The sequence below is a fragment of the Tiliqua scincoides genome, chromosome 5 (genome assembly GCF_035046505.1).
Source record: "Tiliqua scincoides isolate rTilSci1 chromosome 5, rTilSci1.hap2, whole genome shotgun sequence".
Taxonomy (NCBI): domain Eukaryota; kingdom Metazoa; phylum Chordata; class Lepidosauria; order Squamata; family Scincidae; genus Tiliqua; species Tiliqua scincoides.
This window is the reverse complement of record NC_089825.1, coordinates 127,060,708-127,200,466: the sequence shown is the minus strand read 5'-3', so window position 1 is coordinate 127,200,466 and position 139,759 is coordinate 127,060,708. Positions and strand designations below refer to the sequence as shown.

Here is a 139,759-nt window from a genome sequence, read left to right as displayed (position 1 = left end):
TCCTCCGGCAATATGTTAATTTGTTCTTCAAACAAAGAACAAAATAATGAAGCAGTTACACAGCAAAGAACAGAGATAGAGAAAAACATTTCCAGTGAATCAGAGAAGCCAGGGAGCTGGTGGGGACTCTGCCTTCGGACAAGGAGGGAGACATTCCAAAATATCTGCACTGCATTTGGGGGGTGGGTGGGTGAACATATCCCTCCTCCCTTTTTCATACAGATCTGAACTGGTGCCTGCAAACCATCACCAAGAGATGGCTAGAAACTCTTGAGCAACAGGATTCACACCTGGCTGGCATGGTAGGACAGACAGAACATGCAATACCAAAGCATCAAAACATATATACCATTTTTTATTGTTGTTCCACAGTACTGCGTATGCTGAAATGTGTCTGTCAGCTGCCTCCAGGGTCACACTGCTGGCATACGAAGAGAAAACTCGTAGTAAGCAAACAAATGAGGGGTGAGAGATGTCCAGATAAGTTGAAAAGCTCTGGGAGTCGATAGTGACCTAACTCCAGAACACTGTAGGTTTGAATCCAGGATCTTCTCATGTGGGACGGCTGTCTAGCTCACCCAGCTGTTAATGGGTTAATTAATTCTTGACCTCGCACTGGGACAAACTGATCTACTGGAGTATCACACAAAAACTGGCTCTTGACAACCTCATGCTGGCAAAACCCTACAAGACAGCTCTTTGATGCAGACTCCACCAGTGAATGAAAAGACACAAGCCCCGTCAGCACCCCTTGACTTCAGACTGACTGCATATCCTATGTCTTCCAAGCAGTAACCTCCATCTCCTCTGTTTCAGTGTTGTGCTTCTGCGGCTGCTCTAGTTTTGAGGTGACAATGCCCCCTATTGGATGCACCAGCATCACCCGGCCAAGCCTTTCTGCCTGGCTGCAGCCAGCTTACTTCTGCAAGAGCGCCTCGCCCACATACACATTTCCGCAGAACATTCTGTCCTAGAACAGTCGACTGTAACTGGGGCAGTGCCTCAGAGGGGAAGTGGCACACAGCAGAGAGGCTGGGAAACCAGGCTCTGCACGTGGACTGGCACTCCAGAGAGACACGCCCTGGGACACTCTCAGCATAGTCATTAGCACCCAGAAGCAGAGGTGCTGCTACCCAGGCTCCCCAATCACCTTTTCCCGACTGTACTTCTACTATGATTTGTTGGTGCTGCAGAGCCGCTAAAGTGGGGGAGGAAGAGAGATGATGATTCTTCCACGATGCTGCCAGGATTGCTCCAACTGCAGACCACCACATTTAGCAACAGCAGATGTAATCCTATCCACCTTCCTCCATATAAAGTACCACCCGCTTCCTGACAATCTGATCATCCAGATCAGGGTTTGTTTTTTTCCCCCCAGCAGACAAGACTCCTCCTCTGGTTTCCTAAACAAAGCCTGAATAGGCTGGAGGTCTGCAGGAGGAGGGGGATAAGTGGTGGGAGGTGCTTCAGCTCTCAGTTATGCTCAGTTATGCTTGCTTGGTCCATGAATGAGGCTGCCCCACTCACCCAGTCCAAGTGTTCCCTTGATTTTTATGAAGACCCCCCCCCCCCAAGGACTCTCACTGCCAATTTCGTCCTAGATGGGATCTTCAGCTCTCCTCCACCCTAACTCTCAACTTCAGTTGCAGGTTACCAAGGTAAGAGAGGCAGCAAGTACCTTCAAAGGGTCATTCCTTGAGGAGTAGATTGCCTGCAAAAACAGCAAATCTGTTTTTATTCCAGGACGTCAGTAACTCTTTCTTTAGGAGTAGAGCTTGAAGATGTTTAATTCTGGCACTGGTGACTGTTAATTATAAACGTTCCCACAACAGGGACACTGACCTGCTGGAATGCCAGGGACTCAGATGTTCTCAGTGATAATCTTGCCGCTATTTGCTCTCTGCTCGTCTCTGTCAAGAATTAAGCTTCACTCCAGCTATTCTTTGCTAGTGGCACATTTTGTCCCACCATCTGCCTGTCCCAGCAGCACATCACGTACCACCACACTTGTCTGATCTCTCAACTCTATCTGACTGGATTTCTGGGTCATCCAAAGACAAAATAATCTCCCCTTCCAAGGGGGGCCGGGGGTCAGAGCTTTTGAAGAATATAGAAAGCTTCCATGCTGACATTCATTAGTCTTCTGCTTGGAAAAAACTACAATCATCACCAGTAGCTAGAAGTTCCAATCACTTTCAAAGTAGAACCGAGAGATTTTTCCCTTTTAAGTGTTCTTCCTTTAAATGAGGGCACTCGGCCACCACAATCCTGCTGGACATTTCCAAGAACAACACACCAATGATCTTCAGATGAGAAATACATACACTGGTGCGTTGACCAATTAACTGGTAGGAAGATAACTAGGCGGGGAGGGAAATTTGATGCAAAAGGTGTTGTCAGAAAAGGAAAGCAATGGTCTGCTTCCGAAGCCAAGCTTTTCATCAGAACGTGCGAACATGAGAAGGCATCTGAGCAGAGAAAGATTTCATTCACACAAGAGGAGGTACTTTCTGCTCCCGGCCTCACTTCAGGAAGCATTTCCGAGTGGTCCATGGAGAAGGAAAGGGATTGTTCAACCACCCACCCTTTCGCCAGTAAAGTGCCTTACATACTTCTGAGCAGAAAGAAACCACTGAAGGTCAACCATCTGAGGACTTAGACAGGGAGCAGCCGACATTGCAATCATTCCCACAGGGCTCTGGAGGGACAGAGATTGTTGCTGGGATTTTGCTTTGCCTTTTGATGGTCTTCTTCCTACCTACCACTCTCCTGGGCTAAACATGAATTTTTTTTAAAAAAAGAAAGAAAGATGTGACTGCAGGATGGAACAAGAGCAAGCATGACTGGAGACCAAGAAGATGTCATGGGTTTTGGCTCACTCAACCTACTGAGAACATCTGGGGAGCCAGCGCTGCTAAAACTAAGAAGGTATGACTCTGATCAGCCACTTGGAGGGAAGGCCACTGGGGACCTCCATGTAAAAGTGGGATAAACACAAGTATTGTTTTAAGAAGGACGAAAAGTGACATGGAGATGTGCAACTAGGCTTTAATGCTTAAAATGGCTCTGACTGCAACAAGTGCAGATTTTAGTTTATCTAATTAATGACTACACTATTAAGGGAAATTCTGGGGAAATGGAGGTTTCTATGACTATGCCTATGTAAACCCTCTTGAAGCTGACAAAAACAGTATATAAAACTATAAATAAATATTTTATGGAAGAATGTTTGATTATTCAACAAGAGATCAATCTTGTTTCTTCCCTTTTCTGTTATTAGGTTTAGTTCCATTTTCTTCTTGAACACCTTCATGTACTGGATTTTACCTTTGAAAAGTTTTTGTTGTTATATTTTGTACTTATGCATTAGTTAGAAAAGTTAAATGCCAAACCAAAAGCTCATTGTCATTACAATGTAACTAGTTAGTCACAGCACTTTCAAGACACCTGCCCAAATGTTCAACACCATTTCCTCTTCTCTTCCCTGTCCCCCCCCCCACGCTTCTTCATGTTCCTGCTCAGTCAGGGAAACATTACCACTGTACAGAACCACAGGTGAAGCCTGATGATATGAGTCACTCTCCCATGGAACATTACATGAGTACAAACCCCAAGCAGCAGGCAGTGTCTCTTTCCATCTCTTCTCCCAGCACTTATTACATAACTGTCGCTGAAGAATTGTGTAGCACTAGATGCGCTCTGGCGTTACCTAATCGTGGCTTTTTTTACAAAAGATGCACGTAGGCATGGCTGCCTGCCCAGCTATAGATAAAGCCATTTCCCAGGATTCAGAGAAACTTAAACAAAACAGACAACAGGAACGCGGAGAAAGCATTAGAATTACAATCGCTCATAAGAATCGCTCCACGTCAGTCAGTTTGCTCACAACGCCTTCTGCATCTTGGAGCAACAGGAAAGACTTCTAGTTCTTTCTAGAAGTTTAAGAAAACAAAGCAGCAAGCTAAAGAAGTTACTAAGGCAGGATTCAGAGAGGAACATGCAAGCCCTTTGCAGGCAGAGGATGCTCAACCTCTTGCTCCTTGCCTCTTGCTCAATGCTTGCCCCATTTCCCCCAGGCAAACCTTCAAGTCCATTCTATCTCCTACATATACCATGTTCTTGAGTCAACAATTTAAGCTCCGCACCAACATCTGTCTCCAGGTACTTCCTTCCTTGCCTTGGCTACTATTTCTTTCTCTACCTGCAAACTTAGAGATGCCTCTAACTGAATGCCCATTCACCTACCTGCTCTCAGCAACACTTCCCACCACACACACACACACACACACACACACACACAGAGTCCTTCCTTGCCCAAGTTTCTTCCACTAGCTCCTCCCCCAGTTTCTCCTGTTTTATTTCTTTTCCCACCAAGGTCCTTATGATGACTTCTAATGCCTCCTTCCCCTGAATCACCCAAGCACACCCCACCTTCAGTGTCTCTTTCAAGCCAGACCCCCTTCCCCATTCTCCAATCCATCCCACCCAACCACAGTTCTCTCTTTGACAATCATAATCTTAGAAAGATTTGTGAAATGGAAATGGAAAAAAAAAATGGAAAAGATTTTTAAACAATTTATATTCGCTTAAATATAAATTAAAAGTTTAATGAAACCAAACTGCCCAGATTGAAACAGTACACAAAGGCACTCTCAGAAATTAACTACATCTTGTCACAGCATTGATTTGACATACACTTGAAAGAAGACACAGACCTCCATGCAAAACAGGGCTCCCTGCATCCCTTGGCTCTCTTTATTTCAACTCTGCCCCCCAATCCTTCATCTCTCTGACTGCTCAGTATCAATTCCTTATGTTGCCACCTCAGATCCCCACCTATATTCTGTTCCCTGTCCCATCTCTGCATTCACACCAGTTCCCCCCACCCCGCCTCAGATCCATGGACTCTGTTTTACTCCCCAGTCATCCTCCCTCTGCTTTCAGACCCTTCTGCTCCTCATCCTCCAACCCTCCCAGATTACCCTCCCCCTGTGTCCAGGGCTACCAGCTCTCATAACCCCAAAAGAGGACAAGGCCCCCCCAAAATGTAGGGCAGACAAGAAAAATGTAGGACAGGACAACATAAAAGCTACAAACACTAGTATAAGGATTCCACATGGTTAATTTAAACACTGTTACTCATTATTAGATTTTAAAATGCATGACGTCTAATTTATTACTGTCATTTACAATGGCGTAGCTGGAGGCGGGGCAGAGCACCCAGTCTGGCGGGGGGGGGGGCAAGCGGCCCCTCCCTTCCAAACCATTCCTGGCGGGGGGGGGAATTCATATATTAATCCCAAGAAGGCTCTTTGCTGCCAGCAGGTGCAGGGGTCACTCACAGGGAAAAGGTGGGCACTGAAGTTCTTTTCCAGAGGAGGCTAAAGAGGAGGACACGTCCTGGCACAAGAGGATGCCTGGGCACCCCGACTGCACCCCCAACTCTTAGCTCTGACTAAACCCCCTTCTGCCCCCCTGAACTTTTCCTTCCGGCCCTCCAGTCAGGTCCCACTATCACCCCCTTCTGCCCCCAACTCCTTTCCATCCCTCAACAGACAGCTCCCGCACAGCTGCTCCCCCATCCTATGTTCACCCCCTGCCCCTTCTCAAAACCTCCGCCTGCCCCACCAGCAGCACCCGAGCGTCCCCAGCCTGCCCCCAGTGGCCGTCCCCAGCCTGCCCCCTCAAGCCTTTGCCCTCCACGCCCCAAGCCCTTCTGCCTCCCCGGCCCAGGCTCCCATGCCCCGCCTTCTGCCCCACCGCCCCTAGGTCGCCCCCTCCCCAACCACGCCCGCCCTGCTCTGCCTCTCCTCACCTCCACCTGGCCAGTCGGTCTCTGCGCCAAGCTCTCGAGGACCCCCGCGCCTGCACTCAACCGGGACCGTGCGCGAAGCCTTCAGCACCATGCACCCAGCCGCGTGAGCCGCCAGCCGGCCACGCCCCCTCCCGCATCCCACCAATGGAGGCCGCCGTAGCTCTTCTCCCCGCCTAATCTCGTCTGCCATTGGTCTCCGCTTCCCTGCCGCCGTCCCCTGCCCCTCGTCTCATTGGCCGGCCAGCGCCGCAGACGGCTAGGAGCCGCGTAAATACGAGCTAGGGCGCAACCCGGTTCTTGCAGCGAGCCCTCCTCCCTCCTCTGATTGGGCCGCGGCGCGGCAGCATGCAAGAGGCCGCGTGCCTCGGCCGCACCCCTGCTGCTCGCTCATTGGGCGAGCCCCCCAAGCCCTCTCCCGATTGGCTCGCGCGGCCGGCTACTCAGGCAGCGAGTACACGTGTGGAGAGGCTCACGCGGCCGCCGCTGCTGCCAGTGTTGACGCTCTGCGGGAACAAGGGGCGCGGCCGCAGTGCGCGCGGCCTCCGGAGAGAGCCGTTGGGCGCGCAGATGGGGGGCAGTGACTGCTGCCACGGGGCTGAACAACGCGCGTCCTCAACGTTCAGATGGCTGCACAGTTTACCCAGAGGCTGCAGAGCCGCCCAGCAGCCTTTGGGGCGAGACACGCTACCTCGCCAAAGAAAGTAGTTGTGTGTTTTTACTTCACAAAAATGGTGGTTTTATTACATCACAAAAGTTGTGAGTTTTTCCTCCCAAAAAACATTGAGGCTTTTTACCTCACAGAAATTGTGCTTTTTTAAGGCTGCCAACCATTAAAAGTTGTGAGTTTTTCCTCACAAAAAAACATTGAGGCTTTTTACCTCACAGAAATTGTGCTTTTTTAAGGCTGCCAACCATTAAAAGTTGTGAGTTTTTCCTCACAAAAAAACATTGAGGCTTTTTACCTCACAGAAATTGTGGTTTTTTTATCTCACAAAACTTGTGAGTTTTTCCTCACAAAAAATATTGAGGCTTTTTACATCACAGAAATTGTGCTTTTTTAATCTCACAAAAGTTGTGAGATTTTCCTCACAAAAAAACATTGAGGCTTTTTACCTCACAAAAATTGTGGTTTTTTTATCTCACAAAACTTGTGAGTTTTTCCTCACAAAAAATATTGAGGCTTTTTACCTCACAGAAATTGTGCTTTTTTAATCTCACAAAAGTTGTGAGTTTTTCCTCACAAAAAAACATTGAGGCTTTTTACCTCACAGAAATTGTGCTTTTTTAATCTCACAAAAGTTGTGAGTTTTTCCTCACAAAAAAACATTGAGGCTTTTTACCTCACAAAAATTGTGGTTTTTTTGTCTCACAAAACTTGTGAGTTTTTCTTCACAAAAAAAAATCTCAAATGGACATAGTGGAAATGAAAAAGGTGCAAAAGAGAGCGACCAAGAGGATTCCTGGGCTGGGGCACTTTCCTTATGAGGAAAGGCTACGGCGTTTGGGCTTCTTCAGGCTAGAAAAGAGGCACGTGAGGGGGGACATGACTGAAACATACAAAATCATGCAGGGACGGACAGACTGAATAGAGAAACGCTCTTTTCCCTCTTGCATAGCACCACAACCAGGGGACATCCACGAAAGTTGACTGTTGGGAGAGTTAGACAGAGAAGAAAATATTTCTTTACTCAGCGTGTCGTTGGTCTGTGGAACTCCTTGCCACAGGACATGGTGATGGCATCTGGCCTGGATGCCTTTAAAAGGGGATTGGACAAGTTTCTGGAGAAAAAATCCATTATGGATTACAAGCCATGATGTATATGTGCAACCTTCTGATTTTAGAAATGGGCCAAGTCAGAATGCCAATGCAAGGGAGGGCACCAGGATGAGGTCTCTTGTTATCTGGTGTGTTCCCTGGAGCATTTGCTGGGCCACTGTGAGATACAGGAAGCTGGACTAGATTCAGACGGGCTGTTCTTATGTACTTACCATAGAAACTTGTATATGAAGGCAGAGCGTCTATCCAGAATCTCAGTGCAGATTCCGAGCCAACAGGTCCACCACTGATATGGTATTCTCCCTTAGACAACTGCAGGAGAAATGCAGGGAACAATGACAGCCACTCTTTATAGTCTTCATAGATCTCACAAAGGCTTTCGACCTGGTCAGCAGGGATGGCCTCTTCAAGATTCTCCCCAAGATTGGATGTCCACCCAGGCTCCTCAGCATCATCAGGTCTTTCCACAAGGACATGAAGGGCACTGTAGTCTTTGACGGCTCCACATCAGACCCCTTTGCCATCTGAGGTGGAGTGAAGCAGGGCTGTGTTCTTGTGCCGACCTTGTTTGGGATTTTCTTCACTATTCTGCTGAAGCAGGCCTTTGGAACTGCAACAGAAGGCATCCATCTCCGGACCAGATCAGACGGAAAGCTCTTCAAACTCTCCAGACTGAGCAAAGTCCAGCTGAAATGTCTGTGTGACTTTCTCTTTGCCGACGATGCAGCTGTCACCGCCCACTCTATCAAAGATCTTTAGCAGCTCCTGGATTGTTTTAGCAAGGCCTCCCAAGACTTTGGACTAACAATCAGCCTGAAGAAAACACAGGTCATGGTTCAGGATGTGGACTCACCTCCCTGCATTACAATCTCTGCGCACAAACTGGAGGTTGTCCATGACTTTGTGTACCTTGGCTCAACGATCTCCGACACGCTTTCTCTTGATACCGAGCTAAACAAACGCATCGGTAAAGCAGCCACCACGTTTTCCAGACTCACAAAGAGAGTCTGGTCCAACAAGAAGCTGACGGAACATACCAAGATTCAGGTCTACAGAGCTTGCATCCTGAGTACACTTCTGTACTGCGGCAAGTCATGGACTCTTCACTCACAACAGGAGAGGAAATTGAACGCTTTCCACATGCTCTGCCTCCGACGCATTCTCAGCATCACCTGGCAGGACAAAGTTCCAAACAACACAGTCCTGGAACAAGCTAGAATCCCTAGCATGTATGCACTGCTGAAACAGAAACGCCTGTGCTGGCTCGGTCATGTCGTGAGAATGGATGATGGCCGGATCCCAAAGGATCTCCTCTATGGAGAACTTGTGTAGGGATAGCACCCTACAGGTAGACCACAGCTGCGATACAAGGACATCTGCAAGAGGAATCTGAAGGCCTTAGGAATGGACAGGCAGGAATAACCTGTTCAACAGGTGGGAAACCCTGGCCTCTGAGCATCCCGCTTGGAGGCAGGCTGTGCAGCATGGCCTCTTCCAGTTTGAGGAGACACTTGGCCAACAGACTGAGGCAAAGAAGGAAGGCCCATAGCCAGGGAGACAGACCAGGGACAGACTGCACTTGCTCCCAGTGTGGAAGGGATTGTCACTCCCGAATTGGCCTTTTCAGCCACACTAGACGCTGTTCCAGAACCAGCATTCAGAGCATGATACCATAGTCTTTTGAGACTGAAGGTTGCCAACTACTATGAAGACGCAGAGGGCAATCATTACAATGATTGTCTGTAATGAAATGAAACTATCCAGCTTATTGAACTTACACTATTCTAAAAGAGGGCACTTGAAAAGGCATATCAGCCTGACTACTGAATCAGGGAGCCCATTGCTATCCAGCACACATCTGAGAAACTTTTGTTCTATGCTTTGTTTTTCTTGCTTCTCAGGTGCTGGCCTATATGACTGCAGGGCCTGTGACCAGACATACCTGTTGTATATCTGATGTAGCACACCGAGTAATGAACCTCACGCTGCCTTTGTGGGTTCAAGGACAGCAGATTTTTTTTTTGTAGACAAAAATTATATTATATTCAATAATTGGTGTTTCAGGCTGTCGTGCAGTTCAGTTCCTTTGCTCTTCAAAACATGCCCTGTAAAAAAAAAAATTAAGTTTTCATCTTGTGCTTCCAAATGTTGGAAGGGCGATTCTGTAGGTATTACAGTACTTACCCCCAGAAGTGTAGCTAGGTCATTTGACACCTAGGGCCCATAAATTTTTGTCACCCCACATGACATTAATTATTATTAATAATAATTATTAATTAATTAATAATTAATTCACATTTCTTTACCACCCTTCCTCTAAGCAGCTCAAGGTGGTTCCTCCCCTTATTTTGTCCTCACAACAACCCTGTGAGGTAGGTGAGACAGAGATAGTAATAGTCATGACATGGAAGGAATAATAATAATGGCCAGAAAAGTAAATGCAGTGAATATTTCCCCACAAGTAATGGATGAAATTTTGCATCAAATGGTATATAACATGATATTATTCCTAAAAGCCATGATTTCCAGAATTTTGGTCACTAGGGTGTCACCCCCTCCCCGCTGTCTCATTGGCCTGTTTTGAGTTAAGGCAGTGGTTCTCTTTTAACACTGGGACCCACTTTTTAGCATGACAATTGTCCAGGACCCACCGGAAGTGATGCCATGGCTGGAAGTGACATCTTCAAGCAAAATAAAATAATTATAAATAATTAAATTAAAGAAAAACAGATAAATAAGGGGAAGCCAGCCCTGTTTCACCAAGTGAATTTTCTCTGTAGCCTGCCTGCAATAACCCCCCCCCACACACACACACACACAAAATCATTGAGATTTTCAGCCCTCCCCAGTGCCCACCTTACCAGCTCAAGTCTCTTATTCTTTTTGGGGTGTTGCCGCCTGCAATAACACCCCCCACAAATAAATCAGTGAAATTTTCAGCCCTCCCCAGTGCCCACTTTACCAACTCAAACCTCTGTTTTATTCTTTGAGGGGATGCTGCCTTCTGGAGCATTTGTTGAGCTCCACTTTCATCAGATGGGGACCATGCAGCTAGCCTTGCATTCCCCTTTGCCTGACTTGACCAGGAGCCAAGGCACCTTTGCTTACTCACAAGTAAATGCGACCGTCGTGGCTTACTTTCGTTTTCCATTGGGCTCAATACATTCGTCTGCTTGGAGGGAGGGACTTCCTTCTTGGGTGTTTTTTGGGGACTGCTTTCATTGGATAGGAACCACTCTGGTGTCATTGGATTCCTCTTAGCCTGCCCTTTCCGACAACCTATGGCATGTTCACCTACTCGCGAGTAAACACACGTTATGGCTCAGTTTCATTTTCCATAGGGTTCCATGCATTTTTTTATTTCCAAGTTTTTGGCCATAACTTTTGATGGAAAGGAGATATTTCAATCCAGATTTTTGCATTGCATTCTGCTGGAAATTCCACATCCAACGGTATATGGCATGATGGGGTTACTCGTAACCTCTGTGATATTAGTGATGTTGGGGCATTTGTGGTGTCACCCCCCCAAGGGTAGTACTCGGGGCGGACTGCCCCCACCCCCCGCTAGCTATGCCACTGCTTACCCCAAAAAACAGAAGGCAGCACAAATGTTAAAATGCCACAAAGATAACTCTCCACATTGGTGTGGAGTGCAGGAAATTCCAGTTGAAAGCAAAACAGATGCACTTTGTGGTGTCATTGAATCTGCCTCATGTACAATGGATGCCTTGGAGGCTCTTGGACGCCTGGAGGTGCTGTAGCAGCATCTCGAAGATCAGGCGTGAGGATCAGTCATTGTCACTGGGGACTCCCTGGCTTCTCATCCTGGGCACCGTTTGTTGAGAAGTATAACTCCATGGGTGCTCAGTTCACCAAAGCTGCAGGGCCTGGACCGTGCACCCCCAGGATTTTTGGTGCCCCAATGCGGGGCTCGAGTCTTTTTGCACTCCAAAAATTAGCCTTGCCCGGATGTATGGCAGAGGGCCTGGATGGATGATAGTTTCCATCCGGCACCGGTGAATTCACCGGGGGAGACCCATCTCCAGATGGGACAGCTGCTACCCAGCAGTCACGAAGGTGCAACGCAATCCTTGGAAAGTGGCAGACCAGCTTTGGGTGGAGACAGAGTGAAGTGCCTCTAGGGCTTCTCCACCTTGGTGTAAGGTAAGAAGCCAACTGGGAGGGGTTGCAGCTGCTACAGGGACGCCTGGCAGACCCAGGGCATTAGTTTGCAGAATAAGTTCCACAGTGATATCCAAAGGATATTGGCGTGATATACAAAGGACTGTTTAGAGTGGGCTCCCAGGTTAAGTATGGGTTTGCAACAGAGTCAGACTACCCATTGTAGCCCCTTATCTTATGAAAAGATATTTTGTTTTCATAATCATCAGGCCAAGAAAACCAGTTTTCGTGTATTTTGAGCGTGGGTGCTAGGTGCAAGTGGTATGTGTATATGAAGTGTATGTGACAGAGAGCGGCATGAGTCTTTACTGTGGAAGACCTGAGGTCAATGAAGCGGTTTAGCAGCTGACTTCATGTGAGTGTGTGTGGAAAGACATGTGAAAGTGTCACAAGATCTTTTCTCTGTCTTTCTCTTTCTCTGCGGTATTTTCTGGATTAGAAAGTACTTGCTTGTCCATCTATCCAAATTAGTAGGTCCAGAAAAAGCCTACAAAAAGAGATGTAAATAAAAAGGCCTTATCTTACCTGTGAGAATGGAGCGATCAACAAACAATTTGAAGCAGAGCTCCAAGGCATGCAAGAACAACAAGGCTTGCCAAATGGATAGCTAAACGGAGACCGGAACAATAACAGCAGTCCAAAACTAATACATATTGGTGGGACCTTTTATGGTGGGTCATCTGTGTGTCTAAAATGGTGCAATGTGCTTTAGGAGTCTCAGTGACTAACATATATTCAATGATTAAGTGTATTTTGTGCTGAACGCAGTATAAATTGTTTTGCTTTGTGCTAAAATCTGTTTTCTTATCAGAATCCTCTCAGAAGCTGCAGTTAAGAAAGGGAACTATGTCACTATGTAAGTCACTATGTCACATAGTAAGTCACTATGGTGTTTGACTTGGAAGCTACATGAGGCTCCATACTTGCTGAACTAGCATATATTGTGGATATAGCTTCTGAAAAGTAAAACCAAACCTCAACATCAGGCTCGTGTATCTATATTAGGAAAAAGCACAGTAAGAAAACAAAACTTAGTGAAAGCCTTTCGTTTATGTCTGAATAATGGTTTGTTCCTTTTTCCATGGCTGCTTTAAGAAGGGTTGAGCTGTTACAAGTAGCAAAACCAACTTGTGTCCTCCTTGAAAGAAAAAAAACCAGGTTCTCTCCCAAGGAACCAAAAGTGTTGTAAATGAAAAGAAGCAGAAGCAAAAGTACAAGCTAAAATCAGGTTTGGCTCACTGTGGTGTGTAAAGTTCATGATTTATTTCAGTTTTCCTCTCTCTTTGCTGTAAGAAGTTGCACACAGTCAGAGTTAGCTCTGGACAATCTGTTTACTTCCTCTGTGAAGAATGTTTTGGAACACCTAATCTTTTGTGCTCATAGGAATGTAAGCAAAACCAGCAGAGTGTCTTTCTGCTATTGTATTAAATGTTATTGCCTCTTCTCTAATTGTTTCAGCAAGCCAACTGACAAGTAAGCCATGTACAGAGTTCTGAAACAACACCAGCCCTTTAAGGTTGGACAGTCCAGAGAAGAAGAAAGAAATTGGAATTGAGAGTCACCTGGCCTGACCAAAGGAAGGTTGAGCTGAGTGGAACTAACTGACTGGGAGTACCAGACATGGCCAAGCAAGTGGGGTATCTCTCTCAAAACAATTAATTGTATTTTCTAAAATCTAAAAGTCTCCTACAGTAATATGCTATGAGACAAAGCTTGACTTGTTACCTTCTCAAGAAGAACAATACATGTACAGAGTGCCTTCATAACATTTTGGCAGAAGTCAGACCTTTAGGTAGTTATGGCTTTTAGAGTAGTTAAGGAGAATGATCCCAAAGGATCATAGGATCCAAAGGATCCTAGTTGAGGCAGATCCCAAAAGATCTCCTCTATGGAGAACTCGTGCAAGGAAAGCGCCCTACAGGTAGAACACAGCTGCGATACAAGGACATCTGCAAGAGGGATCTGAAGGCCTTAGGAGTGGACCTCAACAAGTGGGAAACCCTGGCCTCTGAGCGGCCTGCTTGGTGGCAGGCTGTGCAGCATGGCCTTTCCCAGTTTGAAGAGACACTTGGCCAACAGTCTGAGGCAAAGAAGGAAGGCCCATAGCCAGGGAGACAGACCAGGGACAGACCGCACTTGCTCCCGGTGTGGAAGGGATTGTTACTCCCGGATTGGCCTTTTCAGCCACACTAGACACTGTGCCAGAACCACCTTTCAGAGCGCGATACCATAGTCTTTCGAGACTGAAGGTTGCCAATATGCAATATGTAAGGAGAATGGGAACAGCAAGGTCTGGAGGAATAGTAGGAAGGGCCAAATCGCAGAAGACTGATTGTTATCTCGAGTAAGTTAGATAAGTTTAGCCGCCCTGGGTCCCTTTTTGGGAGAAGGGCGGGATAAAAATAAAGTTTTATTATTATTATTATAAGTTTAGGGACAGCCCTGTACCCTAGAAAACATGTATTATTTATTGCCTGCTATAAATCAATGCCTGTTTTTGAAAGTTTAAGTGAAATCATCAAATTGCATCCATTCCAAAATTGCATTTCCTGAATTGTTATTCTAACAATGTCTTAAGCTTCCTATGTTTGGTGGATTGTTACATCTCATATTTGTTACATAAGAACATAAGAACAGCCCCACTGGATCAGGCCACAGGCCCATCTAGTCCAGCTTCCTGTATCTCACAGCGGCCCACCAAATGCCCCAGGGAGCACACCAGATAACAAGAGACCTCATCCTGGTGCCCTCCCCTGCATCTGGCATTCTGACATAACCCATTTCTAAAATCAGGAGGTTCCGCATACACATCATGGCTTGTACCTCATAATGGATTTTTCCTCCAGAAACTTGTCCAATCCCTTTTTAAAGGCTCCTCCTAACCGAGTTCCTATCCGAACTCCTCCTAACCGAGGAGTTAAGTCAGATAGAGGTTAAAAGAGAAGATGTTTCAGACCTCATTGATAAATTAAAGATCAATAAGTCACCGGGCCCTGGTGGCATCCACCGAAGGGTTATTAAGGAATTGAAGAATGAAGTTGCAGATCTCTTGACTAAGGTATGCAACTTGTCCCTCAAAACGGCCATGGTGCCAGAAGATTGGAGGATAGCAAATGTCACGCCTATTTTTTAAAAGGGAAGGAGGGGGGACCCGGGAAACTATAGGCCGGTCAGCCTAACATCCATACCGGGTAAGATGGTGGAATGCCTCATCAAAGATAGGATCTCAAAACACATAGACGAACAGGGGAGTCATCCACTAGGCCAGTGTGCAAGGGACTTCCCTGTTTCTACTTTGATTGCACCCCTGAACACCTGCAAAGACCCTGATTCTCACTGTGTATCTGTCATACCTCAACTATTTTGCTGTGGGTACCTATTTAGTTTATGTAATCAAAATAGTTTTCTGTATAACAGTGGTCAAATAAAGAAGACCTAAAGAAAAAGATGCAGTGGTGGTCTTCCGTGAAGTCACTGAGGACCACACCAATTGGTGAATGAATGACCTGGGTTCAGAGTATGCTGGGTATGCTAAAAGTATACTAATTGCTTGTTGCTGCTTTTATGTGTGTGTACTTTTAGGCCAAAACTGCATGTTGCACCTCACCTCTCCCAGAGAATGATGACTGTCACAGAAAATGTACCAACTTGCAGATCTGAACCATGAGTTAGCAAAATAGTGTAAGAAAACTCAGAGATACATTGAGTATTCTCAAAGGAGGGAATCGATTCCGTGAGCCAAGAGCTCTCACTACTCTGGTCAAAGTAACGCCATTTTACCATCAGTACTGACTCTGGCCTTAAAGATGCTTGTTAGCAAGAAGCTACAAGCCACCCCTCACCCTGTGTCTTGTCCTAGAGATAGCTGGGTCTCAAGAGTCAGTATGCAACAATACCTGAGACTATGTCAAAGTGCCTGTGGTCTCTTATCTCTTCAGTACGGTCCAGCTCACTATGGTAAAGGGTGGAGGGATAGGCCAGTGGGTGGGTGGGTGACTAGGCAGTGAAAGTGAAAGCTACTGGACCCTTGTCCCCTTAGCTATGCTAGCCAGGCCTATGAGTTGAAATGAGTATAAAAGCTAGCTGCATCTAGTTACAATTGCACATGATCTGAGGCAACTGGTCTCCTTGCTGCTTTGCTTTGGTACCAGCAATAAACAAGTTGTTTCTGCTCTACGTTCCCTCAGAGTGTTAAATTGGAATCTAGCACTCTGGGTAACGAAACTCACGTTGCCTTTGTGAGTTCAAGGGCAACAAGTTCACATTATGATTTATGACGTTCATGAGGAGAGGAGCATTCCTAAAATAACAGTAATTATAAAAAATAAGGTTTCTGAGTAAGGCTGCCCAGGCTGTTTTTGGTTGATTACATTAATCGACCAAAAACCAATTGGTTAAAAAGTCCCCCCCTTAACTGAGCAGCAGGTGATTTAAAATAATATTTTAATAGTTAATTATATTGAGTGCAAGTGCTTAGAAGCAGTGGGAGAGATAGGCTTCTCTTCTCTCAGATGCCTGAGGGGATTCCCTGTCCTGAGATGGGGTCTGCTGTGACTTCATGCCATGGTGCATGAGGAGGACATGGCTGTCCACCAGGGACATGAGGTGGGTGGGGAGGCAGGTGAGGCAGAGCCTTCCCACCAGAGCCCTTTGAAATGCGCCACCACTGCTGCCATGTGAGGTGCTCATAAGAATATAAGAACAGCCCCACTGGATCAGGCCATAGGCCCATCTAGTCCAGCTTCCTGTATCTCACAGCAGGCCACCAAATGCCCCAGGGAGCACACCACATAACAAGAGACCTCATCTTGGTGCCCTCCCTTGCATCTGGCATTCTGACATAACCCATTTCTAAAATCAGGAGGTTGCGCATACACATCATGGCTTGTACCCCAAAATGGATTTTTCCTCCAGAAACTTGTCAGAGCACATGGGTTGAGTGTGCTTGAGCATCTCACATGGCGGTGGTGGCACTTTTCAAAGGGCTCTGGTGGAGAGACTCTGCCTCATCTGCCTCTCCACCCACCACATGTCCCTGGTGTCCATACTGTCCATTTCCACGTGCCCTAAATTCTGGGTGTTGCAGTTGACCTTTCAGTGGCTCAGATGAGAGTACCTCAGAGATGGTCTCTTCCCTTATCACCATGCCACTACCTCTAACCGCCACCTAAGGTACTGCGCCACTTTCCCTCACCATCAGAATTTCAGCAGGTGGTGGTGTGGAGCAGGGCCTTCTTACGGGTAGCCCTCGGGTTGTGGCATATCCTGCCCCTAAAGTTGCATTTGGCCCCTTCTTTGTTTTCCTTCTGCCACCTTTCTTTTGCACCGTTAGGGTTAACATTTTATCTTCCTGAGCAGAGCCAGTTCATTTTATAATTATCAGCTTGCTCTTGCTACCTGTTCCATTTTTTATTGTTTATTATTCTATTTTATTATTGGTTTCTAAGCTCGTTGGCAATGTTTCATATTATGTGAGCTGACTTGGAGAACCAAGAGGCAGACTATAAATAAGAATGATTAAAATCTGAAAACAATGAAACGTTTTTGTTCAAAAAACGATTGATGCAATCTGCATATGAATAAAGCAGTCTGTCACTAAAACTCATAGTCAACCTAGATTGTGACGCTCTGATTCTGGATGTCCCGATTCTAGAACCCTGGTTCTGGATGCCACCTGACAAGTTTAAAAACTGTCCATGTAAAAACACGTTCAAAGCTGATTTTTGTCAGTTTGCTGGCCTGGTTTAATAGCTGGCAAGGGAGAAGGTCTGCAGCTACATTTTCATTTTCAGTTACACATAGCTGCTGGGGTTATTTATTTCCCACTGGTTTGTTTTGATTTATTGCAAATTTTCAAATTGATTTTTGACATTGCAATTTTTGGGGTAAACTGCATTCAATGTCCGTTTTACTTCCTTATTTACAAGATGTTTAGAGACCACTTTTAAACAAGCCATTTTTGGGGAATTTAACCCCACTGAGCTCAGAAGGACTTGCTTCCAAGAAAATACTTCACATCTTCTGTGCCAGCATTTCTCAAACTGTGGGTTGGGACCCATGAGGTGGGTTGTGAACCAGTTTCAGGCGGGTCCCCATTCATTTCAATGTGTGTTTTATTTTTAATATATTAGACTTGATGCTACCATGGTATGCAACTGCATTTGAGAAAATGAAACAGACCTGCACATTTCAGGCTACTATGTGTATGCATTTAGCAGTGATAGTCAGTTGAGCTTACTCCCGGGTAAGCGGGGATAGGGATAGGGTTGCAGTTTTTGGGGTGTTTGGGGATCAGCAACTGCCTGTGAGGGTTAGGAGCGTTCTTCTTTATTTTAAATAAATTTTTAAACATACTTACTGTAAACTTTTGAGGTATTTTATTGATTTTTGAAGGGGGATGTTAAAATTTTTTCTGCTTGGTATCACTTCCAGCCATGACATCACTTCTGTGTGTCCCAACAGATCGTCATTCTAAAGAGTGGGTCCTGGGTAAAAAGTTTGACAACCACTGTTTTAGACAGTTTTTCAGCCATGTGTTCTCTAAGCAGTTCACAACAAAAGGAGAACAACAAGCTGATATCGCCACTAGTGAGGCAGTGCTAAATAAATCCCAGGCCTCTTACTGGCATTGAAGGTAAATGGAGATCCTCTCTCCTTGATCCTGCTGCATGGGACCCAGTTCTTAAGTAGGATTGAAATCCTTTCCCTGACAGGGCTTCTTTGTTGAGTATCAGGCAGAAATTCAGCTGGTAAAGCTTTCCCAGTGGGGAAATCCAGTGGGGCTGTTCTTATGTTCCCCTACATGCAGGTGCAAGGATGAAGAAACAATACATCTGCTGAAGTTCTGAGCCTCAGGCATCCTACTAGAAAATAAAAGGCAAATGCAACACCTCTGTTCTTCCTATAAGCACCACCGAAAGGCTTTCTCTAAGAACTTGTGCAGGTGAAGAAGCAGTTTTATACTGCCTGTTCCACACACCACACACAAATACATATTAGTAACTGATAAGTAAGGTTTTTAAAATCTTCCGCAATGGATTTGGCATCCCACATTTTCCAGATTATAGGACAAAAAGTTCCTAGCCCTTATAGCTGTAAAAGCACCTTTGAAAACATGGCAACTGCATACTTGAAACCCAGAAATAAAGGCTTAGAATTAGAAAACCACAAGGTGCAACCACTCCTGGAATGCATTTTAGATCAGAGGTCCTTCCAAGCCCACATCCAGTGATCACAGCATCGGCTGGGCCCAGCCCCACACTTCACTGAGGCATGTTGAACTCCTCCCACTCCGAGCAGAAGCAGGGATTGTTTTTTCTTTATGTCATCTCCACATGTCATCTCCACTGCAGGAGCTGACTTCTGCCTGCAGTTGGCAGTCTCTCCCTGCCATCCAACCAGATACAGCGCAGCACAAGAATGATGGGTCACAAGGCGAGGACATTTTGTTCCCGTCTACTGGAGTTATTAATAGCCAAGCTTCAGGGCCTAGCTGTTATCTTCCTCCTATACCAGCTGGAACAGCAATGCTCTGGAACCTGCAATTGGATGGTGTCAAAGTCACATTTCCGTCCTCACCTCCACCACAACCTGCACCCAAAAGGACTACACCCTTCCGTGCAGCACTTACTCACGGTCAGCCATAATAACACTTGCTACATTTAAGACAGGAAAGGGGAGGGGAGCACTGCAGAAAGGTATCAGCAGAGTAAGTAGTTGTCTCAAGCAGCTGCACAAGACAGTGTTCCATCTTTGCATACCAGTTCCAAGAAAGCGAGTGGGAGAGGGGCATGCCTCGGCTCTTGCTTGTGAATTTTCCAGGCATTTGGTGGACCACTTCAGAAAACCAATACACTGAACCAGGTGGGCCTTTGCATGGCAGAAGACCTCAGGCAGGTACCGCTGCCTGAACGGCCCCTCCTGACTAAGGAATTAAGTCGGATAGAGGTTAGAGTCGGATAGAATTAAGTTGGATAGAGAGAAGATGTTTCAGACCTAATTGACAAATTAAAGATCAAAAGTCACCGGGCCCTGATGGCATCCACCCAAGAGTTATTAAGGAATTGAAGAATGAAGTTGCTGATCTCTTGACTAAAATATGCAACTTGTCTCTTGAAACATCCACAGTGGCAGAAGATTGGAGGATAGCAAATGTTACACCGATCTTTAAAAAGGGAAGGAGAGGGGACCCTGGTAATTATAGGCCAGTCAGCCTAACATCTGTTCCAGGTAAGATGGGGGAATGCCTCATCAAAGATAGAATCTCAAAACACATAGACGAACAAGCCTTGCTGAGGGAGAATCAGCATGGCTTCTGTAAGGGTAAGTCTTGCCTCACGAACCTTATAGAATTCTTTTAAAAGCTCAACAGGCATGTGGATGCGGGAGAACCAGTAGACATTATATATCCGGACTTTCAGAAGGTGTTTGACAGTCCCTCATTAAAGTCTGCTGAGAAAACTCTACAGTCAGGGAATTAGAGGGCAGGTCCTCTCCTGGATTAGGAACTAGTTGAGGTCCAGGAAGCACAGAATGGGTGTCAGTGGGCAATTTTCACAATGGTGGAAAGTGGAGTGCCCCAAGGATCTGTCTTGGGACTGGTGCTTTATAACCTATTCATAGATGACCTGGAGGCAGGGCTAAGCAGCAAAGTGGCCAAGTTTGCAGATGACAACAAACTTTTCCAAGTGGTGAAGACCAGAAGAGATTATGAAGACCGCTCCAGAAGGATCTCTCCAAACTGGGAGACTGGTCTGCAATGGCAGATGCATTTCAATGTAAGTAAGTGTAAAGTCATGCACATTGGGGCAAAGAATCAAAACTTCACATATAGGCTAATGGGTTCTTGTCATGGATATGAACAGTTCAGGCCTAGTAGCACTGCAAGGCCTGAACCAAGCTAAAACAGTAACACAGAAGTGGCTTGCATTTCCTGGCTGCTAGGATTTACATCTCAATGGATGGTGATTATGTAGCACCTAGGAGCCAGAAAGACGCCCATCAAGGATGGAATGCAGCTGTAGATCTCCAAGGGGGAGGGAAGAGCTGAGAGGGGGAGCTTCCAGCCCCACTTCCGGAGGAAAGGGTCTTTGTTCCTTGTCTCTGGGTGAGAGAGGTGGTGGGTGCACATCCTGCCCCACCAGGACCATGTGGCCATAGGTAACTGGCCTGAGGATCTACAAAAGAAGCTGACCCAGGTGAGGGTTAGAGAATAATAGAGTTAGCAAGTTAGTTTTGTTGTTTTATGTTGATATTTGCTAGAAGTTTTTATGCCTCTAGCATTTGCTGCCTGTTGTAACCTTTTTGTAACCTTATGTATTTAATAAAGTAGAAAATCTTTTTACCATGTTGGTTCATTGTCTGTTGGAGACAAAGGTTCAGAATCCTGCCTAGCCGTTCAGCAAGCTACCAAAAATCCTCATTGTGGACTAGAAACTTGAGGACTGAGACTTTAAGTAAAGAAAGTGCTCAGTGCCTACAACGGATATAGTTAAGCCTAAAGGGTCTTGGTTTCCCTGGACTGAGGCACTGGCTCTTACAGGGTGGTGGCAGTACTACCGACCAGGGATCTTTAAGAGCTCTAGGGTTCAGAACCAACAACTCTGTGCACCCAAAACCCTGGGAGTGAGACCCAAGTTTACGACAGTTCTGAGCTGTCTGAGAAAGTTCAGGAGAGAGATCTTGGGCTCCTTGTGGACAGCTCGATGAAAGTGTCAACCCAATGCGCGGTGGCAGTGAAGAGGGCTAATTCCATGCTTGGGATGATTAGGAAAGGCATTGAGAATAAGACAGCTAATATTGTAATGCCATTGTACAAATCGATGGTAAGGCCACACCTGGAGTATTGTGTCCAGTTCTGGTTGCAACATCTCAAAAAGGATATCGTGGAGATGGAAAAGGTGCAAAAAAGAGCAACTAAAATGATTACTGGGCTGGGTCACTTTTCCTATGAGGAAAGGCTACGGGCGTTTGGGCCTCTTCAGTCTAGAAAAGAGGCGCCTGAGGGGGCACATGATTGAGACATACAAAATCATGCAGGGGATGGACAGAGTGGATAGAGAGACACTCTTTTCCCTCTCACATAACACCAGAACCAGGGGACATACACAAAAGTTGGGTGTTAGGAAAGTTAGGATAGACAGAAGAAAATATTTCTTTACCCAGCATGTAATTAGTTTGTGGAACTTCTTGCCACAGGAAGTAGTGATGGCATCTTGCCTGGATGCCTTTAAGAGGGGACTGGACAAATTTCTGGAGGAAAAGTTCATTATGGGTTACAAGTCGTAGTAGGTATGTGTAAGCTCTTCGTTTTAGAGGCAGGTTGCCTCTGATTGCCAGATGCAGGGGAGGGCACCGGGACACAGGCTGTCTAAAACTGTTGTCTTGTGTGCTCCCTGGGGCATTTGGTGGGCCACTGTAAGATACAGGAAGCTGGACTAAATGGGCCCTTGGCCTGATCCAGCAGGGCTCTTCTTATGTTTTTATGTTCCAGCAGGGCTTCTGTTAAATTGCGAGTCAAACTAGATGTATCAAGGGAGGCAAGCACATGCATGCAGCCCTTCAATGTTTCTCAGGTTGGGTTACATACAAAATGAGGTGATAGACAGGATTGTACCACTGTGGATGACAGGTGAGGTAAACCAGATTTGAATGATCTGCCATATTTTTTTATGCCTCCCTGCAAGTGGAAGACTAGCATATCAGGGATCAAGCCTCTAGCCTTGTCCCTGACCTGCTGTGTTCATTGGCTGAAGTTGGCTTTTCCTTTTCTTAATATGGAGGTGCAGTTGAAAGGATTAGCTTCACATTTTTCTCTGCAACCAAGAGTGCTATGAGTCAGTTACAACTTTCCAAATGTATCCTCAGATTCTTGAGATACTGACTCATGTACCATATTCTGAGAACCTGCCCAAGTGCACAAGAGCATTCAGCACAGCATAAAAGTTGGCAATAAATGAGAGTTGGGCCTCGCACACAGAAGCATGCACAAATGCCTGAATTCTCCAAGCCTGATTACTATAAAGCTGATAATTGGCAGCTGGAATACAAGTACTCTTTCTACTGAAAGACTTTCCATAGAGCCCATTTATTGCCTCAATCTGCCATATTACAACTACAAAGGCCCATTAGCACATGGAAGTCATCCTCACAGGTTACTTACCAAGGAAGAAATAGACCTGTGTGAATCAACCTCAGCATTTACAGATATGACTCTTAATCCAAAACTTGCAAGAACGACAGAAAAGGATGTCGCTTTCCTCTGTGAGCTTCTCTCAACAAGTGTTTGCTCGAAGGACTTCACAAATGGGCCATTTATTTGTCTGGACTTTTATCCCACCCATCCCAAAGGTGGATAACAATATGCACCATCAAAAAACACTGGGAATAAAAAGGGCTTAAACTGCTTACAGAAGACACAAAGCATTTTTTTTTGTTTTTCTCTCCAAGACAAGAAAATCAAGACTGAACCAAATTCCTAACAAATAGTGTGCTGGGATAGGGCAAGAATAAGAGATGCAGTGGGACGGAGCCGTAAAGGACCCCACCCCACACTCAGTGTGCTATCTGAACTTGCTCTGCTACAACTGAGGTCCCCAAAAAGATACCAGGTGCAGCCTATTTAACCATCAATTTTTAATCTGCAGATTTGTCTCAATGCAAGTAGGGTGGGGGTACTGAAAGTCACACACACCTTTGCCTCCTTTGCCCTGTGCTTTCCAGGCAGCCCAAAACACTGCAAAAAGGCTCTGCCTTGCTCAGCAGGTAATAGCCCTGGTGCCATGGAAGAGATTCCCCTTTCAAGGAACAGCAACATTCCTGGAGCCGGAGCCAGCTGAGGTTGAAGAGGGGGGCGGAAAACCCTGTGTAACCAGAATACCTGAAGCGAGGTGGGGCTCTCTCTCTCTCACTCACACACACAGGTGTGGTAGCAACAGGATTGCTTTAAAAAACCCAGGGAGTGTTTGCTGAATCCCCCCCCCCAGATGGTGCAGGCAATCATGACACAAGCAAGCCTTCCCACCAAGCAAAGCATGAAATTTAGCCTACAATCCTCACCACACTTTCTTGGGAGTAAGCCCCATTGACTGGAATGGGGCTTACTTCTGAGTAGAAACACATAGGGCTGGACTCTTAAAAGCTCAGCATTCCAACTGTGAAAGAAGCTGGGCCGAATTCCCAGAAGAAGTTCGCCGAATTCCCCCCCCCCCCAATGATGCAGGCTCTCCTGCTCCAGCAAGCCTTGGGAAGCCTTGGAGACAGGTGAGGGTGAGCATAGCCGGACTACAAGTCCCAGAATGCTCCAGGGCAGAGGAGCTTCCATGATGGCGGTGGCCAGGGAGGCTGCAGGGGCAGCAGCAGCAAAGAGGAGAACCTGCAGCGCTATTGGGAGGCTGCCTGGGGCACAGAGGAAGAGGCTTCCCAAGCAAGCTCACCATTCCAACTGTGAAAGAAGCAGGAGAGCTGGCAACAGGAGGGCTGAGTACAGAGAGGAGGGGACTGATAACAGCTGCCTTAGTTTCCTTCCATCCGGAAGTGTCAGGCTGCAGCGTGTTTGCATAACTATTTCAGTACAACACGTTTATTGTTAATTGCACCAAGTCACAGAACAGAACTAACACAGATAAATAGGCTCCACCTGTATATACTTTTAAGACAAAGAGACACAACAAAAAGTTGGGTGTTCTCCACGGGACATTTATTTATTGTACTTTTTCACAGCATAGTCACTCCCAGTTCAGTCTGAACTGGGTCCCACCCCTTCCTGTGTAAGTAACCCAGGCCTTCTGAGGAAGAGGTGGGGGGCACAAGTCAGTGGAGCCTCTCTCACCCTCTGATTTATCACATCTGCTTTCAGGGACTGGGCATACAGGCCCATCTCATTAGGGCGCACTCTACCCTTGTTAGGGCCTATTTCTAACCCCCTCAAAAACATACACAAATACTAAAGCATCTGTGTCTACAGAGCTGGAGAGCAGCAGTGACACCTGCTGTCCAGCTGGAGAAATACAGCCCTTTATTTCTTCCTTGGCAACACCCACCCAGCCACCTTATTCTGACACACACACTTTTCCTCAGTATATCTAAAGGGGGGGGCCTCCATTATTAAAGCAGCTGCCCATTACTTGGGTGAGCTTCCACGAGCCTTTGCTCCACAATCAACCAATGGCACTCCCAACAGAATCCTCTTCCTCAGAAGTTCACAATCCAAGCACCCACCCAAGAACAGAACAGCAACATTCTCAGTCGGGGCAGGAAGAGGAATGATGTCAGCCATCTAGTCTCCTTGCTCCCTTGTCCCTCCACATTGGGAGGCAGGATGTTGTCAGGCTTCTACCATCCTCCCCATGCCAGCCATTTCTCCCTCCCCCAGTACTGCCCTCCCCCTCTTGCCAACAGCACCCTATGCCAAGTTTTCCCTCCAAATTGGCAAGGGTGCCCACTATCCATGATACAAAAAGTCAGCCTCCCTCCTGGAATTTCTTGGCATTGGAGAGCAACCAATAAGAACCATTATTTTTTTTCCTTGAGAGAGGGGGAGGGAGGAACAGAAGGAGGGAAGCTGTATCCAAAAATAAAAAAAGAAACTTATAAATCATCAACATTATAAACAGGCCAAGAAAGATGGCAGTTTGTGCTAAACAGGAACCTGGGAGGGCGTGGTCACCACAACATCACCATTACAAAGTTCACAAAGCTGAACAGGATCATTTGGGACAAAGGTGGAAAACTGGGGAGTCAGAGGAGGTCCTCCCAACCTGCCAGCATTTCCATTAGCATCCTCCCTACTTGACCCCCCCCCCCAGACACTCACCTGCCCCCTGGCTGCAATTCCATTCAGAGGTTGAGAGGAGACAGAACTCTGGCATTCTGCTATGGGGAAGACATACAAGGAGACAACATGCCCAGCTAAATTTAATTGTCAGGACTGGGGAGAAGATCTTTTCTGACCCTGTGAATTAGACAGTAATGCATGTCCTCCTCCCATCCTGACTTTTAATTTACCCTTCACCAATTCTATACATGATTTAACATCCAAATCTGCTGAAATTAACTGCGCTTTCAACCTCTCCTCCCAGCACTTCTGAAAGGAACAAAAGCCCTTTGTTGCCACTCCAACACTCAGTTCACACACGCACCCAATTCCCAAATAGGCAGTGATTGCAAAAGAGAAAGTCTTGACTTTATTCTGGGAAGAGTGGGCAGCCATCTCCCCCATTCTTAAACACCTCGCCTCCTCGACCAAAGAGGTGTGGAATGTATATCTGTTTGTTTACCTTGTCATTTTGATTTTTTAAAAAGAGGCAGTTTCAATACAAGATACTTATGGCAGGAAAATAATCCACTTCGCCCTTTTCCACCAGGTGAGGCGAGGAAAGGGCTGTGGCAGGGTTCCCAGACAGCGCTGCCCCCACCACCCTGAAACGGAGGGGTTAGAAGATGTAGTGTTGATTACTTGTCAAGACACATCACACAGCACAACTCCAGGAATGTTACAGAAGATCACAAGGATGTTGATTATTTTTTTTCTTCTCATAGGGGGAAGGGGAGTGAGATAAAGATAAGGTGGGCCCAGAAATTCATGACACCACAGTCCAATCTAATGTCACCAAGATCACAGAAAGCCCAAACAGTAAGGACCACACCTGGATCACGGGAACATGTGTGCTCAACACATCCCACTATCAATTGGGTATTCTAAAGGGGGAAACATGACCCAGAAACCAAATGCAGTGCACCCTTTACCACTGGCAGCCGGATGGAATTCTGGAGGAGGGAGAGGGTGTTTTGTAATTTCTGAGCCCACCAAACTTTGGGGGGGGGGGAATTTGGGAGCATGGGAGAATTATTGGTCCTTGAAGATTTTAATTAAAAATCAAGACACTGAAAAAACATAATCAGAGGGTAGGGGTTGGCAGAAGAAGGGGGAGGGGAGATTCCATGACACATGGAAAGTCTAGTAATAAATCTACAGACAAAATATATATTATATATATGTATAAATAACAAATCAGGCTATTTACAAGACACCCACACGCAATGCACACCCACACACACACACACAGAGGGGGAGGTTGGGAGAGGAGGGTTTTAAGGTAGGGGGAGGCGGGGCTGGAAGATATGGCTGAGATCTAGAGGAGGGGGGGATGCTTCGCCCCTCATGCCTCTCCCGGCCACTGTTTCTGGATGGGAAATGGCTCCATGAATTCCACTAGGTGCTGAAGTACACTGTAAGAAAGAAAAGGATCAGACATAACCTCAGAGATTCAAAACAGACTCACAAGATGTCATCACTTCAAATCAATGGCTATCAAAATAAGTAAGGTAGACCTTCCGGGGCAGGCAGGCAGGCAGAGCCGCCTGGGAAAACGCACTGCTTCTCAACTCAAGTGGTTGCAATCTCTTCCCCAACAGTGATTCCCAAACTCACCAGGCCCGTGGCATCCTTCATATTTGCAGGGGTGCCACGTGGCCTTTTCTTCCCAGATTGCTGGGCCAAGATCACATGAGATCTTGCGCAGTGGCAGCCCAGTGAGCTGGGAAGAAAAAACAGTGCAGCACTCCTTAGTGGCAATAGCTGGAACAGGAAGCCAAGTGCCACAGTTAAGGCCCATCCTCTTCACTCCAGTGTTCAGTCAGATCTTCCAGCCCTGTTCTGCCCCTCACCCAAATTTGAGAAGGACTTGTGGAGCACTCAAAGCCCTTTACACACAATATCTTGCTACAATATTCAGTAGGATAGTATTTGTATGCCCCTGAGGGCATGGGGGGGGGAGTGAGAGGGAGTGGCTTATCCAAGGCCACAGAGTAGATTTTGGCAAAGTCCTGAACCAGGACTTCCTGGTTCTGAGTTCAATCTCTTGCATAGCTCCTCATTTTCACTGAAATGTTCTACCCAAGGGGTGGAAACCTGTGACTGAACAGAGTTTGGAATGAACCCAGAGGCTGCCTGAAAAGCAGCCCTGCTGGACCAGGTCAAAGGATCATCCAGTTCAAGAACATGCTCATCACAGTAGCTACCTGGATGCCTCTGGGAACCTCAGGGGCCACTGCCCTCCCCCACTACTGAAACCCACTTTGGCCACAAGGTGGAATCCTCCAGGAATTCCTCCACATTACACACAATTCTGCCCGAAAGATTTGGCATCATCCTATCCAAATGTATGGGGCGCTCAGGGACAACTGAGGGGTCTCACACTTGAGGAGCATATAACCTGCACTGAAAGGCATCCAGATGAGGAACAGCCAAGTGCTCACCTCCACAAAAAGTTTCCAAGATCAAGCCTGCCTGGAAGCTCAACTCCTTAATTTCAGCTCCTGCAGTTGCTCCCGGACATATTTCAAGGCATTCTGTTCTTTATTTTTATGCCAGGATCAAAGCCTGACCTGGGAAATAAGCTGTAGGCACTCAGCAACAATGCACAAATGGGAGGCTGTGGAGAGTCCCAGGCAGAGCTGTTTGCCACAGAAAGCAGCTTTCCTCCCCCATGGAAGCCAGTGGAACTTACCGATGATAATGATCAAGATAATGGCGCATATCACCCCCAGAATTATCATCATCTGCAAGAGGGAGAAAGAAAGTGAGAACAAAAGCAAACGCTCAGAAATGCTTCTGACTATGGAGCAGAAAAGGAAGTTCTTAAATAAACCAAAGTTGATTTGCCCCGACAGAAGCCAGATTGCTCGGGGCCTAAGATGCCTTGCGAAGTAACCCAGAGAGTGAGTTTATTGCAAAGATATTTAGCATAGATCTAACCTAGTACAGAAAGCAAACTAACAGGCCGAATGTTTCCTGGTAACTTTGGATAATTGCCTGATCCTGTCTCATTTGGCCTATAAGCAGGTCAGGATATGTAAGGCCCGTCTTTAGGTAGCCTTCCTTGATTTGAAAGGTGCCTTTGATTCTGTGGATAGGGAGCTTCTTTGGGCCAAGTTGGAAGACATGGGGATTGATAAAAGATTACTGCTGCTGATTAGGTCCCTCCATCTAAATACCTCGTGTAGGGTTAGATGCTCCTGGAGGGGGAATCTAACTCACTCCATCATCACTAACAAAGGGGTCAAACAGGGCTGTGTCTTGGCCCCCATGCTTTTCAACCTATTTCTAAATGATCTTGCCCCTTCCCTGAAGGAAGTAGATGGCCATTGTCCAAAGCTTGGCGCAAGCCGAGTGCCGCTACTTCTGTACGCGGATGATGCAGTACTGATATCTAGTACTAGGACTGGCCTGAAACGTCTGCTCAGTCGTGCCACAGAGTATTTTTTGACCAACAAATTGCAGATCAATTATGCTAAATCTAAGATAATGGTGTTTGCTAACAGATGGAAAGCTTTTAAGTGGTCTTGTAATGGTAACAAAATGGAACAGGTTAAGCATTTTAAGTACCTGGGTATCAACTTCCATTACAGACTCACTTGGGCTTTTCATCGCAGGGCAGTGCAGAACGCATCCAAACTAGCTTCCTCAGCCATTTCCCGTTTCTTTTTCACCTGCGGAAATGGTTATGTTCCGGCTGCTCTGGAGGCGTTTAAGGGACAGGTTCTTTCCCAGGTTCTTTATGGTTCTCCTGTCTGGTATAAGGTTATTAACCAATCACTAGAACGCGTCCAAGCCTCCTTTTTACGGAAGATTTTGGGCTTACCCAGGTGCGTTCCCTACTCAGTCCTGTGTCTCGAGGTGGGGTTAATTCGACTAAGGACTACTGTATGGTTAAGACTTTTGAAATTTTGGTTTAGGATTTTATTTAACACCACCTCTTCTGATCTAATGCAACAATTATTATCGGATCCAGTCCTGCCTATTGAGATCACTGATCTTCTAACTAAAATTAAGTCAATAGGGCTGGACACTGAAGAGTTAGGTATGATTGGTTGTGATGCAGCTTACAGAATTGTCAAAGGAAGAATTCTAGATATTGAACAAGAAGAGCTGTTTAGTGCCGCCAGAACCACATGTTCTCCACTCCATCTTCACATTCCAGTCAGTTTTGGGAAACTGGCCTCCTTCTTTTACCACCTGGTGTGCCCACAGGCCCGGAGAACGTTTACACTGGCAAGGTGTAACGCTCTTCCATCAGCCTTGTTAACGGGCAGGTTCAGCGGTATCCCCTACTTAGAGAGGAAATGCAAGTGTGGTAGGGATTGCGTTGAGACTTTAATGCATACCTTTTTTTATTGCCCGCTACATGTTGTGTCACGCAAGAAATTTCTAGGTCCATTGCTAGCTAGGATGCAGGGCTGGGAGGATTCAACCATGCTTCAGTCTCTCCTTTCCACTCCTGATCCTGAGATTCTGGATAATGTTGCTTCCTTTTTATCTGGGGTAATAGCCAGGCAGAGCCCTGGGACTCTGGGCAGTGACTGATGTTTTTGCTTATGTTGTGTTGTCTTTGTACATTCCTGTCTTGTTCTGTTCTTTCTCTGTATTTTATGCCAATAAAGGTCTTACTGAACTGAACTGAATAAACCAATAAACTACCAGTGAGAGGAGACTGGTCTCTAGAAACAAGATCAGATAGATGGGATACTGGGTAACATTTTAAAAGGAGAAAAACTGGGGCTGAAGCCTGTTTGGAAGCAATAACACTTAGGTTGGTTCAAATGATACTTCTAGCAGCCAACTGGCCCCATGCATTAGATGATACGCATGCTAGATGGCTGTGCATAACTTAGCGTATTCTCTCATGTTCCAGTGAGACAGGACTGCTTTAACTGCACTGGGGGGTTGTTTCCACACCAACTCCTCCACCTGCAATTAAAGACATTACCTGCAACTACTCCAGACTTGAGGGGAGTGATGGAGATATATGTACACTATGAGCACGCATACCTTTTAAGACACATAAGCGGTTGGGCCATACAGTCAAAAACTCAAACCTGTCCCTCGTCAACTGAAATTTCTGCATAGCCAAGCTCTCTTTCCCTTTCCACATACGGTAACATAAAAACATAAGAACAGCCCCACTGGATCAGGCCATAGGCCCATATAATCCAGCTTCCTGTATCTCACAGCGGCCCCACCAAATGCCCCAGGGAGCACACCAAATAACAAGAGACCTCATCCTGGTGCCCTCCCTTGCATCTGGCATAGCCCATTTCTAAAATCAGGAGGTTGCGCATACACATCATGGCTTGTACCCCGTAATGGATTTTTCCTCCAGAAACTTGTCCAATCCCCTTTTAAAGGCATCCAGGCCAGATGCCGTCACCGCATCCTGTGACAAGGAGTTCCACAGACCAACCACACGCTGAGTAAAGAAATATTTTCTTTTGTCTGTCCTAACTCTCCCAACACTCAATTTTAGTGGATGTCCCCTGGTTCTGGTGTTATGTGAGAGTGTAAAGAGCATCTCGCTATCCACTTTATCCTTCCCATGCATGGGTAGCAGCCTACACATTACTTATGATAATAATGCCAAGCCTAGCTTCAAGGCAGAATACAACATAAGAATATAACAAATTAAGACCATTAATACAGCCATTAAAAACAATTAAAAACACTACAGGAGCAAAGTAAAAACATGAAAACAGCAACAACATAAAAGCAGCAACTTGAGAGATAAAAAGGGGTCTCTAGGATAAAACAAGCCACCTCCTTTCCTAGCCACTTTCCAGGACTGAGCTTGGGATTCAGTCCAGGCTCTGGAGCAGAACATTCTGAACCTCTTGTTCCAACTAAGCTATGGATGGCCAGCATGACAAGGCAACTGGTTGCTGGGAGTGTAGCAGCGTATTTGCCAGTTTCCCCCTGCGTGTTACCTTTAGGTTCTTCCACCAGTACTTGCGTTTCAGCTTGGCTGCACTGGTTTCAAACTGGGATGCGCCGGCCTGCAGGGCATCAGCACGGTCATCCAATTCAGAGAGCTTCTGATCCCTCTCAAGCACCTTGTCCACATTCACCCGCATAATATCCACCACCTGGTGCAGGGAGACAGAGGGGGAAATGGGGGTTATATCCAGTGGTCCACAAAAAAAGGCCAATGGGAATCTCACGTTCACTTCTGATGACCATCTCTGGCCAGGCACAGTACAAAAGATCTACTGCCCTAGAAGACGGAGGGGGACAGACCATGTCTCGCTCTACCAGGTGCGAAGGGCTAACCAAGTCCTCTGACAGATATAAAAATATTTTAAAAGGCCAAGGTCTTGTTTTTCACTGCAACAGGTTCTTATGGAGAGTTTAACTTACTTGCCAAGGTTTTCATTTAAATGACATCATGTTTTGCAAGTTGTGCTGGCCCCTTTTGGTGTTCAAATTCCTAGCCTGGAGTAACTTGGATGTTGATTTGTACTCATTTATGCAGGTCATCCCAAGCTTCCTTCAGACATGCTGTGAGCATGCACTCTCCACAACAGAGAGGTAAATGCTCTCCATGGGACATGGGCATGCACACCTGAGTGTGCATGATTGAGCCCACATTCCATGGGGAACATTTATCTGCAGTGACAAGACTGCCCACAAGGGGAGTTGGAGCACACTCGTGTACGCACAGGCATTCTGTAAGCATGGAGAGTCTCCATATCACTGTTCCCTCTAAAGTGTGTAGCTGAGTTCCACACAGCAGGGAGCTCAGCAACCCAAAAGTTCAGCACCATCACCAAACGTCTGGAGGTGGTTTCATGGCACACCACCGCAGACCCCTTACAGAGAAGTCTGGCCTTCACACTTACGAAATGCACGCATAGGGAAGAGGACCTATTAATATCAGGGCATTGCCTGTGGTGTGCGGCAAGCAATTTGCTCCAATTTCAAAGCAACTGTTTTGCGTCTGGCTATGGTGAGGGGACCTCATGATTCTAGGAAGAAAATTCATTCCACCAGTCTGACAATTTCCCTTCCTCAACGCAGTCTGAAATGTTACATTCTTTTCTCTACCAGCATTTATCCTGCACACATCTGGCCATGTAGCTCCCTGCTCGAGCCAAGATCACACATCTCCAATCAATTAAGGTCCTTGTTAGCCTTGTCTTCATCTTCTTCCAACTTCTAAGTGAAATGTTACTGTAAGCTCCTTGAGGTCTAATTTTTTTGCTCATAACTCAGAGCTGAGCATGCTGACTATGCTAGATTAACAGCAGCATCAGAGAAAGCTGGCCATAGAAAATATGCAGAGCAAATGGTTTCAGACAGCTCAAGCAAGTGAGTCAAGCCACACAAAGAGATGAAAGAAACCTGGGGCTACAATCAATTTGACTTTGAGCTGCAGCTGATTTCGCCAGTCTGGTCTGAAAGGCAGAACTTGGAACTCTCACCTGCCTCAGCAACTTTCAAAGACAAAAGACTAAGCAGTGTAGGGCCTGATTATGTGGGTTGACTTTTTGGTCATCAGCCAACCACTCAGTCCTTCTGCAACTAAAGACAGGAAGAGCCTTGAATTTGGCCTGATACATCAACTACCAGGGAACTCAAAGACCCTGCCGCACCTCACTCGTGGAAGGAAGTTCCAGCAGGTTCAATCCCCAGCAGCATCCTCAGGTTAGGTAAGCAAAAATTCCTGCTTGATACCCCAGAGAGCTGTCAACAACACTGTGCTGGATGGACTGTCATGGTCTGACTTAGACTGCAGGGTCTTCCTCAGTGCTGAAACCTGCAGTTCCCAATTGTATTGTGTGTGCGCGCACACATAATGGCCAGCTGCTTCAGGGGCCAGGCATGATTAGAAAAAAGCAGGATATAAATACAGGGAGTTAACCAGCACTTACACTAGGAGTGTATGTAAAATTCATCACCTAAACCTGCCTCACCCCTCCCCTCCCCAAAATAACAGGGACAGAGAGGAGCAAGACAATGAAATCTTTTTCTTGATCTGACTGGGCCACAATGGAGACTCCAGAATAGATCTGAGTTGGGGGGGGGGGGGAGATGGAGGGATCTGTATCCTACACTCTTTCCTGTCAAATGACAAACTCATGGGGAGGCCACACTGCCAACAGAGATTTCACAGACCCACCCACATGCCTGAAAGCAGGTTTCTCACCTCATCGACTTGAGCCTGTGTTTGCTGGAGCCTTCTGTTGCTGGTCAGGTTGGGAGGTGGGGCAGGGGGACCACCGCCTTCTCCTCCAGCAGCAGGGGGGGCAGCGGCAGCGGGAGCCGACCTGGAAGCAAAGCAGAGGACAGGACTTTGTCTCCTTCTCTCTCAGACGTGCACTTGTCTTTAAACAAGGATTTCTTTTCCGCACTCCATTTTAAAGCTCTCTCAAAAAGCATCTATTCAGCTTACACACAACACCAGCAAGTCAGCCACCACAAAACCAGAGGGCAGGGGAGTTCTGCAGATGAAAATGAAGGTGGGAGAGTCATTCCAAAAAGAGGTCTCAGTGGATAAACTGAACTTCATTTCCCCAGCACTGAACATTTTCAACTGCTCTTGTTAATTGTACCTAATAAGAGACCTCTAAGTAAGTCCAACTATGGTAGGATGAAAACTTTTAGTAAGAGAGAGGAACTAGCAGCATTGAGGGATTTGTGTGAGAACTTCTTCCCTGTTTCACCTCAAAGCCTCAGCACATACGACTACTTTTGTTTTGCCTATCACTATCCCATGGGGAGGGGGTCCCCTTTACCCTTGGCCACCGCCACCCCCCCATGAAGGAGAGGGGGCAGGGGATGCTGGGTTCCATCTCCACTCAAGGCAGACCCAGGTGGTGTCCCAGAAGCTTCAGTGTCCATCACTGAGGATTCCCCCCAAGGGTGGTTGCTAATGGGGCTCTCTCCTTGCCACAGACAGCCCAACAGCAGTGTTCAAGCCCAACACTGCACACACATTCAGCTGGAGCTGAGGGACTTGGGAATCACCAGGGACAACAGTTGAACTATTTACCCCAATACCCTTAGGAGGAGCCTATAGTCACATTCACGCCCCAGAGAGTCTTCCCTAGGCCCTGCCCCTTCCATTTCCAGCCCCTCCTCACTCCTTGGACTCTCCTACCCCTTCTTCTACTCTAGACTTTCCTCTTTATTAATTCTCTCCACCGCCCTGCAACTTCCCTCCCTCCCTCCCTTCTGGAACCTTTTCTGGAGGCTGCCCTGGGTGGCTGCAGCTGCTCTTTTGCTCCATGCCTATCTTTTCTCTGCCTCTTGCCTCCCCCATCACTCCTCTTGCCTTCCTTACCCCTCTGCTTCCACCCCATCTGCATTCATCATAACGCCAGCAATGATGACATTTCCAGGCTTCTTGGAGTTGAGCAAACAGCTGTACTAACCCATGTGGGTCTGTGGCACAGCAAGGGACTCCATCACCTTGCACCCAAAACAGAATTATGACTGCAAACCTAGACACAATTACCTGGAAGCAAATTCCAAGAGTGAATATGCATACATAGGACATTGCTGTTAGTCAGTGCAGTAGAGTAGTGTGTTGGAATAGTCCTGGGTGCAAATTCCCCCTCAGTCATGAATCTCACAGAGCGACCCTGGAAAGCCACTACAGGCTGGGTTTGTTGCAAATATTAATTAAGATCAGCCTCCAGGGGATAATTCCCTGAGCTGCCTGGAGGAAGCGGTAATGACAGTGTAATAAATAAGGCTGCAACATTTATTTAATTAAATTCCAATAATTCAACCTGTTCTCAATGAACATGTTGTTCAGCTTGTTCTGCTTACTGGGTACAGAGGCATCTTTTAAGTGGGGTCCTTCTTAGCAATGGGAAAGCAACTGTCCCTCTTCCTTTCACATGGCATCTTTTCCAGTGACTGTTGCTGGTGCCTCTTCTGTGTTTCTAGATAGTTAGCCCTTTGGGGACAGAGAAACATTTATTGATTTATTTTAGAAAAGGTGCAGAAGAGAGCAACCAAAATGATTACTGCTTGGGCACCTCCCTTATGAGAAAAGGCTACAGCATTTGGGGCTCTTTAGCCTAGAAAAAAGGTGCCTGAGGGGGGACAGATTGGGACATATAAAATTATGCAAGAGATGGATAAAGGGATGTTCTTTTCTCTCACACACAACAGAAAGATCAGGGGTGTCCACTGAACTTGAGTGATGGCAAAGTAAGAACAGAAAAAAGAAAATCTTTACCCAGCATGTCATTAGTCTGTGGAACTCCTTGCCACAGGATGTGGTAATGGCATCTGGCCTAGATGTCCTTAACAAGGGGCTGGATAGCTTTCAAGAAGAAAAGTCCATCACAGGTTACAAACCATGATGGATATGTGCACCCTCCTGGTTTTAGAAGTACAGGTCGTACCTCATTATCCACTGGGGTTCTGTTCTGGAACCCCCAGTGGATTAAAAATAAAATCAGTGGATACCAAATAAGTGGAAAAATAGCTTAAAAGTTCCACTACCAGATTTCTTGCTCCTCTATTGTCGGCCCAAAATGCATTGGTATACCACATTCAGCCACCTGACTAGATGGGGTGAATAATGGAGTCTAATGAAATGAACTTATAGTAATTTAACAGTGTGAAGGTAGGAAATTAAACTTTGGTGCTTTTTAAATTTGTTACAAGACATTTAAAGGTGAACCTTGGTATCAGTGGTGAGTCAAATCCGTGGATACTGCAGTTCCACCTGTAGGCTGCCTTTGAATGCCAAGTGCAAGGGGGTGACAAGATACAGGCATCTTGTTGTCTAACCCACTTAAGGCATCTGGTGGGTTAATGTGAGATACAGGAAGCTGGACTAGATGGCCTTTAGCCTGATCCAGAAGGACTCCTATGTTCCCTACATAAATCCCTTTGTGAACTACTCTTGTTCAAAAGCAGTATATAAATACTATTCTTAATAAATGTTAACTAGCTCACAAACCAGGATCTGAAAGGACAGTTTAACACAAGCACAGTTTCCAGAGTTCAGAGCTAACAAGAAATCTCTATTTATTCCACATCTGAAGTGTCTTCAATCTCTTCCCCCTGCAGGTGAAGGAGACTGCATGAGCCTGAGGCTCACTGGTTTTATCCCCAGTTTGCCAAGGCTGCTCCTTCCATTAGTTTCCACTGCTAGCTCTAGTATGGAGATGCAGCAATCAAGCTGTAAGAAAATCACTAGGGCTGCAGTTTTCAAACACTCTGGGAGTTTGAAAGCCACAGTAAGTGCTTGTGGAGAGGAGGGACGCAGCAGGGGCGAGGGGGAGGCAGCAACGCAATCCCCATGATCGCATTGCTCAGGGGGGCTGCAGGGACTGGGATGCACTCACCAGTCCCTGCAGTAGTGTCCTGGGATGCGGGGAGCCCTGCGCCACCTGCGGGGCTCCCCAGGCTGCAGAAAGTGAAAGTGGAGCAATTGCGCTCCACTTCCACAAAACCGCTTCACTTTCACCTTTCGCAACTGCTCCACTTTCACTTTTTGCAGGCTGGGGAGTCCTGCAGACACTCGCGCAGGGCTCCCCGCACCCCAGGAAGGTTGCTGCAGGGACTGGTGAGTACATCCCAGTCCCCGCAGCCCTGTTAGCGACGTGATCATGGGGACTGCTTCGCTGCCTTCCCCTCTGCCACGCCCTTTAAGGGGCAGAGGCCAGGCCCTCAGGCTGGTGCGTCGCAACGCCCCAGTCTAAATACCTCTGCACTAGGGGGATCTGGGTTCAGGGCACTTCTCAGCCAAGAAGTTCCCATTATTTTCTTGGGTCAGTTGCGTGCGCTCTCTCTCTCTGTGAGTGTGTGTATGTGTGTCCAACCACAGAGGGTTGATATGAAGATAATAAGAACCGCCACATATGCTGACCTGAGCCTCCTGCAGAGCAGGAAGGTAGGCTATAAATATAACATAATAAAATATTTGTTTCTAGTCCAACTAGTGCTGACAGTGGTTTACATCAAAAATGTCACCAGACTGGGCAACTGCACTACTGGCAAGGCTCAAGAACTCATTCTTAATGCACCACACAAGTAAAGGTCCAACACACGGGTTCTGAGCAGTCTGTGACAGATCAGGAGACAGATCTTGGGGTGGTGGTGGACAGGTCGATGAAAGTGTCAACCCAATGTGCGGCGGCAGTAAAGAAGGCCAATTCTATGCTTGGGATCATTAGAAAAGGTATTGAGAACAAAACAGCTAATATTATAATGCCGTTGCACAAATCGATGGTAAGGCCACACCTGCAGTATTGTGTCCAGTTCTGGTCGCTGCATCTCAAAAAAAACAAAATGGAAATGGAAAAGGTGCAAAAGAGAGCGACTAAGATGATTACTGGGCTGGGGCACCTTCCTTATGAGGAAAGGCTAGGGCGTTTGGGCCTCTTCAGCCTAGAAAAGAGGTGCCTGAGGGGGGACATGATTGAGACATACAAAATCATGCAGGGGATGGACAGAGTGGATAGAGACATGCTCTTTACACTCTCACATAACACCAGAACCAGGGGACATCCACTAAAATTGAGTGCTGGGCGGGTTAGAACAGACAAAAGAAAATATTGCTTTACTCAGCGTGTGGTTGGTTTGTGGAACTCCTTGCCACAGGATGTGGTGATGGCATCTGGCCTGGGTGCCTTTAAAAGGGGATTGGACAAGTTTCTGGAGGAAAAATCCATTACGGGGTACAAGCCATGATGTGTACGCGCAAACTCCTGATTTTAGAAATGGGTTATGTCAGAAGGCCAGATGCAAGGGAAGGTGCCAGAATGAGGTCTCTTGTTATCTGGTGTGCTCCATGGGGCATTTGGTGGGCCGCTGTGAGATACAGGAAGCTGGACTGGATGGGCCTATGGCCTGATCCAGTGGGGCTGTTCTTATGTTGCTGTAGGATTTTTGCCCAGACCTCCGAGTGATCTTGTGGTCAAAAGCACGATTTGCAGCCACCTCACTGAAGTAGTCCAGGATATGGTTTGTCTGATGCCTGGACAGGAAATGGCCTGGGAACGCCATACATGAGACAGGCAGGTTCATGAATTTGAAAACACTTCTGGAGATGTAGGAAAAACATTCCGCTCTGTTACAACCATGACTAAATATTTATTTTGTCAATATTAGAATGACTTCTCTGTATACCAACAATTCAGCTGATCTTCTGAACGGGGTTGCATTCCCTCTGCAGAAGCAAGCACAAGGCTTCAGATTTCTCCTGGATTCTCAGCTACTCCTGAATGGTCAGGTGTCAGGTGACGGGGTTTCACCTAGCTGCGGCCATACCAGAGTTGTTTGGACCCAACCACAGCAGTCCATGCCTTGGTGCCATCTTGGCTTGATAGCTGTAATATGCTCCACATGTGGTTGCCTCTGATGACTGTTCAGAAATAGCAAATAGCACAGAATAGGGAGGCTCATGTCGTTAGCAGGACTCAGCAATTCAACTTGATCAGGCTGCTAGCCCTATGACCACTTTCAGGCACAATTCAAGGTGCTGGTATCCTTTAAAGTGCTTTATGACTTTGATTCAGTGTAACAAAAGGACACCTCCTTGCACAGATTCCAGCCCCCCCCCCCCAAAGATCTTCTGATATGCCCCTCCTATGTGTACCACCTTTGGCAGAGGCTAGGTGGGCAGAGACAGGTTGGGGGTCTTCTCCATAACAGCACTTCAGTTCCGGTTTCATCGCTAGTGATTTAAGATCTGCCCCTTTTAGGATGACTTCTGGGAAGGGGGTTGAAACTACTCTATACCAGGTAGCTTTTTATTGTAGTTTAGGTGGGTGATGGGGTACGGTTGAGGATTTTTACCACTGGCAGGTGCTGCTTTATCTATTTTATATGGACTGTAATTTTCTGCTGGGTTTCATGTCGTGGTCTTTCATGATGGCTTTACACTGCTACTTTGCTGTCTGCATGTCTGTGCCCTGGAGATTATTTGGCATTTTAATCTGGAATACTGTGCTGCTATTTTTGTATTTTTATAATTTAATAAGTGTTAATATTGAGTTGTTCTTTCAGAGCCACCTTGGGAGGCCAGTTCATGAAGGGGAGTAGGCTGAATAAAAAATATACAGTCACAAAAGGGTTGCACAAACAAGGCAGGAATAGAAATTTCCTCAATCTGTTCGAAAGGATCAGGGTCCCTTAGGAACAGACACTCAGGTAGCAAAGGGGGCTACAGATGGGCAATCTGTGAAAATTACTTCTCCTGCAAGAGATGGAAGCACTTAGGATAACACTCAAGTAAATTACTGTTACCACAGGGAAAATACAAAGTTATCCCTAACTTCCCAATGTTTGTTACCAACAGAAATCTTCCCCATCTTCTGCTACAAGTTGCCAAGTTGTTTTTTTTTAAATGTAAAATGCAACAAACTAAAAGTCTGATGCTTTAAGAATAAGGTACACTAACAGCAATCCTGAACCAACTCCCCAATATTACGCAATAAAAAATAAATGACAAAAATATAAAGCCCCCCTTTTTAAAAAACAGCAGAAAAGCCCGAAGAGCAAATGTTTGATTCCAAAAATGAACTCCACCCAGGACTGAAAACATTTTAGTGCCCTCCCCCCTCAGAGCTTCAGCTTGGGATGGGTTAGGCTATAAATACTCTGGTGGGGTAAGATAGGGGGCTGTAAACAGAAGCAGCATTAAGAGCAAGGGCTCCACATTTAATCCCTGAAAGAGAGACCTGGACAGAAAATTGCACCAGTCAAGATTAGCCACAAAGCAACCCAAGGCGAAAAGCCCCGAGAATATCTGAAGGTTCCATGGGGCATGAAAGAGGCTCTGGTCTCATGAGCCAAGAAGGTGTACGTGTACTCACGATGCATTAATCAAAGGACAGACATTGCCTGCAGTCCCACGCACTCTTAAGAGCAAATCCACTTAGTTGGACTTGCTTCTCCGTAAACACTTTTAGGACTGCACTGCTGAGGGGACTCCACAGCCCCACCCCAATCCAGGCACAGCTTCCAGAGCAGGAACCAAGGACTGCTGAACACTTCAAATTCCTAATTTGCACCACCAATTTTCTAGATGCTCGGCATATTTTTCAGGCTTCTCCCGGGAGCTCCAGTCTAAACAAGAGACCAGCACACTTTCTTTCTGTTTTCAGGCCTGGCCTCACAAATTAGGCTTCCCATCAGTCTCTCTTTCTAAAAAGAAATTTATCCCTTGACAGAAGAGGAATGAGTCAGAGATGGAAGCAGGAAGATGTCTCTGTGGCTTCAGATTTGCCAGAGCCTACTATTTATTCTCAGACAGTGACACCACTTTCTACCCTGGTAGGACAGCCACACTCAGCAGGGAGAGAGGGCAAGCCATGTCAGGCAGTGTGCTGGCATCATCTCTCTACAAGAAAAGCTGCTGACGGAGCAAGATGGACGGAGCTGAGTGAACAGGTTAGCAGACAGCAACATCTGCGTCAAGAACTGCGGGTTGGAAAAGAGCCTCTCCAGGAAAGAAACATCTTTCCAGTTATCAAAGGAAACACAAGCACTTATCTGATCCCCCTATCCACACACACACACAAAGAGGGTGGGTTGAAACATTTTCAAACATTTCTTGAGAACCAGGAAAGAAAACGTTGTTTTGTACTGAAATCTCAGGATGGTGAACATCCCTGTAATTCTCCCCTCTCCATCTCAAAAATATTAGTACAGGACTATATTCTATCCACACAGTTCTACAAAAAGGGGATGTAGTTCATCCAGACACAGAACCCCAGTAAACCTCTAGGTTATTTGTTTCAAAAAGCAGCTTCTTAACCTTTAAGGCTGCAAAGGTAAGTTGCTTAGTTCTCACAGGCACAATAAGCCCTGTCTGTGATGCCACTGGGCTGTAGAAACTCTCATAATTAAACAGTCCTCCATTTAAAAAAATCCTGCTCACAAAACGTCAGAGAGACAGAGTTTAACTTGGTCTCCAACCATGTTTGGTTTTTACATGCAGGGATTTATTTATTTATTTATTTATTTGCTTATTGGTACAGATAAATTTATAATCATGGGAGCCCCAATCTGCAACCCAAAGAGATACCGTCTAGGCTCGTTGACCCAGCTTGGTGGGAAAGAGGCTTCAGCATACTGTATAGTCAATGCCTGGTTAAACCTTAGAGTCAGAGAAAACAGGATGCAATGCTCTGTGCAGCTTTCTGACCCTCTCCAGGCCTGATAGGCAAGAAATGATACAAAATAAGCTAGAATACCTCTACACCAGCAATTTTCAACCAGTGTGAAGCAGCACACTGATGTGCCACAAATGGTCTGCAGGTGTTCCACAGGAGTTTGGGGAGTATCATTTATTAGTAGGACCATTGGGGAAGGGGAGCCCCCTAACCACAGCATAGTGCGCCTTGACAATTTTAGCGCCTGGTCAGTGTGCTGCGAAATCAAAAAGGTTGAAAATTGCTGCTCTACGTACTTTAGGTTGCCTAAATTTCAACTAGCCAATAATTAAACTCACTCAGGAAAGAGCACCAAAAACCATGCTCTAGACTGCTCCATCTCAGAAAGACGAAACCAACACCTATATGGAGAACAGCCACCACGGAGAAAGGAATCTTGGAGGAAGGTCACCTTCTGCCTCCAATATACTGCTCTTGCTTCACTTTTACTTACCAGTAAGCTCCAGCAGCACAGAGCAGGACTCACAAGGAACAAGGTAACTGTGGCTTAAAATCTGCAGCATGCTAAATACTAGGATACTTCCCACAAACTGAGTAAGAAGCAGACCCAACCACAAGCAGGAGATTCTAACCATGCTGCTCAGGAGAAATGGGAAGCCTCCAGCTCAAAGTATCTTGTACTTCTGGAAGGACAAACAGGGACAGGACTACCCTGCAACTTACACTCTCTGCTTCTCACTCAGTTTGTGGGAAGCACCCAAAGTACAAGGAATAGCAGCGGCAGGCAGCTCTTCCCAAGAGGAGTAGTGCATTTTGTTACGCAGCTGTCTGCTTCTACAAATAAGTGAAATACAAAATCACAAAGGCTGGGACCCAATCACAAAGGTTGTCTATTCTATGTTTACTCAGAGGATGCCCTGTACACATCTCAAAAAATAATGGTGCAAGATGTTGCCATAGAACTGGATGCAGCTGTCCCAATGCTGGAGCTGATTCAGGCTCAGAGGAAAGGTACTAAACCAGATAGCTTAAACTGGCACTAGATCAGTGATTTTCAATCTTTTTCATCTCATGGCACACTGCCAAGGCACTAAAATGGTCACAGCACACCCTCAGTTTTTTGACAAGGCACACTGTGCTGTCAATGGCGGGGTTCACATCCCCCAATGGTCCTATTGATAAATGACCCTCTCCCAAATTCCCACGGCACACCTGGGGACCATACGCGGCACACCAGTGTGCCATGGCACAGTGGTTGAAAATGGCTGCACTAGAAGTTCAGAATTTGACCCATCACAATGGATTAAAATTAAGGTTGGGAAGTAAGGCAAGTGCTAGCGACTCCCAAGGTGCCTTCCAGGTTAGCACTCAAGCCTGGCTTGACTTTCTTAGATGCCTGCTTGACATCTTCTCCAATCGCCCTCCAACACTCCTACTCCCTCCAGCCACTTTTTTCAGCAGAGGGGAACTTGCACCTCAAGTTTCCAGGTTTCATGATGAGGGCTGATGGACAGGAAGAAACATTAGCTCTGAAAGGTGCAAGTTAGCACCTTCTTGCAAAAGAAGCAATTTAAAGATAAATTCTGCATTTTGTATTTTGGAAACACTGGATGCATTTCAACTGAGAAAAATTCCACATGGCAAGAGTCACATCTCCCCACTGATCTGTGTGTCCCCCCCCCCTTCTCTTGCTTTTAATTATGTTATGGTGTACAAATCATCAGCTAGAAATGCTAAGCTGAAATCATCACTGTACTCACAATGATGAACTGAGAAGGGGGGAGAGAAGTGCCCTCCTTTCTACCCAACAAATGTATGTAGGCAAGGGATGGAAAGAGAACAGACAAGAGAGGAACATTAGCAGCCGTTTAATTGGAGAGGCCTAGTCTATAAAAAACCCTCATCACCAGCAGGACAAAAGAAGTAATCATTTAACTCCCCAATCAAGAGACATATACTGACATACCTGAAACACTATAATTTCAGCATTTGCTAAGGAACAGCTTTATTGTGCTGTAACAAATGTTTGACAGTTATATCCAAGCTCCACAAGCCTTTCACAACACATTTAGTAAGGATGGGAATGGAGGTTCAAGGATGGCAACTGCAAATAAGCTCACTTATCAGTGAGGGGGATGAGGAAAAAAGGGCTCCTAAGAAAGGAATGGGGGGGGATGAGAATAACCCAGGGCTGCACACAGAGGCTCTTGTAGATAAGTGACAATGGCCCCTGGGTGAGAAAGTGACTGTAAGCTACTGACTTATCTGTGGGTTTATGTGTATGGCCCAAGTGACCAGCTGTGCACGAAATGACTTCACTACAGATAAAAATACGACTTGAATCATCCTTCTGACTATCTCTTTGTTTTAAACAAAGGAAGGTCACAAATTAGGGGAGGAGGTCAGAAAGATGACTGGGACTCGACTTGTTTACCAGTTGCTTAGAACAATGGGCTTTGTTGATTCCACTGTCCACAGAGATGCAACTGTTATTACCCTTTATTTAAGGTCAGTCAGTCTGTGGAGATTCCATATAGTCTAAATCATGTTTCCTGAATGGGCAGAGATTTACTTAAGCTGAGGGCAATAAACGCAGGCAAGCAGAATAGTAAACATTCTTATGGACTTATTCTTATTTTTGTTGGACATATTTGCAAAGCTGTTACACAGAGAGAGAGGGAAGTAGGAAGCAAGAAGAGAACAGAGGGACTGGACTCTTCCTATCTCTTCTCAAGTGGCTGCACCCGGGATTACCAGAGCCCCTAACAGGTCTTTTTTATCTCAATTACTTCTCATGAAAGGATGAACCAGCCAGTCTGGTCCTCAGGTTTCTTTTGGAGAATGAGGCAGAAGGGACAGCTCTCTACAAAAGAGCGATTCAGCAGAGGAGGCTTCTGGCTCTCCAGGAATGCAGCACAAAGATATTAAAATGCGGAGGGCGGGACACAAGGAAAGAGTGAAGAATTCCCATTGCATATCATGTAAGGGGTATGAGAAGAGTGACCAACTGCAAATGCTAGAAGGAGATTATGTGACATGCATGACAGGGAGAGAGATCAAGTACTGTATGCAGAAAAAAAGACCAGTGATGTATGGAGCAGACAGAAGTTAAAACTATTTATTTTGCTATGTAAACTGCTTTGTAAACTTCTTTTGTTGAAAAGTGGTATAACATGCTATAAGAAACCATCTGTTAATATGAACACCCATCTTAGAAAGCTTCGTAAGCACTATCCCTTTGCTCTCCACCAGAGTGCTCAAGGACCGTGTTCATCAACCTTGGGGTCAAGACCCTAGTGGGGTTGCCAAGCCTCAGTTGTGGGGTCACAGAAACTTATGTGAAAGAGATAGGTTGAAGACCACTGAACTAGAGCACCACCAGGTAAAGGGAGAGGCATCTGGAGTACCCCTTCAGGTACAAGAACCTGCTCAGGTTCTTAGCAACTGCACTGAAATAGCTTTCACTAGTGACAGGTTTCATGATAACTTTTTCTGCTCTAACAAGAATATTTGGTTACAGTGAACAGTGCTGGGAGGGCATTATGGGGGTGAGGAATGGGTGGCGACAGGGCAAGGAGTGGATGGAACCAAAGGTGCGTCCACAGTCTCATACATTATTGGGGTCATGGCACTAAAAAGGTTGAAGACCACTGCTCTAAAAATACCCTGATAGAGAGAGGAATAGCGGCATGGAGGGAGACCTATAAGATAGGCAAATCATGGGAGGGGGCTGGGGGGTAGACTGCCTACCTTCTAGGGCTGGCGCTGGAGCTGCACTCTCCATTTTGCCCTAGAGCAGGGCACTCTAGGAATGCAGAGCCTCAAGAAGCAAATTCTAGTGAGTTTCACTTCCTGAAGAACTCTACTTTCCTAGAGTGACCTCAGGAATAGAACTTCTCTATTCCTAGAGCGCTCTGCTCTAAAGGCAAATTGGAGAACAGCTGCTCAGCAACAGCCCTGGAAGGTTGGTAGGTCTGCTCCCCCATACTTTCTAATGCTTAACTACCTTACAGAACTCCCTTGCAACTGCTGAGGGAACTCTCTAGGGCACGATTTAACACACTCTGGGACCCTGTTAAGAGTCCATCAAGTCCAAAGTCCAATGAGTCAACTGATTTATGCATTAAGACTACAGGGCATAGGTGTCTGTGCTTGCCAAGACTGGTATCACAAAGGCAACCCATGTTGTTGGCCTTTAGTGCTTAAAAGAGTGGAGTAATTACATTTTGTATTAGTTAATGAAAGAGACATTAAATTCACAGGTGAGATATGATTGAGCAGTCTTCTAATTAAGGACTACATGACTTAGGTAGGTTTCCCCAACAACAACAAAAATATTAATTCATAGATAAAAATAAGATATCAACAGAGAGTGGCAACTGTCAGTGGGTAAGCAGTGCGGCATTTGTGATTTTTAATGTTTACTTTTAGCTAATCATTCACAGCATTCAAATTATTCACACAAAGAATTATTAGTAATCAAACATGAACTGGAAAACTATACAAATTCCACTATTTTTCTAGTTGATATAGTGAATTTTACAGCAAATGAATGACTTTTAAAAAGTCATTTTTAAACCCAGGACAGGTCACTATAAAATTATTGTCTAATGACAGCAGCTGTTCTCTCAATTGTGCTCAAGGTCCCAATGCTCCCCAATTACCAGGGGTCACATTCTTCAAGCCTGCCTGGTGGCCATGCTGTTCACCATACTAAAAAAACAATGTTCTGCTCCCCCACTGGTCTTTTAGCATCCTTCACCCTCAAGAGAAGTTCTAGAAACAATACACTGAGCTTCTACATTCCTCCTGTCACTTTGGAGGCACCAGGATGCAGATCTCTTGTTATCGGGTGTGCTCCCTGGGGCACTTGGTGGGTCACTGTGAGATACAGCAAGCTGGACTAGATGGGCCTATGGCCTGATTCTGCAGGGCTGCTCTTAGGCAGAGAGGCAGGCTCAGGCACCAGCAACTCTCCCTTTTAAAATGAATTGGTAACCAGCACACTTCCAATATACTCTTTTCCTGTCTGCCATTCCTGCTCCTCCTTTATTTTAACAACTAAGATTTCCCAAGTGCGTATGCCACAGCAGCCCCTAAACTGTGCCCCATGCAAATGCTTTTGGCCTTTATAGTCCATATGCATGCAAGGCCAAAATATCTGTACATTTTCAATCTTCTCACTGACTTGCCTGTTTGTTTTTCTCTTACAGTACAGAACAAATTCCCTTTTAAATCCAACCTTCCAATCTCCAGAACACATCCCCCCCCTTAAGCAGAATGCCAGAATGTGACAAAACAGAACATTCTCCATAAACCTTTTCACAGCACAAAAGGGAGCTGTCACGTAAGGCGTCACTCACAGTCATAACCAAATCACAGCCCTTTGCATGTCTCCTCAGAAACAAGAACCATTAGAGTAAATGGGGCTTACTCCCAGGAAAGTGTGGATAGGATTGGGCTGTCAGCTACCTAAAAAAAACAGGGTGGTGCATTTCACTATAATCTCTCCCCTTCCTCCCAAACCTTAAATCTAAAGGGAACAAACAGGTGAGGTTCAACAGGAATCAAGGCAGTGACAAAAAGGGTATTTTTGGCATCATCCATCTGCCTGGTTTGCAAAATCTAAAAATACTCGAAAGGGGGAGGGGCACAGCTGCCTTCAAAATACCTTCTCCCCTTCCAAATTCTCTTAATTCAGAATCCATTAAAGCCTAGCCTAGCACTTGCCAGGGAAACAGTGAAGGGGGGAGCTGATCAACGATGCCTTCCAAATACCCCCCTCCCTCTGCCAGTTATCAAGCAGCAGCTCATTTGACATCCATGGGGAAGGGGGAGAAGTTTCTGCTTCCCACCCTCCACTTCCACCTGCACGTACACAGGGTGGGAAAGATTTCCCAGCAGGCAGAAAAAGGCTTTCCGTCCAGCGCCTCTTTCCTTGCAGACAGTTAATTCCTCCAGGTGTTTCCACGGAGGGCGGCCAAAGAAGGCGAGGCGGGGGAGGAAGAGGAGGCAGGCAGGCAGGCAGGCAGGCTCCCGTTGAAAAAATAATAGCACGACTGGATCTGTTCTGCAGAATGAAAACTGCACTTACAAGTGAAGACTAGCTGGGGAGTGCAGGAGGGAAGGGGGGCGATTCACATGTACACAGCCCTGGGGGAACACCCCCCCCATGACCTGGTTTCCTCCTGACGTTCTGGGGGTGCGAGACTGCAGGCTGTGCAGTGCTGCTCTCCGCGCTCACTCTGCCTGCCGGGCGGGGGGGGCCTGCAGAACAGCCCCCACCCCATTTTTCCAGGTGTTCTCAGCCAGGAGGCAAACAACCAGTTGCAGGTGGCGAAGCTGGGGGGGCGGGCAGCCCCTCCCTTCGGAGCCATTCCCGCACGGCTCCGTTTTGCCCCCCCCGCCGGGAATGGCTCCGAAGGGAGGGGCCGCTTGCCCCCCCCCACCAGGCAGGCTGCTCCGCCCCCCTCCGGCTACGCCACCCGGACCTGCCTGCCTGCCTGCCTGCCTGGGTGCTGCCTTCTCTGCAGGGATGAGCACCACATGGGGTGGGGGGCAGTGCCTGGGGTGCCCCCCCGCCCTTGCGGGGAGGGGGGCCTACTGCCCCCCCGCAGCAGCACGTCCCTGCCCACCCCCCCCCAGAGACCCTGAGGGCTGCGAGTGGGCGGACGAGGAGGGCGGCTGCGGGGGCGCTGGGGGCCCCCCGTGCTCAGCCTGAGGGGGCTGCGGAGCCCTGGCAAAAGCACCCGCCCGCCCGCCTCAGGCCCTACTCACATCTCGGAGGGGGGCAGGCGGAGCGGGGCGGAGGCGTGAGGCGGTGGCTGCTGGGCTGACCGACGCTCCCCGAGAGGAGCTGCTGCGGCGGCGGCTTCGGCTAAGGCAGGAAGATGGCGGCCGGGCAGCTCCCATCCGGGCACTTCGGGAGGGGGAGAGGGCGGGCCCTGCGCCTGTCACTCAAGCCGGTGCCTCACCGCCTCCTTCACTGACACGAGGGGAGGAGCAACACCTCCCATCCGGGCACTTCGGGAAGGGGAGAGGGCGGGGCCAGCGCCTGTCACTCACGCTGGGGCCTCATCGCCCCCTTCACTGACTTGAGGGGAGGAGCAGCAGCAGCAGCACCGCCCCTCCCCCCCTTGTGGCCCCTCAAGGACCAGGCCAAGACTTGAGGCAAGGTCGCCTCACACTGGCCCAGCTGGGCTCCAGGGCCTGAGGCTCCTCTCTGCTGCCTCCCGGGGTGGCCACCCCTTTCACCCGCAGGCCTGCTGGCCCTTTCTGTTGGCAGCCTTCAGTCTCGAAAGACTCTGGTATCGCGCTCTGAAAGGTGGTTCTGGATCAGCATCTAGTGTGGCTGAAAAGGCCAATCCGGGAGTGACAATCCCTTCCACACCGGGAGCAAGTGCAGTCTGTCCCTGGTCTGTCTCCCTGGCTATGGGCCTTCCTTCTTTGCCTCAGTCTGTCGGCCAAGTGTCTCTTCAAACTGGGAAAGGCCATGCTGCACAGCCTGCCTCCAAGCGGGCCGCTCAGAGGCCAGGGTTTCCCACCTGTTGAGGTTCACTCCTAAGGCCTTCAGATCCCTCTTGCAGATGTCCTTGTATCGCAGCTGTGGTCTACCTGTAGGGCGCTTTCCTTGCACGAGTTCTCCATAGAGGAGATCCTTTGGGATCCGGCCATCATCCATTCTCACGACATGACCGAGTCAACGCAGGCGTCTCTGTTTCAGCAGTGCATACATGCTAGGGATTCCAGCACGTTCCAGGACTGTGTTGTTTGGAACTTTGTCCTGCCAGGTGATGCCGAGGATGCGTCGGAGGCAGCGCATATGGAAAGCGTTCAGTTTCCTCTCCTGTTGTGAGCAAAGAGTCCATGACTCGCTGCAGTACAGAAGTGTACTCAGGACGCAAGCTCTGTAGACCTGGATCTTGGTATGTTCCCTCAGCTTCTTGTTGGACCAGACTCTTTGTGAGTCTGGAAAACGTGGTGGCTGCTTTACCGATGCGCTTGTTTAGCTCGGTATCGAGAGAAAGAGTGTCGGAGATTGTTGAGCCAAGGTACACAAAGTCATGGACAACCTCCAGTTCATGTGGATATTGTAATGCAGGGAGGCGAGTCCACATCCTGAACCATGACCTGTCCCATGACAAGCAGCATACAAGGCCTGTCCCAGTGAGCGCAACCTGCAGGTCCTCCGAGCTGCTCGCAGCAAAGTCCAGCAGGCTGCCAGAAGATGTGCTAACGACTACTGGCTGGCCCTTTAACTGGGGGAATTTCAGCAGCTGCTGCTTCTCCTCTGGGAGCTGACATGCTGCACCCTCTGAAACTCCCCCCTCTGCACTGCTGAAGGGCCAGGAGTCCTCAAGGTGGAAGGCTGGTTGGCCACCTCCTTGCGGGGGGGGGGGGGGGGGAGTTCACACACCCTCATCCCAGTGGCATAACTAGAGGGGAGCAAAGTTTTGCAGGGAGCCTCACCACTTGTGCAAGTTGGCCCCTCCCCCCAGAGCCTGAGTGGCGTAGCTAGAGGGGGGTGCAAAGCACCCTGTCTTGCAGGGAGGGGCCATACGATTGCCTCTGTTTTGCATCCACCACCCCGAAGGGCTCTGGGGGAGAGGCACTTGCACACCACAGCAAGGCTCCCTGCATGACTGGGTGCTTTGCACCCCCCTCTAGCTACACCACCGCTCACCTGCTTCAAATTCTGAACAGCTTACAACCTTTTACACACACACAGTCCAGTGTTGCCATCAGTGAGAATTAGGGCCTTTAGGTGGAGAGGTAGACCCTTCTCCAGCAAAAGCAGGAACAACCCTTCCCCCCCCCAGCTTACCTTCCCAAACCATTTTTGAAAAGGAAAAGCTGGGAGCTAGCACAAGAAGCACAACTGTGGTTCTTGCACATAGGCCTGGGGCAACATGCTTCCGTTTCTACCACACACACATGTGATGTTTGCACAGTGACCTGTTATTTTGGAGTACAAGAACCACTACTGAGGACTAGGTCTTTATGCTGCCAGACGACTCAAAGCTTCATTACAGCACAAGCTTTTGTGGACTTTCACTTCAGCAGTTGCACAGTAAAGGTCTTTAAGCAGGCAGGTATATTTCTTTTGCACATAGCAGCTGCTAAAATGTTACAGTCTTCCAACATAACTTCTATGGGAGATTAGATTGAGAGAAAGCTGCATTAGAATTTATAATGGGGCTTCACACCATCACAGCAGTGAGTCAAAGGCTTCCTCATATAGTTAATTGACAACATTGTTATGAGGTCCTTATCTGTGAATTGTCACAGAGCTTATTACAAGGTCACCCTTGTTTCACTTCCTCTTGCAAATTATTTCCCCCCTTACACCCACTTATGCTACCCGCATATGAAGAACGTCACCCCATCCATCAGAAGTGGACTTCAGTCCACAATAGCTTCTGCTGAAATGAATTTTTAAACCTTTTCAGTTGTCGAAGAACTATATAGGTCAAGCATGCCTACCCTTCTGGAAATGTATTTGACAAAATAAATTGTTGGTCTTTAAGAGTTTATTAGACAATAGTAAGGAGTACAGCTAACAATGTCCACAGATAAAAATGTATTAACCAGAAGAGTTAAAGCAGGAAATATATACACAAGGAGAGGATACTTGAGTGAAGATCAAACTCCAGTGTGGGCTGGAGGCATGCAAGCCCAATTGCATTCATCCTTGCTGCTTCCTGTATGAAGTTGGTTAATCAAGCATGGGAGCAGTTAGTTCCCAGCACTTTAGAACAATCCCCCTCCCCAAGCTGAAAAGAATACACTTCCAACAGGCAGCAGACACCAGCTCTTCCAGCAGTTCAAAAAAATAAAAACATTTTTGAAGACTGCAGTGGAATCCTTCTTGCCTACCCCCCTTTGAAGGAAAATGAGTTTTAAAAGCAGTTTGGATTAATTGAGCCAGCACTGGATGTGCTGTTCTGTCCAATTCCTCCAGTTTCTCTATGATGACCTAGTTCAAGGGTGCAGGGTTAAAAACTGGGGGCAATACGCGCCGAGAGTTGGCTTTCACCCAGGGGTGCTCCATCACATTCTGCAACGATAGCCGGTCAGCTGGGTTGTGGCGCAGCAGCTTTGAAATCAAGTCCCGGGCACCTTCTGACACGAACGGCGGGAACTTAAGATCAACCTTTGGGAAAGGAAGGAGGGCAGAATCCAGTCAGACTGCAGTTAGGACTTGAAGGCAGGCATGAGAAAAATCAAGCATTTTACACATTCGAAGCAGGACCAAGGCACATAAGAGCCCTGCTGGATCAGGCCATAGGCCCATCTAGTCCAGCTTCTTGTATCTCAAAAATGGCCCACCAAATGCCTCAGGGAATGCACAAGACAACAAGGGGCCTGCATCCTGGTGCCCTCCCTTGCATTTGGCATTCTGATGCCCATTCTGATTCAGTAGCCCAATTCAAAAATCAGGAGGTTACACATACATCATGGCTTGTAACCCGTGATAAACTTCTCCAGAAATTTTAAAGGCATCTAGGCCAGATGCCATCACCACATCCTGTGGCAAGGAGTTTCACAGTTTCACTAAATGCCCAAGAAATATTTTCTTTTGTCTGTCCACATAACATTAGAAATGTTTGTATAGACATTGCTAGATTTCTGCTTAATAGCAAAACCAGTCTCAGTGTGAAGAGGGTCTCCTTAAGGCAGTGCCCTCAGTATGAACTCGGGGTAACCCTTCCCAAACTGCTGCATATTCTGCCCCCCAACCCCACACCCAAGCAGACATTTCACAGGTGAATGTTCAGAAACACATATAGTACATATACTATCTGTTGCATATAAAAAAATCTGTGTGGATGGTAGCGCAACAAGGGCAACTTCTCTTTCCAAAATGGAACAGTGAACATACAGTCACCCTCACAAATCCAAACCAATCTGCCATTAAGCCAGCCATATTCCACCTGCCTCAGGCTCCTAACCCGGTCTGAAGTCTACTCCCATGCTATGCCCTAGCCCTCCAAACTCAGAACCTCTGCTTAAGCCATTTCTGCCCAATGTTGCATATTTGCAATAGGGACCAAATGTGTGCACCTGTGGGGCGGGCAAAAATGTGTTAAGCCAGGGATGTCAAACTCATTTCAAACAGAGGGCCAAAGTGAACATTCATAGTGCCTGTTAAGGGCCAGAAGTGGCATCAGTAAGCAGATGATGTCCAGAAACAAGCACTTTGCTCTTGCATAGAAGCTCATTAGCTGCAAATGACAGGAAAAAAACACATGAAAATCTTGTTCATATTTTCAAAATATGAGAGGCTAGTTATGCTGGCAGAGCCCAATTATAACAGGGCCACACAGGCCTTATGTTTGACACCCCAGCTTAAGTAAATCAAGTGGTAGGATGGGGAACTAAATGCTGCCTCATGTACTGTCAATGAACAGCAAGTATATGCATTGCAGTTGAAGGATGAGCAAGATACAGTACAAGGAGCAGAGAAAGGTCACATGAGAGAAAAAAGAATACCTATATACAAAAGTCCTCTTTATCCTCTAACCACCCTGTGTAATAAACAGAGAGATGACCAAAGGCCATCCCCAGAGATCCTCATGGTAGAGTAAGGGGCCTGAACCTGGATTGCCCCGGTTTAAAGTTCAACACTTTAGCATAGGGATGCGCAAACCCCAGCCCTGGGGCCGCTTACGGCCCTCGAGGCCTCTCAATGCAGCCCTCAGGGAGCCCCCAGTCTCCAATGAGCCTCTGGCCCTCCAGAGATTTGTTGGAGCCCACACTGGCCCGACGCAACTGCTCTCAGCGACTGTTTGACCTCTCGCGTAAGCTGTGGGATGAGGGCTCCCTCCACTGCTTGTTGTTTCACATCTGATGCAGTAGCAGCAGCAAAAGAAAGGCCAATCTTGCTTTGTGCAAGGCCTTTTATAGGCCTTGAGCTATTGCAAGACCTTCATTCAGTCATAAGTTCATCTTTAATATATTCATTTATGTAAACTTATGTAAACCACGTTGGCAATGAGCAGGCTTACCGACACAATGCGGCGGTATGTCTCCGAATGAGAAGCACTCTCAAAGGGAGGGTGCCCCACCAAGAACTCATAGCACAATATCCCAATGCACCAAAGGTCAACCTTCTCGTCATGTGCTTTGCCTTCAATCATTTCAGGGGGCAAGTAATCCAGGGTTCCACACATTGTCTTTCTCCTAAGGTGGGGCAAAGTGTACACAATGCATCAGAACACTCCTCAAAGCAGAAACTGGGCCCCCCATGTCCAAACCTGGACACCCCACCAAAGATGCCACCTACCTGAGTGAGGGAGCATGCACTGACCAGCCAAAGTCGGCAATCTTCAGCTCCCCCTTCAGCCCCATGAGCAGATTCTCTGGCTTGATATCCCGGTGGATCACCTTCTTACTGTGACAGTAGAGGAGAGCATCAGCCAGTTCTTCCATGTACTGTGGAAGGGAGGCAGAGGCAGGGTTGGAATGCTTTATGTGGTGGAGATCCCTGATTTCCCCCATTATTCACTTTTCTAACACTTAAGAGACCTCTGTGCTGCATCAGCATGAGAAAGGGCTACTGAGTCATTCCAAGCCAGTAGGGGCTATTTGGTGGTGGTCATTGTTCAAACTTTTTCTTCCCCTACTGATAGCTAAACAAAGGTCTGTTTCCAGAAACAGGAAATACTTAAAGGGGCCTCACCCACTCAAGTGTTCATGTAGAATCAGGAATAGCATGGGTTCAGTGTAAGGAAGGCGCCAGAGTAGTGCCAGGGAGTTGTCTTATTTGCCATTGCCCTCCTTTCTCCTGTTGAATTATAAGTGCCTTGGTTTTCGTCCTTGCATTTTTCTCCCCCCCCCCCATTTTTTTCTCATTTTATAGCCTTTTAACATCTTGAATGTTTATTGCTTATGGACCTGATGTTGGTTCACACAAGTTGCCACAGCTCCCAGATCAACCACATTCCAGTACCATTTCATTAAGGTAATACCCCACCTCCCAAAAAATTTGGAGCCCTCTGCTAACATTGGGAAAAAGTTTTCCAAGGCATAAGTTTACCTGTGCATTCATATTCTCTATAGAGGTCACACTCCACATGCCCCACTGTCTGAAGTACATCACAGTGATGCAAAAGACAGGGTCTTCTCTGTGGTAGCACCTCCCTGTAGAACTCCCTCCTTAGCCTTCAGAAAAGAACTACCTTGAGCTGCCTTTGGTAACACCACATCCTTTAGCACTTATTTAAAAATATTTGTCTACAGCCTTTCATCTCAATGGGAAGTGTTCCCTGTTCTCAAAGCATGGAAGCCAAGAGCAATAGCTCACCGTCGCACTTCTCTTCTCATCAAAACGCTGATACTTCTGCAGTTCTTTGTAGAGCTCCCCACGAGGTGCATACTCCAGAATCAAATACACACGTGTCTTGTCATGGAAGTAGTTGTAGAGGCGCAGGATATTGGGGTGACTGCAGAAAAGGAGAGACAATTAGGACCCCCTTCCAGGGGCAGAAGCAACAGATGTCTCCCAGATAGGAAAGGCAATTAATGATATCTGGTAGAAATACAGCAGAAACTACCTTTCTCTCTTTTTCAAAAAAGAATGCTGCAGTACCACACAGTTGTGCAATTGCTACATGTTGATGTGTTTAATCAAAGGCAGAACCCAAAAATTGCTGTAGAATTTTAAGACAGATACAACAGCTTCCACTCCCAGAATGAACTCCCCTCCATATTCTCTTCCTGGAAAAGAGGTTCTCAATCTGCCTGCTTTGCCCGAGTCTTGTTTAAGTGGCTTATATTCCACCTTTCCAAGAGCACGCAATCCTGCTTCAAGCTTTCTCAAGGTCTCCTGCATTGCCTCCACAAACCTGAGGTGACACTGGATCTCAATCTCACGCCGTAACTGATGTTCCACGCCTTCTTTCTCCATTTGGGATTTGAAGAGCACCTTGAGCGCCACAATGAACTTGGACTCTTTCTCCCGGGCCAGGTACACATTGCCAAACTTCCCTTTGCCCAGTGGCCGCCCAATCTCAAAGTCATCAATGGTGAATACTCGCCTGGGGTGTGGAGGGGCAGACAAGGGGAGTGAACACACAACAGACTGAGTTTTAGGACACAATGCAAAGAGTCAGTACATGCAAAGATTGTTCCAGTCCCCACCTCCTTCTGAAATCATTAAGAGAAGAACTCACTCAGGACCTTGCTGGGCTGGCTGGGAAGTGGAACTCGACTCAACTGGCACCCTGCCTGGGACAGCTATTGAGAGGGGAAACAAGTCAGCAGGCTTCTCCCACACAAGCCCCATCAGGCTGTGCTACCAGTAGTTTCAGCACTAGTTGTGAAGAGGCATGTCCCATTTCTCAACCAGCAGTACAGGACCATGACATCCTGCAATCCTCCCTCCACTTCTAGCCACACCCTCAAACAGACAGTCTTACCAGGGTTCTGGACAAAAGGCGGCCTCAAGCTGTGTTTTGCACTGTTGGTCATGGCTCTCTGCATCAAGAGTGATCCTGAAGGGGTGCTGGACGGAGTGCAGGGAACTCGCTGAGGGCCAGTCAAGCTGCCAAGTTGGTACTTCTTGAAAGGAACAATACAAGAACAGGAGGATAAAGGCAAATAGACTTTCCTTCCCCCACCCCCTCTTGTAACCCTGCTCAAAATCAGACCTTAGAAGACCGGTTTCATTTATTTTTAATTATGATTCTACTTCCAACTGTTTCAAGGCCATTTGTTAGGCAGTTAAAGAAGAGTTTTCAGAAGGTGGAGAGAGAGAATTTATGCAGGACATGGGGCTTCAGCGTTCTGCAGAGCCCACCAACCCAGATTCAACTTCCTTTGATCATGTGTGCAAACCCTCTGGCATCTTTCAGAGGCAGATTCAGTGCTGCTTAAAATCCTCCTCAACTCCATCTATTTACAATATGCAGACTGTCGGGGAACCTCCCATCACACCTGAAGAAGAATCTCAAAGTTTGAAAATTTACTGTTTCAATGCCTTTAATGGATTAACAATATATCACTCCACTTGAGATTGGAATTTAACACTGTACCTTTGTGTCCACTGAACTAATCTTGTCTGGAAAAGCAGCATGTAAACAAATGTATTTCTCCCAAATGAAATATCACTACTCTTTAACTGTAATTCAGATTGTCACAATGAAGTAAGGGTAGCTATGTTGTATTCTTTGGGGGGAAAGTGGCAATAACTATCATCTACCTGTATTGAACTCTCTAACTATTCTGCCAGTTTACCACTAGGAAATGGAGACAGTTGGCCCTTTCCTTAAATCCATAAGAGCAGACTCACATCACCCCAAATGGCCATAGAAGATGTTTCTCTCATAGTACTGTGTGCACTTCCATTTGAGTTCCATCTCATCATTTCACACCACACAGAGTTAAAAAAATCTAGAGTCACAGTACATCTCTAGGTTTTCTGTAGTCAACTTCTATGTTGCCTCAAGCCCTGCAGCACAGGAAGAGCCCTACTGAAGTAGACTTCAGGCCCATCCAGTCCAGATTCCCATGTCCCACAGTAGCCATAAGAACATAAGAACAGCCCCACTGGATCAGGCCACAGGCCCATCTAGTCCAGCTTCCTGTATCTCACAGCGGCCCACCAAATGCCCCAGGGAGCACACCAGATAACAAGAGACCTCATCCTGGTGCCCTCCCCTGCATCTGGCCTTCTGACATAACCCATTTCTAAAATCAGGAGGTTGTGCATACACATCATGGCTTGTACCCCGTAATGGATTTTTCCTCCAGAAACTTGTCCAATCCCCTTTTAAAGGCGTCTAGGGTAGACGCCAGCACCACATCCTGTGGCAAGGAGTTCCACAGACCGACCACACGCTGAGTAAAGAAATATTTTCTTTTGTCTGTCCTAACCCGCCCAACACTCAATTTTAGTGGATGTCCCCTGGTTCTGGTGTTATGTGAGAGTGTAAAGAGCATCTCCCTATCCACTCTGTCCATCCCCTGCATGTCTCAATCATGTCCCCCCTGAGGCGCCTCTTTTCTAGGCTGAAGAGGCCCAAATCTAGCCATTCAGATGTCTCTAGGAAGCCCACAACCAGGAGTTGCCACCTCAAGCAGTAGGGCAGATCAGCCTGGACCCTCTGGTGACCATGTCTCCTGATCGGTCTTCCCCTCAGTCAAGAACCCCTCAGCACCACCTTGCCACTCCTAAATCTTGGACACAGAAGCTACCATTCTGCGCCAGCCACGCTGTCTCTTAATACCAACAACTCAGCTTACTTTGGAAACACTGCTGTAGGCCCTGCTCATGTTTTCCTTGTTCGCCATCCCAGATGCTGACGGGTGTACCTCTTTCTTCCGCACACAGTTCAGATCACAAACTCCTCAGAGGAAGAACAAAGCAGTCCTAGATTTCTACAGCAAGCCAAAAACACTGATCAGGATGACTGCAGCTCCAGTGCTTCTGAGTCAGTCAACCAAGCCCACAGACAGCTATATGAAGAAAGGGAAAAATTATCCAAATATCAGTTAAACCAACAGCTATCATCCACCACACATTATCTGGGCTCCAAAGGAATAGACACACACAGTGATTGAGTACATAAGCTAATAGAAACCACCATCATAGGTGGCAGTGCCAACAGGGCTGTACAGTTCGACTCCCTAAAGGTCTGCCAGACTTTGTTTTAATAAATATTCTCTCATATCTCACCACCTGTTGTTGGCCTGTAGAGATTTTAAATTCCATCCCTGGCTCTGCACAACGCATCAATTAACCCATCACTAACAGAATAAACTCAGGCCTAGGCCCAGCCATTCAGGTCAGGTCAGTACAGTCAGTAGGCAAAGTCTTACCTGGACTGCGCTGCTTAAATGCATGCATTTAAACACGTACACTTGTCACAGGGAACCTGACCCTGATCCTCTCTCTCCAACATTGTGTTTTTCTAAGTTCTATGTTAAATCTCCACAGCATTCATTATTTCGCAAGCTTTTGTCAGCCCACAGTACTCTAGAGCAGGGGTCTTCAAACCCCGGCCCGGGGGCCAGATGCGGCCTGCAGCAAGCATCTTTCCAGCCCGCTGCCAACCTCTTGTCCCCTGAAAGCCTCTGACTCACTCAACTGAACATGACCAAAACTGTGCTCTGATTGTGTCTGGAGGGTCTTCTGAGGGCCAGAGAGGTTGAATGAATGAGCCCATTCACTCATCTAAGTTCCATCTCTAATTTATTTATTTAAATTTTATATTTAAATTTTTTTCCGGCCCTCCACACCACGACCAGATATTTGATGCGGCCCTCTGGCCAAAAGGTTTGGAGACCCCTGCTCTAGAGAAAGAAGGATACAAATCTCATATCCAAAGGATACCACTTTGATTAAGATGCTTAGCACTTCGAAAGTGGTCAAAGTACTTCTAATAAATTACCACTCACTCCTGAAAATGTCTTTTTGCAACATATGCTTATTGCTAACAGAAGAATATGCCAACTAACCTCTGGATAATGACAGATGTTTCCAGATGTACAACCAAGTATTTTGTACAGGTGTGTGCCACTTAATGCCAGGGATATGTTCTCCAATCCCCTTTATGCAATTAGGTCATTAAATGAACATTCAGTCCAGTTGATAGCCTTTGTTATGTAAACAGACATCCCTGCCAGACACTAGCTGGCTGCACAGGCTACTGGAAATAGATTGCCTCTTCTTTGCATTAAGAGCCTCTCTGTTGTGTAAACAGACACTCTGTTGCAGGCTATGGGAGATGAGAGCATCTCTATTGTGCTTTGACCACCATCATATATGCAGTCTGTCATTAAGCAAATGGTTGTTAAGAGGCACACGCCTGCACCAGAAACCACCAGGGAAGCAAGACTTATCAGTCTGGCTTCAGCAAAATCTCCTTGTTTATCATCCTGCTCAACCATCTTGGGTTTGTAAGACTCACTCACTGTGAGAAAAGTGCTATAGAAATCCTGTACTACAATGCTACAAGTTGTACTGTTGCAGGCTATTGGTAGGAATTAGGCTCAAAGCACGTAACCAAGCTACTCTATTTAATATGAGCTACAGTACTAGAATTCCAGTAGCTCAGTTTTAGAACGCAGAAATTTGTTTTCATCCATCAGCATAAACATGCCTTGTGATGACCCTTGATAACCAATCGTGCTTTGCAGTGGTTCTCAAACTTTTCCAACCCTCAGCTCCCCTGATCCTTGTGGCCACTGGCCAGGGCTCCCCATTACAACACCTCACCTCCCCCCAAAATGGGGATGTAGGTGTTATAATTATACACTAGAAACAAAAAAACAGCTACCAGCACTCAGAGGCTGCAATCTTAACCACACTTACCTGAGAGTAAGCCCTATTGAACAAAATAGGACTTACATCTGTGTAGATCTGGTTAGGATTGTGCCCTGAGTTTTGTTAGCAACACACCTGGAGGGTTTTGGAAAGGGAGGGGGGGAAATGAATAATTTGCTGGGGGAGGAAAGACTTTGTTTTGTGTGTATCTGCTAATTGCAAACTGATGCAAACTGAGACCCCAGAGTGTTTGGCTGCAATCCTAAAAACTCACTTTCCTGGAGTAAGTTCCATTGAACACAATAGGACTTACTTCTGAATAGACCTAGCTAGGATTGTGCCCTTTGTCTTATAAAAGCAGCCAACATGGGAAGTATTCCCCCCCCCCCCAAAAGGAGGCAGGAGGAAAAAGGGGATGGCTGAAAAGGAATGGGTATTTTTATTTTTTAATCAATTTTTGGAGACAGTTTAACTGATCAAGAGTGGCTTTTTTTCTTTTTTGAAGGGGGAGGAAAGAGAAAGGTGAAGATCCTTGGTTAAGCTGACACAGACCCCAAGCCTGTGTAGGTCTACTCAGAAGTAAGTCCAATTTGAGTCAATGGAGCTTACTCCCAGGTAAGTTTGAAAAGGATTGCAGCCACACAGAGCAAGATTACAACTCACCCCTAAAGCAGATGGGGGCTGTTCACACACATACACCCCAGCAGATGCAGATACCACCCCTATTCCCCCCAGGCAAGACAGAGGAATGCAGGCTGGGGAATTTGGACACCCCCCCCCCCACTAAGAGCAGGCTGGACTCCCTCCTTTCCAAGAGGAGGAAAGCGCTGCACACCTCCCAGCTTCTCCCAGTGAGCCTTCTCTCCTGCACCTTCCAGCCAGCCTTCTCTTGGTTTGGTGGGGAGGCTCCAATACTATAGCCTACTGTCAATACCTTGCTAATCCAATGCACCAGAGGACTCCCTAGGGATGTTGAATACCTCAGGTGCATTGGATTAAATACACTGAATACCTCAGATGCATTGGATTAGAAAGGTATTGACAGTGGCTATAGGACACATCAGGGCCCATAGGCAGGGGGTAAATTGTGCCCAGCACAGGGTTAAAAAGGGAGCCCAGGAGCCAAAGGAGGGCTCAAGATTTCCTGGGATTTTACATTTTCTGATCTCAACAGGGCCCATGAACGTAAGAGCAGCCCTGCTAGATCAGGCCCAGAGCCTAGTTCAGCTTCCTGTATCTCACAGCAGCCCACCAGATACCTCTAGAAGAAAACAAGATACTTGCATCTTGCTGCCAGTCCACTGCATCTGGCATTCTATTTACCCTTGCACCCCCCCCCCCCATGAGGACACCAGACTGCAGCTTGGATTTAACTTGGGACGCCTTATTAAACACAAGAGACCAATTTTTAAAATATGAAATCTACTGAACACACTGCATTCCCCCTATGAGTGTGGAGTCCAGGGAGCACAGGGCCAAAAAGGGGAGCTCAGGAAACAAAGCAAGGGGAGCCAGAAATATCCTGGTCTCTCAGAAAAATGGTTGCATACATACTCACATTGTGTGGAGATACTGACACTTACACCTTTTGTGTAAACATACATACTGCAGCTTGAGATATCATAATTCACAAAAACTGTGACCGAACACCTTGAATGCTATATATATATAGATAGATGGATAAATACAAAGAAATAAACTTTGTACCCCGACAAAATTCCTCTCAGGACACCTTGAGACCCAAGCAAGGAATGTTATGTTGCTTGATTTAAATAACATAGGAGTTAATTTGCAAGCTTAAGAACCTAAAAGCCCCACTGGATTAGGTCAAAAGCCCACCTAGTTCAACTTCCTGAATCTCACAGTGGCCCACCAGATGCCTCAGAGAACACACAAACCAACACACCACATCCTGGGGCAAGGAGTTCCACAGACCATGGCGTGCTGGGTAAGTAACTATTTTCTTGGGTCTGTCCTAGCACTCCTGACACTCACCTTTAGTGCACACCCCCCTGGGGCTGGTGTTGTGTGAGAGGGCACCCAGGCCAGGTGCCACCACCACACCCTGTGGCAAAGAGTTCCACTGGCTAACGACATGCTGGGTAAGCAGTTGCTTCCTTTGGTGTGTCCTAACAGTTCTGACACTCTGCTTCAGTGGACGTCCCCTGGTGCTGGTGTAACGGGGAGAAGAGCAACCCCCACGCAGCCCTCCCTCCCAAGGCAGGGCCACCAACACACGCTGTGGCAAGGAGTTCCACAGACCAATGAGGCGCTGTGAAAAGAAACACGCTCCTTGGCCTCTTCCACCTGGGCTCAGCCGCCTGCGGGTGACCGGTTGTTGACGAGGCTTACCCCAAGCAGCGGTCCTTCCGAGACTCTTGGGCCACCAGGCCCCTCCGACGCGAGCGGTCCGGAGTCCAACAGGGCGGCGCTGAAACGGGCGAGCTCGCTTCCGAGGAGCCACAGGCTGCGAACTGCCTCCTTCGACACGGCCAAGCCGTCTATTCGACTTCGCCTTTTTAAAACTGCCCCCTCCATTTCCATTGGCTGACGTGGAGGCACGTGACGCTCACAGAGAAAAACGCGCCTTCCTATTAGTGCACGGGCTTCTCCCGCACGCGCCTCTTTCGTTTGGTCATTGGCGCGTGCGCGCCACGCCTCTCGCAAGATGTTCCTGCGCTCCCATTGATCAAGCGCCCTCTCATTTTCTTCATTAAGAAGATCAGCCAATCAGAAGCGGAAGGAAAAAGAGCGGCAGCCATTTTGTTAGACCCTAAGAGTGAATGGAAGGGGGGTGTCTGTGCCAGCTGCACCAGTCATTTCACGAGTGATTGACATAACAGTTGGTCAATGAAACTATTAGGATTAGTAGATAGTCGCGGTACCGAGAAGACCCGGATTTGAAACCATCACAACCTGCCTCATAAACTGCAAACACTTTAACTCTTTTTTTTCAACTATAGAAACTACAAAGGCGTCGTCAGTGAGAGTCAGAAGGGAGCAGGCCGAGGCGTTGCAGTTCCTCGGCCGCCGGAGACTCTAATCATGTCTCATGCGCTCTCCATTCATCATGTGCTGTTCTCCCGGAGGAGCAACAGGTAAGGATATACCTCACTGACGATACTGACTGTCGGGCGCGCCGCAGCCACCATGCAGCGGAGGGTCCTTCATGTCACGGTGGGGCCACACAACCCCTTTAAGAAATCTCCTTCTTGCCTCCCAGCCGCCCTCTTCCCGCCTCCCTTGTTAGACAGCATGCAGACACCTACAGTAGGAAGCTGTAAGGGAGCCCAATGTGAGAACCGACCGCTTTCCCAGAAGGCCATGCGCTCCCTCATTTGCATTCTGCTACTGTATTGGCTAGGGAAGATGTGCAAACAACCCACTGTATTGTGTTTCTCAAACTGTGGGTCAGGACTAGGTGGGTTGTGAGCCAGTTTCAGGGGGGTCACCATTCATTTCAACATTTTATTTTTAATATATTAGACTTGATGCTACCATGGGATGGGACTGCATTTGGGGAAATGTTACAGCTCTGTTCTTTTAACAGACTACTTTGTATATTCTTTTAACAATGATAGTCAATGGGACTTACTCCTGGGTAAGTGTGGGTAGGACTGCAGTCTAGGATCATTAAAAATTTTCCTGCTTGATGGCGTCACTTCCGCTCATGACATCACTTCCTGTGGGTCCCAAAGATTCTCATTCTAAAAATGAGTGGGTCCTGATGCTAAAAGTTGAGAACCATAGTAAAGGGGGCAGCCCTTTGTATCTGGCTGCACCCTGGTGAGAAGAAAGGGAAAGTAACTTGAGGGAATAAAGGTGCAAGTGTGTCTTGCTCCTGCATAGTCCAGAATAAAACTGGGATGGGATGGGAGGGGAAAAGGCTAGAGAAGTAAAAGGATTTAGTCTGAGGCTATGGCTGTCACATTCAGGGGCCAGGAGGGAATTTTCTCAATGGGGCTATTTGCCACTCAGAAAAAAATATTCCACAGCTGGGCGTGCTTTTATGCCTGCTCTTCACCTTCTCCAGTCACTGAAAGGCCCACTCACTCTGTGCCTAGCCTTAGTTATTCCCGAGTCAGAGAAAGCCACTGGGGCTTTATTTATTTACTGCATTTTTATTCCGCTTTTCTTCACAAAGCAGCTTACAGAAGATAATAAAAAACATAATACAAAAAAAAATCATAAAATCACAATTAAGGCTGAAACCCCCCCCCCCAAATCCTGCAAAAAAAACATTTAAAACAACCTCAAAACAATTACAATAAAACACACAAGCAGAGAACATAAGAACAGCCCCACTGGATCAGGCCATAGGCCCATCTAGTCCAGCTTCCTGTATCTCACAGTGGCCCACCAAATGCCCCAGGGAGCACACCAGATAACAAGAGACCTCATCCTGGTGCCCTCCCCTGCATCTGGCATTCTGACATAACCCATTTCTAAAATCAGGAGGTTGCGCATACACATCATGGCTTGTACCCCATAATGGATTTTTCCTCCAGAAACTTGTCCAATCCCCTTTTAAAGGCGTCTAGGCTAGACGCCAGCACCACATCCTGTGGCAAGGAGTTCCACAGACCGACCACACGCTGAGTAAAGAAATATTTTCTTTTGTCTGTCCTAACCCGCCCAACACTCAATTTTAGTGGATGTCCCCTGGTTCTGGTATTAACAGAGGTATTAAGAGGTATTAGTGCTTCTTTGGTGACTACATTTTCTCTGGAATATAGCTCAGAGTAGTGCTGCACCCAGCGTTCCATCTGCTGCGCCCGATCCTGGATGACCTCGCCTGTGGCAGACTTCAGAGGGGCAATTTTCCTCTGTGTTGGACCTAGGGCCTGCTTGATACCATCATACATCCCCTTGATGTTGCCCGTGTCAGCTGCTATCTGTATCTCGGAACAGAGCTGGAGCCAGTAGTCGTTAGCACATCTCCTGGCAGTCTGTTGGACTTTGCTGCGAGCAGTTCGGAGGACCTGCAGGTTGCGCTCACTGGGACAGGCCTTGTATGCTGCTTGAGCTCTCCTTTTTTCCTCAATGACTGGTGTCAACTCCTCAGAGTGGGCTTCAAACCAGTCTGCCACCTTGTTGGTCTTCTTGCCGAATATGGACAAGGCGGTGTTGTAAACGGTATTCTTGAAATGTTCCCATCTGTTGGATGCGTTTGCGTCGGCCGGGCCTGGAAGAGATTCCTCAAGCGCTTGTGCAAATTCCTCCACTTTTCTCTGATCCCGGGTCTTGCTGGTATCAATGCGAGGTCTTCCTTCCTTTTTCGTGTGATACAGTCGCTTTGTTTGCAGTTTCACTCTGCTGCACACCAGGGAGTGGTCAGTGTCGCAGGCAGCACCATGATAACTGCGTGTGATCTTGATGCTGGGAAGGCTGGAGCGTCTGGTGAGGATCAGGTCGAGCTGGTGCCAGTGCTTTGATCTTGGATGTCTCCAAGAGACTCTATGTTGGGGCTTTGTGTTGAAGAACGTGTTGCTGACACAGAGACCGTGATGACAGCAAAACTCTAGCAGGCGTTGGCCATTTTCATTCATTCTCCCAGTGCCAAACTGACCTAAGCAAGTGGGCCATGAACTGTTATCAGCACCAACTCTAGCATTGAAATCGCCGAGGATGAACAATGGCTCTTTTACAGGGATTTTCTTGACAGTGGTGTCCAGGTCATCATAGAATTTGTCTTTGGCTTCTGCTGGAGACGACAGAGTCGGTGCATAAGCACTGATGAGAGTGACAGGTCCTGCTGATGACTGGAGCTGCAGGGACAAAATTCTTTCACTTCCCACAGTAGGTGGGATGATGGATTTCAGCAGGGTATTTCTGACCGCGAAGCCAACGCCATGTTCCCTGGTTTCGTTTGGTGGTTTTCCCTGCCAGAAAAATGAGAAATTTCTCTCCTTGACAGATCCGGAATCTGGCAGCCTAGTCTCTTGAAGGGCGACGATGTCCATCTGCAGTCTGCTCAGCTCCATGTCGATGACAGCTGTTTTGCGTGCGTCGTCTATTTCTTGCAGGTCATCAGAGAAGCCAGGTGTCATTGTCCTAACGTTCCAGGTGCCCAGCTTTAGGGCAGTAGTTTTCTGTTTTCTGTTGCATGGTGCAGAGTTGTCGATCCGCTTGTCGGTTTTCACCCTAAACCCCACGCACCCCATGAGGTTAACGGAGGTTAACAACATTGAGTGCCTGCCTGTGCTGGAAGAGCTTGACAGTGAACCAACCCTAGAAGAACTTCACGTGGCCCTGGACTCCCTTGCTTTTGGCAAGGCACCTGGAAAAGACAGCATCCCTGCTGAAGTCCTAAAATGCTGCAAAGAGATCATCGTCACTGAGCTGCATGAAATCCTCTGTCTCTGCTGGAGAGAAGGTGGAGTACTTCAAGACATGAGGGATGCAAACATCATCACGCTGTACAAGAACAAAGGTGACAGGGGTGACTGCAACAACTACTGCGGCATCTCTCTCCTTAGCGTTGTAGGAAAGCTGTTTGCCCGAGTTGTACTAAAGAGGCTCCAGGTACTTGCAGAGAGCGTCTATCCAGAATCGCAGTGTGGATTCCGAGCCAACAGGTCCACCACTGATATGGTATTCTCCCTTAGACAACTGCAGGAGAAATGCAGGGAACAACGACAGCCACTCTTTATAGCCTTCATAGATCTCACAAAGGCTTTCGACCTGGTCAGCAGAGATGGCCTCTTCAAGATTCTCCCCAAGATTGGATGTCCACCCAGGCTCCTCAGCATCATCAGATCTTTCCACAAGGACATGAAGGGCACTGTTGTCTTCGATGGCTCCACATCAGACCCTTTTGACATCCGAAGCAGAGTGAAGCAGGGCTGTGTTCTTGCACCAACCTTGTTTGGGATTTTCTTCGCTGTCCTGCTGAAGCAGGCCTTTGGAACTGCAACAGAAGGCATCTATCTCCAGACCAGATCAGACGGAAACCTCTTCAACCTCTCCAGACTGAGAGCAAAATTCAAAGTCCAGCTGAAATGTCTGCGTGACTTCCTCTTTGCCGACGATGCAGCTGTCACTACCCACTCTGCCAAAGATCTCCAGCAGCTCATGGATCGTTTTAGCAAGGCCTGCCAAGATTTTGGACTGACAATCAGCCTGAAGAAAACACAGGTCATGGTTCAGGATGTGGACTCACCTCCCTGTATTACAATCTCTGAGCATGAACTGGAGGTTGTCCATGACTTTGTGTACCTTGGCTCAACGATCTCCGACACTCTTTCTCTCGATACCGAGCTAAACAAGCGCATCGGTAAAGCAGCTACCACGTTTTCCAGACTCACAAAGAGAGTCTGGTCCAACAAGAAGCTGACGGAACATACCAAGATCCAGGTCTACAGAGCTTGCGTCCTGAGTACACTTCTGTACTGCAGCGAGTCATGGACTCTTCGCTCACAACAGGAGAGGAAACTGAGCGCTTTCCACATGCGCTGCCTCCGACGCATCCTCGGCATCACCTGGCAGGACAAAGTTCCAAACAACACAGTCCTGGAACGTGCTGGAATCCCTAGCATGTATTCACTGCTGAAACAGAGACGCCTGCGTTGGCTTGGCCATGTCGTGAGAATGGATGATGGCCGGATCCCAAAGGATCTCCTCTATGGAGAACTCATGCAAGGAAAGCGCCCTACAGGTAGACCACAGCTGCGATACAAGGACATCTGCAAGAGGGATCTGAAGGCCTTAGGGATGGACCTCAACAAGTGGGAAACCCTGGCCTCTGAGCGGCCCACTTGGAGGCAGGCTGTGCAGCATGGCCTTTCCCAGTTTGAAGAGACACTTGGCCAACAGTCTGAGGCTAAGAGGCAAAGAAGGAAGGCCCATAGACAGGGAGACAGACCAGGGACAGACTGCACTTGCTCCCGGTGTGGAAGGGATTGTCACTCCCGGATTGGCCTTTTCAGCCACACTAGACGCTGTGCCAGAACCACCTTTCAGAGCACGATACCATAGTCTTTCGAGACTGAAGGTTGCCAATAATATAAGAGGTATTAAGAGGCAACAACAGACCTTATAAGAAAGGGCAGAACCCATAAAATCCAGGTGTTCTTGTTGAAAAGGTCAGGAATTCAGAAAGCTTGTCTGAAAAGAAATGTCTTTAGGCCCCACCAGAGAGCCTCTAAGGAGGGAGTTCTATAAGGTTGGTGCCACTAGTGGAAAGGTCATTTCTTGCCATCCCACCTCCATAGGCAAGGGCACTTGTAAGAGAGCAATGACAGGAGGGGGTGAGCCAGATTGTACTGAAGTAGGCAGTCTGTCAGAGAGCCCCAAGCCATATAAGCCCTGGCCTCAAGCCATAGAAGGCTTTAATGGTAACAACCAGCACCTTGAACTGGGGTGAGAAATTAACTGGCAGCCAGTGCAACCACTGAAGCAGTGGCCCAAGAGAGTTGACCTGCCTATCAGCAATGATCATACAAGCCACCACATTCTGCCCTAAATGCAGTTTCTGAACCATCTTCAAGGACAGCCCCATGAAGAGTGCATTACAATAGTTTAACCTCAATGTCACCGTAACATGGATCACCATGTTACAACAGCACACGACAGCATCAGGACACGACAGCAAAAACAACCTATTATTTTAGTGCACCAAGGCTTTCATGCACAGGAAGGCAGCTCTCCCTGCTCCACCTCCCCCCAAAAAGAGAATGAGGTCTTTGTAGCAGTAGCCCTATGCTGAGTAGGGGTAAGTTCTCCCCCTGCATAGCTTTCCCCAGGATGGGCTTGAACTGTCCACCCTTGTTTCTTAGCTTCCACTATTGCCATCATACAGCAGGTACTTTCCATAGTCTCTTGCGCACACCTTGTGATGTTGGTTCAGCACCAACAGCTGTGTGAGGAAGAAGCACCATTTGAAATCTTAGCAACTAATGCATCATTTCTAAGGCTGTCTTTTTCCTGTGTTTGTTTCCTTTGCAGGTCAAACCAGACAAGCTTGCCCAAAATGTAAAACAAATTAGTTATGGCAAGGGTCTTCTCAGTACTGCCTGCAGATGTGTGTATCCCAGCCTTCCTCCAAAGGTGAGAATATCATACATCATTCCCCCTTTCTAATCTCACAAGCCTGCAAGGCAGGCAAGTCTCAGAGATTCAGAGCAGCCTGAGATGTGATTCATGGGCTGTGCAGAGATTTGAACTAGCCCAGCCTTCCCTGGTCCACATCCAACACTCTGTCCATTACACCACACTGGCTCTCTCATAAAACCTGCCAATGTGGCCTGATCCTTAACAAGATAGGACCACAGTAATAATAGTACTTAAGACTTTAAGTACTTTCTTAAGTATAGCACTTTCTGTATACCACAGTATCGCACTTTCTGAAGGTACAAAGTGCTTCACGTGTATCAGCTTGATGTTGTCCATATACCAACATTGTAACTATTATTATCATCCCCCTACTGCAGATGGGGAAGACTGAGGCCAGGAGGGAGACACTTGCCCAAGGCCTCCTCTTCATGACAGAAGCAAGAATCAAATGAAACAGAAGAGCTGCAAGAGCGTAGAACCAGGGAAGATGTGAAATTTGACCCATAAGCCCTACTGTACATAGCAAAATCTTTGAGTGTGGCATTCAATTTCGAAATTTGTTTAATTTTCCTGGAGCTATAAAAATAGAGGAATGCATAGCTCTCAAACAAATCAACAGTGTTCTTCTTTGCTACTTGAACAGTGGCAACTCAATAGGCAAGGGGCATGGTACATTTGTAAGAAAACACTTTATTAAAATTTTTAGAATGTGTTTATTCTCCAGCAGCAGATAGTAGCACCATCTGCCTAGAATAAAATATAGAGAGGACAAAACATGAACTTCTTTCCTAAGCACTGCAGGTGTCTCATCTTGTTCTTGTACAGGGGTGGCCCACAGACTACAGGCCATTATTTCTCCATTTCCTCCAAAAGTAGGTTTTTGGCACTGCAAATGCATGATTGGAGGTAGGAAAGTGTGCCCAGGACACGTGCTGGCATGCAGCAGAATACAGCATTGACGACTTTCCACCAGAGGGAGTCAGCAGAAGACAGCTAGCATCACAAGGGCTGTGGTGAGCATCCCTGAAGATTAAAGGCTAGGCTGATGAGAGAAGTATGATCTCAACCACCCCTCCCCTTTTGCTCTGGCTGCAGCCAACCCCCAGTCTCCAGTGCACAGGACTCTTACAGCTTTTTTCCATTTCCAACCTATGGAGCCATCCCAAACCATGCCTCTCCTGGGAGGGTCCTCCCCATCTTGTGCCAGCAGCTTCAGAAGGGCTTCTTCTTCAATCCAAAGACTGAGATTAACAACAGGATCTCTACAGCAGCTGGCAGGGCACTGAATGGGAGGAAAATACAGAGAGGGAAGAGTACGGTCACTGGGAGAGGAGCTCTAGGCCCCCATAGTTCCCCCTCCCTCAGAAAAAGAAGCCTCCCCCATGGAGAGTCTCTCACAGACACTCCTGTGAGCACACATGCATCTTTCTGGGGGTCTACCTGCAGAAGCCCATGATGTACCAGTAAGTGCTTGTCTCCCAGCGCTCAAAGGTGAAAAAGGAGAGGCAGATGGAAGCACTGCAGTGGGCAGCAAGAGCTGCGGGAGAGCAGTCAGGGAAATGACACCTGCATTGCGAGCAGCTCCAGATGAGCAGGAGAGGCAACTCAAACCATTCAAGTTACATGGAACAGCCCCAACCCCTGAGCTGGGCAACATGTGCTTTGTGTTGGGCATCTCGAATAAAATGGAAAAATGAGATGGACATTCAGGAGAAGAGAAAAGCGCATCCTCCAAAGCTAGAATGATCTCCCTGAGGGATCCTTCTCCATTTGGAACTCTGCTACTTTCTTTATTCCCATCACTTGTAAATGCAATTGATTCCCAACCTCCAGAGCCCTGGCTTCTGTGGTCAGCTCGCTACAAGTGAGGTTGGGGAAAATGCCTTTCATGGTTCTGCCTCCATAGGGCACCACAAGCACTACAACTGACCTGCAAAAGGCAAAGATCCACCAGTACAGGCTGCCATCCCACTGCTCAAAGAGGAAGAAGAGCAACGTTATGGCCGCAGAAGTGTGCGCCCCGATGGCTGGAGGAGGGAGGACATACAGTCAGGGAGCAACAACACTCAAGGGACCGCTGCCGCTGCCACTGCTCTGACTTCAGAGCTTGCCCACATAGTCCCCAGCAGCCTAAGTATTGACATTAGTGCATTTGGATCAAGTGGCCATTTGTCAAAGCAGGCTGCCAGGTGTCAAAGCAGCCACCATCTTCCAAATGAAAGGTTGAGACGGGGGAGAACAGCTAGGGGTAAGGCAGCGTCACCATCCTAGGCTGTCCATCCCAGCAGCATAACCGGGAGGGGCATGTAAGGGTCCGAGCCTATGCATCAAAACAGGCTATAATATCAGACCCTTGTTCCCAGGCCAGCCCTCTCACCACAGAAGTGACCGGATGAGCACATCCAACAGGCCCTTGGCATGGTGGTACTCTCGCTGCTCAGCACTGTACTTAACTAACACTTTTCCCCTCTTCCGTCGTTAAAGGATACAGAAAAGGCTTTGCATGTTGTTGAACATGGACACGCCAGAGAGGAAGCCAACCAACTCCACAGCAAACAGACCCAGGGTCACTGACAGTGCAACCACCATCCTGGAAGAGAAGGAGAGAGGTGAAAGCCCAGCCTGAGCTGGAGGGAAATTCCACCCCCCAATTATGGTCATCATCTGTCTTACTCGCAGCAGGAGCCCAGGCAATCCACCAAGTCTCTGAGTAAAGGAAAATCAACTCTGGCCTCCTGCTGCTGCACACTTCAGGTCTGCAGTTGTCACGGTCCCTGAGGAACATGCCTGCACTTTAGGGCCTCTCATGCCTTTCTTTCACAGACTTGAAACAAAAGCACTGGCTCTCTGCTGGTGCTGAGCACTTCCTCTGCCATCTCAAGGCAATCGTAAACTTGCTTTGAACTCCAGTTTATGGACTGCTGAGTGCAGTCCAATTTCAGACAGCGGCCCAGACATTTGCCAACTGTTCTGCTTGGGACACAACACAGGAAAATCCCAAGCAAACCAGGGCCCCTTCTGCAGACTAATTGCATGGAATTTATCACTGCAGACAGTGAGATCACTCCCTGTGCTGATTTTTTATTTTTTTAATTCCTGTAGCTACCCCCTTACTAAAAGAAAAGAAGTAGCCGGGGCCTTTTCACCAGGGCACAGACATATTCAGAGCACTGATCAGTGAGACAGCAGAGACCAGTTTGCCCAAACCTGTGCACCCACAGATGGAAGGACATGGCTTACAACTGCCTGCCCAAGAATGTACTCCAACCAAGTCTTCCCACTTCTTTAATCCGAGTTTACAGCCAGCATCCTCTAGGCAGAATCAAGTGGCCGGGCTTGCTGGAAAAACGAACAAGCACTCTGTGGAATGCGGGGAGGCTACCATTTAATTAATGTCAATGTCGTCAGAACTTGCTTGGTTTCCCAGGAGGAGAGAGCAAGAACATATAACACTACTGTGAACTCTGAAAGGACATTCTTCTATTACTGATACACTGCAAAAATACTTTCAGAAATAAGCGGAGCTGCTTGACTGTGCTCACATAATTCTTGTGTGCAGGAGCACAGGGATTCCGCAAGCAGTCAGCTCCGCCATTCCCCATCCAGCACACAGAAAACAGGATGGGAGGCCAAGCCTCCCAAGTTGTGCAATGCAGCCACTTCTGGGCACTTGATAACCCAGAAGTTCAGTGGTGATGTGATGGACAAAACTTCTAGCCCAGGGGTGTCCAAAGTTTTTGGCAGGAGGGCCACATCAGCTCTCTGACACTGTGACGGGGGGCCGGGGGAAAAAAAGAATTAATTTAAATTTAAAATTTGAATAAATTTACATAAGTTTACATAAATGAATATATTAAAGATGAACTTATATGAATGAATGAAGGTCTTGCAATAGCTCAATGCCTATAAAAGGCCTTCTACAAAGCAAGGCTGACATTTCCTTTGCTGCTGCTACTGCATCACAGACGTGAAAGAGCAAGCAGTGAAGGGAGCTCTCATCCCACAGCTCACACGAGAGGTCAAACAGTCGCCCTCATGCTGAGAGAAGTTGCGTTGGGCCAGTGCGGGCTTCAACAAATCTCCGGAGGGCCAGAGGCTCATTGGAGACTGGGGGCTCCCTGAGGGCCGCATTGAGAGGCCTCGAGGGCCACAAGTGGCCCCCGGGCCGGGGTTTGGGCACCCCTGTTCTAGCCAAACAAAAAGGTTGCCCATCCCTGGTTTAAGCCATACAGAGAGAGACAGCACAAATAAAAATTATAATGTCCCTCCCACTTCCCCCCCCCCCGGGGTCTTTTGATTACCAAAATCTTTTAACAACCAGATGCTGTTTTTAAAAAAGGGCTTCCCTGCCTGGTACGCAGCAAACAGGGTAGGAGGCCAAGCTGAGCTCTGCATGGACCAGCTCCTATCCACAAGCCATAGGAACCCTGGCTTAAGACAAGGATGTTGCATGAGCATGGCAGACACCACTGCAACAGGACAACCCAGTCAGTGCACTTACTCCATATCCTGACTTTCATACTCCTTCTGGGTGCACTGCAGGGGCAGGGAAGCCCGGACATTGTTCTCCTGCAATAGACACACCTATCAGTTTGTTTATTTTTAAAAAGTGTAACCACATTCTCATGTGAGAAACCCAAAGCTGCTTACAATCAAGGAATAAAACAACAAGAGCCTAATAAAAAAAATAGAAATGTTGATCAACAAAACAATAACATCATTATAACCAACTTGGATAACAAAATCCAACTCAGCAGAACCAATAAAAAATCCAATTAAAGCCCTGATGGAACAGAAAAGTTTTCAAATTTCTGTAGAACACTAGCAAGGAAAGAGCTGTTCCTGTCTCAAGAGGCAGGAATTTGGGTGCCTGAACAGAAAGGTCCTCACTGCTAGTCAGCATAAACTGTCCCTCTCCTGAAGGGAGATGCTGCTTCACCAGCATGTCAATTATTCTGATTACTCCTACTGAGGTTTCCTGCCCCCCTGCTGCTGTGGTCTTATTTATTATGGATGATTTTTTAAATTGTTTTTATTACTTGATTTTTGTATTTAGTCTTTTAAATAATTTGCTGATTAAATTAGTCATGAGCCTCCTTTTGGGGGGGGGGGAGGTTTACTCTAAAGGGGTTACTAAAAGGCAGGCTAGAAATCCTCCTGAAACAGAATGAAGCGGAGAGAAACTGTCCTTCAACTCTCAAAGTCCCAAGTTCTGTAGGACTTTACAGGAAATAACCAGCACTCTGGCTTGTGTCCAGGAACAGGTGGGCAGCCACTGAAGATGATACAGCAGGGGCATGACATGGTCACAAGCAGGGCATAACATGGCACCAGTTAACAGACTGTAACTACATTCAATAGAAACAGCCATTTTCCACAAGTCCTCATAGGCAGCCCCACATAGGGATGCAGTCTTGATGTTAACAGTGCATGGGCAATTGTAATCAGACCAGTTGACTGACCCAGAAATGGACACAGCTTGAACACCACTAGGAACTGGGCAAAGGCACCTCAGGCCAACAATCAGGCCCAATTCTGGATCCAGGAGCACCCCAAGCTGCGAACACTTCACTCCTTCAAGGCAAGAGTGACACCATCATCAAGCCAGCAGATATTTGAACCAACCAGTTTGCAGAGAATTAACTTATGACAAGGAACAAACAGCCTATTCATTTCTCTTCCACTGCTCTGTTCCTTCCAACCCCTAAAGCAGGCAACAGCCACTGATGACTGGCTTCTAGGAACAAAAAGAGGGGGAGGGTGTAGTGTCTCAGGGCCTGCAGCTTCTGCAGTTCCAAAAGGAAGCTGCAGGGCCCCAAGGAAAGAGGGTGCTGGAGTCAGTGTATAAGAAAAAAACAACAACAACATGTTAGCGAAACATGTTAGCTTAACACCTGTTAGATAAACATTTAGCAGTTTAGCTAACAGGTGGACTCTGGTCTGATCCAGCAGGGCTGCTCTTAAATTCTTAGAATAAGCACAAGTACCCCATGCACCTCTTACACAAATGGCCTTCTAGGAGGGTTGATACTCTTTCTGACCTCAAGTCTTAGATACATATCCCACCCATCTTTCCACCCCCCCACCCCCATTTGCTCTCCTTAGTCCCAAACAGAGAAAAACGCTGAAGGCTGCCAGACAACCTAAGTGAAAACATCTCTTTACAGGACACAGAAAGACACCTGGTGGCAAGCTGGGGAAACTGGATTGGAGCTGGGGAGGGAGAGAAAGGTCAGATCTCTCACCCTGGACCAGAAGATTGTGATCACAATGACAAGGTGGGCTGTGAGAGTCAGGAATCGTGAGGGAACCAGTCCATTGACCAAAGGCATCCTTTGCCGTCACCCAGGAGGGGATGAAATCCTGGCAGAAGCAAAACAACAGCAGGTCAATATGGATGTTTAAGCTATTTCTGCCCAGTGTTGCATCTACTCAACAAGGACCAAATGTACACCTGTGGGCTGGGCAAAAATGGGTTATAGTGGACAAAGGATAAAGGCAGCCCTCACCTAGCTCTCCCCCCCCCCAATGGACAGAGGCAGTCTTGACTCTGTTGGGTGAAGGGGGCCTTCTGGAATGTTCAAAGGGCTCCACTGAAAGGGGACACCTGGCTAGGTGGCAGCTGCAAGAATCAGGTGGTCAACCAGGAGGAGAGTTCCTGGCCCTGGGGAGGTTTGTGCTGTGAGGGAAGGAAGGTTTTTGTGCTTTTAAGCCTATTTACAAGAGGGGTTTGGGGGCAGGGGCCCTGCTCTCAGGGGCAGGTGGTGCTGCTGCTGCTGCTATTGGGGAACAGCTCTTCTCCTGCACTTTGCAGCTGCCTGTTTTACGCCTCTGTGGCTGCAGCGCTCCAGTGCAGCCTCCCTGGGAGGGAGCAAGGGGGCTTGCTTCCCAGCAGACATGCACAGGACCAGGCAGCGCACCTGCAGCTGCAGCCCTAGCCACACTTTCCTGAGAGCAAGCCCCACTGACCACCATGGGACTTGCTGCTGAGGAGACATGCCTAGGATGGGGCTCTAAGGCTAAAATCCTGCTTTCCTGCGCAGGATTGGGCCCCAAGGCTGCCATCTTGCCCAGACTTTCCTGGGAGTAAGCGCCATTGAACACAATGGGACTTACTTCTGAGTAGACATGTATAGGATGGGGCTCCCAGGCCTGCTCTGTGGAGAAGCCCTGCTTGAAAACGAGGCGCTGACGTCACAAGAAGGCTGACGTCACCCTTGTACCCCCCCCCATCCAGGGACGGCCTCTCTAGGGGGCTGCAAGGGGGCCGCGCCCCGGTCTCCCTCACACTCCCCGGGCGCGGAGCAGACGCAGGCCTTACAGCGCAGCGCCCGTCCGGTCCCGCGCGACGGGTCAGCTCGAACACTAGGCCCGCTGTCGCCCCTAGCAACGAGCCTCACCGGCCAGACGAACTCGCGCGGCGTCCCTCGTCGCCTCGCGAGATTTCAAGGCAAGGCGGCCATCTTGACTGTGGGCAGCGCCCGTCGCTTTCGCCTCTTCACTATAAGCCTGTCTGCGCAGCCGAGGCCACTTCCACCTGGCAAGGACGCATGCGCAGTAGGAGCCAGCCAGAAACTGGGGAGGGGGAGTAAAAACCTGCAGGAATCCGGCTCTGGCGGGTGGTGTTTCCTGCGCTGCTGCTCACCTCTAAAAGGAAAATAAAGTCTGACATATATGATCGTGTAGGGTGACCAGATGGAGGGGGCAGGGTGCCTATAGCTCCAGCCATTGCATAGAGGACGCATGTGGGCAGCTGCAGCTTTCTAAGCCCTCATCTCCCTCTTTCCCAGAGCATACTGGGTAATTAGTCTGTGGAACTCCTTGCCACAGGATTGTGGGCAATGGCCCCCGGCCTGGATGCCTTGAAAAGGGCGCTGGACAGATTTCTGGAGGAAAAACCCATCAGGGGTTACAAGCCCTGATGGGTCTGTGCAACCTCCTGATTTTAGAAGGAGGCTTCCTCAGACTGCCAGGTGCAAGGGAGTGAGTGGTTTCTGGAGGAAAAATCCATTATGGGGTACAAGCCATGATGTGTATGCGCAACCTCCTGATTTTAGAAATGGGCTATGTCAGAATGCCAGATGCAAGGGAGGGCACCAGGATGAGGTCTCTTGTGATCTGGTGTGCTCCCTGGGGCATTTGGTGGGCTGCTGTGAGATACAGGAAGCTGGACTAGATGGGCCTGTGGCCTGATCCAGTGGGGCTGTTCTTATGTTCTTGTTGCCTTGTGTGCTCCCTGAGGCATCTGGTGGGCCACCGTGTGATGCAGGAAGCTGGCTCAGATGGGCCTGAGGCCTGATCCAGCAGGGCTCTCCTTATGCATACCCTGTGGCAAGGAGTTCCACAGTCTAATTACACCCATCCCTCTGCAAGGGAGAGCACCAGGACGCAGGTCTCTGGTTGCCTTGTGTGCTCCCTGAGGCATCTGGTGGGCCACTTTGAGATGCAGGAAGCTGGCTCAGATGGGCCTTTGGCCTGATCCAGCAGGGCTCTCCTTTTGTACATCCTGTGGCAAGGAGTTCTACAGACTAATGACACCCATCATTCTGCAAGGGAGGACACCAGGTGGGCCCCTGTGAGACAACCTGGACCAGATGGGTCCTGGGCCTGATCCAGTGGGGCTCCCCTTACGTTCTCGTGTAGCATTCCTTGTTCTCTACCGTGGACAAAGGTTGGGGCCTCTGAATGCCGCATGCTGAGCGCGGCTTCTCCTCCCTGCGCCCCGCAGGCTCCGGCTGCTCTGCTCCCTAGGAAGCGGTGCCGGAGACTGGCGGCCTCTTTTTGAAGACGGGCGGGCTGCAGGCGGGACAGCTGTGATGGCCGAGTGGTTAAGGCGTTGGACTTGAAATCCAATGGGGTTTCCCTGCGTAGGTTCGAATCCTGCTCACAGCGACCCTTTTGCGCATTTTGGGGCCGCTGCTCTGCGAGGCTCGGGCAGGGACGGGCAACCCAAGCCGAGAGTGTCTACTTGGAAGTAAGGGGCTTCCTCCAGAACCTTTGCGCGTCCAGCGAGCTGCAGTGCCCGGAACACGAGACAAGACAATGCGCTACTCCTTGCACGCGCGCGCAACGCGTGCACAAAAGTCCGCCCCAGGACCACGGTGCGCAGGGGTCTCCCGCAGTGCGGTGCTCTTGCAACGATGGTCGCCATTGTTATTGTTGTTGCAATGGTGGTTGCAAAAATTGTCGCAATGGTTATTGTTGCAATTATCGTGATTGTCGCAAACTTGGTTGCAGCTGTTGCAATGATTGTGACTGTTGCAAACATTGTTGCAATTGTTGCACAGCTTGATTGTTGCCATCACTGTTGCTTGTTGCAATTACTCTTGTTCCACACCCACGTGAACATCCAGCGTTCCTCTTCCTGGATGCCAAAGCCCTGATTTTGTGCCACTTGATGGAGGATTTCCAGACGTTCTGCTGGGGGGCCGCACCGCAAAAGAAGTGGAGATGCCGGGGATTGAACCCGGGACCTCATACATGCGAAGCATGCGCTCTACCACTGAGCTACATCCCCTCCGTTGACCAAACGCGCTCTCGGTTGCACTCACCGCTTTGCATAGCTCTGTCGCCTGCTGCTTTGCTCTGCTCTGGCAGCCCTTTGATGTGGTTTGCGTAGGGAAAGGCGTGCATGAGCTCCAAGTCTACGCAGTGGCGTAGCCAGAGGGGGGGAAGAGCACTAAGTTTCTGGCGTACGGTTCCGTTTTGCACCCCCCGCGCAGAATGGCTCCCAAGGGGGGCGCTTGCACGCCGCGCTGAGGCTCCCTGCAAAACCTAGTCTGCGGAACCCCTGCAAACTAGGGGTCTGTGGAACTCCAGCACACTTTGCACTGCACAACCACCGCAACGCATAACGGACGTTTCCTCGGTGCTCCACGAGCCCCTGGCCATCAGGCAAGGACGATCCTCTCCCTCTTTGCCTCCCTACCAAGTAATTTCTTTCCCTTTCCTTTGCATTCCGGCCAACAGCCCCCAGAGCACGCGACGGCTGAGGAAATGCAAAGGTCACCACCAGGTCCCGCGCACAGAGGCCACTTAGAGCCCAAATCTATGCTTGTTCTGCTCAAAAGTAAGTTCCATTAGAGTCAATGGGGCTTACTCCCAGGTAAGTGCAGATAGGACTGCAACGTCAGAGCCCAATCCCATGCATGTATATATTCAGAAGTAAGTCCTACTATAGTCAGTGGGTCTTACTCCACATAGAATGCAGCCTTAGAGCCCCATCCCCTGGGAGTAAGACACATTGACTAGGAGTAGACAAGCATAGCCTTGGACTTTTCTTCCAGCCACGCCTGCGGAACTCATGGCCACAAGGTGGGCAACACTTTGCAAGGCTGGGAGAGCCCAGTGCAGGTCCTGCTGCCTCCTGGAAGAACAGCACCTCAAAGACCTGCCGGCCTCGGTCCCTGCGGATTGCAGCCCCCTTTCCTAGATATCCCCCCCCCCCCATTGTGATGCCTGGAGGCTGCAGCCGCTCCCCATCTCCCCCGCTAGCTGAGCTGGAAGTTGTATATCGGCTGAGATCGCAGCGCGGAAGAGGCTGCCGCCAAGTGGCGCCGTGGCTTAGTTGGTTAAAGCGCCTGTCTAGTAAACAGGAGATCCTGGGTTCGAATCCCAGCGGTGCCTCTCCAGATTTCCTTTTCCAGGTCGCAACTGATTTTGTGCACGACCCCTCAGTTCCTGCTCTGAAGCTGCGAAGCTTCGAAGAGCATCTTCTCTGCTTCCCCTCCCCCCTTGTCCTTTTGTTGCCATCTGCATAAAACATTTCATGTTGCAGTGACTGCTCTGGGACTTGCTAAGAGAAAAATCTGGGGAAGCATCAGATGCAATCCGACAGCTGCCCTTCAGCATGGTCAGGCTCTGCTCCACTGGTCCCCTCCCTGCAGGGCACCCAGGACTGAAATGATCTCCAGGCTTTCAGTGCAAAACAGGAGCTGGGGAGGAAGAGCCTGGAATGCATCCCTTGTCTGAGGATGCCTGGTGGGGGAAAGCGCGGAGGCAAGAAGAGGGTGTTGGAAAAGCCTGAGCGGGAGAAGAAAAAAGCGATGGAAAAGAGAAAAATACTGTGCAGAAGGAAGAAAATTAACAGCTGCATTGGCCGGGAATCGAACCCGGGCCTCCCGCGTGGCAGGCGAGAATTCTACCACTGAACCACCAATGCGCGCTTGGAAAAGTTTTTCTATACCGTGTACAGAAGATTTCCAGCGCCTTCTTTGACAGTCCCCAAAATTACTTTTATTTTGCATTAATTTATTCCAAGTCATCAATTGAAAACTAAAAGCCAAGCATCTTTCCTTAAACCCACCAGTTTGTTCTTTCAATAACTGGCAAAATTCTCTTGCAAGCAGTGAGCAAACAAGGGGAGCACTTACTCTACCTTTAGGGTACCCCAGGATTGTTGTTTCTTCCAAGACTGATCCAGCATCAGTGGCATAGCTAGAAGGGGTGCAAAGCACTTAGTTTTGCAGGGAGCCTCACCACGGTGTGCAAGCGACCCATTCCCTTCGGAGCCATTCTGGGTGGTGGGTGCAAAACGGAGGCATACCCCCAACATCTTGCCTGATCTTAGGTTCTCAAGTTTGCAGAACAACATATGCACCGCACCACTGAATTATGAGGGATGATAAGACATCTCACGGCCTGAGAACGGGTGATGGTTTGCACAGGTACAACCAGTCTCAGTAGGCCACAATATAAGCTAGCAGTGCATGGTGAGGTTTGGGAGAAGATAGAGTGCAAACACTAAAGAAAGCCACTATGTGGCATACAAACACACACACACACTTGCCTAACCAGAAGCATGGAACAACCAGTCTTGGAACAAGAGCGTAGGATGCTGGCAATTTCACCACTGGTACTGAGCAGACCCCCACAGTCCATTTCAGACTAGTTCCACATCCACATGGCTTGATTTCTCTGCACTTGATGACTGGCAGTTCAGGGTGATGGCAACCCATGCCATTAAGCCATTTCTGCCCAACATTGTATATACACAACAGGGATCAAATGTGTACACCTGTGGGCTGGGCAGAAACGGGTTTTTAAAAGACCTGCTTATGGTGTTGTATCTGGAGGTTGTCCATGACTTTGTGTACCTTGGCTCAACGATCTCCGACACTCTTTCTCTCGATCCCAAGCTAAACAAACGCGTCGGTAAAGCAGCTACCACATTTTCCAGACTCACAAAGAGAGTCTGGTCCAACAAGAAGCTGACGGAACATACCAAGATCCAGGTCTACAGAGCTTGCGTCCTGAGTACACTTCTGTACTGCAGCAAGTCATCTGCAAGAGGGATCTGAAGGCCTTAGGAGTGGACCTCAACAAGTGGGAAACCCTGGCCTCTGAGTGGCCCACTTGGAGGCAGTCTGTGCAGCATGGCCTTTCCCAGTTTGAAGAGACACTTGGCCAACAGTCTAAGAGGCAAAGAAGGAAGGCCCATAGCCAGGGAGACAGGCCAGGGACAGACTGCACTTGCTCCCAGTGTGGAAGGGATTGTCACGCCTTTTCAGCCACACTAGATGCTGTTCCAGAACCACCTTTCAGAGCGCGATACCATAGTCTTTCGAGACTGATGGTTGCCAACATGGATCTGTGATGGATCATTTGCACACACCCGTCACATTGGCGTGAACTCTATGTGATCATCAGCCCACAGAATCAAGATGTTAACACAGTCTTGCAACACAGATGCATAAAACAATGCTACAATTTTTGCACATTTTCTTTAAAAAATCCAGTATTTATTCAAAACAAACCATGCCAGTATCCAGCAGCCTTCTGTATTTCAGTTTATTTTAATAACACCTCCGCTCTAGAAAATATACATCAACTCAGATGATAAGAAAATCATAATGAAACTAAAACTTCTCACCCATTTTACCCAATCCCACCTACCCTCATTGCTGGAAGGGGCTTCTCCTGCTTAAGAGTTTGACAGATGATCTTATTAATTGGGGGGGGGGGGTTGCCATAGGCCTCACGCACATGGAAGGGAGGGGAAACATCAACATTGACAAACAGCCTGCTCCAACCAAGGAAGAAAACATGACACTGACACAGGATGCAGCATTCAGGCCTCCTCTCACCCCCAAGAATCTCAAGGCCCAGCTCCAAACATAAAGCCATTCACTTGACTGGGCCTCACTGTAAAGCTTTTTTTCTTTAATTAAAAATTAGTCTTTTGCCAATCAGTTCAGGGGGAAAGAGTCCCCCATCACCCCCAGAAGAGAACATGTATCTTGGCAACATAAAACCCAGACTATGCAATATATAGAGACTTTAATATACATTTACAAAGAAATTAAGAGGGAGGGGATTTTCAAGGCCAGGGTCTCCATACATTCAGCGCCTGGGGAGACTGCGCCGTGGAATTCCGTGTATCTGAGAGTTTGCTCTGTTGCGACCTGCTGCAGGCATCTTGCTGGGCCGGGCCGTTTACCCGGGCTTGCAGTCCTTGCCTGGTGGGGTAAGTGTTGGTGTTGGGCGGTGGGTGCAGGACATAAGCGGCACCGCCTAGGGGTGGGCTGCACCCGGCAAACACATCGGGGCTGTATCGCTGCTGTAGCTCCATTGCAGGAGGAGGAGGGGGGCGATGCAGCTCTCCCCGGGGGCTGGCGGTGATCTTCTCCATGCAGTGGCATATGTGTTCCATCAGATAGGCCTTTTTGCCCGTGCAAATGCCCGGGCTGGCTCGGAGGAAGTGGGTCGCTTGGGTGAGGCACTCCCTGTAGCCGCTGTGGTACCTCTGCCAGAGGGCATCCTCTTTGTGCTTGGTCTCTGTGGTGTATTCAGCAAGCATGACAAAAAAAGGAGAGACAACTGTTTAGAGTTAGCAAGGGGAACGCAAGTCGGTCCCTAGCTGCGTGGATGGGCCAGGCTGCCCCAGGCGGCAGTGGACTTGTGCTTGTGCCCCTCACATACCTGGTAGGACCTGTGCACCATTTTTACCTCTTCCTCCTAACAGAGTGGCCAACTCTCTTTCTTGGCAGGGCATGTGTGCCTCTCACAGCTGCGCAAGAAGCAGAAATTCAGATGGGGCCTTCCCTGCATCTCTACATCAGAAGCGAAAGAACATTCTCCTGCCCAATTTCTGCTTCCTCACACTGCTGTCAAAGGCCCAGGAGCCCTGCCAGGGGGAAAAAGACAAAAGTTAGCCACTCTACTCCTTCTGATTCTTCCCCCCCCCCCAAGCACTACACCACAGAGTTGTCCTTGCTCCCCTGCCCAGGGTACCCTGGAAAGTGTAGTTCTAGACCTGGCCTTGGGAATTTTGAGGTGGGGAGGCTCTGTTGCTTCAAAAAACAACAGTTCCCAAGACCCTTTGTCACTGCCATGATAGTTAGAAATTAAATTTTAAAAATGGGCTGTATTTTTCCATAGCAGATGTGACCCCAGTGCAGGGCAAGCACTGAACATGAGAGCCCCTCACACAGTGGCTTAGCTAGAGGGGATGCAAAGCACTAAAGTTTAGCAGGGAGCCTCATCAAGGCATGCAAGCAGCCCCCCCCCCTTCAGAGCCATTCAGTTCTGCCTCTCTTTTGCTTCCCCAGCCCAGGGGTTTCAGAGCCTGAATGACTCTGAAGGAGGGCTGCTTGCATGCTTTGGTGAGGCTCCCTGCAAAACTTAGTGCTTGCACCCCCTCTAGCTACACCACTGCTCTCAGATGACCTACTCTCTTCCTATGCTTTCTAGGAAAGGTGCGAGGGAACTTCTCTTACCTCAGATCTCTCTCATGACACACCAGACACTGCCCTAGCTCCATCCACTATGAGTGTCTGTTTCTCCTAAAGACAGTCCAAAATTCACCTACAGACCCCTAAATTGGGAATTAATTACAGCTGTTCAGCAAGTGATGTGTTACTTCACAGTCATTTTCCTGGAAGAAGGATCTCACTTTACACCTGACACCATGTATAAAAACAGACAGCCTGGCCTGTTCATGTGCAAATCACAGAAGCATAAGCATCATCTGCAGGAAAGGACACTGTATGGAGAGAAACCTCATCACCGGCTTATTCCCACAGGATCAGCTTTTGCTAAAGGCACAGGACCAGAGTTAGTTTAAAAAGTTGGCTATTCTACTACCCTCACAAGAAAGGGAAAACAATTAGCAAATGAAACCTCTTTTTCCCCTTCATTATATCTCCATGCTCTCCCCTCAAAAAAGGGTTCCAGTGTTAGATGTGTGTGATTGTCATGCAACTATTAAAAACATTCAGAGGCCCTGCTTGGCAAAAATATTGGCAACCCCAGCTGTTCAGATAGTCTGGCTCACAACTTGTATGAGAAAATTTAACTGACTCTCTGTGGTTGTTTTTTTTCCCCTTCACCTCAGTTAACTGTTGGAAAGTCTCCTGTACTTCCCCACAAAGAGTTTCAAGGGCTTTACATAGACCCCATGGTGTCACAGATGAGGAGCCCCCTCTGTCAGCTTTTGCACATTCTGTTTTTCACTGCAGTTGTAGCCCCTTTTGTGACTTTGGGCACAAGCCTAACCAGGTCTACTCAGAAGTAAGTCCTATTTTGTTTCACTCAGGAAAGTGTGGTTAGGATTGCAGCCTTTGATGCACAAACTGGAATCAGGATTTGTCATACAAGACAATGAATTTGCACATCTGGCTCCATAAAACTGTATTTATTCATGCCACATAGAAGCAAACATTTGTTTCCTCTAGCCTCTAAAAATTTGTTTCCTCTATAGAGGAAATTTGTTTCCTATAATCTTGTGGGAAGTGTTTTATACTTAATTGTAAGAAAAACAGAAATGCCTAGTGTCAGTGGCATAACTAGAGGGGGTGAAAAGCACTTCGTTTTGCAGGCACCTGAATGTGCTACGCAAGCGGCTCCTTCTCCCCCAGAGCTATTCCAGGTAGTGAGAGCAAAACGGAGGCAAATGCCAGAGAAGACGCAAATGCCTCCATTTTGCTCCCACTGCCCAAAATTGCTCTGAAGGGGATGGGGAAGAGTCACTTGCATGGCATATTCAGGCACCTGCAAAACTTAGTGCTTTGCATCCCCTCTAGCTATGCCACTGCCCAGGTCACCTGCCCCTACATCATCCCTGATGCTCATTCTAGCCTGGGCACTTCCTTGTCCTTCAACATTTGCAGGTGATATGTTACTCTGATGCCCTGGTTCCTCTGTAGCATTGCCCAGCCTTGCCTGACTCCTCCAGAAGTGGAGATGGCTGAAGTGCTAGTCAAGGAGGGTTCAGGACAGAGGAGAGCTTAGCAGGCCATAACACCTGGAGAAGCTGCTCTCTCACTGCGGGATCAACTGTGTGGCAAGCCAGCCATTCCTACACATAGCAGCCATCTCTGCTGGCACTTGCAAAACAAGCAGGTAAAAAGCCCTGCTCTTGCTACCTATACACACCCAGCCAGAGAGGGCTGCAATCCAGGGACACTTCACTGGAAGTGATTGTTGGCATCCTTCAGTCTCGAAGACTATGGTATCGAGCTCTGAATAGTGGTTCTGGAACAGAGTGTCCTCTCCAGTGCGTGAAGCCTGGGTAAAGTAGGTATGGAGGATAGACTGTTACCCATGCAGCAAATCCCCCCTCTCCACGTCGCTGAAATGGTTCAACAGAAAGGCAGAAGCCAATACGGTTGGTTCCAGCGGCGTCGCAGGAGTTGCCAGAACATGACTGTGTTCAGCCATGAACTGCCTCAGGGACTCCAGCTCTGGATTTTGCCTCGAGGTTGACTCCTGAATCCTTTTCCATAACTGGATGTAGCCACACATCCTCCACAGCAGTGGAGGTTTGGGATCAGAGTTTTCCTTCTCTCAGATGAGCTGCCTTCCCAGGCTATCGAGTACCATCTACCTGTTTAGTGGCTGTTTAGTTGCCTCTTAAGACAAGTACAGCCAAACTGAGGGCCTATTCTTATCCCCCAGCCCCCAGGGGCTGGAAGTAAGCCCCATCGAACAAAATGGGACTTAATTCAGAGTAGGCATTCATAGGATTGTGCTCTGAATTAGGATATCCCTTAACATGGCCCAAGAAGAAGCCACAGACAAAACCTGTTCGTGTTTACTTGATGCCAAATCAAAAGTCCTCTGTTCTTTTGAGCCACTCTGCTCTTATCTAATCCATCTGTTTCCAGGGCTCTTGAAAAATTGAGCAGATGTTAAAACTAAAAAGGAATACCACCACCACCCCTCCAGAAACACACTCACCAGTTCTAAAGGCACTTACCCTACAACACAAAACATTTGAGGTAGGGTACAGAGAAAGCTAAAGCAGCTAGGGTGAGGGGAGGGGGTTGGTTTGGAAGGATTGGGGTTGCAAAGGGAAAGCAAAGAAGACACAGCTAAGCCCTTGTTTGTGGTGATGCTACAGGGAGGGGGGCACATGCAGTGGCGTAGCTAGAGGGAATGCAAAGTGCTAAGTTTTGCAGGGTGCCTCACCATGGCCTGCAAACTGCCCCTCCCCTATGGAGCCATTCAGGGCCACTAGAGGTATATGCCAGGAATGGTTCAGAGGGGCAGTGGCCACTTGCATGGTGCCATGGTGAGGCACCCTGCAAAACCTTCTCTAGCTACACCATTGGGCACATGTCTACCTCCTTGGCCTGATGCCTTCCCTTCCTGATAGGGCTCCTTTGCCTTTTAGCAGTGCTGTGTGACAGCCTTTCTCACCCATTACTGCACCTTCATGTGGGGGGGGGAGCCCAATTCCCTGGAAATGATGTTTGCCAGGCCAGCCAGAGGGAAAGGCACAGCAGCCCTGCCAAGAACTGGCAATTCTTTTTGACGAATCCATTCTAATGGGATCTAAACATTAAAAGTTTGAAGAAAACTACCTTTCTTGAAAGGGTTCCTTCCTGGAAATAAAAGGAAGAGTGAATAGGCTGGAATGCTGTGTTCTGTGTGCATACAAGCCTCTTTCTCACAACCCAAGCCTGGGTTCAGGATCATTTGTCTTTCATCTATCTCCCTGTTTGCTTTTAATACTCCCTGGTTGTGCCTCTTGAGGTGGACGGCCAAATCGGATGCAACAGTGGTGTAGCTAGGGGCATGCAAAGCACTATGTTTTGCAGGGAGCCTCACTGTGGTGTGTAAGCAACCCCCCCCTTTGGAGCCACTCCAGGCAGTGGGTGCAAAACAGAGGCATACACAGAGGTTTTGCACCCCCTCCAGCTACGCCACTGTCAGTGCACCCAGGGATTCCAAGGCAAACACACAGGGGATTCTTTAACTTTAATACTTTAACACGGAGAGTTTGAAAACCACAGGTATATTCACATGCAAGGATGCTGATCGAGTCTGAGGGGAGACATGATTGAGATATACAAAATTATGCAGGGGATGGATAGAGTGGATAGTTTTCTCATTTGCACCAGAAGCCGGGGACACCCACTAAAATTGAGTGGCAGGACAGATGAAAGAAAATATTTCTTTACCCAGCGCATTGTCTGAGCAAGTCCTTGCCACTGGATGTGGGGGTGGCAGGTAGCCTAGATGCCTTTAAAAGGAGATTCAACAGTTTTATGGAGTAAAAGTCCATCACATGTTACAAGTCAAGATGAGTATATGCAACCTCTGGATTTTAGAGGCAGCTCCCTCTGAACGCCAGGTGCAAGGGACTGGCAACAGGATACAGGTATCTTATTGTTTTCTGTTCTCCCAGAGGCATCTGGTGGACCACTGTGGGATGCAAGAAGCTGAACCTTTGGCCTGATCCAGCAGGACCTTTGGTCCAGCAGGACCAAAGGCGGGACCTTTGGCCTGATCCAGCAGGGCTCTTCTTATATAACCCAGAGAAAACTATTCCTACCCTAAACATGTCTCCTCTGCGGAAAGAAAGAAAGAAGGAAAGAAGGAAGGAAGAAAGAAAGAAAGAAAGAAAGAAAGAAAGAAAGAAAGAAAGAAAGAAAGAAAGAAAGAAAGAAAGAAAGAAAGAAAGAAAGAAAGAAAGAAAGAAAGAAAGAAAGAATTCAAAAAATGTGATACCTGATAGAGGCTGTGTCTTCAAAAACTGAACTGTTTTTTGTAAAATTTCTGCCTTTTCAACTTTGGGATTTTTAAGTCTCTGCAGAGACAAAAACAAGACAAAAGAAGAGGGGGAGAGTAAAGGGGGCAGGAAGGAGGAATGAAAATAAAATATTCTTTGTATGATTTGCTTTGGGGGGAAGGAATGTTTTGGGCTCTGGAAATGGGGGGGGTGTTAAGAGAGGTGGGGCGGCTCTCTTACCTCGTCCTGGGTGGCTTCCAAGAGCAAGACCCGGAGGCGGTCCAGGCTTTGGTTCATTCTGTCCCTCCGCCGCTTCTCCATCAAGGGCTTCAGCAGCTGCAGAAAGAGAGAGTTGGAAGGCAGGAAAGAACAGGCAGGAGGTGTGGATGGAAGGAGGAGGAAAGAGAATGGAGAGCTTTTGAAACAGAAAACCGACACTCCACACCTACCAGGGCTGATTCTGCTCTGAGCTCCAGCTTCTGGAGGACAACAGGCCTCTCCACAGGTGGAGTTGAGAGCAGAATCCTCGAGAGCCACCACCAGACAGGCTGCCCAGTTGCAACTGTTACCTTCTTGTCGTCTTTGCTTTCCCACTTCTGGCTTGTCATCTTCATAACTGGTGGACCCAAGAAGATGGAGGGACGGACGGACGGACAAGCAGCTGGTGTCTCGCTGGCTGGCTGGCTCTCGTCTACAGACACAATTTCTCCCCTTTCTTCAAAGGCAACAGGGCCCTTTTATACCCTCTCCCCTCCCATTTCTTCTTCCATCCCTATCCCCCATACAACCTCCACAAAGAAAATGTCACACCTCCCTCCCCCTTCCTTTGATCTCCTTTTGCTGTCTTGGGGGACGGAGTGTGTCCGACACACTTGTAGCCGAGACCCCATGACAAAAGGGAAGGTGGCAGTTTCCTCTATAGGCTGCCTTCCTTGTCCACCTTAGTTAAATCTATGTACTGGTTTGTCTTACTTTTAAAGTTAGGAAAACACTACAGTCCTGCCAACATCACATCCACCAGCCATGGGCTGGAAAGAAGCCTTGAGCTCCTCCTGAAACAGAAAGTCTTCACTGTTGAAGCTACAAAACCACCCAAAGATATGGAAACTTTAATGGAACTGAAGTGCTGACATTTTGTAGGTATGGCAGTACAGAAGGAATCAAAATCTGAATATATGCAAGGATTTTTATTTAAATCCTTTAAGACCACACAACCAAGATGCAGCAAGAGCCAGACTGAGATGGACAGGACAGGTTGTTAATGTCATACAAACATATATGCAATGGCATAGCTAGACGGGGCGCTCCCAAAGGGAAGACTCCAAAGGGGAGGGCGATGGGCCGCTTGCACACTCTGGTGAGGCTCCCTGTGAGTAGATGAATTGCCAACCTCCATACCAGGAAAAGTTTTGCCAGAAAAGATTTTCTGCAGGTGACTTCTTGGGGATCAGTTGGTCAGATGACAATCCTAAGTGAGAAATGAAATTATCAAAGAATGATAGAAATTAGAGTGAGGGGAGAAAATGATGTTATTTTCTGGAGGCAAAAGATGTTTTGCAGGGATCTTGGTTTCAGCCCGCCTGGATAATGTTAACAGGTGCCCAAACAGTGTGGGGGAGTTTAGAATAGATCACTGAAGCCATGCCAGCTCCCCTGCTTTTAATTTAGCTAACCTCCAGGGGAAACTGCTTTCACTTACAATGACATTTTCAGGCCTCAGTTACTGAGAGGATTATGCAGATATACTATAGTATCTAATTTCTGGAGGCTTCCCTTATTCCCATTTGGGTAACAATGACCCCATCAAAGCTCCCACGCTTTTGCATATTTTACTCATCCTCCCCTCCAGCATCACACAGCGGGTGGGAGGGCACTTAAGCCCAGGTCAGGACCTCAGCTGCCTCCCAGCTCAGGTGATGGACCCCTGCTCTCAGGCTCCAATGGCATCAGGGGTTTGATCAGCTTCCTTAATAGACAATTGCCACTTTCTTCTTATTTTTTACCTACCAAGACTCTTATATATTTTATGGCTACATGTCAGGCAGTAAATTCAGCAAGTGCGGCCTTTCCCAGCAAGGGAAAGCTTTGCCTGCTGAATTTCTGCCTGATGTGCAGTCTTTGAAAGACTCAAGAGCCTTGCCATGATGGCAGGGGTGAGCAGGGAACAACTCTTATTCTAGATTAGCTAATGAAGAGCTAATGAATTGTTAAGCTGGGGTCCTGCAACTGGGCTAAAGTTTTGGCCAGTGGGCAGGCACAAGTCCCTAGCAGTGATCATGCACACTCTGCTCACGTGCTGGATTTGCCCCTAGCCTGGTGAAGGAGGTGGCAAGCATCAATGCAATGCTGGAGAGGGCCACAGCGCACCCCCCCCCCCACAGGCAATGTGTTACAAACTACTGGCACCCCTTATGGCACCAAACCCTGACCCTGCAGGACACTCACAGTCTTCTGTGTGTGACAGTAGATGAGGAACCCAGTTGGCCACTCTGGGAAGCAGGATGCCGGGCGAGACAGACCTCTGACTGAATGCAGCATCCTGCTAGTCACCCAGGTAATGTACACCCTGCCACAGTGATGGCTTGTAACACAGGCAGCTTTGAAGAGGGTGAACTGGGACTGGTCTCTCCATATCCACTGGCCGAGGTGCTACATGGAACCTCCAGACAGACCAGTTGCTGGAGAGCAAGAAGGCTCATTGCCTTCATCTCATGAGTTTTCAGGAAGCAGGAGGTTGGTATGGACAGGCCTTTTGGTCGTGGGAGGGAGAGGCTCAAGGCCCAGGGCTTAGCTGGGAGTTGAAACCAATCCTTCAAAGTACAAAGGGAGGCACTAGAAAGGTGCAAATGGAATCTTGAGCTCAGCATTTTGGGGTTTTCATGTTGAAGGCTCTCAGATTTTGCTTTAGGGGAAAAATCGATTTTGAAGGATATATATATTTTTTAATTGTTAAGCTTGGATCGGTCATGTCGTGAGAATGGATGATGGCCGGATTCCAAAGGATCTCCTCTATGGAGAACTCGTGCAAGGAAAGCACCCTACAGGTAGACCACAGCTGCGATACAAGGACATCTGCAAGAGGGATCTGAAGGCCTTAGGAGTGGACCTCAACAGGTGAGAAACCCTGGCCTCTGAGCGGCCCGCTTGGAGGCAGGCTGTGCAGCATGGCCTGTCCCAGTTTGAAGAGACACGGCCAACAGTCTGAGGCAAAGAGGCAAAGAAGGAAGGCCCATAGCCAGGGAGACAGACCAGGGACAGACTGCACTTGCTCCCAGTGTGGAAGGGATTGTCACTCCTGAATTGGCCTTTTCAGCCACACTAGATGCTGTTCCAGAACCACCTTTCAGATACCATAGTCTTTCAAGACTGAAGGTTGCCAACAACAACAAAAGCTTTGTCAATACATTTTAAAGGCAATGCTAAATATCATCATGACAAAATCAGTTTTTACATCTTGGAGCACTTCCCCCTGCCCCCAAAACCCTCTAAGTCTGCAATCCTAACCACACTTTCCTGAGGGTAAGCCATATTGAACAAAATAGAACTTACTTCTGAGCAGTCCTGGTTAGGATTGTGCCCTAAGGGTGCACAATCCTATACACACTTTCCTGAGAGTAAGTTCAACTGAATTCAATGAGGGTTATTTCTGAGTTGTACCTGCATTGGATCGCACTCTGAAGCAAACAGCATCCATACCTTGAAATATTGGGGAAGAGACATAATTCAAATGAGAAACATACATCCATACACACCCTTTTTCTGAACTAATCCCAAGTCCATGAGGTTGAAATCCATGCCTATTTCTCCCCTCATTTATCCTTATCCCTGATGCTGAATTAGATTGTAGGTTTGCTGCTGCAGGAATCATATTCTGATTCCTACTCTGCAAAGCACGCTGCCACATTAACAGTATGTAATCATTATCATAATCATAAATCACAATGTATCTGAATTTTGTCAAAGACCATTCAAATGAATTTTGCTTTGGAGAACCATTGCATGCCATGTGCCCCCTTCCACCAGTGCAATTGCTCCAGCATCCAGGGGAAACACAGAGGCCTCACCAAGGAGCATCAAGCATTTTACAACTCTTTATTGCGGCCCTAAGAGAGCAGGATGGTGACCAGCTTGTGGGAACCTACGGCCGGTGGTGATTCTCAGTACCATAAAAGCAGAGGTGTCAGAACTGACTAACACGCCCCCACCCAAATCAAGAGGAAGGACCAGGAGTTCAAAACACCCTAAAAATATTTTTAGAGAAAGATGAGAATTTTCCCACCAGTGAAAAAGATTTAAGGCGCCAGCTCAACTCGTGAATTTGGAGGCGGGGGCATGATGGCATTTTACAAAATTATGGCTAGTGTGGGAAAAGAGAGAGATTTTTCACCCTCCCACATCATGCTGGAATTCAGAGTCACCTAGCGAAACAGATGGGCAGTAGCAGAGACCTCAGGAGGTCCCATTTCACACAGAGCATCCTTTACCTATAGATTTCAGTGTCACAGGGTGCGATGATGAGCTTAGAGGGCTTTAAGAAAAGGATGAGCTGATGAATACAGTGTGGATCTATCAACAGCTGTAATGAGGTGTCATGACATGACAGAACCCCTGTGTTCAGGGAGAGTTCACCACTGAGTCTCAGTTGCAAGGGGGGCAAAGAGCAAGTGAGGGCTATCCTGAGCCACCTAGAAGCACCCAGTGGCCTCCTCTGGAACCAAGAGGTGGACCTTCTGGGTCTCAGCCAGCAGGGCTCTTCCTATTAGCCATGGTGGCCAAGAATGAAACTTCCACTGTCATTGGGTGCACTCTAAAACACGGATACCATGTGCTCACAGAGGAAATCTAAGGCATGTGCAGGGATCAAGTACAATGGCTCGGGCACAGTCCAGGGGAATGGCAAAGGTGTAGGTGCAAAAATACAAGGTTTTGATGGTGGGGATGTATGTTGGCAACCTTCAGTCTCGAGAGACTATGGTATCGCGCTCTGAAAGGTGGTTTTGGAACAGCATCTAGTATGGCTGAAAAGGCCAATTCGGGAGTGACAATCCCTTCCACAACGGGAGCAAGTGCAGTCTGTCCCTGGTCTGTCTTCCTGGCTATGGGCCTTCCTTCTTTGCCTCTTAGCCTCAGACTGTCGGCCAAGTGTCTCTTCAAACTGGGAAAGGCCATGCTGCACAGCCTGCCTCCAAGCGGGCCGCTCAGAGGCCAGGGTTTCCCACTTGTTGAGGTCCACTCCTAAGGCCTTCAGATCCCTCTTGCAGATGTCCTTGTATCACAGCTGTGGTCTACCTGTAGGGCGCTTTCCTTGCACGAGTTCTCCATAGAGGAGATTCTTTGGGATCCGGCCATCATCCATTCTCACGACATGACCGAGCCAGCGCAGGCGTCTCTGTTTCAGCAGTGCATACATGCTAGGGATTCCAGCACGTTCCAGGACTGTGTTGTTTGGAACTTTGTCGAAAGCATTCTGTTTCCTCTCCTGTTGTGAGCGAAGAGTCCATGACTCGCTGCAGTACAGAAGTGTACTCAGGACGCAAGCTCTGTAGACCTGGATCTTGGTATGTTCCCTCAGCTTCTTGTTGGACCAGACTCTCTTTGTGAGTCTGGAAAACATGGTAGCTGCTTTACCGATGCGTTTGTTTAGTTCGGTATCGAGAGAAAGAGTGTCAGAGATCGTTGAGCCAAGGTACACAAAGTCATGGACAACCTCCAGTTCATGCTCAGAGATTGTAATGCAGGGAGGTGAGTCCACATCCTGAACCATGACCTGTGTTTTCTTCAGGCTGATTGTCAGTCCAAAATCTTGGCAGGCCTTGCTAAAACGATCCATGAGCTGCTGGAGATCTTTGGCAGAGTGGGTAGTGACAGCTGCATCGTCAGCAAAGAGGACGGGGATAATATTGCAATAAATGGGAAGGGGGTCAAAGAGGTAATGCAAAGCAAATGTGCACAGACAATGGCTCGCACCACAAAGTCCTAAACATCAGCGTTTGGGGTCCCTCCCTGGCTGGAAATGGTGCCTCTTGTTCAACACCCTGCATTGTTCAAGAGGCCTGTGCCACCATGACCGAGTTTGTAGTGAAGCTGGTACAGGCAGTCCAGGTAGAAGGCACCCCTTTGTGTTCAATAATGGCTCTGTTTGCTTCAAAGTCAGGAGGCTCCTAGGATGTGGTCTTGCCTGTAGATTTAAACCTGCTGACCAAGCAAGGTGCAACTGACCATGGAGTGTTCCCCAAAAGGCAAGGCTTCTCCTAAGCCAGGCAGCGGGGGGAGGGGGGGTGCACTGCAGAACCAAAGTCTGTCTTTTTTCCTAAAGGCTGCAGGACCCGATGCTTCCCTGACATCAGCCCAAGCAAAAGACCCAGGAGATTGGCCTGGGTCACACTACCTGACCTACACCCAGCATCAGGTATATGTGCAAACCAATCTGTCAGGCAAAACCACGTGCACAGGTAGCAAGCCTTTAACTCTGCATTCTGGAGGGGTGGAGGTACGCAGCCAGGGAGGGCTGTTGCTGGCCTACGCTGATTCTGGGCTTCCTGGCTGGCCACTTCCTGGCTGGCTGGAAGCAGGATGCTAGACTAGGTGGACTCGCACAGCTAGAGCGGGTACAAAGCCATTCCAGGCAGTGGGTGCAAAACGGAGGCATGCACCTGGCTCCAAAGGAGAGGGGGAGAGGCTGCTTGCACGCCCTGGTGAGGCTCCCTGGAAACTTAGCGCTTTGCACTCCTTCTAGCTACACCACTGCCCATGAGCATGGCTGATCATGCTCCTATGAAAGCATCACGGGGGGGGGAGGTGCCCCACAGCCCAAATAACCCCTACTACCCCATCTATCCAACAACGGGGGAAAAAACCTCATTGCAGAATTCTGTCCACACTGGAGGAACGTCCTTCAATTAACGCTACAACCCTCCATCCCTCTCAGAACAATTTGGTGCCTTCTGTCCAAAGCTTGTCAGTGCCAGGCCAAGCTTAACTAGCCCCCACCACGCTGCCAGTTTCAAAATGCAGGATTCAAGACTTGAAACATGAGATACAACAACTGGTGCCCTGAATCCCATACAGAGCACATTCTGCTCTCCACTATATATGCAGTTTCCGCATACACACCTCTGGAATTAGGGGACAGAAGCAGTGCTGCTGCCTTTCCCCCAGGCAGAGGTTCTGTACCTTCAATAGCAACACAGCAGACAGAAATCAACAGGTGAGACTTTTCTGGATGTGAAGGTGCAGCAGCGAGAGAAACTTCACTGACATAGGCTCCAATCCTATCCAACTTTCCAGCACCCTGGAAATGCAGGGTGCAATGCAGCCCCAGGGTAAGGGAACAAATGTTCCCATACCTTAAGGAGGCCTCTGTGACTGCACCCCCAACACAGGAAGCAGTGCATACCCCATAGGCACAGCAGCACCTGCACTGGAAAATTGGATAGGATTGGGCCCTTAGGGTCCAATCCTATCCAACTTTCCAGCGCCAATGCAGCCACAATGCTGCCCCAACATATGGGAACAAATGTTCCTTACTTTGAGTAATGGAGGAGGCTTCCATTACTGCCCTCCCACTGTGGGATGCAGCGCATGTCCCATTGCCACAGCAGCATCAATACTGGAAAGTGGGATAGGATCAGGCCCTTAATTTCTATTGTGCAGCTTTAAAAGCAAAGGGTCATAGTTCATTTAAAATACTGACATGCTGGCAAATTTCCAATCCAGAGGCACCATAGACCGTAAAGTACTGGGCCCTTAAACTGGAAAGACCTGAGTTCAAATTCCAGCGCAGCCACAAAGTTCACCAAATGCCTCTACTAGGCCTCTTCCCCCCCCCCCCACTAACCTACCCCCCCCCGGGTCCTTGTAAGGCGAAAGACTATGTAGCTACTGAGAACGTCCTCTAGGAAGCTTGGGATCAGTGGCATAGCCGGAGGGGGTACAAAGCACTAAGTTTTGCAAGGAGCCTCACTGAAGCATGTAAGGGGCCCCTCCCCGTCAGAGTCAGGCATATGTCTCCATTTTGCTCCCCCTCCTGGAATGACTCAGAAGGGGGGGGTGCTTGCATGCTGCAGTGAGGCTCTCTGCAAAGCGTAGTCATTTGTGCCCCCTCCGGCTATTCCACTAGGTGGGACAAATCTGTACAAAATAATTATGAGCCACATGATGTTGCCAAACAGAACTAAGCTTCAGCCTTAGCTACAGCAAGAGGTGGTGACGGCCACCAGAGCAGATGGCCTAAGAGGTGGTTAGGTAACTTTGTGATGGAGGAGGACAAAGCCTCCATGTTCAGAGGCAGTCTAGCATCCCTCCTGGTTGCTGCAGGGGGCAGACAGGCAGAGAAGGGCTTTTGGCTTTGCACCCTGTTGCAGGTCTCCCAGAGGCATCTGAGTGGGCCACTGTGGGAAGTAGGATACCGAACCAGGTGGACCTTTGCAATGACACAGCAGGCCTCTTCTTGCAATGCAGCAACAACCACCAGCCCAGACCACTCTAAAGGGAGATCTGATGCATTCGGAGAGGAGGAAGATCTGCCCACAACTATGCTGGGCACAAGGCACCCTGTGCAAAAGCACACTTCTGAATGCCAGTTTCTGAAGGGCAAGCCACAGGTTGCACCTGCTGCCTGACCTCCTGCGCGCAGGACAAATGTCACCTCCTGTCACTGCCTTGCCTGCCAGTCACTACTTCTCAGAGCTGCTACAAGCACTCCTTCACCTCTGTACTGAAGAGAAGGAGAGTGGAGCAGAAAAGGAAGTGTGGAGAAGTAGTGTGGCTGGCTAGAGTGTCTCCTGGTAGATGCTACAGCTCCCCACTCTCCTCCTTCACACTTCCTCTCAGGCCCCTCTTCCTCTTCAAATACAGCACAGTGCAACCAGGAGAACACTCGGCAACTCTTCATGCGATTGCCAAGTGGCAGCAATAGGCAACATGAGGCAGCTGGTAGGAAGGAAGATGGTGGCTTCCACCCACAATAACCTGCAGCCCTAGGTCACCGCCTGCATTCATTCTGCAGCCCCCCACTCTAGATGCTGGGTTAGATGAGCCACCTTTAGCCTGATTCAGCAGGGCTGTCCTGGTGTTGGTATCTTCATTCATTCATTCATTCATTCATTCATTCATTCATTCATTTATTTATTTTTCACATTTTTATACCGCCCTTCCTCCAAAGAGCTCAGGGCGGTTTACACAGCTGCTCCTTCCCTCTTTCTTGTCCTCACAACAACCCTGTGAGGTAGGTGAGGCTGAGAGAAAGTGACTGGCCCAAGGTCACCCAGGAATCTTTCCTTGCAGCAGTGACTGGCTGGGGCCCCAACCCCTCGCCTTTTGAGAGTGGAACATCGGCAGCTCCCCACAATCCCAATTTAGCGAGTTCCGTAAAATCCAAGAGGGAATTTTAATATCTCGCAGGGCCCAGATGGACAGATAGAAATTAACAGGTAAAGCTTTCCTCTGCATGGAAAAGGTGCAGCTGTTTTCATGCAGAAGTTTGCAGCCCTGATTTCCAGTCCCTCTGCTGTATCCCAACGTTTTAAATAGAGATGGAAGTTGGAGCTCAGTGCAGCTCTCTGAACTTTGACTCCATCTTCCTAACCTCAGGTAGATGCCAGAATTGGCAATGGCTACCAATGGTAACAGAAAGGAACTCAGCACATGCTTAAAGGCAAACTCATTTCCTTTATCCCTTCAGTTTCTCAGGCTGAGTTGGCCCTGGGACTGGAAAACAGATCAGGGGCTAATTCCAAGCTCAAATTAACTCCAGATGCTGGTCTCCAACCCATGTTGGAAAATATGGGAAGCTGCTCTCAGCTTAGTAGTGGAACTGGTCCGTCAAGAAAGGCAGAAGAGGTGAAGCAACACCGGTCAGTCATTTAAACTAGGGGTGCCCAAACCCTGGCCCAGGGGCCATTTGTGGCCCTCAAGAACCCCCAATTCGGCCCACAGGGAGCCCCCAGTCTCCAATGAGCCTCTGGCCCTCCAGAAGACTTGCTGGAGCCCGCCCGCGCTGGCCCGACGTGACTACTCTCAATGTGAGGGCCAACTGCTTGACTTCTTGCATGAGCTGCAGGCTGAGGGGTCCCTCTGGTGCTTGCTGCTTCATGTATGTGAAGCAACAGTGGCAGCAAAGGAAAGGCCAGCCTTGCTTTGCACAAGGTATTTTATAGGCCTTGAGCTATCTTGATAAGTTCCATCTCTAATATATTCATTTAAGTAAATTTATGTAAATTATTCAAACTTTAAATGTAAATTAATTCTTTTTTCCTACACCCAATACTGTGTCAGAGAGATGATGTAGCCCTCCTGCCAAAAAGTTTGGACACCCCTAATTTAAACAGTAGAGTGCAGGGCAGGCTTTTCAAGTCAGCCAGGACACTAAGATGTACCGTTATCTGGTTGTTACAGACATTATGGGTTATGTCAGAATGCCAGATGCAAGGAAGGGCACCAGGATGAGGTCTCTTGTTATCTGGTGTGCTCCCTGGGGCATTCGGTGGGCCGCTGTGAGATACAGGAAGCTGGACTAGATGGGCCTGTGGCCTAATCCAGTGGGGCTGTTCTTATTAACCAGACTTGCCATCTTTTTTTTCTTGCCATCTTTTTCCTGTGCTCCAGCAGAGTAGAAATTCAGCAGGTGCATCTTTCTACCACTTCATTTTCATACCAGGAAAAGCTTCACCTGCTCAGTGTGTATTAGGCTGTGCACAGAAGGATCAATACAAAAAGTTGGCAACCCTCTATATTACTGAGTCGGGATCATAACTTGTTGAAATCATACATTCCCATCTTTTACATCCACCTGTGAGTGTGTACAACAGGACTGCTGCCACAGGTTCTGGTCTGTCTTCCTATCCCCTCACCCTCCATTGGCCCCTAGAAGTAAATTTGGACTGTTGTTGGCTTCCTTTTGTTGAATATGTTGAGAATAAAGGAGGCACAGGAATGGACTATTTAATTTAGCACTAATCGGATAATCTCCCCCCCCCAAAAGTGCAACATCCGAGAGAGCCACTAAAGGAACAATCCAGCTAAAGGGATTTGCCCCTCTAAATGCCCTAATCCTGTTTTCAAAGCATCTCCCTCCTTTCTGTTCAATGAGGGGGCTTAATCCTCCCTCCCTGATCATCCAGCCTTGACCCCCTAAGAAACACTGGCCTCCAAATGTGATTCAAAGCACCCTGTGTGTCTGGTAGGGAAGAGCAGGAGAATGGAAAGAAGGCATCCTGTGCGAGAAGGAGTACCCCAGTTTCCGAGGGGAAAGGGTCTCTGGGGGCTGACATCTCTTCTCACCTGGGAATCCTCTAAGAATATAAAAGGACTGCTGGCAAAGCAATCAGCCTCCATTATTATTTTGGTTCTAGGCAGTGGTATAGCTAGAGGGGTTGCAAAGCACTAAGTTCTGCAGTGAGCCTCACCGTGGCGTGCAAGCGCACCCCCCCTTCGCAGCCATTCCGGGCAGTGCCTCCATTTTGCACCCACCACCCAGAGTGGCTCCAAAGGAGATGAGTCACTTACACACTGCGGAGAGGCTACCTGCAAAACATAGTGCTTTGCACCCCCTCTAGCTACACCACTGTTTCTGGGAAACAAAATAAAGATTGAATAGTGCTCTACTGTATCAATTTAGATGTTATTTGCATTTTTATTTTAAATAAAAATAACATTAAAAAAATAAGAGTGGTTCTGTGGTTCTGACCACAAGCAGAGAGCCTTTGCCTTCAAAACCAAATATCTATTTTTTTTAAAAAAAATTTCATTTCATTTTTAGCCTAACTTCCTTCCAAAAAGCTGAGGATGACTGACACGGCGTTTCCAACCCCATTTTAACCTTGCAACAACCCTGTGCAGTGGTTTGGGAGCCCAACAGCAGAAAAGGGAGAGAGGCCCAAAGTCCCCCACCCTGCAAGGAAAGTTGCTAAGAATTCAAACTCAGATTTCCAGCACTACAAACTCTGTATCAGATAGATCTCAGGTGTTACTACCAATACACACATCTGAAATGATGCCTCCAGGACATGCTTGACAGGTGGGCCTTGGTCCCAGCCCCCAGCCCCCCCAATTTTTTAAACTTAAGAACTGGGCCTTCCCAACCAACCCTAGATACATGAGACTTGTGAAAAGGCTCGCTTCTTATGTTCTGTATCACTCTGACACACTGCAGCAAGTGTTACCCTGCACATGCCTGATCTCAGAAGCTAAGCAGGGTCAGGCCTGGTTAGTACTTGCAAGTGTTACCCTGCACATGCCTGATCTCAGAAGCTAAGAGGGTCAGGCCTGGTTAGTACTTGGATGGGAGACCACCTGGGATTACCGGGTACTGTAGGCTTATACCATAGTCTTTTGAGACTGAAGGTTGCCAACCACTCTGATACAGTCTTGGACACCCACACTCTCCATGTCTGGAATTTGAAACAGAGGATGCTGGGAATGAGCCCTGCTGAGCCCTGAGAAGTTGTTACTTCTCATGTAACAACTTAGAAACTGAAATTTGTAAAGCACAACAGGGGATCTGAGATAATTGGGGAGCTGCAAATTGGGCCACGAGAGCAGGTTGCCTCCTCCCCCCACCTCCTGGCTAGTAACCCCAGCTGCTCACAGGGAGGGGTGGTGTGCCTTTTTCCCTTGGGAAAAATGCTCCTTTCCTCCTCCTCCTCCTCTCCCTCCATCATCTTTATGGTGGAATTGCAAAAGAAGTCTTTGATCCCGCCTTTTATCACCTTGCAGTGTGTTTACAAATTAAGGGCCCTCCTCCCTCTGCACCTTCTGCTGTCCACGCGACTTGGGTGCCTGGAGGGTGGGTGGGAACCAGGCAGGAGCTCCTTTTGTCTTTCCTTTGTGAATTTCAAAGCAACCCAGGGCTCCAGAGGCAGGCAGAAAACATTTTGCCCATCAAAGCAATGTCTTACTGATGTTTTGGAGGCACCCATTCAACAGATGCAGCTTTCTTTGGGATGGAATTGTGGCACTGGGGGGGGGGGAGCCTTTTCATCTGAATTTCTGCTTGTCATGCAACACTCAGGCCCAGGAGGTGGATCAGAAAAAGGCGGTCAATTCACCCTCTCCAGACTTCTGCATACACACACAATACTCTGCAGAGACTGGGCAAAACACTATAAGCCAATATCGTGCCATCCATCCCCCAATGTAGTTATTGTTTTTTAAGACAAACTGAAATGTTGTCAAGAACATAAGAACAGCCCCACTGGATCAGGCCATAGGCCCATCTAGTCCAGCTTCCTGTATCTCACAGCGGCCCACCAAATGCCCCAGGGAGCACACCTGATAACAAGGGACCTCATCCTGGTGCCCTCCCTTGCATCTGGCATTCTGACATAACCCATTTCTAAAATCAGGAGGTTGCGCTTACACATCATGGCTTGTACCCCATAATGGATTTTTCCTCCAGAAACTTGTCCAATCCCCTTTTAAAGGCGTCTAGGCTAGACGCCATCACCACATCCTGTGGCAAGGAGTTCCACAGACCGACCACATGCTGAGTAAAGAAATATTTTCTTTTGTCTGTCCTAACCCACCCAACACTCAATTTTAGTGGAACACTAAAATTCCACAAATTTTCAAATTTGTCAAAAGCCCGCAAATGCATCCATGACATTGATACAAACCAGGGCATGACCATCCTGGCAATTATATCTCCACAGTTCCTTCCCTAATAATCCCTAGTATGGAATTTGGCCTTTTCACAGCTAAATGAATGCATTTTTTTATTGCCACCCATGTATTGTGGGGTGCCTATGTGTGTACCTCTGAGAGTACTGCTAGCTTTCCATTAAAGAAAGGAGAAGGGCTGGTTTGATTTGGTTTTGCTTTTTAAAAAATATTTTATTTTTTACCTTAAACCATTGTTTCTGATGGAAGAGGCCACTTCCCCCAAATTAAATCAAGGTCAGGCACCATGTTGACAATACTGTTTCTACCTTGGGAATACAGTAGGAAGGGAACAGCGGAGATTTCTGAAGGTGATTACATGAATCAGTTAATGTAAAGCTGACAAACATCCATTGCTTTGAAAGCATCATAAAAGCTGTGGTATGTCACCCAGAGGCAGAAAGTCAGGGTTATGAAGAAAAGGCAGAACTTGGCGCTGTGAGCAGGATTCGAACCTGCGCAGGGAAACCCTATTGGATTTCGAGTCCAACGCCTTAACCACTCGGCCATCACAGCAACCCAGGTACCTTTTCTCAGCACAGCCTTTTTCTGCTTCACTCTTAGGCAAGGTTTTCACACAAGGGACTGCTCAGTGTTTGGGCTATACCACTTTAGAGCACAGACTCCCTGCATCATGGAGATTTCTCTGCAAAGGAAAGTCTTTGCCATCTGAAGCGATAAAAGGGCAGCAACTCCCTCAGAACAAAGCCTTTGTGCCAAGTTCTTCCTGTCCAAAACTTCCAGATCTACATGATTTAATTCCCTTTGAATGTAAGTGGATATACAAAACATAAACAAGATCATTAATTATACTAAACTTAACATGTCTGAATTACCATGCTAAAGGTTAAGCCAACATCTATTCATAATTTGCATGGACAGTATTTTTAAATTCATGGCATTACCATTTAACATATTAAGGGTGCAAAGTATTGACTTAGAAGACAGACCGGATTTCTAAACTAAAAGTTGCCCACACCAGGACTTAGGCCTGTCTGGAAACCCCATCTTGGAAACTCTTACCCCCCCTCCAATCCAACATGTCAGGAGTCTGGTTGTTGTTTAAGGCTACTTGGAGTGAAGGGCACTCTGTATACACCCAGGAGAACTTTATTCTTCATTTGGCAGGACCTAAAAAAGAACACAAGTGTCAAGGGCAGAGTGTGGCTTTGAACATTGCCTGGAGTGCTGTCATCCCACTGACTTTTGCAGGAGACATGCCCTGGGACAGGGTGAGCACATTTTCCCGCCTGCTTATCTATCCCATTAAAGCAGCAGCACCTTTTGACATCCGAAGCAGAGTGAAGCAGGGCTGTGTTCTTGCACCAACCTTGTTTGGGATTTTCTTCGCTGTCCTGCTGAAGCAGGCCTTTGGAACTGCAACAGAAGGCATCTATCTCCGGACCAGATCAGACGGAAACCTCTTCAACCTCTCCAGACTGAGAGCAAAATCCAAAGTCCAGCTGAAATGTCTGCGTGACTTCCTCTTTGCCGACGATGCAGCTGTCACTACCCACTCTGCCAAAGATCTCCAGCAGCTCATGGATCGTTTTAGCAAGGCCTGCCAAGATTTTGGACTGACAATCAGCCTGAAGAAAACACAGGTCATGGTTCAGGATGTGGACTCACCTCCCTGCATTACAATCTCTGAGCATGAACTGGAGGTTGTCCATGACTTTGTGTACCTTGGCTCAACGATCTCCGACACTCATTCTCTCGATACCGAGCTAAACAAGCGCATCGGTAAAGCAGCTACCACGTTTTCCAGACTCACAAAGAGAGTCTGGTCCAACAAGAAGCTGACGGAACATACCAAGATCCAGGTCTACAGAGCTTGCGTCCTGAGTACACTTCTGTACTGCAGCGAGTCATGGACTCTTCGCTCACAACAGGAGAGGAAACTGAGCGCTTTCCACATGCGCTGCCTCCGACGCATCCTCGGCATCACCTGGCAGGACAAAGTTCCAAACAACACAGTCCTGGAACGTGCTGGAATCCCTAGCATGTATTCACTGCTGAAACAGAGACGCCTGCGTTGGCTTGGTCATGTCGTGAGAATGGATGATGGCCGGATCCCAAAGGATCTCCTCTATGGAGAACTCGTGCAAGGAAAGCGCCCTACAGGTAGACCACTGCTGCGATACAAGGACATCTGCAAGAGGGATCTGAAGGCCTTAGGGATGGACCTCAACAAGTGGGAAACCCTGGCCTCTGAGCGGCCCGCTTGGAGGCAGGCTGTGCAGCATGGCCTTTCCCAGTTTGAAGAGACACTTTGCCAACAGTCTGAGGCTAAGAGGCAAAGAAGGAAGGCCCATAGCCAGGGAGACAGACCAGGGACAGACTGCACTTGCTCCCGGTGTGGAAGGGATTGTCACTCCCGGATTGGCCTTTTCAGCCACACTAGACGCTGTGCCAGAACCACCTTTCAGAGCGCGATACCTTAGTCTTTCGAGACTGAAGGTTGCCAATACAAAGCAGCTCAGAGGTGCTATCAGCTGTTATTAATTAAATGAAACCTCCATGTTCAGAAGCAGTCTAACTGCATATCAGTTGCCAAAGGGGGGGGGGCAAACTGCAAGGGAGGCCTGCTGCCTTCATGCCCTGCCTGTGAGTGGTGGCATGCAGCTGGAGGGGTGCAAAGCATTAAGTTCTGCAGGGAACCTCACCACAGAATGCAAGAGGCCCCCCACTTTGGAGCCATTCCAGGCGGTGGGTGCAAAACAGAGGCATGGGGGGGGGGTGTTTGCACACTGAGGCTCCCTGCAAAACTTTGTGCTCTGCACCCCCTCCAGCTACGCCTCTGCCTGTGAGTTTCCCAGGGGCACCTGGGCGAGTCACAGTGAGAAGGAGCCTTGATGGCCCTTTGGTCAGGCAGAGAAGGGCTGCAGGCCTGGGGGAGGCATGCCACGGAACCCCCCCCCTCCCACTCAGCCCCCGCTTCCGCCCAGCAACAAAGGCCTCCGATGCTGTGCCCAGCCAAGGGTGGCGAGTCGCAGAGGAGCCTGTGTTCCCACCCCCACGGAGACCCCTGGAGAGGGGCTGCCCCTCTCTTCCACATTAAGCCCTTGAGCACAGGGCAGGCTTGCTGCGGCTTTGTTCCAGGCCTTAGAAACGGAGGGGGGAGCCCACCCTCGGGGGGCACGGGCTGCCGCCCTCCGCGCTTTCATTAGCCATGCCCCGCTGCACCCCTCATCCTGCAGGGCCTCTGCTTCGCTGGCAGTGGCGTAGCGAGGGAGGGTGCAAAGCACTGAGTTTGGCACGGAAAGGGTCTCTCTGGGGCCCTTCCCTTCGGAGCCATTCCGGGTGGGGGTGCAATCTGAGGCGTACGCTCCTGGAGCCCGATCCTGAGGGCCCGGTGCTGAGCCTCCCCACGGCGGGCAAGGGACCCCTCCCCTTCGGAGCCATTTCCTCCGCCTGCGTTTTGCTCCCCCGGAGGGAGGGGCCCCTTGCCCGCCGAGGGGAGGCTCCTGCGAACCTCGTGCTTCGCTCCCCCTCCGGCTGCGCCACTGCCCGCCCAGCTCCCAGATGCCGCCGGGAAACGCTGCCGGGGAGGCTGGCCGGCCCGCCCCCTCCTCGCCCCAGTCCCCTGGGCGCGGCCGGAGCCTCCTGCGCGGCGCATCTGCGCGCCTCCTTCTGCCTTCCGCGGAGTCTGCGCTGCTTCGCGTGCCTGTGTCCCCCCCCCCCCGTGTCTGGGTCTGGGGGGCTGCTGGTTCCAGGGACCAACGGGACACATGGGCCAGAGCTGGGCTCTCCTGGCCTTCGGCTGGCTGCATCCGGGCCGCCACGTTGCCAAGTTGTGACCCATACTTTTTTTTTTGGGGGGGGGCAACAAGATTGGTCAGCGTGCCCCTTCAGTGCACCCCCATAACCCAGCCTGAGCACGTGAGGCAGAAAACCTCACCCCCCCCCCTTATCCCGGGACGCCTTCTGTCGTCTTCCCTGTGTTGAAGTTTCAACTGGGAGGCCCGCGGGGCAGGGACCGTCCCGTTCGGCTCCGTGCAGCCGCCTGCGCGGCCCTGATCGTGATTGATGCCACACAGAGGGACGAATCCGAAATGGTGACGATGGCCCTGGACAGCGAAGGCATCTGGCAGGATGGAGCCCCCCCCCAAGATCACCTCCCAGGTCCACACTAAATCCCCCCCGCCCCTTGTACAGCTGCCTCTCCTTTCACCAATCATGCACTCATCATATGGGGGGGGTCCGCAGCCAGAATGGGGGGAGAAGGGGGTCTCAGGCTGCTGGGGCCAAGCGGGCTCAGGGAAGCAAGGATCCCAGCCTCCCGTTCTAGCAGCGGCGGCCGTTCAACGGCCTGAAGAACGCTGGGACTCCCCGCTGCGGTTTTTTCAGCGGGAGGAGCTCAGATCGCGACGCGCCCCCTTTGCTTCGCCACGCGGGCAACAGGCCCGTTTGTGCCTAAGAACTACGAACGCGCCCCCCCCCCCAAGTCCTCCGACGGGAGCGCAGGCGAAGGGGGGCAGTGCTGGACGGGCCACCTGGCCAGGCTGGCGCTCCACTCGCTGCCAGGAGGCAAGCAATAACTCCGCCGCTGCAGCCGGTGGCATAGCTAGAGGGGGTGCAAAGCACTAAGTTTTGCAGGGAGCCTCACCACGCTGTGCAAGCGCCCCCCTTCAGAGCCAGATGTATGCCTCCGTTTTGCTTACCCCCCCCCGCCTGGAATGGCTCCAAGGGGAGGGGGTTGCTTGCATGCCTCGGTGAGGCTCACTGCAAAACGAGGTGCTTTGCACCCCCTCTTGCTACTGCCACTGGTTGCAACTACTGGACGTTGTCTTGAAAAGGAGCGAAAAGGTCCCAGGATGCACTGGGGCAGGGTCCCAGATTCAGTGTTCACTTGGATGCTCCCATGGTATGTGACTGCATTTGGGGAAATGTTACAGACCTGTGCTTTTAACAGGCTACTATGTATATTCTTTTAACAATGATGGTCAATGGGACTTACTCCTGGGTAAGTGTGGGTAGGATTGCAGCCTAGGATTGCTAAAAATTTTCCTGCTTGATGATGTCACCTCCGGTCATGACATCACTTCCGGTGGGTCCTGACATATTCTAAAAAGTGGGCCCTGGTGCTAAGTGTGTGAGAACCACTGCTGTACACACAAATTCCTAGGAGTAAGCACCATTGGAAACAGTGGGACTTATTTCTGAGTAGACATGCATAGGCTTGTACTGCCATTCTCACATCTACTGGCACCTCCCAGGCTCTAGCAGAAACTTTTGACAGTACAATCCTAGGCATGTCTACTCAGAAGTAAATCTCCTTGTGCTCATTCAGACTTACAGCCAGGAAAGTGTGTATAGGATTACAGCCTCAGGGCTGAATCCTATCCAACTTTCCAGTACTGGTGCACTTGCGCCAGTGGGGTTTGCACTGTATTCTGTGGTGGAGGGGCAGTAACTAGGGCCTTCTTAAGGTATGGGAACATGGGTTCCCTTACCATAGGGTTGCATTGTGGATACACCAGGGCTGAAAAGTTGGTTAGGATTGGGCCATGAGTCGTTTGGGTTCTGAGCTGCCTGTGTCAGATCAGGAGAGGGATCTTAGGGTGCTTGAGGACAGTGGAGAAGGCTAATTCCATACTTGGGATCATTAGAAAAGGTATTGAGAATAAGATGGCTAATATTATAATGCCGTTGTACAAATCGAAGGTAAGGCCACACCTGGAGTATTGTGTCCAGTTCTGGTTGTCGCATCTCAAAAAAGACATAGTGGAAATGGAAAAGGTGCAAAAGAGATCGACTAAGATGATTACGGGGCTGTGGCACCTTCCTTATGAGGCGTTTGGGCCTCTTCAGCCTAGAAAAGAGACGCCTGAGGGGGGACATGATTGAGACATACAAAATTATGCAGGGGATGGACAGAGTGGATAGGGAGATGCTCTTTACACTCTCACATAACACCAGAACCAGGGGACATCCACTAAAATTGAGTGTTGGGCGGGTTAGGACAGACAAAAGAAAATATTTCTTTACTCAGCGTGTGGTTGGTCTGTGGAACTCTTTGCCACAGGATGTGGTGATGGCGACTGGCCCGGACGCCTTTAAAAGGAGTTTGGACAAGTTTCTGGTGGAAAAATCCATTATCTGATTTTAGAAATGGGTTATGTCAGAAGGCCAGATGCACCAGGATGAGGTCTCTTGTTATCTGGTGTGCTCCCTGGGGCATTTGGTGGGCCACTGTAAGATCCAGGAAACGGAACTAGATAGATGGGCATTTGGCCTGATCCAGCAGGGTTCTTCTTAAGTTCTTATGTTCTTATGTTTAGTACTGGAACCTCCTTGTGGAAAATATTCCCTACTTAAATAGTTATTCTTATCATGTTATGTAGCCCACAGGTGTACACATTCGATCCCTTGTGCTTATATGCAACATTGGGCAGAAATGGCTTTGAAAAAAAACAGCACCAGCAAAACACAAGAGATGTGTCCATTGAAAAGGATCAATAGAAGAGACAGGAATCTCTTATTGTTTGCAGTTCCAACAAAAATCACACTTGTTGCATTGGCCGGGAATCGAACCCGGGCCTCCCGCGTGGCAGGCGAGAATTCTACCACTGAACCACCAATGCTCTGCACAACATCTGGATTTTCCCCTTGAGATGCTGCATAGCAGCAGCATGACAGCCTGACTGGATGGAATGAGTTGCAGCACAGGAGGCTTCTATGAGTCTCTAGCCTGCAAACAGGAGAGTGCCTGCTGCCTCTGGTCTATTGGGCTGCAGTCCTGTGCACTTTCCCTGAGATTAAGCCCCACTGAGCACAATGGGCCTTACTTCTGATTACTCATGCCTAGGATTGGGCTAGTAGGATGGGGGTGGTGGTCTGCCATGCAGGGTCTTCTGGGTCCCTGCTCAGTGGTGTAGCTAGGGGAGGAGGGCAAAGCACTAAGTTTTTCAGAGAGCCTCACCACGGCATGCAAGCAGCCCCCCTTCAAAGACATTCTGGGCGGTGGGTGCAAAAAGGAGGCAAACATGTAGCTAGAAGAGGGCATTAGCGTGGCTAGTGGCGTAGCTAGAGGGGGCAAAGGACTTTGTAGGGAGCCTTACCGTGGCCTGCAAGCGCCCCACCTTCAGAACCATTCGGGGGTCGGGTGCAAAACAGAATGGCCTCCCATGGCCTGGAATGGCTTCAAAGGGGAGGGGTCGCTTGCATGCTGAGGTGAGGCTCCCTGCAAAATGGTTGTTTCCCCCCCAGCTACGCCACTATCCCTGCTCAGGACAGATGCTGCTGCCTGGTCAGCAGGCAGGGTGTGAAGGCTCGTGTGGCTCAGAGGTGTCACGGCTCTCCCCCACCAGGCGGAACAAAGGGCAGGCAAGGCACAGCAGGCGGTTGGCACCTGGGCGTGTGGAGGACTTTCCCAGGCTGGGCAGGCAGCAGGGGGGAGACCCTGCCACGATCCAGCCGCGCTTGTTCCAAATGGGGGGGGGGGTGCGTGTGGCCAAGGCTGGACATCTGCAGCAGGGAGCTCCTCCTGGGCAGCACTCCAAGTGGCAAGCAAGAGTGCGCAGCAGGAAAAGAGGGCTTCTGAGCTGGTGCAGAGTGCTGCTCTTGGAAACAGAGATAGATAGCAGGCAGATGTGTGGGACAGCTGCATTGGTGGTTCAGTGGTAGAATTCTCGCCTGCCACGCGGGAGGCCCGGGTTCGATTCCCGGCCAATGCAATAACCCTTTTGGGGGGGCGGTTCCCAGCACAGCAAGGGGGTGTTTATTCCTCTGCTGCACTGTATGCGTGCTTCACAGGTTTCGGACACAGCCAGGATCTTTTTTACGTGTCCTGGTGTGTGGGTGAGGCCCTGAGAGAGGCTTTGGCAAGTCTAGACCTTTTTGGGGGGGGGGAGGGGGGCGTGATTGGCTTTGAAATATCCTTTTTTAAGCCACGAGGAGGAACTCGGAATTGTGCAGCGCTCAGGAATCCCCCTGGTTGCTTCGGCTGCCTGCAACAGGCCAGCACAGCCGGTGGCGTAGCTAGAGGGGGGAGGCACTAAGTTTTGCAGGGAGCCTCACCGAGGCGTGCAAGCGTCCCCCTTCGGAGCCATTCCGTTTTGCACCCAACCACCGGCCGGAATAGCTCTAAAGGGGGGGCGCTTGCACGCCCTGGTGAGGCTCCCTGCAAAACTTACTGCCTTGCCCCCCTCTAGCTACGCCACCGAGCACGTCTGCCCAGCCCAGCCCCGTTGATGGGGGCATCGCCCGCCTGCTGCGCTCCGTTGTTGTCTCTCTGCCTTCTGTTGCCCTTTGGGGGGTCCCGCTCGCCCCCTCCCCCTCCTCCTCCCCCAGCCTGGGAAAGTCCTCCACACGCCGAGGTGTGAATGGCCTCCCGCTCCTCGCCTGCCTTTGATCCGCCTCCCGGGTGAAGGAGGGGGTGGGCCACACGAGCCTTCGCACCCCCGCGCGCCTGCCCTGGCGCCCCGCAGCGGAGCCACGTGGTGGACGACCCTGCCCATCAAGGACATCCAAGGTCTCCTCCGCTGCCCTCCAGTCCCAGGTCACGGACAGCCCAATCCTGTGCATGTCTGCTCAGAAGAAAGTCTCATTGGAGTCAATGGGGCTTACTCCCAAGAAAGTGTGGGTAGGTATGGGCTGTTAGGCTGCAACATAGGGAGCAGGAACGAAGACCAGCGTGCCTCTGAACATGTGCAAAGTACACTAGCCTCGCAGTCACTAACAGTACGAGCCTATGCATCTCCACTCAAAAGTAAGTCCCATTATACTCAATGGGGCTTACTCCCAGGTAAGTGTGGTTACGATTGCCCTCCTATGCACGCTTCCCTGGGGCTAAACTCTATCGGACAGAATGGGATTAATTTCTGAGTTGGCCTGCCTAGGATTGTGCTGTTAGTGACTGCGAGGCTTGTGTACTTTGTACATGTTCAGAGGCACGCTGATCTCCGGTCCTGCTTTGTCGGTTCTGCGAGGCACCCATTCATTTGAAGGGGGGGGTCTCTTGAGCCCCCCAGGGAGCTGCGGGTCCAGTCAAGTCCCATGAGTTCATCCAGAGCTTTTACAAGACCCTTTCCTGTGCGGCCTGCCCTCCAGCTGCAGCCTGCCTAGAAAGCAGGTCCGACGAGACGCTTCTCCGAGACAGGCGCCAAGAGCACTTTCCTCCTGCCTTTTTTGGCTATGGAGGCGGAAATGCGAGTCCATCCAGCTGTGGCTGCTTTTGCCCTGCTGGCTTAGTGGTAAGATCTTCGCCCGAGGCGCCTCGAATCGCAGGTTCGAGTCCAGCCACGCCCAGCAGTTTCTTGTGCTCTTATGGGAGTAAGAGCCCAGTCCTGTGCAGGTATACTCAAAAGTAAGTCTTATTATGGCCAATGGGGAAAATGTGGATAGCATTGCATCCAGAATCTATCAGATCTGGAGGTGCTTGAAAACCGCTTCATTTTCTTTACTCAGAAGTAAGCCCATTTGGAACGGTTCGTAAAAGACTGTCAGCCCAAGCCTATGCATGTCTACTCAGAAGTCAGTCCCATTAGAGTCAATGGGACTATCCCAGGAGGGTGTGGATGGGATGGGGCTGTTAGGTTGCAATCCTAGGCACACTTTCCTGGGAGTAAGCCCAACTTAACTCAATGGGACTTACTTCTGAGTAGGCCTGTGTAGAATTGTGCTGTCTGGCTGTTAATCCTAACTTACCCATGGGAAACAACTCTGCAGTACTTAGATCTGATTCTGCTCTCCCAAAAGCCCTTTTGTGAGCGCTCACTTCACTTCTGTACAGTATTTGTTGATATTTACATTTCAGGTCATGCTTAAATATTAATATTAATTGACACCAATGAATACTTAAATATTAATATCAATTTATTAATTGATATCAATAAACATAGCGAATTAATATTGTTGAAAAAGAAGCCTGCTTGTTCTAATCTACCTTTCCTTTTCTTGGGATGAGTTGGGGAGGGGAGAATGGAACTGGGGGACAATAAAAAGGACAGTTGCATTGGCCGGGCCTCCTACCACTGAACCACCAATGCAACTGCATTTATTCTTTCACCCCTTGGGGAAAACTGCCACCTTTGGATGTTTGTTGCACCCCCAATTCTTCCACCCCATAAACACCCTGAGATCTCAGTTTTCACTCCAGTACTGCAAATGGTTCCCCTGGGGGCTGGGGATAAGAATAGGCCCTCAGTTTGGCTGTACTTGTCGTAAGAGGCGACTAAACAGCCACCGGGTAGATGGGACTCGTCAGCCTGGGAAGGCAGCTCATCTGAGAGAAGGAAAACTCTGATCCCAAACCTCCACTGCCTTGTGGCTACATCCAGTTATGGAAAAGGCTTCAGGAGTCAACCTCGAGGCAAAATCCGGAGCCAGAGTCCCTGAGGCAGTTCATGGCTGAACACAGTCACGTTCTGGCAACTCCTGCGACGCCGCTGGAACCAACCGTATTGGCCTCTGCCTTTCCATTGGACCATTTCAGCGACGTGGAGAGGGGGGATTTGCTGCATGGGTAATAGCCTATCCTCCATACCTACTTTACCCAGGCTTCGCGCACTAGAGAGGACACTCTGTTCCAGAACCACCATTCAGAGAGTGCCACCATAGTCTTCCGAGACTGAAGGATGCCAACAATGACTGCAAATGGGGAGGGAAACATGGGAGATGCTTGAGAAGTCAGAGCCACGCCCTCTTCCAATTCCACTGCATTTTCTAAAATGAATTCAAATTCCATTTTCAATGCATTCAGATTCTAAAAGAGGAGCCAGATGCAGGGGAGGGCACCAGGATGCAGGTTGTGCCTGTTGTCTTGTATGCTCCCTGAAGCACTTGGTGGGTCACTGTGAGATCAGGAAGTTGGACTAGATGGGCCTTTGGCCTGATCCAGCAGGGCCCTTCTTATGAGCCAGCAAGACCAAGTGCAAAGGTTCCATCCAGGCAGCTTCCCCCCCCCCCTCCACGATCCTCCCCCATGGCACACTTCCCCTCGCTGGCTGGCCTGCCTGCAGGCTCCAGATGTGCACCGCTGGGAGTTCCCATGCCCATAAAACAGGAACCCAAATGGGCGCCTCTTAGCCGAGAGGTGCGAATTCTCTCCTTCCTGACCCCTCTGCAATGGCGGCTATAATAGGAGCTATAAACACCTGGATGAAAGCCCAGCTGGGCCAGTGCTCCCCCTCGCCCCCCCCAGTCGCGACTGCAGCAGGGTGACCAGATGTCCTCTTTTTCCAGGACATGCCTCTGTTTTAACCTTGTGTCCTGGAATAGAAGTTAAAGGTCCTCCTTTTCCCTGTGAGCAGACAACTCCCTGCAGGCAGCTCATAGCCTTCTTGTAATTAACACATTGTATGCAATAAATTATATCTAATATGATTTTAAATTTAATAATAAATAATATAGTGTTTAAATGAAATCACATGAAATCAATATACAAGTGTTTTTGGCTTTTATTTTCTCATGTCCTACATTTTTCTTGGATGACCATTTTGAGGTGCCTTGTCCTATTTTGCGGTTATAGCATCTAGTCACCCTGGTCTGCAGGGACTGCCAGGCAGTGGCATAGCTAGAGGAGGGCAAAGCACTAAGTTTGGCAGGGAGCCTCACCGGGGTGTGCAGGCAACCCCCCTTCAGAGCCAATTTGGTGTATGCCTCCATTTTGTTCCCACCACTAGAATGGCTGGGGGGGCTCTTGCACACCCCAGTGAGGCTACCTACAAAACTTAGTGCTTTGTTCCCCCCTCTAGCTATGCCACTGGCCCCTTTCCAGTGGCTACTTGCTGGACAAAGATGCCCTTCTTCCACTAATCTTAGTGTACAAGCTCAAACGGGCTAGTGAGGAGGAAGGTGACCCTTCAGTATCTCCCCACTCTCTCCCCCTCCCACACACAGAAAATAGGAATAGCGCCTACCTCACTGGACTGTTGTGAGGTGGCAGAATGCACTAGGGAGGGAGGCTTTCCTTGAGCAATCCACAGAACTGCTCCTCGTTTTTCCTCAGTTCTTTGGTCACCCCTGCCAGGTGCACTTCTCTGTCCCTTCTTGGACTCCAGGGGGAAGGTGCTTCCTTTACTCTGCCTGTTTGGCAAAGGGTCACAGTCCCAAGTGCATTTGTGGGGGAGACACCAACTCCCCTTTTGCCACAATCCCCCTTTCTCTTGCAGTTGTCTTCCTCATACTCAGTCCTGTTCCCTGCCCTCCCTTCCCACCACAGCACCCTGTAGACATGTTCCTCTCCTGTAGCTGGAGGGTCCAGGGCAAAAGACCCTGCTCTGGCAACCCCTCTCCTCATCCCAGATATGTGTGGGGAGGGGGGACCTAGTTGTGATTGCTGAGAGCTTCGAGGGGAAAACATTCTTTACATGTCCTAAGGCACAACTGTCTGCCTTGTATTGACTTTCCACGGACCAGAGCAGGATTTCCAGCAGTAACTACAGAATCTTCCAAGACAGAGTCCTGCGAATTGAACAAACAGAACTCCATCATGGTAGACAGCCACCATATTCAGGATTAAGTTTGCTAAATTCACCCAGGACAAGTCAGCAGGTAAGTTGTGGCCACTGTTTTTGACCACTATATCCAGCAATGCCCATCATAACTGGACATTTTGTTGGCAGTGGTGTAGCTAGAGGGGAGAATGAAGAGAATATACCTTTAAATCTTTACTTTGTGTTAAATGTTAAGTATTTTCACCAACAGGGCAGGTATAGTACACAAACTCCAACCATGATATGCATGCTGACTGCTTGAGATTCTTTTAAAAATAATCAAGAAAGTAAATTAATAAAATACCCTCAAGCAAAGCTTCTTCATTTCAATACAGATCAGGGTTTACAGTCCAAAATCCATCAGCAAGTCAAAAATCAGTGCAGCATAAACTCTTGGGGCGATGTGAGAACAGTGCAACCTACGACAATTTTAATAGTTTGTGCTGGGTGTGTTTGTGTGTGTGCTGCATATGTATGTGCCGCATATGAGAGGAAGGGGGGGAGGCCTTGTGTGACTCCTGGACCCACCAGCTATACTGGGTGGTTTTGCTTTTCACACCTCCAACCGGGCTGAGCAAGGCCCACAGTGTGGGGGATGAGACTGCAGAGACATGAAAGGAAACCATAGGGGGTTGAAGGGGCTGGCTCTCTTGGCCATCCTCCAGAGGAAGAGCCAGCCGGGCAGCCAGAAGAGAGCCAGGGAGGCTTTGCCTGGGATGGTCACCACGGACAGCTCTGAGCCAGGAGGGGTGAGAAAGGTATCTGGGCTCCAGAAGGGGAGAAGGTCCAGGGGAGCAAAAAGGGGTGTGTACCCTGCTGAAATTTAAAAAAAAAAAAAAGAGGCACAAGCGAGGGGAATGGCTGGATCTGGACTGGAACTGGGGAGAAAAACTGGAGAGCAATTCTTATCCTTTCCTTTCTGAACAGTGGGAGGAGGTAGGAAGGCATTGGAGTCTGTTGAGGAAGGAGCCGGACTCCTTTCAGGGAAGCAGAATCTGCACTCCAAGAGTCCTCTTCTCTGGCCCTCAGTGTGCCTTTGGGGGTGCCTTGTTAGCATTTTGTTAGCACAAGTGGCTACCCATTTGTGGTTCCTCAGGGCTTATCCCCCTTTAATAAGGTTTTTGGAAGTGACATCTCTGTGTGGGGAAGGGATGCACCCAACAGACCTCCTTGCAAATGCACATGGAGGACTACATGGAGTTATTATTATTATTATTACACAATAAATTCAGGCTTGCCATTTCATGGGTGGGGGAGGCTCCTTTGGAATTAGTGGTCGCAGACTGTAGGGCGTGATGTTTCTCCTTGCCTGCCTCTAGCAGAAAGGAGAGCCACTGTGTTGGGGACAAGCTGTTGCACAGTCAGTGCATATGGGGCTGGGGGGCAGGGATCCAGCAGTGGCCTTTGATGTGGAAACTGGACTGTTGTGAACGTGTCTTTCTCTGTCTTCCCTTGGGAAATGCTGGAGGGTGCAGAACAAGAGTGGATCTGGGAAGAGTGATCACTGACCTGGGGGTTTCTGGAGGGCCTTGGGTGCAGCTGGCTGGGACCATCTCTTGTGCTGCTCTTGCACAGCAGCCTGTTCCTGAAGATGAGTGAGGGTGGCAGGGGAGGGAAAAATTCCTCCTCCCCTGGATGACGGCCCAACAAGAGAAACCATTTCACATTCAAACAATTGGGGGTGGGGAGCTTGTTCAGATATAATACAGATTAGCTTGCATGAAAGCTACCCTATCTTAAGAGGATTTTAAACCTGCATGTTAACAGCACTTCTTTTTCTGTAGCCCCCTACAGCTACATCAGGTCATCATTGCACATTGATCTTTTCTAAACCAAGGAGCACGAGCCTTTCTTTGGCTGACATACTTCATGCAGAGGCCTGTAACATTTCTGAAAACGTTAGTCGCAGTACAGTCCTATGCATGTTTATTAAGAAGTAAATTCCACTGTGCTCAACTTCTAGGGATACTTCTAGGTTGGTGTGTCTCAAGTTGCAGCCTCAGTATGTTAAAATGTAGGTGCTCCCAAGATGTTGACGCATGTGATCTGAGGCAAAGTGAAGCAAAATGGGCTGTGGGGGGAGTGCAGTGCAGTATTCTTTGTCTGTTTGGTGGTTCTGCTGGAGCAAAGTTTTTAAGTTTGCCGAACTCTAGCCCGAGCCTGGAAAATAATAACAATGTCATTCTTTTTTTCTTTTAACTAGGGAAAAACTAATTTCACTCACAAGCCTTGAGAATTTTGAGGCCTTGAGGATTTTGCACAGGGAGAGGGAAGGTTCTCCAGGAGGAGCTGATCAAAGCCCAACACTGGGGTGTTTTGGGGGTGGGTGGGCCGATAGGAGTGTGGGGGAACTGAGAGGGAAAGAGGAGATGGGGTTTGCAACAAGTAAATCTGTGACTTCCAGGAAGAAAGGGGCCTCAGCATCAGTGAGTGGAGGGCATGTGATGGGGGGAAGTTGAGAAGGAGACTTTCGAAGATGGTATGGGAAGGGCGCCAGCTGTGGTTACACTTCAGTATTGCAACTTTAGGGGCTCAGGCTTGGCTTTGAACAGGTTCTGGGGCTTATGTCTGGCTCAGATTAAGCCCAGACAAGCAACAACAAATATCAATGACATGTGATCTCTCTAACAATAAGATCACAAATGAATTAATGAATAACAGCTGCAAGGGATAAAAAAAATTAACATACTGCAATTTTTTTTGTGAGATACAGATTTCTCACGTACTGTGTCAAATCTTTTTATAAGTTCTCTGGGGATGTAAACAAAATGCAAAGTAGATGTATTAATTTAAACATGGATTTTAAGGCAACTGGCTCTCAAAGTGGTTTTACAATTAAATGGCACAACCAGGCACAATTATCAAAGGGATATGGGCAGACAAGTGCCTCTGGGTCCCTGACCACTGATTACAGCATCTGGCCAGGGTTCCCGGTTCTTCCTCTTGCCTGAGAAAGGGAGCAGAAGGAGGTGCAGGTGGACTCAGCTGGCTGATGGCAAAGGTGCAGCCCTCCCAACGATCACACTTAAAGTTTAAGCGAAATGTTGCTTTGTGTCGCGTGACCTCGGCCCGAGAGTACCTTCCTGTGTGTCTGCAATCTCAAATTCAGAGCTGCGCATGGGGAAAGGACGGATTCCTTCTTGCTCTGGCATGTAGTGTATTTTTGTGGCGGTGTGTATGAGCACCAGAGAAGCCGCCCACCCCATCCAGGGGTCAACCCCCCAATTGTTTTTCTAACCAGATGCTGAAGCCCCTGGTGGAGAAGCGCCGGCGTGACCGAATCAACAGGAGCCTGGAGGAAATGCGTCTCCTCCTCCTGCAGAGAACCCAATGCCAGGTCAGTGAGTGGGGCCCCCTACACTTCCCCTCATCCCCTGTAAGCCCCATGTAGGACCTCCATAAGAACACAAAAGCTGCCATTTTGGGATCCTATCAGAGCCGTAATCCAGATTAATGTTGTGGTCTCTAGACTTCCTAGGAGGCTGTAGAATTAACTGAACCCCCTTAAAGTACCTTGGAGTGGATTGTGTGTATATTTCTTTAACTGCCAGCAGGTGGAGCTATTGCTCTACATGACTCTGCTCTAAAAGGGACTCTTTGGCTAAGACAAGGAGCAAGCCCAGGTGGTGTTCTTAAAAAGGCAGAGAAATAGGTGGCCCTGGACCACTTGATCAGGTATTCTCTATGGTTATTCCAGCCCTGTCCATGCTGTTGCACCCTTTCCCAGTGACCTCTTACTACTAAGTCAGTACCCCCCAGTGACTAACCAAACAGTGTGTTTGGAAGCAGTAGATGTTGGGGTCAATGCAGAAGTGGAGCAAAGGTCCACGCTACCTGTGATGGTGGAGCTCTGCAGTTGAAACTCCCAGTCAAAGGAGCTGCAATACTGAGCACTCTCTTGCCCTGATTTAGATCAGAGCTGGAGCATGTGGGGGTTGCCCTTTTCCCACAGTGCTGCAAATCCTCCCAGTCCAGCTAGCCCTGCATCATCTCATCATGGCCAGCCCAATGAGAACTGGTGCCGTGTTGATGGAGCCCCTCCCTCTACCTGGCTCTTGATGGTGCACTGAGTGCACTCACAGTGAGGGTTCAAGGATCAGCCTGCGTAAGTGGAGCCTCGGATGGGTGTGGACAATGCCCAGCCTCTGCCACGGGCCTGTGCTCAGTGCTCCTGGGAAGTCCACCAGTGGGACAGTCAGACAGCAGCCCTCCTCAGTAACTGGGGTTCAGAGGTATCCTGCCACTGAACGTGGCAGCTCCATTTCAAGAACAACCCACACCCTTCCCAGCAAGATTCCCCCTTCAGCCACCGTCTTGGGCCTCTCTATTTACAGACTCTGAAGAATCCCAAAGTGGAGAAGGCGGAGATCCTGGAGATGGCTGTAGGATACCTTCGGGAGATGAACTCTGCCAAGCCCCAGGGTACAATTGACTGACATGGTGGGGTGAGGGGGAAGGTGTGTGCATGCCAGAACCTAGACTGGCAGGGCCTGGAGCCGGGGTGGATCCTTGCAACAAGGTAAAGACAGTGTGGGGGAGTTAAAGCACACCAACTGATGTTCTGGTTTTCAGTGGGTGGAGAGCCAGTTTCTTTGGAAGAGAACTTCAGATTGCAGCTGCCTTTTCCAGGAAGTCTGTTTCTTTGTCGACATGCAGGGCAGGAAGGAACACAGCAGAGCTGTCACTGGGCACAATGAGCGTATGCCTCAGGACCCGGCAGGATTTGGTTGCTTCTGTTCTGTCTCTTGCCCCGGCACCTAAGGGCCCATCCGCCTGTGGGTGTACATCTCCTGATGACTCCCCCACTCCTCACACCTGGTGACTTGTAGCCAAGCACCTCAACTGCCTCCCCTGAGAAGCTTTTGTGGCTCAGGGTGATAAAACAGCTTTGCCTGAGGGCATCACGCACCCCATGAGGCTTCTCTTGCCTGCACACACATCCTGCTTTTGTGGTTGCAAAATACACGTCAGAAGCTCTGAATGCAGCCCTGCAGCTTCTGTGACTGCGCAGGTCAGGTTTCTGAAATGTTTGAGTGACCAGCCCTTCTCCCTGGCTCTCCAATTTCACTCTGGCAGGAGCGGACCCCTCCAAAGACAGCACCCTGCAGACCTGCTACCTGATGGGCTTCCGGGAGTGCTTCTTGGGCCTGGCCGCCTTCATCCAGCAAGCCCACCCTGCGGTCCAGAGTCACCTGTTGGACACCTTGCACCTCTACCTGGCCTCCAGGTCCGAACCCCGTGGCCAAGACTGGAGTTGTGGGGCTTTCTCTCCAGGCTCCTCCTTGGAGGAATCGCCTCCGAGGACCCCTGAGGGCTTCTGCTCCCCTCTGAAGACGCTGAGCGAACCATTGCGGAGTCCAGACGCCCCTTGCTCCAGCACGGGACAACAACACGGGAGCCAACAAAGACACAGCCCTGAGAGCCCAGCCAAGAGGCTCCCGCCGCCCCCGGCTTTCTGGAGACCTTGGCCCTAGGGCTGTGAGCACGAGCACTCCTCCCCCTCCCACCCTCCAAACCATTTTGTACATAGATAATAAAACCCTTTAGAGCTGTGCTGGGATCTCAGGCAGGTGATCTTGCAGCATGTTCTAGGACTGCATGTAGCACTCTCCCCTCGGAGAAAGGCAGGTGGTTTCTTTAAGAACTTGGCCAACACCTCCTCACTTGGTAGCAGTGACACCCAGGAATGGGCTCCTTCTCTCTGTTTTGCTTTAAGATTAGGTTAACCACAAAAGGAATGCTTTGTAATTGGAGCTTGGGGCTCCTGAGCAGGCTTCACAGGTAAGTAAAGGGCTGTTCCTAAGTGGGGTTGCCAATTGGTTGCCTGAGTGAGGCTCATGTGCCTTCAAGCAGCTGCAGGGCAGGGGGAAGGGCAGTGACTACAGTTCTTCCCAATCCTGCAGCTGCTTAAAGCTCCAGAAGAGCCTGCATCCCAGATGATGGAGAAGAGGACACCCCTAGTTGCCTTCATGTCATTTTCCTGAAAGACTGTGCAGAAAGGTGTCTTTTTTTTTGGTCCCATGTTCTAGATATCGTCTCCTTTATTTTTCTCCCAAATGATCACCCCCATTACAGCACTGTGCTTTGCAGGGAGGCAGAGAACACAACTGCAGCAGATCCTGTTGGACTGTCTATGCACCTATGAAAAATGGGGTTTCCACGCACCTGTATATACCTCCTATATCCTGTACAATTAAGCTTCCTGGTTCTTGGGTGCCTGAGGATTTATTGGACTGTGTAATTGACTTTCCCTCTCTGTGTGCCTGCAAAAACAGACCAGTAAGGCAGTGGTGTAGCTAGAGGGGGTGCAAAGCCCTAAGTTTTGCAGGGAGCCTCACCACGGCGATCCTTCTCCTTCGGAGCCATTCTGGGGGGGGGGAATGGAGGCGAATACCTCTGGCTCTAGAGAGGAGGGGGATGGGCTGCTTACACACTGTAGTGAGGCTCCCTGCAAAACTTAGTGCTTTGTCCCCCCTCTAGCTATACCACTGAAGTAAGGACTTGTGTTTTTTTTAAATAAAAAAAAACTGAAAAGGAAACACAGTACATTCCTTTTTTTGTTCAGGTTCTTTTTTTGTACAATAGTTTTGATTTTTCTTTTGTCTAAGTTGAGATTCTTAATATTTTTGTTATAGCTTGTATTGGGATTTTCATCTTTTGGCTATTTGTTTAAATAGCGCTAAATTCTGTGAAATCTGTTTGAGCAATATAATAAAAATCATATCCAGTGGAAAACCTGTTGAAGTATTCATTTCTAGCAGCTCCAGGAAAGTTTCCCTGGAAAGAAGTGTAATTTTCTCAGGGGGAAAAATACAGAATAACTCAACTGTCCCCAACTGAGTGTAATCTCCTCTATGTCCTGGCCCTTCTCCCCAGTCAATCCCATTCTGTGACCTCTACTGGGGTGGAATCGCAGTCAGGCACTACTCACAACCAATACCACTTTTGGAGCAAAAAAAAAAAACACAACTCACACCGTGACTTAATTTGTATGGTTTACTCATGAATAACTTGCAGAACATGGCATGATCATGGGGACCAAGACCTGTGAAAGCTCCAAGAGGAATCTCATAGGAGGGTATAGACTGTTCACTTGTAAACAGAGGGACATGTTTGTGAAGTCACTGAGGATATGGGCCAAGGAACCACAGACCATCAGGAGTTTTTAAATATCCTGGGACACCATGAGTCCCAGGATATTTAAAAACCTGAATCTCCACACTCAGTGGTGCAAACTATTGCAAACCACACTCAATGTTGCAAACCCCAGCATTTACACATGCTTGCTGCAAGATGCAAGAAAACCAGGGGGAGCAAATAACTGTTTTTCTTCTCATTAAGGTGGGACAAAGAAGATAGAAACTGCAGTGGCTTAATCCCAATTGGGAGGGTCAGTGTGAACAGTTCCAAAGTGAAGCATTTTCTTGCTAAGACTCAGGTGGTCATAAACTGCAGCTACTTGGAAGGCAGGCCTAGAAGTAACCAGCAAAGCTAACAAGGCTTAATCAAATCCGTTTTTATTATATCCAGTCATGGAGGACAAACAATTTTTTTTGGAAGGGAAAAGGTTTCCACTGTTAATTTCCCCCCACAGAAAACCAGCCATTTCTAGAAGTGTGCTGTTTCCAAGGAAAGCTTTGAATTAATTCGACAGCAAGATTTAAATCCCATCTACGTGTGCCTGATGACCTTTTCCTCCTAATCAAAATTTGGAAACACTTCTGAGATATTTATGAAGCATGTTAAATTAACCCGGTGCTGTCCTTTATCCTTTTGTGCATTCAATACAATAAACCTGCTAAATCAAATTTAAAATGATTTTGGGCATTGGAAACTGTTCTGATTCAGCAGTAACCCAAATCTGCTCACATGACCTACTTGCTATCCATCACGTCACAGAAGAGGTAGTGACTGAAGGGGGGAGGTGGACAGGGGGTGAGAACCCCCATCAACTCCAGCAGGCTATGTTTGCAATAAGAGCCCCACAGTCCTCTCGAAGCCATGACTTGCAACTGTGCATGAGGGAAAACGTCACAACGCATCTTCAAATATCATATGGACAAATGTGACAACCACCCACACATACATCAACATAATAAAAGCTCCCTTAAGAATCTGTGTTCAGTTATACAAATTCAACAGGGCCTGGGATGGGGAAGGAAACAGATTCAACCCTGTCTCCTAGGAACTTGCAGTTGTAAGTGCAAGTACGTGGCATTTGCCAGCAAGTCAGGGCAAGTGGCTACTATCCAGGGATGTGTGGTGTGGGGGTAACAGGTGAGGCAGAGCCGCCCCACTGGAGTCCTTCAAAAAGTACCTCTGCCACTGTGTGAGGTGCGCAAGCACTCTCAACCCATGTGTTCTGTGCATGGGTTGTGAGTGCTTGCGCATGGGTTATGAGTGCTCTGTGCATGAGTTGTGAGTGCTTGCGCGGAGGTGCTTTTTGAAGGACTCTAGTGGGGAGGCTTTGCCTCACCTGCTGCCCTCACACCGCACATCCCTGCTACTACCCCAGTCAGCAACCAGAAGGACAAACTCTGCAGTGTTCTGGGGGCACCACAGGTGGCAGAGAGGCAGCTGTGGAGGGTTCTTCTCCCACCTTTAAACCCAGAGGCAGAGTGAAATCCACCAGAACAGTCGCACCAGAGCCAAATGCGCACCAACGGTTTTGAGGTGTCCCTCTCTGGTGTTCTCAGTGGTAGCCAATTCTGCACATGAGCTCCATGAATGTTCAGCAGGACTCAAGTTGCCAGTCACTTGAAGGCGAAGGACTTGTCATGAGGTCACTTTTCCTCACAGTTTTCACAGGGAAAATGAGGTCTTTTAAGGCCACCACTCTTGGAGACAGTATACCTGCTAGCTTGAAAGTACATTTTCAGGCTGCGGCAAACTGAGAATTTTAACCATGTTCACAACATTACTTTATCACACAAAAACGGGGGAAAAGAAATAACATCTTTCCCAGCAGTTTTAAAGAATATGCCCTCACTAAGTCTCAGGCCTGCAGGTTTGCCTCGGCCATCCTTCCTCCTGGTAAATGGCGGTTCCAGCTTAGCCAGACTTGCACTTCATGCCATGCTTGCAATGTAGGCACAGAGCGTGTCTCTGACCCTCTCGGACCTGGCCGCAGGCTTGATCCGCGTGTCGGGCCGCTGGAGGGGCTGCTCAAACGTGGCGGCCAACTGCTTGGCCTCAGCCTCCCACGTCTCTTCGTAGGCCTCCCCCTTCTCCTCACAGATGTTGTGTAAGACGCAGCAGGCTGAGATGAGACGGGGTAGGTTCTCCACAGCACAGTCATTGCGGCCCGTCAGGCAGCGCCACCGGCCCTTCAGCCGGCTGAAGGCCTCCTCCAGGGGCTCCTGGCATCTGTTCAAGGCTGCATTGAAGGTCTCTTTGGCCCCATCCAGGTCCTCTGTGTAAGGGACCATCAGCCAAGGGAGAAGAGGGTAGGCCGGGCCACCAAGAATAACCCTGGGTACAGACACCCCATTGATATCAATGCTGCCTGGGGGGAAGAGAGTTCCTTCCTGCCCTTTGGTGAACAAGGTGGATTTGTTGAAGATCTTGGCCTCGTGTGTCTTCCCTGGCCAGCCGGCACTCAGGTGGGTGAACTTCCCCTGGTGGTCCACCAAGGCTTGCAGTGCCATGGAGTAGTAGCCTTTGGTGTTGACGTACTCAGCAGCTTGGTGAGGAGGGCACAAAATCGGCATGTGAGTCGTACCCACCACCCCGGCACAATTAGGAAAGCCCATCTTCTTGAACCCGTCAACTATTTCCACCAGACCGCCGCCCACGTTAACCGTGGCACGCATCAGGACCCGCTGAATGGCTCGGCACACTTCCAAAACCACCGAGCCGGCGGTGGACCTGCCCACACCAAACTGGTTGCCCACATCGCGGTAGCACACAGACGTGGCCAGCTTCCAGAGGGCAATGGCCACCCGCTTCTCCACGCTTAGAGGGATCCTCATCCGGGTCTTCTGGCGCTGCAGAGCCGGGGAGAGCCTGGCGCACAGTTCTAGGAATGTCGCCTTGCGCATCCGGAAATTCTGCAGCCACTGGTGGTCATCCCAGGTCTCCAGCACAGTGCGGTCCCACCACTCAGTGCTCCGGGGCCGGGCCCAGAAGCGCCGCTCCACCGAACGTAAACGGCCGCCACGCCGGAAAGCAGCACTAGCCGTTTGGCGAGGGAGTAAGGCCTCCTCTTCCTCCTCCTTCTCCTCCTGTTCTGATTCTTCTTCTTCCTCTTCCTCATAGCCCCTTTGCTCCAGTGAGTGCAAAAATGCCCATCGACGGCGGGAAGCTGCTGCTGAGGACGCCTCGCAGCTGGCTCTTAGAAACTCCAGCATCAGGGTCCCTGACTGCACCACACGCAAAATGGCAGCTTCTTTCTGGGCAGCGTCCATGCTGTGGGTGAAGAGGAAGGACAGCTCCAGTTCCAATCTGGCAAGGAAGCCAAGCAGTTTTCTGGTCACTATAAAGCAGGAAGAAATCTCCAGGGTCATAACAGAATTTTGAGTTCTTCTTTGTACAAACCCCCTGACCCGCACAACCTATCCCACAATTCTCAGTTCAAAAATGTCCCCAGAATGCAGTATGTGTGTGTATGTGGGGGAGTCAGAGTCCACCAGCCACCATAAGCAGTGTCACTGCGCCCTCATGTGGACACCAGCTGGATGTGCAGGGAATCAACGGACAATTCAACTTGCAGCATCAGAAAAAAGGGTCAACTAGTTTTGCCAGCCATTGCCGGACGCAATGGAAAACTGGGCTCTCTGCATCACCAGGTTCATCATCATCATCATCATCTGTCACCAGGTTGCTGCTCAGCAGGATACCTTTCCTCAGGAGTATCAGGGCCTGAGAAAGCCTAACCTTTAGAAGGGTTCCTGTGCCTTTAATCTTTGTGAAGAAGAGGGAATGTTGCCAAATGCAACTTCCTGTCACAGACCAGGACAAGCTGCACCTTCCCAAATAATTCCTCTTAAAGGAATGGGCCCTTTTTGAGATGGGTAAGCCTGGAATGGATTGGTTTTCTCTAGGGCCCTCAGAGATATAACATCACTGCCATCCCCCAGTTCAAACTGGTTAATAGTCCCTGCCCTGCTTATTCCATCCCTTGCAGCAAGAGAGTGCATGTGCAAGAGAGGTAAGATGTAAATTCCAGCAGAACGGCACTGTTATGTGGTGGTCACTCTTATAGGAACAAAAGAAGCTGCTTGATGCTGATTCAGGCTCTTGGGCCACCTCACTCAGGATCATCATCATCATCACTAGTAGTTGGCAGCCTTCAGTCTTGAAAGACTCTGGTATCGCACTCTGAATGGTGGTTCTGGAACAGCGTCTAGTGTGACTGAAAAGGCCAATTCGGGAGTGACAATCCCTTCCACACTGGGAGCAAGTGCAGTCTGTCCCTGGTGTGTCTCCCTGGCTGTGGGCCTTCCTTCTTTGCCTCAGACTGTTGGCCAAGTGTCTCTTCAAACTGGGAAAGGCCATGCTGCACAGCCTGCCTCCAAGCGGGCTGCTCAGAGGCCAGGGTTTCCCACCTGTTGAGGTCCACTCCTAAGGCCTTCAGATCCTTCTTGCAGATGTCCTTGTATCGCAGCTGTGGTCTACCTTTAGGGCACTTTCCGTGCACGAGTTCACTAACTCTTCAGGGTTTTGCACAGCTCATTTTCCCTCACCCTGCCTGCATGGAACCTGGGAATTTCTGCTTACAAAGAGGTGCTGCCCTGCAAGTTTGGGGCTTATTCCTGAGGTGAAAAGAGTTGTGCACTGCCAGCTGAGCGAGTCAGGTTTCTGGTGGTCCACAAAACCCACTTGATTCTTTGCCTGTAGCTCACTTGTGGTCTGGCTTGCACGGACTGCCTTCAGCTCTCCCAATCCCAGCTCTTTGTGGGGTCCCCCGTTAGTCCATCCAGTTAGGGCGCAGTGGGATGCGGGATCAGGTGTAGCTTTTGGGTCTGATCCAGCAGGGCTCTTCTTATGTGTTCATGTCTGCAACAGGAGGATAATCACCCTGACCTACTTTACAGGGGTTTTGTGAAGTGCTTTGGATGCTCCAAACATTAAGGATTGTTACATGAGTTTCATTTTTATTAGAGAATGTTTCAGGTTTACAAATAAGAAAAAAAAAAGAGCAGTAGCAGATCCTTTAATTTTTAAAAATCTGCATCTTTAGCCAATCAAATATGACTCCTCTATGGCTAGCAGTACCATCCCCCCCCCCCACAAAATTCTTTCCATCTCCCTCTTTTGCAGCAAAGATTGAAATGCTTAGATAGGTAACAAGAAACAAACCTTTTTCTGGCTGCCGCGGAGTAGATCTTGAGCCTTCTAGTGGGGCTGAAATTCTAGAGAAGGGGAAGCTTAGGCACAAAAAGAAGGAAAGTCATGGGGGGGTGACAAGGTTAACGCTGACCCCCAGCATTAAGGTAGGGGGGGTTGAGAGTGATTGATTTTTCTGCCCATGGACCAGCGCCTGGAGCAGGTGAGGCACAAACCTCTTCCTTTGTTCTCTGAATAGGCCTGCTGCAAATTGCAAACTAGCAAGTAACAGGAAATGCAAAAGAAGGACTGAATCCCCAAAGCTCATTGGCTGGGATCATCCCCACACTATGTTTTTTTTTATGACAACCATGGAATGAATCGCAGTTAACCCCTCACAGAAAGAGGTTCCATGGTGTAATGGTTAGCACTCTGGACTCTGAATCCAGCGATCCGAGTTCAAATCTCGGTGGAACCTTTCCCTTTTTCTTTCACTCCAGATGTGGTGTCACATCACTCCTCCAGCTCAGACCCCTCCCCAAGAAAACACTTGATAAGTGACTGAGAGACCACAAGCGGTGCGCTCCTGGATCAGAACATTCAGTCCATTATTCTGCTTACAAGCAGTGGCATAGCTACAGGGGGTGCAAAGCCCTAAGTTTTGCAGCGAGCCACACCGCAGTGTGCAAGTGGCCCCTCCCCCTTCCCTTTGGAGCCATTCTGGGCCATGGGTGCAAAATGGGGGTGACAGTTACGTCACTGCTCACACACCACAACTTGTTCTATGTACAGTTGTCGCTCTGTCACGCTAGTGCTACATAGCATCTCAGGGGGGGAAATCCAGATGTTGTGCAGAGCATTGGTGGTTCAGTGGTAGAATTCTCGCCTGCCACGCGGGAGGCCCGGGTTCGATTCCCGGCCAATGCAACTGTCCTTTTTTTCAGAATGGCTCCAAAGGGGAGGGGCCGTTTGCATGCCACAGTGCGGCTCCCTGCAAAACTTAGGGCTTTGCACCCCACTAGCTACGCCACTGCTTACGAGTGTGGCTGGCCAATGCTTCCAAAAACTCCAAGGCAAAGCATGAATAAAAGCAGCAGCCTGGCTTGCTGTTATCACTGTCATTCAGAAGTATACTGCCCCAGGACATGGAGGTTCTACTGACATCTATTAACAGTTACTAACCTTTATTAATTTGTCTAATCCCATTTTAAAACCTTCTAACCCTAACCCTAAGCCGGAAACCATCACTGTACATTGGGCAGCAAATTCCTTACATTTACTGTATGAAGTCAGGCTTCCTTTTGTCTGTTCTTAACTATAGCAGATCATCGGTACCATCGGGGAACCCCTGAACGCTGCCTGGATGAGAAACAGAGAAAAAGCTGCCTCTTCCAGCCATACTTTCGGGGACCTTGATCAGGTTGTCCCTTTGTTGTCTTTTTACCCCTAAACTAAACAATTCCCACGGCATTAGCCTTTCATCGTAGGAAAGGTTTCCAAAAGTGTTCCTCCCACCCGCTCAATTATTTTAGTTGCACTCTTAGCAGCTCCTTGCTCTATAATATTTCTTTTGAGATGGGATGGTCAAAGTTATACACCCCTACCCCAAAAGGTACCATAAGTGTATATAAGGCTGTTACGACATGGGCAGCTCTGTTTTCTAGCCTTTTCCCAGTCACTCCAGCACAGAATTTGCTTTTTTCATGGCTGCCACAGTTTTCTTTGGACAGTCCACCATGACCCTAAGGTCTCAGTCAGTGGCATAGATCATGTAGCCCAGTGCCAAACTCAAAATGATGACCTGGAAGTGATGTCATGCCTGGGCTTCTAAAAAAGTGAAAATGGGGGAAAATCCACCTCCTAACTCCAGCAGCTCACCACACACTTGCTCTGTCGACTCCCCCCCAGGTTACCCCCATATTAGCACTTTATTGGTTCCCTGCTGTGTCATAATAAGAGCTAATTGGCTCATCAATCAATCAATCAATCAATCAATCTCATTAGTCAGTTTTGAGTTAAGAAAATCCAGGTTTTGTTACATAATGCAATTGTGTTTTTATTTTCTGATTATTTGGCTATAACTTTTGACAGAATAGAGATATTTTGACATTGTTTCTTTCATTGCATTCTGCATTAAATTCCACATTGAATGGTATATAACATGATCATTTTATTCAAGAATATCAAGGTTTTCACAATTTTGGCCACTAGTGTAAAGCTCTGCTTGTTGCCTCCCTAAAGCTTATTGCCTGGTGCAATTGCTACCCCCTTAGCTACACCACTGCAAGTTCTCTCTCCTGACTTAGGGTTCAATTATATTCAACTTTCCAGTGCCAATGCAGCTGCAATGGAGTCCCAAGGTAAAGGAACAAATGTTCTCTTACCTTGAGAAGGCCTCTGTGACTGACTCCACACCACAGCATGCAGCACACACTCCTTTGGCATGGAAGGCTGGATAGGATTGGGCCCTGAGACCTATACACTCTTACTAGGAGTAAGCCCCAATAAACGCAGTGAAATGTACTTCTGCATAAATGTGCATAGAATTGCACTGTTAGCCAATGGCAGCAAAGTCAGGATTTTTTGCCCCAATATGCATCATTTTACACTGAGGCTGCAATCCTAACCACACTTTCCTGAGAGTAAGCCCCAGTGAACAAAATAGGACTTATTTCTGAGTAGACTTGGTTAGGATTGTGCGGTAAATCTCATTTGCCTATTTGGAGTGTTTTGTAATCTACTCGCCTATTCATTATCCCAACTTGGCCTCTTCTCTGCTCACCCCAGACTCCAGATCACATATGGATATGTTGTTCAACAGATTTGACAGACATTCAGATCTTTAAGAAGCCTCACTGCTTCCTTCCCTGCCCTATAGAAAAGGCCCATTTATGCTCTGCTTCCTGCCTTTCAGTCAGTTATCAGTCCTTAATAGAACATACCTGATGAACATACCTGATGCTTTAGTAAGAGACCTTTGGTAAGAGACTGTGTTAAGATCTTTTTGGAAGTCCTGATGAATTATGACTATCAACATGCAATACATTATTAAGTCAAACACCATTCATAAGCATGTAGATGAAATGAAAACCCCATCTACATGCTTATCTTTAAAGCGTATTTAATTTAATATATTAACATTGCATATGTGAATTCAGCATGGATTCCTGTATCTTTCCCCATGGGCCAACTGCATTTGATCCACCCACACAGATGCATTTCTGGTCAAAAACAAAAAGCCAAGAGATCAAATTGCACATTGCACAACTTGTAGTTTGTTCCAGAGGTGCAATCTCTGATCTTATCTGGAAAGGTAAGATATTAATAATAATAATAATAATAATAATAATAATAATAATAATAATAATAATAATAATAGTACAGGTATTTCTATACCACCTTTCTTTGTCCTCAGATTTCTCCTTGGACTTCATTCAAGGCAGTTTACATAGGCAGGCAATTTAAATCCCCGTAGGGATTTTTACAATTTGAAAGAAGGTTCTATCTTTCAAGAAACCACAACATTCAGATGTTTCTTTCTTGATCTGGTCACACATTCTGGCCTCCATCCTCCCACACTCAGAGCAGATGGAATAACTTGGCTCAGCTTGTCAGCTGCTTCAAGGTCGCACGGTGCCGGTGGCCTCAAACTGGTGACCTTCAGATGTTATCTTCAGGCAAATGGAGGCTCAATCTTCTAGACCAGACCTCCTGATCAGAAAGGTATCTCCCCTGGGGGCTGGGGGTTAAGAATAGGCTTTCTGTTTGGCTGTACTTTTCGTAAGAGGTGACTAAACAGCCACCGGGTAGATGGGACTCGTCAGCCTGGGAAGGCAGCTCATCTGAGAGAAGGAAAACTCTGATCCCAAACCTCCACTGCCTTGTGGCTACATCCAGTTATGGAAAAGGCTTCAGGAGTCAACCTCGAGGCAAAATCCGGAGCCGGAGTCTCTGAGGCAGTTCATGGCTGAACACAGTCACGTTCTGGCAACTCCTATGACGCCGCTGGAACCGACTGTATTGGCCTCTGCCTTTCCATTGGACCATTTCAGCGACGTGGAGAGGGGGGATTTGCTGCATGGGAAACAGCCTATCCTCCATACCTACTTTACCCAGGCTTCGCGCACTGGAGAGGACACTCTGTTCCAGAACCAGCATTCAGAGCACGATACCATAGTCTTCCGAGACCGAAGGATGCCAACAATGGTGGCTTCCTCTGGGGGTGGGAAGGGAAGAGCAGCGGAGGGCAAAAAGTCCAATCCCAGAGTGTTTCTTTTCTTCTCTCTAGAAAAACCAGATAGGAGTTCAGGTAAGGGCAGAGTTAAGGAGTCAGGAGTCAAGAGTGAAGGTGTGACGCATTCCCCAGTTCTGCCTCTCTTGGGAAGCTCTGAGGTTGTCAGCAGCAACAGCCTGACTCACCCTTGGCAGCATCTCACATCATGTGGAGCAAGACTTTCAGCCTGACATGCTGGAGAGGTTCATGCAACCTCCCATGTGTTGGCTGGAACTCGAGAATAGAAGAACCAGTGGCATGGCTGGAGACCAGGGCAAAGTTTAAAATAATGCCCCCCATATCACACCCCAAAGTGACATCATTCTGAGTGTGATGTCACACCCGCAGTTTTTTTTTTAAATTGAAAAATAAAAAAATCTGCTACCGCCCCCCAACACCAACCCCCCCCACTGCTCCCCCTCTAAGAGGCAGAAGCAGTGATTGGAATCTCTGGTTGCTCACTCTCCTTGCTCCACTGCCTCCCCCCACCCCAGCCCCCTCCTGCTTGCCCCCCAAAACCCCGGTTGCACCCCCCAAGCCCCTAGAGCAAGAGGTGCAAACGGCCAGAGACTGTGATCTTCACTGCTCCTCTTGCAAAAAGTACACTTTTTGCACAAGGCACAAGCGGCAATCGCGGGGGGGGGATTGTATAGGTGAGCAGCCGGACTGTTGTCTCCAGGCCACCTGCAGCCCAGTGCAATTGCTACACCTGCACTCCCTGTAGCCACACCACCTGAGAAGAGCCTGGCTGCTGCATTAGGTCAAGCAGTCTCCATTCCCACAACAAGCAAGCAGATCCATCCAGGGAGCCCAGAAGCAAGGCAGGAAGGCAACAGCCCTCTTGCACTATTCCTTCTCCCAGTAACTGGTATTCAGACATACACTGCCCCTTGCCCTGGAGGTTCCATTTAGCCTTACTGGTTATTAGCTATGGACAGATCTCTCTTCCTCATCCTTCATGAATGTGTCCAATAATCCCCTTTTAAAGTCATCCAGACTTGAGGCCATCACCCCTTCTTGTGGTTGCATAACAACATTTGGTGGTCAGAACCAACACAACATAAAAATGCTGCTGCCACACAGTGGTGTGTGTGTCTGGAGCAGTTTTAATTAGCATTCTTACCATTGCTTCCTTTGTTTTGTGTGGTTGGCAAAGAAACAAGCAGACCAGAAATGGAACAAGGAACTGAAGACTCCAGAGCAGGGGTGCCCAAACCCCGGCCCTGGGGCCACATGTGGCCCTCAAGGCTTCTCAATGCAGCCCTCAGGGAGCTCCCAGTCTCCAATGAGCCTATGGCCCTCTGGAGATTTGCTGGAGCCCGCACTGGCCCGACACAACTGCTCTCAGCGTGAGGGCGACTGTTTGACCTCTCGCCTGAGGTGTGGGATGAGGGTTTCCTCCACTGCTTGCTGTTTCAGGTCAGTGATGCAGTAGCGGCAGCAAAGGAAAGGTCCGCCTTGCTTTGTACAAGGCCTTTTATAGGCCTTGAGCTATTGCAAGACCTTCATTCATTCATATAAGTTCATCTTTAATATATTCATTTATGTAAACTTATGCAAATTTATTCAAATTTTAAATGTAAATTAATTCTTTTTTCCCCCAGCCCCCGACACAGTGCCAGAGAGATGATGTGGCCCTCCTGCCAAAAACTTTGGACAACCCTGCTCCAGAGGATTGCTAGGATGGAGGCACCATTTTGCTGATTCATCCATTTTTATTGCTGAGTCATGCAGCCCCAGCCCTGCCCCACAGTTAACTGTAGCTGCCTCTGGTTACTTTTGCTCCCTTCTGTTCGCTCATCTCCCTCTCCTTAGGAAAGCCTCCATGCAAGAGGCTTCCCTCAAACACTTTGGAATCTGTGCAACTGTAGAAGGAACACATGGCCATGCAGACAGGATTTTTGTGTATTCCTGGGCTTCTTGAATTCAGCAAGAGTAATGGTATATTGCTTTGGGAATTGGACTTAGACCTGGAAGTTCCTGGTTCTCAAACTTTTCAGCACTAGGACCCACTTTTTAGAATGACAGTCTGTCAGAACCCATTGGAAGTGATATCATTAATCTGGAAGTGATGTCACCCCTCACATGACAAAATGAAATCAAATTAAGTAAGTCAATTAAAAGTTTACAATCAGTATAAGTTTAAAAATTTATTTAAAATAAAGAAGAACCTCCTAACCGTCCCAAGCAGTTGCTAATATGTTTTTTTTAAAAATTCCCAAACATTCCAAAGGCTGCAATCTTATCCACACTTACCCGGGAGTAAGCCCCATTTATTACCATTGTTAAAAGCATATACATCTTAGCCTGTTAAAAGTACAGATCTGCAACATTTCCCCAGATGCAGTCGCATACCATGAGAGCATCAAGTCTAACATACTAAAAATAAAATACACATTGAAATGAATATATGAATATATGTGTATAAATGAATTTCAACCTAGCTGAAATTGGCTTGCGACTCACCTAGTGGGTCCTGACCCACCGTTTGAAACATACTGCATTGATTTAATTGTGCCTGTAGTCACCTGTTTGTAATTTTGCTAAGATCCACACCTGAGCATAGGGTCAGCCTTTGGAGCTGTGGGGCCCAAATGGCAACATCACTTTGCAGGGCCCCAGGCTCACAGTCAAGGTCCAGAGAGATATAAATTAAATTTATTATAGACTTTATATCTCTGTGGCAGAATGAAAAGCAATCCAAATGTGCACTGAAAAAGTGCATGTGACTATGGGCGCAATCCAAACTTGTGCTGGAACAGGTACGCCAGGGGGCTTGCGCTGTATCCAGTGCAGGATTGTGGCCAGCAGTGGATTAGCCAGAGGCAAGGGGAAACTTTCCCCTTATCCCTGGGTAAGTGCTGCTGGCGCCTATGCATCTCTGTAATGGAAGATCAGAAGAACATCAGGTGGATGAAGTGGTGTTGACAGCCATTCCATGTTTTGACAGCTCTGGGAAGGGCAGGGCTGGCTCCACAGCTGTAATCAATCAAGGCCAATGGAGACTCTGATGGACACCTGAGCTTCATTTGACCTTGATGGGACTTTGAATGGACATGGACTGAAGGGATGGCTCATCTGAGCCTAATTTGGACTCAATTAGGGGCTAACAAGGTAGCTCACAGCTGAGCTGCACTTTGATTATGGGACATCCAAGGATAAAAGGCAGCTTCAGAAAGAGCCCAGGGCTACCTGACCAACAGAGCTGCCTGACCCAGACCTACGGGACATGGATGGACCAGGACCTACAGGAGAAGGGGACTGCCAGGACCCTGCTGAAGGAGACACTCTGCTGGAAAGGACACAGAGGAGGGATTCTGCTGCAGAAGACTGGACTGAGAAGACTGCACTGTGCTTTGGACACTGGACTTGGCTGGAGGCTTTGGACCTTTACCCGCTTAGTTAAGAGGAGTTTTGGGGAGGGAAAGCCTCTGGACAAGAGGACTCGCAGGGAATAAGTGTTTGTAGCAATAAAGTTGGTTAATTGCTATAGATAAGGAGTTCTATGTTTATTCCTTTGCACACCACAGCTGTTCCTTCTAGAGATAAAGACATGTTAATTAGCCAAAAAAGTGGTCAAAGGGAGTTGGAATATTTGGACAGGACAGTCTTCTTGGACTTGCGCCACCTCCTGAGGTGGTACAAGTCCAAGGAGAGCGGAGCGGTTTCTCCCTGGGAACGGGGGTTGGGATCCGGCATAACTGCCGGCTCCCAGCCCCATCTCCCGTTCCCCACCCACCTGCCCCCAGGGCTGCCCATCGCCCTCCCTCCCCCCACCCAGGAACACCTCTCTCCCTTCTCCTCCGTGCCCCCCCACGCCTACCTTTTCACTTGCGTTGGCCCCGTAGGGAAGCCAGTGCGGAGGTTCTGTCAGCCTCTGCAGGCTGGCGCTTCTTGGCGTGCGGGCCTGGCTTCCCCTCGAGGAGACACAAGCGTGCTTTACGGCATGTTTGTGACCCTCCCAGGCTGGCCCAAGAGACTCGGGCCAGCCTATCTACAGGTTTGGATTGTGCCCTTAATGGAACAAATGGATCTAAGCACATTTTAATATAAAATGGCATACAAGACTCGAGTAGATTACCCAAGCACAGGGGCCCCTTAGTCCCAGGGCCCAAGTAGGAGCAATCTGTCCAAGTGGTTTAAAGCACTGCAAACTCCCAAGCCTGCTTGTTGCATTCTTCCCTCCATTTATTTAAAATAGTTCTTGACATGGTGGCCCGTTACCTGCCTGCACTTGCTTGAACTCGGTCAGATCCATGTCCTAGTCCTTCTGGACCTTGGGGCTCCTGCTAGCACAGCATTAGAAGTGGCAGGAAGAGGGAGGCTTCCAAGGACTGCCCCACTTTGTCCTTGTGCTGGCAGCAGAGTGTTATCCCTGGCATAGGAGCATGTCTGGGGAAAGAGGGAGGCAACAGCATCAAGGCTCCTCTCCTAATCACCACATGACCTTTTGTCCCATGGAGACTGTAGGGATGCAGGGCTGAGTTCCTGCTTATTTAGCACTCATTAGCAGCGTGCAGAGCATGAGGAAATGCCTGGTCTCAGCAGTACTCCACGTGATGTGTGGGTGGTTCTCAAAGCCTCCAGGGTGGGGAGGAATTTAGCAAGAGGTGGCCTATGTGACTGCAGAATTATATCTTCATGGGATCTAAGTCACACTGGCACAATGAAGCAATGAGGCAGGCACCCTCTCTTGAAGTAAATATCCTGTAAAAAAAAACTTTAGGAGATGAAGTTCATTATCCCTCCCTTGCGAGCATCTTGTATTTTTAATTGTTTATAAAATATTTTAGCCCACTTTTCCTTTTTCCAATAAAAGGCACAAAGTGGCTAGTAAATAAAATACCAAATAATATCATAAAACAAACCATAAAGAAAATAGTGACCCAACTGAAAATAGTGAAAATAGTGATCAATAATCATATCAGAGAGAAGGCAGAAAAGTATAAAAAGGTCTTGAACCTCCATCAGAAGACCAACAGGGAGGTTCTGTGCTTAATTCCAAAGGGGAGCTCCATATTTGTGGCACCACCACAGAGAAGGCCCTTCTGTTTGTCATTGCCAGCTGAATCTCGGGCATTGACAACACACAGAGGAGGGCTCCCCCAGATTGCCTCAGGGAAGGCCATCTTGCATGGGAGGAGATTCCTTCAGAAGCCCTGGCCCCAAGCTTCATAGGGCTTTAAAGGCAATTACCAGCACCTTGAATTGGACCCAGAAACAAACTGAGAACTAGGACAGCGGAAAGAGCAGCAGTTTAGCAGAGCCCAATTGCCTCCCCTCTGACCACACAGGAACCTGTGTCCCGCACGAAGTGCAATTTATGAACATTTTTCAAGGCCACTCCCACTGATAATGCATTACAACCGAGGTCCCAATCCTATCCAACTTGCCAGCACTGATATGGCCACAATGCAGCCCCAAGGTAAGGGGACAAATATACAATAAACATGAAATAATTTGATAATTCCTGCCCCTTGTTGGTATTGAAAAGAATTGCTGCCAACCTTGGACTACTTAGTGGTGGGTCTGGCAAGGCAGAAGAAAATACAAGGAACATAGAGTGGAACAGTCTGAGCCATATTTTGTCTGGCCTCCTATCTCCCGATCTTGCCTGATCTCGGAAGCTAAGCAGGGTCAGGCCTGGTTAGTACTTGGATGGGAGACCGCCTGGGAATACCGGGTGCTGTAGGCTTATACCATAGTCTTTCAAGACTGAAGGTTGCCAACCATATGGTGAGAAGGCCAAACCATCCAGCCCCACACAGAGCAACCCACAGTGAGCAACAAGTAAACAGAGGAGAGGAGCTTACAGGCCCCTGCTTCAAACCACTCAAGGCCTGTGCTGCAACCACCATTGCAAGCACTTACGGGTCAATTGCACAACCTCTGGAGAAATTCCTTCCCTACCCTCAACTTGCCAGTCACTCAGAAGCCCTCCTGAGAGTTAGCAGAGCTCAATCCCTTTAGTCATCCCAAGGGGATTGGACTAATTGGCCCTTCATCACCACTCAACATCCTGCTGCCACCTGTGGGAGTTCTTGATTCCTCAATGGAGCTTCCAGTTGATCCAGCTGACAAAAATGTGTTTGGTCAAGTCCCTCGCCAAAGGCTGTGGATTAAACGGCAGCCATGGAGTAAGAAGACAGGTCCTGTAATGGATGGTTACTGGTATAAATGGGTCATTTTCCCAGGGGAGGATGTCAGAAGTGGTGTTGCCTGGCCTGTCTTTGGGAGCACTGGTGCTTTTGTACTTGTTCATAAATGATCCCCAGAAAGGTGGCCAACAGTGCAATCCTCTAACGTGTGCTGGAACAGGCAGGTCAGTGGGCCTGCATTGTATCCAGTGCAAGGTTGGGGCTGACTGTGGCTCAGCCTGGAGCAAGGGGAAACTTTTCCCCTTCCCCGAGGGAGAGCCACAGCGGCCCCAATGGATCTAGAACATAAGAACAGCCCCGCTGGATCAGACCATAGGCCCATCTAGTCCAGCTTCCTGTATCTCACAGCGGCCCACCAAATGCCCCAGGGAGCACACCTGATAACAAGACCTGCAATGCCTCCTGGGAATTGTAGTTTAAGAACATAAGAACAGCCCCACTGGATCAGACCATAGGCCCATCTAGTCCAGCTTCCTGTATCTCACAGCGGCCCACCAAATGCCCCACGGATTTGCTCTAGGAGGAGGTGGTGCAGATCCGAGCAGAACGGAGCGACCTGGAGCCACTCTGTGCTGCTCAGGGAACGGGGCTAAGATCCCCCCTGCCGGGTCCTGGCTCCGCATTCCACTCCCCACCCACCCGCCCTGGGAACGCCATCTCCCTGCCCTGGAACATCTCCTCCCTGCCTCCTTCTCACCCTTCCCAGACCCTTGTGTTGGCTGAGCCAAACCAACCTGCTGCAAGCGCTGCAGAGGCAGGATCCTGCCTCCATGAGTCAGCACACTTCCGTGAGCTGGCACAGCTTACTCTCAGGGAGGCATAAACGTGCTTGATAGCACGTTTGTGACCCGCCCAGGCTGGCACAAGGGACTTGTGCCAGCCCAGGGCGCAGTTAAGATTGCACCCCAACTCTTCAGATGACACCAAACTAATTCAGGGTGGTAAAAACCAAAGCAGATTGCAGGGGAGGAACAGCTGGAGAGAGGGATGCTGGTGGGCCACTGTGGAAAACAGTATGCTAGACTAAATGGGTGATGGCCCTGGTCCAGCAGAGATTGTCTTACAGTCTTTCTGATGTCACTATCGCTTACACACCCCTTTGGTAAAAGGTAGCCCAGTCTCCTGAGAGGTTGGGGCAGCCACCTCAAGCAGTAGCAGTAACAATATCAACATTTTGCACGAAACATTTCACTGCCCACAAAATGCACACCTTCTTCGTTTGGATGCCCTTTGGGGAGAAAGTGGGGTAGAAAATGAGCAAGTCAGTAAATCTGGGAGATGAAAACCAGTGCTCAAATGTTTGCCAGGGAACACGTCCCTCACTCTGACTTGGCTTTGTGATGTCATCAGGAAGCTCATTCAGAGAGTGGTGCATCTTGTCCTCACTCCCATTTGGCTTCATACCATGAACATATATCCAAATGGTGTGGCTATAGGATCCCTAATGGGCTAGGACAACCTCAGAAAGAAGCCCATGTTTGTTTTTTCAAGGCAGCAAAGTTGCAGATTGGTGAGCAAATAGGCAGTGAATCCAGTAGCGTAGCTAGTGGGGGGTGAGGGGCGGTCCGCCCCGGGCACCACATTTGGGGGGTGTAACACTGCAAATGCCCCAACATCACTAACATTGTGAAGGTTATGAGTAACCCCATCAAGCCATATACCATTGGATGTGGAATTTCTGGCGGAATGCAATGCAAAAAACTGGATTGGAATATCCCCTTCCATCAAAAGTTATGGCCAACAAACCGGAAACCCAAAAATGCATGGAACCCTATGGAAAATTAAACTGAGCCATATCATGCATTTACTCACAAGTAGGTGAACTTGCCAGAGTTTGTCGGAAAGGGCAGGCTGAGAGGAATCCAATGACACCAGAATGGTTCCTATCCAATGAAAGCAGCCCCCCAAAAACACCCAAGAAGGAAGTCCCTCCAAACAGACGAATGTATTGAGCCCTATGGAAAGCAAAAGTAAGTCACAGAGTCGCGTTTACCTGTGAGTAAGCAAAGGTGCCTTGGCTCCTGGTCAAATCAGGCAAAGGGGAATGCAAGGCTAGCTGCATGGTCCCCATCTAATGAAAGTGGAGCTCAACCAATGCTCCAAAAGGCAGCCCCCCCCCAAAGAATAAACCAGAGGCTTGAGCTGGTAAGGTGGGCACTGGGGAGGGCTGAAAATCTCACTACTTTATTTGTGGGGGTGTGTTATTGCAGGCAGGCTGCAAAGAAAGTTCACTTGGTGAAACAGGGCTGGCTTCCCCTTATTTATCTGTTTTTCTTTAATTTAATTATTTATAATTATTGTATTTGGCTTGATGATGTCACTTCCAGCCATGACGTCATTTCCGGTGGGTCCTGGACAGATTGTCATCCTAAAAAGTGGGTCCCAGTGTTAAAAGTTTGAGAACCACTGCCTTAACTCAAAACAGGCCACTGAGACATCCGGGGGACACACGACACCCTAGTGATCAAAATTCTGGAAATCGTGGCTTTTAGAAATAATACCATCATGTTATATACCATTTGATGCAGAATTTCATCCATTGCTTGTGGGGAAATATTCATTGCATTTATTTTTCTGGCCATTATTATTATTCATTCCATGTCATGACTTTTACTATCTCTGTCTCACCTACCTCACAGGGTTGTTGTGAAGACAAAATAAGGGGAGGAACCATGTATACCACCCTGAGCTGCTTACAGGAAGGGTGGTATAAAAAGTGAATTAAATAATTAAACAATATAATTAATAATTCATATGGGGTGACAAAAATTTATGGGCCGCGGGTGTCAGATGACCTAGCTATGCCTCTGAGTGACTCAAGGACGTGCGGTGGGTGGGGAGGCAGGTGAGGCAGAGCCTCCATGCCGGAGTCCTTTGAAAAGCACCGCCATTGTGGGAGGTATGCAAGCACTCACAACCCACTCACACCTCCCACGGTAATGGGAGTCTTTTCACGGCAGTGGCACTTTTCGAAGGACTCCAGTGGGGAGGTTCTGCC

At 48.6% G+C, this 139,759-nt stretch overlaps 6 protein-coding genes, 2 long non-coding RNA genes and 10 other non-coding genes across 22 annotated transcripts; 8 read left to right on the top strand and 10 right to left on the bottom strand.

Moving 5' to 3' along the window:
• The first annotated feature begins 1,507 nt into the window (after window positions 1–1,507).
• LOC136651702 (uncharacterized) lies at window positions 1,508–3,226 on the top strand. Its single transcript, XR_010794535.1, has 2 exons — window positions 1,508–1,658; window positions 1,744–3,226. It is a non-coding gene; the product is annotated as an uncharacterized lncRNA (long non-coding RNA).
• Window positions 3,227–24,454: 21,228 nt separating this feature from the next.
• On the bottom strand, window positions 24,455–48,605 carry VAMP2 (vesicle associated membrane protein 2). The gene is made up of 5 exons (XM_066628330.1): window positions 48,468–48,605; window positions 33,752–33,872; window positions 31,533–31,691; window positions 28,283–28,334; window positions 24,455–27,002 (listed from the first exon to the last, which is right to left on the bottom strand). Coding segments are annotated over exons 1-5 (351 nt in total). The 5' UTR covers window positions 48,470–48,605; the 3' UTR covers window positions 24,455–26,985.
• Window positions 48,606–51,215: 2,610 nt separating this feature from the next.
• Window positions 51,216–58,143, bottom strand: AURKB (aurora kinase B). Its single transcript, XM_066627687.1, has 8 exons — window positions 57,936–58,143; window positions 56,111–56,252; window positions 55,865–55,928; window positions 55,538–55,729; window positions 54,997–55,135; window positions 53,977–54,125; window positions 53,699–53,873; window positions 51,216–51,843 (listed from the first exon to the last, which is right to left on the bottom strand). Exons 1-8 carry the CDS (start codon window positions 57,981–57,983, stop codon window positions 51,667–51,669), a joined length of 1,086 nt encoding a protein of 361 aa, XP_066483784.1. The 5' UTR covers window positions 57,984–58,143; the 3' UTR covers window positions 51,216–51,666.
• A 4,680-nt stretch (window positions 58,144–62,823) lies between these two features.
• Window positions 62,824–72,854, top strand: LOC136654208 (uncharacterized). The gene is made up of 3 exons (XR_010794588.1): window positions 62,824–63,056; window positions 68,905–69,006; window positions 69,390–72,854. It is a non-coding gene; the product is annotated as an uncharacterized lncRNA (long non-coding RNA).
• LOC136654880 (U8 small nucleolar RNA) lies at window positions 62,948–63,079 on the bottom strand. Its single transcript, XR_010794626.1, has one exon. It is a non-coding gene; the product is annotated as a U8 small nucleolar RNA (small nucleolar RNA).
• On the bottom strand, window positions 69,702–76,486 carry TMEM107 (transmembrane protein 107). Of its 5 annotated transcripts, XR_010794587.1 has the most exons (7): window positions 76,334–76,422; window positions 75,258–75,375; window positions 73,514–73,581; window positions 71,502–71,602; window positions 70,943–71,039; window positions 70,142–70,294; window positions 69,702–70,035 (listed from the first exon to the last, which is right to left on the bottom strand). XR_010794587.1 is itself a non-coding variant. In XM_066631134.1 (6 exons), the coding sequence occupies exons 2-6, from the start codon at window positions 75,342–75,344 to the stop codon at window positions 70,225–70,227; spliced, it is 423 nt and encodes a 140-aa protein (XP_066487231.1). In that variant the 5' UTR covers window positions 75,345–75,375; window positions 76,413–76,486; the 3' UTR covers window positions 69,702–70,224. The 5 variants fall into 5 exon arrangements, 4 of the variants coding, with proteins under 4 accessions (XP_066487231.1, XP_066487229.1, XP_066487230.1 ...); XM_066631134.1 differs by having other exon boundaries at window positions 69,702–70,294; window positions 76,413–76,486; XM_066631132.1 differs by having other exon boundaries at window positions 69,702–70,294.
• Window positions 76,487–77,822: 1,336 nt separating this feature from the next.
• TRNAS-UGA (transfer RNA serine (anticodon UGA)) lies at window positions 77,823–77,904 on the top strand. The gene has a single exon. It is a non-coding gene; the product is annotated as a tRNA-Ser (tRNA).
• Window positions 77,905–78,457: 553 nt separating this feature from the next.
• Window positions 78,458–78,529, bottom strand: TRNAA-CGC (transfer RNA alanine (anticodon CGC)). The gene has a single exon. It is a non-coding gene; the product is annotated as a tRNA-Ala (tRNA).
• Window positions 78,530–79,564: 1,035 nt separating this feature from the next.
• Window positions 79,565–79,638, top strand: TRNAT-AGU (transfer RNA threonine (anticodon AGU)). Its single transcript has one exon. It is a non-coding gene; the product is annotated as a tRNA-Thr (tRNA).
• Window positions 79,639–80,102: 464 nt separating this feature from the next.
• TRNAG-GCC (transfer RNA glycine (anticodon GCC)) lies at window positions 80,103–80,173 on the bottom strand. Its single transcript has one exon. It is a non-coding gene; the product is annotated as a tRNA-Gly (tRNA).
• Window positions 80,174–82,330: 2,157 nt separating this feature from the next.
• On the bottom strand, window positions 82,331–88,581 carry LOC136651056 (transcription factor HES-7.1-A-like). Its single transcript, XM_066627125.1, has 4 exons — window positions 88,537–88,581; window positions 88,208–88,303; window positions 87,967–88,045; window positions 82,331–82,788 (listed from the first exon to the last, which is right to left on the bottom strand). The coding sequence occupies exons 1-4, from the start codon at window positions 88,579–88,581 to the stop codon at window positions 82,331–82,333; spliced, it is 678 nt and encodes a 225-aa protein (XP_066483222.1).
• A 13,476-nt stretch (window positions 88,582–102,057) lies between these two features.
• TRNAS-CGA (transfer RNA serine (anticodon CGA)) lies at window positions 102,058–102,139 on the bottom strand. The gene has a single exon. It is a non-coding gene; the product is annotated as a tRNA-Ser (tRNA).
• Window positions 102,140–108,139: 6,000 nt separating this feature from the next.
• Window positions 108,140–108,210, bottom strand: TRNAG-GCC (transfer RNA glycine (anticodon GCC)). The gene has a single exon. It is a non-coding gene; the product is annotated as a tRNA-Gly (tRNA).
• Window positions 108,211–109,231: 1,021 nt separating this feature from the next.
• Window positions 109,232–109,302, top strand: TRNAG-GCC (transfer RNA glycine (anticodon GCC)). The gene has a single exon. It is a non-coding gene; the product is annotated as a tRNA-Gly (tRNA).
• A 5,450-nt stretch (window positions 109,303–114,752) lies between these two features.
• Window positions 114,753–119,573, top strand: HES7 (hes family bHLH transcription factor 7). Its single transcript, XM_066631431.1, has 4 exons — window positions 114,753–114,821; window positions 117,305–117,400; window positions 118,398–118,485; window positions 119,140–119,573. The coding sequence occupies exons 1-4, from the start codon at window positions 114,780–114,782 to the stop codon at window positions 119,535–119,537; spliced, it is 624 nt and encodes a 207-aa protein (XP_066487528.1). The 5' UTR covers window positions 114,753–114,779; the 3' UTR covers window positions 119,538–119,573.
• Window positions 119,574–121,492: 1,919 nt separating this feature from the next.
• Window positions 121,493–124,599, bottom strand: LOC136652023 (uncharacterized). Its single transcript, XM_066628843.1, has one exon. It carries the CDS (start codon window positions 124,566–124,568, stop codon window positions 123,132–123,134), a length of 1,437 nt encoding a protein of 478 aa, XP_066484940.1. The 5' UTR covers window positions 124,569–124,599; the 3' UTR covers window positions 121,493–123,131.
• Window positions 124,600–126,736: 2,137 nt separating this feature from the next.
• On the top strand, window positions 126,737–126,808 carry TRNAQ-CUG (transfer RNA glutamine (anticodon CUG)). Its single transcript has one exon. It is a non-coding gene; the product is annotated as a tRNA-Gln (tRNA).
• Window positions 126,809–127,186: 378 nt separating this feature from the next.
• On the top strand, window positions 127,187–127,257 carry TRNAG-GCC (transfer RNA glycine (anticodon GCC)). The gene has a single exon. It is a non-coding gene; the product is annotated as a tRNA-Gly (tRNA).
• The last annotated feature ends 12,502 nt before the right edge of the window (window positions 127,258–139,759 follow it).

Bases quoted from the DNA above. Each gene is read 5' to 3' on its own strand.
- VAMP2 (XM_066628330.1), bottom strand. The intron at 31,692-33,751 runs GTGAGAAACCTG...TCCCTGCACCAG, and splicing joins CACAGGCTCAAGTCGATGAG to GTGGTGGATATTATGCGGGT. The intron at 28,335-31,532 runs GTAACACGCAGG...TCCCTCTTGCAG, and splicing joins ACTGGTGGAAGAACCTAAAG to ATGATGATAATTCTGGGGGT.
- AURKB (XM_066627687.1), bottom strand. From the start codon at position 57,983: ATGGCGAACAAGGAAAACATGAGCAGGGCCTACAGCAGTGTTTCCAAA. The intron at 55,929-56,110 runs GTAAGACTGTCT...CCCTCTCAATAG, and splicing joins GCCTTTTGTCCAGAACCCTG to CTGTCCCAGGCAGGGTGCCA. The intron at 53,874-53,976 runs GTAGGTGGCATC...GCCCCACCTTAG, and splicing joins GTGCATGCTCCCTCACTCAG to GAGAAAGACAATGTGTGGAA.
- TMEM107 (XM_066631134.1), bottom strand. From the start codon at position 75,344: ATGCCTTTGGTCAATGGACTGGTTCCCTCACGATTCCTGACTCTCACA. The intron at 71,603-73,513 runs GTAAGTGCACTG...CTTCTCTTCCAG, and splicing joins TATGAAAGTCAGGATATGGA to GATGGTGGTTGCACTGTCAG. The intron at 71,040-71,501 runs GTATCCTTTAAC...TCCCTCCTCCAG, and splicing joins CAACATGCAAAGCCTTTTCT to CCATCGGGGCGCACACTTCT.
- LOC136651056 (XM_066627125.1), bottom strand. From the start codon at position 88,581: ATGAAGATGACAAGCCAGAAGTGGGAAAGCAAAGACGACAAGAAG. The intron at 88,046-88,207 runs GTAAGAGAGCCG...TTGTCTCTGCAG, and splicing joins TGGAAGCCACCCAGGACGAG to AGACTTAAAAATCCCAAAGT. The intron at 82,789-87,966 runs GTATCACATTTT...AATACACCACAG, and splicing joins GAAGACACAGCCTCTATCAG to AGACCAAGCACAAAGAGGAT.
- HES7 (XM_066631431.1), top strand. From the start codon at position 114,780: ATGGTCACCACGGACAGCTCTGAGCCAGGAGGGGTGAGAAAG. The intron at 117,401-118,397 runs GTCAGTGAGTGG...CTCTATTTACAG, and splicing joins TGCAGAGAACCCAATGCCAG to ACTCTGAAGAATCCCAAAGT. The intron at 118,486-119,139 runs GTACAATTGACT...TCACTCTGGCAG, and splicing joins GAACTCTGCCAAGCCCCAGG to GAGCGGACCCCTCCAAAGAC.
- LOC136652023 (XM_066628843.1), bottom strand. From the start codon at position 124,568: ATGACCCTGGAGATTTCTTCCTGCTTTATAGTGACCAGAAAACTGCTT.